This window comes from Schistocerca nitens, chromosome 8, assembly GCF_023898315.1.
Source record: "Schistocerca nitens isolate TAMUIC-IGC-003100 chromosome 8, iqSchNite1.1, whole genome shotgun sequence".
NCBI classification, from domain to species: domain Eukaryota; kingdom Metazoa; phylum Arthropoda; class Insecta; order Orthoptera; family Acrididae; genus Schistocerca; species Schistocerca nitens.
In genome coordinates this window covers 417,545,672-417,667,567 of record NC_064621.1, presented here as the reverse complement: position 1 = coordinate 417,667,567, position 121,896 = coordinate 417,545,672, and the positions used below count along the sequence as shown (strand labels likewise).

At 42.2% G+C, this 121,896-nt stretch overlaps 1 protein-coding gene across 1 annotated transcript; it reads right to left on the bottom strand.

The window, feature by feature from the left end:
* Window positions 1-3,302: 3,302 nt before the first annotated feature.
* On the bottom strand, window positions 3,303-114,816 carry LOC126198575 (sialin-like). The gene is made up of 9 exons (XM_049935011.1): window positions 114,682-114,816; window positions 91,331-91,518; window positions 83,011-83,244; window positions 82,844-82,931; window positions 73,107-73,351; window positions 50,376-50,531; window positions 50,158-50,287; window positions 36,348-36,589; window positions 3,303-3,846 (listed from the first exon to the last, which is right to left on the bottom strand). The coding sequence occupies exons 1-9, from the start codon at window positions 114,725-114,727 to the stop codon at window positions 3,691-3,693; spliced, it is 1,485 nt and encodes a 494-aa protein (XP_049790968.1). The 5' UTR covers window positions 114,728-114,816; the 3' UTR covers window positions 3,303-3,690.
* Between the last annotated feature and the right edge of the window lie 7,080 nt (window positions 114,817-121,896).

Below are 121,896 nucleotides of genomic sequence, written 5' to 3'. Positions count from 1 at the left end.
TGTCCAGTGAGTTAACATTTAGTGCATAAGTTTATTCATCTAATACTTCGCTACTGGTCTAAAATTTGAGGGGTTCCAGTTTCTATGAAACAGTTCCTCCTAAATAAAACTCATTTTATTGATTTCATGTCTCAATAATTAAAACAAGCCTTTAAATGCTACCATTTTCAAAATGCTAATGGACTTCCTCCTTTTCTTTTAGTTTAGTAGTTATATTAGTAACTGTTCGTATGCATGTATGTGTTTCTAGATTTTTTCGAGTCTGGAGATTGGCTTTCCGGCATCGCTATTCTCCAGTGAATTCGAGAGGTATGGAGTACGTGGCGTCGTTATTGTTACCAGAATTACGAATCGTAAATAGTTTTGATTTCCAAGCGATTAACTGGTCAGTCTTTCCCAACCGTTGCTTGAGGGATTAAGTTTGTGCGGGGAACGCAGAGTGAATGTGGAGGTCGGAGACTGGAGGACGTCGCCCCTCTTGAAATCAGCTGTTTTGGCGGCTGGAGTGGAGGAGGAGCCGTAAAACACAGACAGGTAGAGCAGTAGGCGGGCGTCTGGCGTGAGAGAACGAGTACACACTGGTGACTGAAACAGCGTGTGTAGACGCTCCAAATTTTGAGTAACTGGGTACGTCACAATACAAGATGTTGCTGAGGTCAAAAACATATACTTTCGCTTATAAAGGAGGTGACTGTAGTGCTAAGAAGTACACAAAGCATAAATTCTTTACGAGCCATTCAGCATTTTTCTACAGACTTTCATTTGCTTTACCTGTAATATATGTAAACATTTGAACTAAATCAGTTACAGAATCGATAGTGTTCGAACCATCTACCACTTAGATCGCCACACAGCTGATAACGACTTAACTGATATAAGTGGAATCGTTGACGGTCTCTTGGCTTAACAACAGTAAAATTAACTGAAGTACTTCAGAGTAAAAGGAGTCTTGGCTGCAAACTTATTTAACATCAGTAACGTGTTTCGGCCTTTTCGGGCATCATCAGACATCTATAAAACAATCCTTCTTTTAATTTAATTCTTTTAATTTGATTCCGTCCCCTTTCCATTTTACATCATTTTATGATGGATGGGTTACATATCCAGTTACTTTTGAATCCACTTTCCATTCTATATGGCTTTATACCAGATTGGTTACATATCCAACTACTTTTGCGTAAGTTTCTATTGCATTTCGTTTGATTTACCTGCGTAGTCGTACAGGGTAGGACCATGTACCTTCCTCTATTTGTTTCTAATACATTGTTTTCTTGTTTTGCAGACAATCTGAAAATGCCCCAAAAGAGAGAAACGCATTGCTGATTTAAACTAACTATGCAGCCAAGACTGCTTTTAAAATCCTTCAAAATGGTTGCTGTACCAATCTGTCACAATGGAATGATTTTTTTTTACATCTTTGAAGTCATATTAGCTAAGAAACATCAGGTGGGAGGAGGGGGGAGGAGCGACTGTTACGTTAGGAAGTTGGTGACATTGCTGAGTACAGTAGCATTAGTGGCCACAGGGAAATTGACGATTCTTTTACTGACAACTTTGAAACGATAATACAGTCAACAGAACCAGTTAAAGAGGAGCAAGGTTGCACTTTCCTTTAAATGATAGAAGGATAAGAAACAGTTTCCAACGAAGCAAATGAAAGTCTGTAGAAAATAGCTGAATGGCTCGCTAAGAATTCATGTTTTGTGTAATTCTTAACACTACAGTTCCCTCCGTTATAAGCGAAAGTATGTGTTCTTGACCTCAGTAACATCTTGTATACTCAGTTCTTCGAAGTATTGTATAAAAATATGTATTTTCATAGTTTTGTCAGGATATTTATTCAAACTCCAAAAATGACTGTCACAAACACACTCACTCATCATACTACGGCAGTTGTATTTATGTTTTTGAGACTTTTTTGCTGTTTGCAAGATTGAATGTTATTATTTCAACTTAAGTGTCACTTTGAACAATTTCGTTATGCACAATATTATATGCAATTTACCCTTGAAGAATGGTTCAAATGGCTCTGAGCACTATGGGACTCAACTGCTGTGGTCATCAGTCCCCTAGAACTTAGAACTACTTAAACCTAACTAACCTAAGGACATCACACACATCCATGCCCGAGGCAGGATTCGAACCTGCGACCGTAGCAGTCCCACGGTTCCGGACTGCGCGCCTAAAACCGCGAGACCACCGCGGCCGGCCCTTGAAGAATAATCAATTATTCAAGTGCATGACGCACAGAGAACTCCATAATGGTAAAGATGATAAAATGATAAACTATGATAATTTGTATTCATATAAACAATTCATTATTTTTACAACTAAAAAATAAATATCATCTCTTGTAAGTCAGCTGATCTGTGATAGAAAATACAGTTTTCACTTTGAAAATTTATGGAAATGCTAACTTCTCAAATGAATAACACGCTGAGTAACACACACTCTTAATTATTTACCAACCATAGTAAAACAGCCTAGTCTCGAAAGTCATAATTAAATTATTGTATGCAGATGAAATGGATTACGATAGGGTATAGGCAACTCCTGTGCCTTCCTTAAACCTGCTGCCATTGGTTCCAATGTCATTAAGTAAAACCAAATGAGGGATGCAGCTATGAGCACTAGTAGGAAGACAATCAAAAATGAGATTTTCGTGAAGCTTTTCACATTCACTCTGAACTAAAAACTGGTATACTGAAGCGTTGAAAATCACTGAAATCATTTAGTTATAAATGTAACCTACTAGTCTGTCCTACATTTATACATTTATAGATTCCTTTAAATATTCATACCATAGGCTCATTACATGTGACTGAATTACGTAGTTATTTCTGCTAAACGCAAGCCAAAGACCTCAAATCCTGCAAGATTTTGTGTCCACAGGTCTGAAACTTGTATAATGTAGCACATAGCTTTTTTAAGATGTATTACGATACTGAACATCAAAGAAAGGAAAGAAGTAAAATGACAAAAGTGTAGACCACATTATAAAAATTAAATAATTAATGCTCATTAAGGTATTCGCGCACTCACAACAAAAACACAAGTGGAATCAAGTTTTTGCATTAGTGTATGGTTGTAGGCGTTTTCATTATAGATATTGAGAGGCTTGTAACTCATATTATAAAAGATATCAGAATTTTATTGTCCTATCTTTAGTTATCAATTTTTACCCCACCGTAGTCCAGTCAAGAAAGATACAATCTTTCTCGAATTTTAAAAAGGTGGACTCACCTATGATATTCACAATGGAGAAGAGATTCTCAAAAGTTTTATTACACATATATTTAAAGAACATAAAATTTTTACGGCAATTCAGGAACATTTTTCTAGTATTAAGAAACATGCCAGACGTACTGGTGTGTAAGTTGCACACATTCTCTTCTGTCACTGCTTATTACATCCTTCTTGAGCTGTTCATCTGCTAGTAACATTTGCAGGAACAGAGTTCTGACTCACAGAACCATAAAACAACAACAAAGACTGACATAAATTGTTGCTTTTCATGTGCACTGATCCATACTCAATCTCCGAGCACTGAAAGCGTCCTTATGACGTGACTGAATTCCTCCCAATACATGCATGTGGACAGAGGTACAACCAGTTTCTTATTGCTTTCGGCTGTGTTTTGCTACCTCGTATGCATGCATCACACAGTGTCGCCACAATTTGAAATTATACCTATGAGGCCAGCTTCTGTTTCCTCTTCTTCTCTCTGCGCTCTTCCCATTTAACTTCCTGATCGTCAACAGATCCAAAAATGAGGAACAGAAAGTACGGTACAACTGATAATGTCATGGCCAGGTAGAAGACGTATTTCCACTGCTGTATTGTTTGCTGTAACAGAATTACAAAACAAATATTCATTACTGTTTCTTGATAAAATAATGCATCTGAGGTAAACATGCAGATCGCAGTTACAGAAGATAACTTCTAAAACTGAACAGCATAAGTACAATCGAAAGCAGTAGGTATTCAAAGAAGGTGGTGTACAATCGTTAAGACAGTAACAGTTAAAAAATAGCAAAAAGAATGTATGTGACGTAGATAGTAAATACAACTGGGCTGCAAGAATTGAATGTGAAAATGACAAGCAAATGTTAAATGCAACAAAGTGAAAAAAACTACACGAAAATTCAGTGCTACGCAGAATATAAACTCAGTAACATCTTAAAGAAAACAAAATCATTAGAGAAAAGAGGTAATATTTCCCTTCAGCTATTATGTAATAGGATACAATATAAAATACAGAGACTGGCTGCGAGATAGCATTGATTTAAATCTAGGGGCAGAGGCGAAAATTTGGACTGGACTATGATTCGAACCCACGTCTCCTGCTTACTATGGAGGTGTGCTGATCACTACTCCATCCGGGCACAGTGGTCATCGCAACTCCACGATTCAAATCAAAGCCCACTGGCAGCCAATGTCTGTAATTCTTGTTTGTCTTAATTCACAGTGGTTGATGGATCGAAATCGTGTCCACGCATATACAATTGAGGCCAGGACAGCCAATGATCTCTTCAGAGCACGCCAAGTCCGAAATCATACGGGAATTGGTGAAATGTCGCGAGTAATGACAATAATGGGCGAGGGGGACTACAATAGTGGTGTATGGATAAGTCGAGAATTTGGGTCTGATGGGAGGTGTGCTAGGGTAGTCCGAATGTTGCTGTGACCAGTGTGTCCAAAAGGGGCAGTGGTCATCGAATCGAAATAGTAAGCTGAAGACGTGGGTTCGAATCCCAATCAAGCACAAATTCTCGACTTCCCCATTGATTTAAATCAAGGCCCACTTGCAACCAATATCTGTAAGTCTTTTGTATCTTAATTCATAGTGGCTGCTGGAAAAAAAAGGGTTTCTGTTAATTCGGAAATGTCTGAAAGAACAGACACCACATATATATTATGTAATGGTTGTGGTAAAGTAATCGTATACCAAAACAAGACTATTTTAAATTGATGGAAGCTGTGTATTTTCATTTCTTACAGTAGTATTGAAAAATAAAAGGAAATGATCATATGTAGCTCAAAAAAAGTTAATGTAGGTCTGCAGTTTCATTTATCAGTTACTCGGTACGGGCTTTTGTTAAAGTTTCGAGAACATATCTTCACCGAAGAGACAAGCAGTATATTGCTCCCTCCTACGTATATCTCGCGAAGAGACCATGAGGATAAAATCAGAGAGATTCGAGCCCACACAGAGCCATACCGACAATCCTTCTTTCCACGAACAATACGAGACTGGAATAGAAGGGAGAACCGATAGAGGTACTCAAGGTACCCTCCGCCACACACCGTCAGGTGGCTTGCGGAGTATGGATGTAGATGTAGATGTAGATGTACCGGAAAACGTACGCTCTAAGACGACTCTCAGCGAGATGTTTGATTGAATCCGTAGAAGTCGACTGACGCCAAACAGTACTAACAGGTTTGTGGTCCTTGTTAATTTAACCTGAATAGAACGTTGAGCTGCTACTGTCTGTGGATTCAGGCCAAAGATTATCATGCTTCAGTTTCTTGGCAACGACAACAAGGCGGCGGCCATATAGTGACACTACAATGCAAAAGGATGTACTTTCTGACTCTGGCCCACGTGTGCCTGTTACATAGGATGTTCCAGCTTTATGGAGAACAAAATGAACTATTTAGAAACAAGAGCAAGAAACAGTGGCGCTTCAGTAGGATCCTTTCAAAACCTAAGTGTGATGCAGAGGTTGACAGGCTAACTAGAAAATCAATTCCGCATTGTTTCAGTTAAGCTTTACTCATACTTTATGTTGTCGTGCAATACAGCCCGATGAGATGGAATAGCAATTGATAACTTTAGTATTGCGAGGACCATTCAATAAGTAATGAAACACAATCTTTTTTCCTGGAAGCAGGTTGGTTTCATTCAGTATTCCAGCTCACCATATTATCCCCTACTCTTTTGATTAGAAAACCTTATTTTTCAACATGGTCTCCTTTCAGTGCATTGTCATTACGCCACCCTAATGGGAGGGTTTGTATGCCTGCATGGTACCACTCTACTGGTCGACATCGGAGGCAACGTCATGCTGCATCAGTATTCTCCCCGTCATCCAAGTACTGCTTACCGTGGAGTGCATCCTTCTTTAGGCCAAACAAACAGATGAAATTCGGAAGTTGTGTAGTCCGAGTTCAGTGGTGTATGCCGAACAAAAGTCCAATGAAGTTTTGCGAACTCCTCTTGGGTGCACAAAATTGTGTGAGACCTTGCTTTGTCATGGAGAAGGGGAAGTTTGTTTGTATTTTTGTGACGACAGACACGCTGCAGACGATACTTCAATCTCCTGAGGGTAGCACAATGCGCTTCAGAGTAGACAGTTGCACCACAACGGAGGGCATAAAACAGAATGGCCCTCTCGGAGTCTCAGAAGACCATCACCACGACTTTACCGGATGAGGGTGCGGCTATGAACTTTTTCTTCGGAGGAGTGATGATGTGGCGGCAATCTATGCATTGTCGTTTTGTTTCTTGTTCCAAATTACGACCCACGTTTCATCGGGAGTGACGATGTTCGACGAAAAACTGTCACGATCAGCCTCGTCATGTACAAGATACTCCGTACAGATTGTCCTCCGTTGCTCTTTATGGTCCTCTGTTTGGCGGCGAGGAACCCAGCTAGTACAATAGTTTGAGTACCCTAACTCGTGGACGAGTTTATCAGCACTACCATCAGAGACGTCCCATTGTGTAGCGAGGTGTTTGATTGTAATTCGTCGGTCATATCGAATGAGAGTGTCTGCACGTTCCAACATTGAAAGACTCACGGCTGTGTGTGAGAGATCAGAGAGATTTGCTCGAGCTTCTTGCTATGAAGACATATCTTGCTCAACCACTCACCATGCTTTTTTTCGCTACCAGGTCTCCGTAAACATTCTGCAATCGCCTATGAATATCTGTGATGCTCTGGTGTTCTACCAAAAGTAACTCAATGACAGGTTTTTGCTTGGAACGCACCTCCGTCACAGCCGCCAATTTGAAGGCTACATATTGCGCCGCCACCTATCGGAAATACATGGAACTATACCGGCTGTAGCAGGAATATTCCATGATGTCCCACAACAGAGTTAGCATACTTTCAATTAAAATTGGCCAAGAAAAAGAGTATTGCATTACTTATTGAACACCCCTCATATATTATCCAAACATTTAAGTACGTTTAATTAGTAAAATAGTGTCATAAACAATGTCAGCACCTATTGCACAACGTTGAAATGTTGGTATAAATTTCAAATGAACAAAAGAAACATTCATTAGGGATAAACTGACATTGAAATCTGTAGGAGCACTTACTTCTCAGTCATAAACTAGACATAGTTTTATGTACTTGGTACCTCAAGTGATGCAGAGCTTATCATCATTTATTTTTACTCTCAGTGCCGTAGAGACTGTAGCTTTCCTCACCAGGACATTAAATGTCGAGTTTTCAGGAAGATCATCTGCAATTCCGGATACTCCTTGTAGTTTTCACTAGAGAGGTACACTATGTTATCCAAAGTATCCACACATCCCCAAAAACATACGTTTTTCATATTAGGTGCACTGTGATGCCACCTACCCCCAGGTACTCCATATCAGCGACCTCAGTAGTCATTAGACATCGTGAGAGTGCAGAATAGGGCGCTCCGCAGAACTTACGGACTTCGAACATGGTCAGGTGATTGGGTGTCACTTGTGTCACACATCTGTACGCGAGATTTCCACTCTCCTAAACATCCCTAGGTCTACTGATTCCGATGTGATAGTGAAGTGGGACCATAAAGGACACATACAGCACAAAACGTACAGGCCGGCCACGTCTGTTGACTGACATAGACCGCCGACAGTTGAAGAGGTTCGTAATGTAGAGGTAGGCAGACATCTATCCAGACCATCACACAGGACTTCAAAACAGCAGCAGGGTTCACTGCAAGTACTATGACAGTTAGGCGGGAGGTGAGAAAATTTGGTTTCATGGCCGAGCGGCTGCTCATAAGCCACACATCATCACGCCGGTAAATGCCAAACGACGCCTCGCTTAGTGTAAGGAGCGTAAACATTGGACGACTGAACAGTGGAAAAACGTTGTGTGCAGTGGCGCATCACGGTACACAACGTGGCGATCCGATGGCAGGGTGTGGGTATGGCGAATGCCCAGTGAACGTCATCTGCCAGCGTGTGTATTTGTGGTGGTGGTGGTGGTTAGTGTTTAACGTCGCGTCGACAACGAGGTCATTAGAGACGGAGCGCAAGCTCGGGTTAGGGAAGGATTGGGAAGGAAATCGGCCGTGCCCTTTCAAAGGAACCATCCCCGCATTTGCCTGAAACGATTTAGGGAAATCACGGAAAACCTAAATCAGGATGGCTGGAGACGGGATCGAACCGTCGTCCTCCCGAATGCGAGTCCAGTGTGCTAACCACTGCGCCACCTCGCTCGGTAGCGTGTGTATTGCCAACAGAAAATCCGGAGGCGTTGGTCTTGAAACCCTTGTTGTTTCGCGTGGCACTATCACAACACAGGCCTACATTGATGTTTTAAACACCTTCTTTCCTCCCACTGTTGAAGAGCAATTGGGGGATTGTGACTGCATCTTTTAACACGATCGAGCACCTGTTCATAATGCACGGCCTGTGGCGGAGTGGTTACACGACAATATCATCCCTGTAACGGAATGGCCTGCACAGAGTCCTGACCTGAATCCTATAGAACACCTTTGGGATATTTTGGAACGCCGACTTCGTCACAGGCCTCACCGACCGACATCGATACCTCTCCTCAGTGCAGCACTCCGTGAAGAATGGGCTACCATTCCCAAAGAAACCTTGCAGCACATGATTGAACGTAAACCTGCGCGAGTGGAAGCTGTCTTCAAGGCTAAGGGTGGGCTAATACCATACTGAATTCCGGCATTACCGATGGAGGGCGCCACGAACTTGTAAATAGTTTTCAGCCAGGTGTCCGGATACTTTTGGTCACACAGTGTACCTCTACCATAATGCTTAGAAGTATCCGCATGACCTGATTTGCGTTTCGTCTGATTTGTACGCAACACGCATTTTGTAACTGTCTTGCAAGTTCTCTGCTCTCTTTCCGATACAGTCGTATGACTGTACAAAATGGTTACTACAAGAGGCCGCAAGAGATAACTGCTCTGTATGGCTATGAATCGAGATGCAAATTAATACCACAATAATGCAAATATCAGAAAATTCGTTACTAGAAAAGATCAGCCATTACGCTTACAAACTCAATTTTATTACAGTTAACGACATTTCAAAAATTATCTTTCATCGTGAAAGACGAAAGACGAAAATTTTTATACCGGACTGGGACTCAGTATTCCAGTCTAGCAACTATTGTTCCTGTTAACTAACCAGGAAAGATCTCATATATGCTTTTAATCACAAGCAACAACAGGTTTTTATTGAGTGGGGATTCAAATAAAGCACCTAATAGAATGGTTAACCAAGCACAAAAAAATGTTAGGCATCATTATTTTTTCACCAATAGCGAGATGATTGAAACTAAAAAGACGAAACGAAAAATTTTTGCCTTACAGGGATTCGAACCCAGCACGTATTTTCATTGACTTCTCGTCACGAGTAGGCGTTAAAAATCGGTTTATTTCAGCAGTAGCGAGATGTGCACATGAACTAGAAGTAACGTAACATAAAGCTCTGTGCATAATTGGAGTCTAACCCTAAACACATCGTCGTTGTTGGCTACACATGGAAACACGTTGACTACCCGTTTCTTTTACATCAGTAGCTAGGAGTGGCATATTTAAACCTGCGAACTTAAATGATACAACAAAAAGTTCTGTGTCTGACTGGGAGTCAAAACCGGCACCAATCAATATTATTAAAAACGCACGAGGGCGTAAAAAATCACAATTATTTGTCGCCTGTGGTTTGGTGTGTGTGCGCTACAATTTTAAATGGCATGAAAGAAACAGTTGTTCCAGACCTGATTTCGAACCCAGACACGGCTTTCGTGGATACATTGAGGACTCTGGAATAACGCAGAAACAATGAAACGATGTATCATCTCAAAGGTGCCAAACCTGGTGAAAGGGGAGATCTGAGTTCGAATCACAGTCCGGCACCAATATTTGCCACGTCTCAACCTCAAATACAAAAAGAAGTACGTGCCCTGTGACCTTACATGACGACTGACTTGTTAATAAAAGGAAAACTTTCATCTACGGAATCTCACTGGCGACATAGTATCAACCTGGCGTCACTTCTGCCTCTGTCATGGCCCAACATGCATCGACTCTCTTCCGACAGCTATCGAAGGGATGTCATGTTTAAAGTGGTCTCGGAATCACGGTGCAACCTGCATTGTTCAACTATAGTTACCAGAGATGAAGAGGGGTTGTTTGTGCTTGTTAAAAATGGTAGCCTGATGTGAAAATCGAACCCAGACCTTCAGCATACGTAACTGCAGTCATTCCAACAGACCGCCAACCTACACGGAGCATTGGTTCATGACCGTGTCGTAAACATGGATGCTCGACAATGACGAAAATTTTGATTCCTATTTCGAAACATTCGATTCCCTATTCGTTCACAAAGATATTCACTAGCTGCCTTCACCGCCGAAAGCATGCTATTGATTTGATTTTGTGCTCATTGAAACAAGTTCACATAAATCAATTGCACGAACTGGCGACGAGGTAGGATGCGGAAATTCTGCCGGAAGTGTCGGTTTCCACTTGCTATTCTGTGCTGACGTGTGTATTTACGGTCTGCTCATAAATGTGACGCAGAGTAAACGGAGAGACCAGATGTTGAGCACCTCTCATCTTTACGTTTTTATACCGCGCTTCGTCTCATATAACTACATATGTAAGGGAGTATTGATGTATATAATCCACGAGGTTAAAGTTTACCTACAAAAACCGGACAAATGTAAGTAGGACCCACGCTCTGAAGATTTCGTCAAAACATAGTTTCTGTTAATAGGTAAAAATAATAATTATGTGTGTCTTAACGGCCTGGTGCAGGTCTTTCAACTGGACGCCAATTCCGCTCCTTTCATGTCCCTAGCCCGTCCAAGACATCCCACCGGAGAAAGGGGACGTGTTGTTTAACGTGGTATCCGAGCCACTTGGTGTTTCGGGCAACATCTCATATTGTTGAGAGTTTAAGGCAAGGTTGAAAGGAAGACTGAAAAATCCATGATCTGAGCGAGACTTTTTCCCGTGGCTAATCGGTTTGCAAGCACGCGCACTTTACAGCTAGACCACCCAGACGTTCTTCCACTGAATTTCATGACAGTTTGAGACTATCAGAATACGTGACACATATGGCCGTATCTTCTGATTGCATTGACTCAGAGTCTTAAACATTTTAAAATGGTTCAAATGGCCCTGAGCACTATGGGACTTAACATCTGAGGTCCTCAGTCCCCTAGAACTTACAACTACTTAAACCTAAGGACATCACACACATCCATGCCCGAAGCAGGATTCGAACCTGCGACCGTACCAGTCGCGCGGTTCCGGACTGAAGAGCCTAGAACCGCTCGGCCACCGCGGCCGGCTTAAACATTTTACACAGCCAAAGACTGTAAACGTTAATATCTGCCATAAATTCCAACTTTATACCGCTACACATTCCTTAGAAAAAGAGGTCTTAACAAACGGACAGACAGACGAACTAAAAAAAATCGATTTAAGGAAATAACGGCAATTCACTACGAATTAACCTCATAAGCTCAAAATAACGGTTGACCCTAACAAAAAACAACAGCTTGATCAGTGTGAGTCGTCAAAATTTAACTTTATGCATCTAGTGTCACAAAGACGATGTTTTGTGCTGCATCGCAGGGGTGGGACTATTGCTGTAGGGCATCTGTTGTCGACAGTTGAGATACCATGTAGCCACAACATACGAAAAGGGATCAAGGAGCGTGTACGCTGATTTCACAAGAGAAACTGTCGAGAAGTTTGGATGGAAAGCAGTTCCTATCGAAAGTATTCAGATTTAGAGCCCTGAAGTGTTTATATCTCTCGCTTCTTATCAAACGACCATCACGAACATTTCTTTGTGAACGAAAACGACCTTTAAACTTGGATTATCGACATCTTTATCTCCAAAGCAGTAGCACTCTACGAGCGGGGATCCAGAAACTGCCTGACCAACGGCAGACTATTTTAATTATTGTTGGAGGAGGAATGTAATGTTGATAATTCATTTCTCTCTTATGTTTTACTTTTATCTTCTATAAACCAACGATAAACACCATAAAAATATGCTCTGTTCTAATATAAATGAATTACAACTTACCAAGACACATGACGAAAGCCTAATTTAATAAAACCCTTGTGACTAAAGCCTAATTTAATAAAACGAATAGTATATATGACACGAACCTGCCAGACATCACGCATTAGGAAGTTATTGCACACGTTTGACCCTACATGGTCTGTGTCTACGTGAAGTCTTGTGTCCTACCCAAGAAGCCTTTCGTAATTATCACAAAAACACATACACCTTGCAGTGAGAGTAGATCTAAAAAGAACCAGTTATTAAATTGTCGAATGCCATACATGATTACATGATCAGTTGAATAGTGCATTTAGAAAAATTAAGATGTGCATCGCTATAAGCAGAAATATGTAAATTTTAACAAGGGTGCAAGTATCACAATTTCTTAAATTTTTCACCGTCAGATCTGTTATTGTTGCTGTGATCTTCAGCCCAAAGAGTGGTTTGACGCAGCTCTCCATTCTACTCTATCATGTGCAAGCCTCTTCATCTCCTAGTAACTGCTGCAACCTACAGCCTTCTGAATCTGCGTACTGTATTCATCTCTTGGTTTGCCTCAACGATTTTCGATTTTTAGCCCCTCTCCCCCTTCTACGTTGAGGATTCTGGAATTCATCCACGAAAGGCGCGTGTCTGGGTTCGAAATATGGTCTGGCACAAGAGTTTCCATCTTACCATTTCCGGCTGTGGTACGCCCACACGAAACCACAGATGACAAAAAACTAAGATTTTCAACGCCCCTCGTGCGTTTTCAACGATTCCGATCGGTGACGATTACCAGACAGACACAGAACTTTTCGAGATATCATTTCAGGTTCACAGGTTCAAAAATGTCACTCCTAGTTACTGGTGAAAAAGAAATCGATAGTCAACGTCTTTTTACGTGTAGCCAACAGTGACGATGTGTATAGGTTCGATTCCCAATCAGCACAGAACTAGACGTCGTGTGTTATTTCCAGTTCAGACGTGTAAACATCTCGCTGCTGGCGAAATAAACCGATTTTTAACATCTACTCGTGACTAGAAATCAACGACGATAAGTGCTGGGTTCGAATCCCGCAAGTCAAAAATTTTTCGTACCGTCTTCTCAGTTTCAATCATCTCTCTAGTGGTGAAAAATTATGATTTATAATATTTGATTGTGCTTAGTTAACAATTCGATAGAAAGATGACATGTTGGAAACTCCGTCCAACACAAAACCTTATATCATGTCATTTCAAGTTTAAACGTGAGCACACTTTGTTTCTTGTGGTTAAAAGTATATTTAAGATCTTTCGTGGTTAGTTAACAGGAACAATAGTTGGTAGATTGGAGTAGTGGATCCCAGTCAGGCACAAAAACTTTCGTCGTATGATTTCGCGATGAAAGTTGCTTCTTGAAATGTCATTAATTGTAATAAATTTGAGTTACAAGCGTAATGGCTGATCTTTTCTAACAACGTGTTTTCTGATAATTGTATTATCATGTATTAACCTGCATCTGGATTGATAGCCATACAGAGCATTTATCTCTTGCAGCCTCCTGTAGTAACCATTTCGTATATTCATACGACTGCACAGGAAAGAGAGCAGAGAACCTCCAAGACAGTTACGTTATGTAGGTTGCATACAAATCAGGCGAAACGCCATCAGGTCACTCGGATACTATTGAGCATTATACGAGGCCTGTTCAGAAAGTAAGCTCCGATTGATTGCCAAATTGAAACCACAGTGAACATCAGAAATGTTTTACTTGTAACAATTAGCTACGCCTTTCAGCTACTTCTCTACGTAGTCGCCGTTCTGACTTAGACTTTTGTCATACCGTTGTACCAACTTTTCAATAGCCTCATCATAGAAGGCAGCCGCCAGTGCTTTCCGCCAATTCTCCACGCTGGCCTACACCTCGTTGTCTGTGTCAAAATGTTGTCTTCAAAGACAGCGGTTCATGTGACCAGAGATGAAACTCAGGGGGAGACAATTGCGGACTGTATTGCGGGTAATCTCACATTTCCATTTGAAAACGATGCAGGAGCATCTTCATTGCCCCTGCAGAATGCGGCTGAGAATTGTCTTGAAGAAGAAACAGCACGACAGTTATGTAATGTTAGCTGCATAGCTTCAGGCGAAATTTCTCACCAGGCCCTCGTACTTGGCGGCAGACACTATTTTCTAGACATCTTTACGCACTCACTGCGAGCTCAGAAATGAGAAGAGCGACGTGATGCTAACTGGGGTTATACTAGAGACACTACCCAACACATCTGTGCAAAGCTTTATCGGATTTTCATAGTCGTTTCCATTTCGCGACCGATCGGAGCTTACTTTCTGAACGCCCCTCGTATATACTACGCATACCACTTTACTGTATTTGTTGGAGGGTACTCGTGGTATCACAAACTCGTCCTCCTTCATTTTTGCCTGTTCAGTTTGCGATTGGCATGTGGGAAGAACGACTGTCGATAAGTTTATTTAATAGCTCTAATTTCTGGGTTTTTGTTGTGTTCATTTCGCGAGATGTATTTGGTTGAAAGTAGTATGTTCCCTACTCTTCACGAAACACCTCACGGAATTTTAGGAGTAAATCTGTCCATGATGCACAGCGCCTCTCATGTAGCGTCTACCATTTTGGCTTATTGAGTATTTCCGTAATGCACTTGTGCTGACTAAACAATCCCGGGACGAAACGAGCCGCTTTTTTTTTTTTTTTTTTTTTTTTAGTCTCCTCTATGTCTTGTGTTAACCCATCCGGGTGAATGAATTACATTTCGTTAATATTCTCCAAATGAATGTCAGCCTGACATCTGCTTTTCGTACTGTTTGTTTAAGTGGTCATTCCACTTTAGGTCGCTTCGGATGGTTACTCCTAAAAATCTTACAGTTGTTACTGCATCTAGTGACTTGCCGCCAATAACGTCATCGTTGTTATTGTGGTCTTCAGTCCGAAGACTGGTTTGATGCAACTCTCCAAGCTACTCTATCCAGTGCAAGCCTCGTCCTCTGAAAATAACTACTGTAACCTCTATCCTTCAGAATTTGCTTATTGTATTCATCTCTTGGTCTCCCTCTACGATTTTTACCCCTCCCCCCCTTTCTTAAACACACACACACACACACACACACACACACACACACACACATACACACGCACACGCACATACACGCTTTCCTCAAATACGAAATTGGTGACTTCCTGATGTTTCAGAATGTGTCCTATCAACCGATCGCTTTTAGTCAAGTTGTGCCATATATTTCTCGTCTCCGCAGTTCTGTTCAGTACCTCCTTATAGTTACATGGTCTACCCATCTAATATTCAGCATTATTCTGTAGCACCACATATCAAAATTCTCTATTCTCTTCTTGTCTATACTCTTTATCGTCGATGTTTTACTTCCAAACATGGCTACACTCCAGACAAATACTTTCAGAAAATATGTCCTAACACTTAAATCTATATTCGATGTAAACATATTTATCTTCTCTAGAAAAGCTTTTCTTGCAACTGCCTGCCACTTGTAGATCATGTCATCAGCAAATCTTATACATTCGTTGATCTTTCCTCCTATTGGGAGACAACAGTTAATTCTGGAAACAAGAGCAGGGAAAGAAATTATCTATGACATTGGGTTAGAAGAAACTACAACATAAATAATTCTCTAGAAGGAACTGTGCTTCGGCCATCATCAGTCATTTTGCTGCCAAAATAGCAAAACTCATGTACTACGAGTACTTCTTCTACGTCGTTTCCTAACCTAATTCCTTCAGAGTCACCTGGTTTAGTTCCACTGCATTCCATTGTCTTTGTTTTGCTTATGTTCATCTTATATCATCCTCTCAAGACGCTGTCCATTCCGTTCAACTGCTTTTCCGAGTCGTTTGCTGTCTCTCGCAGAATTACACGGTCAACAGCAAACCTCAAAGTTTATGTTTCTTCTCTTTGAACTGCAATTCCTATTCCAATTTTTTTCTTTTCTCTTCTGTACTCCTTGCTCAGTGTACAAATTGAATAACGTTGTGCGCTGCAGTCTGGAACCGCAGGACCGCTACGGTCGCAGGTTCGAATCCTGCTTCGGGCATGGATGTTTGTGATGTCCTTAGGTTAGTTAGGTTTAACTAGTTCTACGTTCTAGGGGACTAATGACCTCAGCAGTTGAGTCCCATAGTGCTCAGAGCCATTTGAACCATTTGAATAACGTTGTGGATAGTTTACGACCTTGTCTCACTCCCTTCTCAACCACTGCTTCTCTTTCTTACCCATCGACTCTTAAAACTGCTGTCTGGTTTATGTAATCGTGAATTAGTAGCGTTGTCTGCCTACACATACGCAATACGTTACGTTTGTTTACTTCCAGTGTCAACTGCCAGTTCCCACATCAATCAGATCATCTGCAGATCTTCCCTGCAGGTCGCTCCAGTCTTCTGGCATTGCTAACGTCTTATAGCCAAACGTATCATCTGCGAATGGAGCTTCCAACGTTATCCACTGTGTTATTAATGTAAATACACATGGGAATAATGCTGCAAATATTTGTCGGTTTACTGCAGGATATACACAGTAAAGGTACCAAACAATTTAAATATTCCTGTAGCCCTTAATTCTCTGGTTACGTCTTCAGGAACAAACCCACGAGAGATATTAAAAATTTAAAGCACCTGAGGGAGCTGGAATTATCTCTGTCATGTTGGAGTCTTCTAATGGTCTTATGGTGGTGCAGTAACATACTGCTTCGGTCATAATTGCGGTAAATGGTGTAAGGTACAGAGTTCTACATGTAGGTGATGCATAGATTACTGGAAACAATACTATATTTAATGCATCTCTGTCGATGAAGGCAGAAGCGATACATGGGGTCAGTAATGTTGAAATGTTTCATGTACATAAATTGAAATCGTCTATTTATTGACATATTAGACGCACTGAACACTGTGTTCTCTGCTGACTGGAGAAGAAGCAGACCTTACCAGTCGATATTCGATATATATAGGCACAGTTGCTCTCATTTACTAGCTCTCTGGCAGTTTTCTTGGAGTGCACGTATAGTGCAGCACATCAACGTGTAATGTGTCAAACAAATAACACACCTTACATTGAATTCCTGAAACAACGTCGGTTAAATCGATAAGTCACACAAGATAATTACATGAAACTGTACGAATTTTATTGATATGCATATCAAATAAACAAGCTGAAATTTTGTGGTTATAAACCACTAACACGCACACTAGTAATCACATGCAAGTAATTTCCCAGACCCGAGCTATGAGATGCAGTTCTGAGGGAAAGAGAATTTTACGACGGCAGTGACCGTCCCATATAGGCCGAAATCTTCACAACAGGACATCTAGCGGACACAATGAAATGCTGGAGTCACTGTGCAGACCGCCGGTGGCAAAAGCCGCACTTATCCCTACTTTTAACAATACCCCTTTGGAAAGCCTACAGGAACAAGCAGGAAGATGGCTGACAAACGTCCAAAGAAACCCAACTCAAAACACTGGTGACTCACAGCATCTACCTGTATTAAAACTCGGATGAAAGAAAAAGCTATTTATCTCTGTATTAGATAGCAGAAGTTAAACTCTGTCCTACGAAAAAACCGACATCTGTGTTCGGCTACAGAAACGCTAGTGGGTTGAGTTATAACAAGTGCAAACGCTCTGATTGACGAGAAAGACATCGTGTGGCCACCAGCTTTCATATAGGCAAACTGCAGACTGAAAATTCGCTACCTCATTCGGTTTATCCCTAGTATACAACACTGTTGTAAGAATAAGTTATTTAATAATGTAAAAATCCAGTGCTACACTGTTCTTTCATTTCTCACTGCACACATTATACACATATTGTTTCATAATGCAACACTGCATGTGTTATCAGTTCACGTCAGGACCCTAGTGACAACGTCTGGTATTAACTTTGTGTGCCGCAACTTCCCATTTGCTAACCTGTTCCATGAGTTTGGTTCCCGTTCAGTGAGCCAACCATATCGCGGCCCTGGTCTTGGTTTCAAATGTGTTAGATGCGACTGGTCGCCGAATTGCACCTTGGGTGAGATGGTTCACATTATTGGTGTTATCCGAAGGATTGTCTGTCTGCAAAGTTATTTCACTAGTGAGATTTTTGCAACCCATGATTACATTTTCATTAATTCACGTTGCGAACTTATTGTGAATAACACATGTGGGCTCACGTTGCACTTGTCTTTCTAATCGACTGTCTTTATGAAATCGGAAGCTTGGAGGCCTGGTACAAAATCCGACTTCAGTCACTTAATCGGAAGAATTTCGCAGTCAATACAGTTGCCTTTCCTATGATTTCTGCTCGTTAAATGCTTTGTTTCTTGTACGGAATTTTATACAGATGGTAACTACTTATTTGCAGTTTATGTAACATGTGTCGCTGTGCGCTGACAGATCTCGTATTACTGCGTACATCTGGTTTAACGATTCAACTATGTACGCAGTGACGCTGTGTTGCTGAATGACGAAGCTGACAGAGTGCAGCCATTGTGAAATCACACAAGGTTATACGTAACGTTTGCTATATTGTTTGATTCATTCTACGATCACCACATGGTATTTTCACAACAACAGTAGTATCCATTCTGAATATTACTTATCGTTCTGCGCATGTAATTTACGGTAGAGCATGTAAGTGTGTGATATCACTTGCGAGACGATGTATTTGCTTCTGTAGATGGAAAATGTCCAATGTTTCATATTTGACTGTTGCAATCACGCCGACTAGAAGTCGTGTTGCTAAAACACATTCACTGTTGGTGTAATCTTAGGAATTATGCTTCAAGTTCACTTATGTTGAGTTTAATATCGCTATGACTGCTAATTTCCATTGCATTTTCAAAATGTGAGCTACTCATACATTTTTCAGATTTGTGCTAAAGTCAGATTGAGTTTGTTAATTAATTACGTGGGTCATCAGCTTCTCTATTATAGGGTACAGCTAGTTCAAATCGCGGCATATTGGGCTTTACTTCGCGCTAGTAATCTAAGCTTTAAACTGAGCAGCCACCGTGCACATTAAAATTGAAAAACATTGAGGAAAAGTGCTGATTTCTAATTACGGTGGCAGTATATCCAATTCTTCGTTCCAATCCATTCGACAACTTTTGTTTAAACTGTGATGATCAGGATCTCTGTCTGAGGGTGTACGAAGAGGATGCTCCCAGCTACACTTCAATAACTGCAGACCTAGAAAGAACTGCGCTACGCCTCACGGTAAGTGTCTATCGAAAGAAGATGGTGTCGCAACATACAAGGAAAAAAATGAAATCCACCGAGATAAAAATTGAAGCTGCGTGTGAGATTGTTTGAGCAAAACTCACTATTAAGTGTGGGCATAATAAGATCCTTCTATCCACCACCAGTCTCATCCGTAGATATAATTGGAAACTTTAAAAGAAACCTCATCTCGCTTGTACAAATGTTCCAGAGTCACACATTAATCATTGGAGGAGACCCTGCACTGCGTAACGGTCGATTGTGATAGTTACTGTTCTATAGGTGTGTACGCGACAAGACTTCCTCTAATTCAACATTACATGCTTTCTCTGAAAATTATATAGACAGATAGTTCGGAAACCCACTCGAGAAGCACACTACTAGATCTAATGGCAACAAACAGATCTGAAATCTTAGAAATTATTTCACTGAATTACAATTCCTTAACGTCAGCTTTATTGGATATAGATTTACTACTCAATAGTGGCAAATGAAAATCTGTGTCACAACGGCACTCTAACACTGATTTCTGCGAGCTGTCGCCTTAACCACTTCGGCTATCCGTGTATACTCCCCGGACTAACCCAAGAGTTGTCATACTGTCTACATCCTTACATTGTAGTCCACTGAATTCATCACCTAACGATCGCAGCATTACTTGGGTTCCCACAACAGAGAGAATGAGAGAGCGAGGAATCGAGTCCAGATTTGTTATCATCGTTTGCCCGCCTGGGCTTTTAATAATTACATTCTTGTCTGCAAGAACAGATTTTCATATGTCACTATTGGGTAGTAGATCTGGTGAAGTCAAGGAATTTGCATTCAGCGAATTAAATACGGATTACTTCTTATAGCTGTGGGTCGTCAACGGTGTTTGGCTCCGAAATCGAGGCCGAGAGCGGGATTTCACCAGACGCTACGGAAGGCTCGAGGAAAGGGTGAAACGAACTTTTCAAGAGCTCATGCGAAACACGACTCGGGCTTTTCTCAGATGTCACCCTCAAAACTGTAGTTCAAAACAATTAGCCATATTTAGTATTTTGTGACTTCCAAAAACCGTATGAATCGGTACCACATCAGCGCCTATGAAGGAAAGTATGATCGTATGGGGTAAAAAAAGAAATTTTTGACTGGATTTAAAATTTATCTGTAGGGAAGACAGATGATATTATCCTGGATGATCAGTCATCGAAAGAAATAGAAGCAGCTTCAGATGCTTCTTGTTTATGTTATCTATAAATGAAATTAACAAACACCTTGGACTTTTTTCAGATGTTGTAGGTATTTATAACGGAAGACAATCTAAAAAAATGTGGCACCAATAGACAGTCATATATTGATAAGATTCTAAATTTGTGCGAAGGTAGGCATCTCACTGCTAGCAGGTGGTATCCATCCCAAACATTTGTCCAGATCTGTGGAGAACCCAGTCCAATTGGCTTTTTTAAAATTCCATCGTGGGCGAGGAATAGAGGTAATTAGGGGAATTTGAGTTCCTACCTCTATTATGATTGGACAGTGTTGACTGTGCGGCAAGTGGGCAGAACTCTACGCGAGGCCATGATGGATACCACCTACTAGCAAAAATTACCAAAGATTTGTTGGTGCCATGATAAGCACGGCCAAGAAGCACATACCAAGAGGGTAACCGGAAAGAGTACATCCCTGGATTGTCCCAAACCAGCGAAGAACTATACCAGAGCTTCCTTGACTCCGGAAATCAGGAAATAGCGGATGAACTGCTTCACAGCTTGGATGCTGCCAGAAGACAAAAGTGAACGGAAACTGTAGAAAGCCTCAAATTCCAAACATCTAGCAGGCAAGCATCGTCACTGCTGAGAAAACTAGGGAGTGGCCCACCAGCACAACGACAAAAAGCAGCTGTAAGACCAAATTCCATAGCTGCACATCTAGTTAAAACGTCTAGGACGCCAAAGGATAACACACATACAATCCAAGTGAAGCGAGAACTTAAAAAATGAAGCCACAGAAACTGAACACTCTCGCCCTTTCTCTAGCGAAGACATAGAAAAAGCTCTGAAAGATGTCAAACCAACAAAGGCACCAGGTTTCGACAACGTTCACCCTGAATTCATAATAAACTGTGGCAAGTATACAAAAGTATGGCTGGCTCGATTTTTCACAAACATCATGCAAACTGGCAAAATCCCACAAGAACTCAAACGCTCTAAGGTAATAGCTATTCTAAAGCCTGGGAAGCCAGTTGACAACCCAAAAAGCTACAGACCAATTGCCCTGCTGTCTGCAATATACAAATTACTAGAGAGGCTTATATATAACAGAATTAGCCCAGAATTGTTCAGGGTGATCCCAGTTGAACAGGCAGGCTTTCGGCCAGAAAGAAGTTGTACTGACCAGGTGTTGTCACTCACTACTTACATTGAGGCGGGATTCCAGAGAAAATTGAAAACATCAGTGGCCTCAGCAGCTTACGACACTGTGTGGAGAGAAGGCATCAAGTACAAAATTCTCCGAGTAATTCCTTGCAAATCCATAGCACGATTAATAGACAGTCTGCTCAATGATAGGGTGTTCCAAATAAGTATGAGCACTGACTACAGCTCTATCAAAAAACTAAAGAATGGCTTACCACCAGGATCAGTGCTCACACCACTGCTGTTTAGCCTCTATATTGGAGACCTGCCGGAAACACAATCAAGAAAGTTCGGGTATGCTGACGATTGGGCCCTCGCTACAAGATGTAGCACAACTGAAGCGTCTAAGGACATCCTAACGAAAGGCCTGAAGATAATGGGTGAATATTTCCGTAAGTGGAGACTTCAACCAAATGCTTCCAAAACAGAGGTTAGTTGTTTCCATCTCAACAACAAACTCGCTGGAAAGGAACTCAACATTCGATTTGAAAACACCATTCTCAGGCACAATAAAACTCCGAAGCAGTCATGGCGCGTCCGCAGCTCGTGGTCGTGCGGTAGCGTTCTCGCTTCCCACGCCCGGGTTCCCGGGTTCGATTCCCGGCGGGGTCGGGGATTTTCTCTGCCTCGTGATGACTGGGTGTTGTGTGATGTCCTTAGGTTAGTTAGGAGCATGGACTTTTAAAATTCGAACAATGTAATTTTCCTTTTCATCACTCTACACATGATTTCAGAGATCAAACTTTGGAAAATGGATGTCAATAAATTTTACTTCTGAATGGAAACAAAATCGAAAAATGAAATTTTTGATCACTTTCTATATCTACATCTACATCAACATGGATACTCTGCAAATCACATTTAAGTGCCTGCCAGAGGGTTCATCGAACCACCTTCACAATTCTCTATTATTATTCCAATCTCGTATTGTGGTGTCACCGCCAGACACCACACTTGCTAGGTGGTAGCTTAAATCGGCCGCGGTCCATTAGTACATGTCGGACCCGCGTGTCGCCACTGTCAGGATCGCAGACCGAGCGCCACCACAAGGCAGGTCTCGAGAGACGTACTAGCACTCGCCCCAGTTGTACGACGATGTTGCTAGCGACTACACTGACGAAGCCTTTCTCTCATTTGCCGAGAGATAGTTAGAATAGCCTTCAGCTAAGTTAATGGCTACGACCTAGCAAGGCGCCATTAACCATTTGTAACGTTGCATGTACCTCAAGATAGAGTCTCACTTGTATCATCAAGAATGCTGTATACCAAAGGACGATATAAAAGTTAAGTGTTCTAGTAGCTACGTTCTTTTCTTTATCACATTCATTACGAATCCTGTTCCAGACTTCGCGCCAGTCGGCGTGTGTGTACGCGTGCCCTCTCGCCTACCCGTCACTGTGGACTGGCTGCCTTAACAGTCCACTACACGTATAGTGCGCGAAAAGAACTCACACCTATATCTTTCCGTGCGAGCTCTGCCTTTCCTTATTTTAGCGTGGTGATCGTTTCACCCTATGTAGGTCGGTATCAACAAAATATTTTCGCATTCGGAGAGAAAATTGGTGGTTGGAATTTCGTGAGAAGATTCCGTCACAACGAAAAACGCCTCTCTTTTAACGATGTCCAGCCCAAATCCTGTATAATTTCAGTGACACTCTCTCCCATATTTCGCAATAATACAAAACGTGCTGCCCTTCTTTGAACTTTTTCGATGTACTACGTCAGTCCTATCTAGTAGGAAGCCCACACGCGCAGCATAATTCTGAAAGAGGTCGGACAAGCGTTGTGTAGGTAGTCTCCTTAGTAGATCTGTTAGATTTTCTAAGTGTCCTGAAAAAACTTTTGTAACATCCTCTCTTAAGTACCGCTCCCGTTTGGATTCTGTAGACAACACTAGACTACTTCTAGCACAAAAATCGAAGCATTTCAGCTGCCACTCTTTCCGTGTTCCATACGTGAGTGGTACGGGAAGAAACCCTGATATGACGAACATTGAGAAGTACCCTGTGTCACACACATCACAGTGGTTTGTGGATTATAGGTGTACATGCAGAGTTGACGCACAGAAGCAACCCGTACCACTGCTCCTAGAGTTAGAAGCTGATCAACAATGTATGTGAAAATCAGATGGTATTGTATATTGCAATAGCGAGCAACGTTCGTGTTGTTGTTGTTTGGAATGGCGTATTTGTCCGTGGAACCACTGACACTCTGCTATGGATAAATGTACTGTCATGGGAAATGAAGCAGATAAAAATCGATACTAATAAAGAATTATTACAAAATATAAAAAAATTCACTGTCGGAAAAATAGTCGCAGCACCAAAGAAGAAGTTGTACGACGTAAATGAAAGTTGGTAAGCGTGTTTCTACATCTGAAAGATGGTGTCTGTTCAGATTTCGCGCCAGTCGCATAGAAGGGGCGTTAGGAGCGCCACTGTAAGGATGCAAATGAAGCTTCCTGGAACTACATGCCGGAACGGTTGTGAGCGTTAGTTAGCTTTGAGATTAGACGTGGTAAGCTGATGTTAGTGGTAAGTCGATGTTAGTCAACAATGCCTTTAAGGTGACAAACACGCCATTATCAACACCACACTGAGTTTGAACGATTTCGCGTAACAGAGCTACGAGAAGCTGGGTGTTCCTTCCGCGATACTGCAGAAAGACTTGGCAGGAATGTAGCCACTGTACGTAATTTCTGGCAGCTGTGGGTACGACAATGAACGGTCGCAAGAAGACCGAGCTCTGGAAGGCCACATGACTTTACCGAGAGGGAAGACCATCCTATTCCGCAGACAGTTTTGGGGCAGTAACACGCGAGAGCTAATGGGAGGGTAGGGTGGAGTTCTGTTGTGTTTTCTGATGAAAGCTGGATCTCCTTCGATGCCAGTAATAGCCGTGTGTTAGTTAGATGGAGGCCAGTTGAGGGCCCGCAACCAACCTGCCAGCGTGCTACGCACACTGGACCTCCACCTGGAACTGTCGTTAGACAGCAGGAGTACTCACATGGTCATCCCACGCATTCTGACTGCGAATCTGTTCGTCAATCTGATGATTCGACCTGTTTTACTGCCATTCATGAACTGAATTCCAAGGGTGCTTTCCAACAGGATAACGCTCGCCCACATAACGCTGTTGTAATCCACATGCTCTACAGAATGTCTACGGGTTGCCTTGGCCTGCCGATCATGGACTCTGTGTCTAATCGAGCTCATATAGGATATCATCGGACTACAAGACCAGCGTCACCCACAGCCAGCATTAACGTTCTTGTACTGACCAACCAAGTTCAACAGGTATGGAACTCCATCCCAAACTAATATCTGGCACCTTTACAGCACAAGGCATGCACGTTTGCACACTGGCATTCAACATTCTGGTGGTTACATCGGTTATTAATGCACTACCTTTCCTATTTGCAATGGCTTACCTCGCGCTATAGTTCAATTCATTTATCTTGGCGGCTCGCGCATGCCCGCCCAGACGTGGGAGATTGCAGCGTTGCCAGTTGTACGCGCCAAGAGAAGCAGCGCCGTAGCAGTGTAGTTCGCAAACTTACGTTTAGGGGGGAGCGCGCAGTTTATGAAGTAAAGCCACCACGGCCGCATTAAACCTTTCGCTGCTACAGAGACGTGCTCCCCGCATTCCACGCTGTGCGCGATTTTGTAACCACTGCACTGCTCGCCTGTGCAGACACATAGTGTTCCGACTGCTTTGACACACTTATCATTCGATTTCACAAAAACTATTTGGTCCAAAAATTTGATTTTGACACATCTTCTTGACTGATAGCTTCCCCCCATAAATGACTTAATTTTGTTTCGATTTTCAACGCAGTTATATTGCAGCATTAAATATAGTAAACCATTGCACGAAATTTTGAAGAGTTTGCAGAGGTAAAGTTCATAGCGTATACTTTCCGTATGTTCGATTGTAGTTACCACAATGTTGAGAATGAAATGTGGACAAGATACCTAAATTTCATATAAAATTTACTGTATAACAATATCTCATTTAATTTAAGTACCAGATTGGTGTCGTATGTAATGTTGAGAAATATTCCGTCTTTCGCCACTGTAATAAAAGTTTTATTTACACCGGGCGCGTTTGACTTTATTTTAAAGCACTTCAATCAATCAAAAGGAAGTACACAAAATACGTTAAACAAAACTGTGGACTTACAAAAACATTAGGACTTGAATATACTGTGTATCAGTGCTCTGAGCTATGTCAAATATAATTTTTGTGTGTGGCACAAACAAAAAGCATTTATTTGCTAAAACACTGATCGGCCGACACAAACGTTGAATATTGTGTTACCTCAGCACAAAACTACGAAAGGTGACTTGGCATTATCAGCCATGACAACTTGCAACAAATGCGATAAAAATTCACCAAAGAATAACTACAATCACATTTAACACTCGCACTCGCCAAGACATTCCCAGCAGACCGTTCAGAAAACTACTGAACACTCATTGGCTGTCAGCGGATGCGTGACGTCAGGTGCGTAGAACGAGCCTTAAATCGACCGCAGTCGTTCATGGTTCCAACTATACAGAGTGTTCATTTTAATTGGAGACATTGAAATATCCGCAAATCTACACATCGGATCAAACAAATTTATAACTAATTTTTTTTTTGTCTCAGAGGGGGACATCCAATGATACCAAATCCGACGAATTTGTAGTCAAATTTGTTATAATTGGATGTCCCCTTCTGGGAGGAACTAATTTTCATTAGGATTTCTTTTGGCTCTGTGTGTCGTTTTCAAGAGATTTCAATGTCCCCATAAAATGAACACCCTTTATAACATAAACAGTGTTTATAAATTGGGAAATATTCTATCTTTAGCAACTGTAACAAAACTTTCTTTATACCAGAGTCATTTCGCTTTTTTCTAAAACGTTCTGATTAAAACGAAGTTGGCGAAGTACACAAAACTGAATTTTGGACGTAATGAAACATAAAACTAAAATATATTGCCAGTGAGGCGCAGTGCGCAAACATTTTGTGTTTGTCACAACGGACAGCAAATACTTGCCAAAACACAGATCAGTCGACGAAAACATTGAATATGATGTTGCCAAAGCAGCGAAGCAAAGAATTCCGTCAGACAATCAAATAGCTCGACAACGTACGAGCCGAAATTCTGCTCTAAATAATACTTTTAATACTGCCGCAAAAGAATATATCTCAATATGAATAGTAAAACAGCAACTGCGGAAGAGGCGATATACAAACAAAACGGATAACATGAATACTGTATGTGTGCCTTTTCGTTGTTTTTAATTGCTGTGAAAAGAAATATTGGAGGAGAAAATTACAAAAACTGAAAACTTATTATGATTATAATGAAGCACAGGAAATTTCAAAACATTACATTCAAACGAATAAAATTCATTAAGTAAGACACTTCGCTATTGTTTTTAAATAAATAAAGTATTTAGTAAGCAACAAGGCTTGAACTCAGAATCTTCCGATTAACAGCCCAACACCCTAACCATTACGCCAACGCAGCTCCTCGTTTCACGCATCTCCTGGAGCACTCTAAACGTTTGCAAAATACCGACGAACACTGTTGGGATGACTATGAATTACTCACGTTGCGTCGAAGTACAATAGGAAATAAACAATTACCGCTGTTCTTTATTGCGAAAAAGCGGTTCGTGAGACTGATACAAACACCTTTCCTTGCTATCGCCTGAATTAGGAGGCTTATTGTTTGTTTGGTTTAATTAATTAATAGAATATGAAGCAATTGGTGTAAAGAACGCTTTTTCCAAACTTTCTATAAAAGAAAGTCTGCTATCAAGACATTGCTTTTGTTCAATTACTTCATTTATGACTGAACGTTTCTAAAACTGAAGACACTCGTCCGTGCTCTGCACTGCAGTCGAGATCTGGCAACGTCGTTCTCTGTTCATTGGCTGACTGTGATTTTTGACGTCAAATGCGCAGAACGAACCTAAACTCGGCCGCCAACATAAATGACGCGCACTTTAACATTAAGTTATGACATTGCATTGCTAAACATTTAAATATGTTACCTAGACAAATATATTCCTGAAATTTCTGTGCTTTAGGTTAGTTATTTTTTGACATTGCTGTTTTTTTCCATCAGTATATGTTTATCAGAAAGTTTGTGTAGAACAGCCAAAGCCCAAAATGAAAAAAATACGGTTTTATTATTAAAACCAATCTAAGAAGAACATGAATTTTTTGCAACATCATGAGATCGAGCTGGGAGGTTGAACGAAAATTTATGACTTGACGCACTTACTTCAGCCACTCAAACTAGGGTCTCAGTTTATTTGTCCAGCGACACCCAAGTTGATTCCCGGTACTGCAGAGGCTTTTCCTCTGTAGGAGGGTTGGCAGAGAGCGCACTCAGTAGTATGACTGCCAACCGATGAGCTACCGGAATTGGAAGCAATGGCTCCAAGGATCTGAAAGCTGCCTCGATTCTGACTGGATGTTAACGGAACGAGCTGGATGGCAACGTCACCGTCAAATGGTGATGTGCTCACGCTAGATGGAATGACAACACAATGTCACTTCCCTTAGCCCAGTACCGAACGGTGAAAGTGAGACTGTGGCATACAATCAGCGTTACAAAAAGTTGGAATATATTGTGAGAACCAAACAACTAGCACTGATAGAGTGTATTAATGTTCGAAACGGAATTGACGGATGATCTCGAAAAACGTTGTGTGGCAAATTTTCCGCTCTTATGAGGAGCGAAAGATTGTAAAAAATGCCTTCCGAACATTTCAAAAGATCTCATTAAAATCCTTCTGGATGCACTGCAGTCTCACTTGAAGTGCTAAAATACTGAAATAATCCAAGTCTCGCAACACTGACATTTATTTTCTCAAGAAAAACTACGTATAGAAACACTTTAAATATTAATAGAATTTTCCGTTGGTGCTTGGCAGAACGTGATAAAAATGTTAAAAGGAAAACAGTTCCTAATGTTCCCTAAAATTATATTTATTTCGTCACGAACCGCCTTTCGGCTTATCAGGCCATCATCAGGTGACAACCGGAAGTTGCGATCACACATAAACGTGAAGCGAAACTTACTCGGTTATTATTTGCACGGAATATACAAAAATGACAGAGTGTTTACACAGGATAAAATTAAATTTTTTGGCACCTAGAGGTAATTACATTAACTACAAAGGGGATTAACAAAGTTTTTATGGTGCAAAATCTCATATGTTGGCAACATTACAGACAATATTGAAAACAAGTTAAAGTCTAGTACCTACAGCCTTGCATTTTATATTACCAACAACATATCAATAGCAATGACGAACTGCATCCCTTATCTCAGAGTGGCAAGCAGTGTGTAAAAGTGTATACTGGTCAGTCAGGCAGAGCTGCAGCAATCACACTACGTGAACATGAGAGAAGCTGGCTATTAAGGAAGAAAGATTCAACCTTCGCCGACCATCTTTCAGCAGAAAACCATTCATATTATGCAGAATGTGATGCTTTACAAACTGTAAAGAAAAGCAGAAAGATGACCCTACTGGAAATACTGGAAATCAAGAAATACATGTCTGAGAATGCCAGCATAACATTAAAGGATCAGATTCAGTTTCCATTTTCCCCTTCGTTAAAGTAAGGTTTCGTTACAAATACTAGACTCAAACTGTAAATTCATCCTATTTCTCGTCAACTGTTAAATGTATCTCCACATAAAAACTATGTTTATCCCCTTTTCAGTTAACGTAATTATTTCTATGTGAGAAAAACTGTAATTATTTCCTTTGTAAACATACTGTCATTTCAGTATCTTCTGTACAAATAATCGCACATCACGTCAGTGTGTGTTTGTGTCATTCAGTTGTCACCTGAAGATGGCCCAGAACACGAAAGCCGGTTCGTGATCAAATAAATATAATTTTGCAGAACGTTAGGAAGTACTTCAAACATTACTTGGAAGACAATACATAGCGCTTCTTTACATATCTATTATGTTTTGTTTACCTTATCAGCACCAAATATCGTAGAAACCGATTCCATATTACTCCTTGCTGGAGCTGAATTTTTCGCTGTTAAATTATTTTTAAGGAAAATTGTTTTCTTTATTTATTTTCTTATATATGCTCAGGGTACCTTTTTTCCTTCTCCAGATATTGCCACGCCTAAAGGATTTTTCGCTTTCACGTTATGAACCTGTTTTGTGGACAAAAATTCACAGGAAAAACATGCAATCCTGCATTTAATCCTTGAAGGTTCACGAAAAAAACAACAAAACGAACAGTACACGACAGATTAAGAGAACACAAACCACAAAATCCACTGCTATAAAATGAATTGTTGCAGCGAAAATTTCTTAACTTCCAGCATTATTAGACGGAATCAATTTTCCCTCACTAGCCTCAAAGTCCAGCCATACTTTCTTCGCGAGAACCCTTTATGATTCGTTTTGTCGTGTCCAGACCTGATCCATTCCGTTCTGTTGAAGGCACGTGTGTCGCCATCTGAAATGAACTGCGGAATGTTTAGAGGTTCCATTCAGTTCTGTTCCATGATGCCCCGTGTGAACTAGCTGATCGGTATCGCGTCATCCTCAGTCATGATGGCTGAGTTTAGGTATCAAAGTCAACATGTAAGTTACACGTTTTACGTGAGTTCTGAGTAACTCGGCTGTTGCAAAGACCGTCTGTACCCAGGCTATTGACTACTAAGCATACTAATGTCTTCAGTTGGTAACGTGAAGGTATATCTCTAGACGTTACTTTCGAGAAGACAAAGCTTTCATTTTGCTTCTGTTTGCCCCTTACTACAGACGACCGGTGTTTCCTCTTTCTTGGCACTTGTCAGAGTTGGCTTACGAACGCTGGGTATTTGAGTTGAGGTTGACAACTTCCGTTGTTTCATGCGATTTGGTATCGATATTTCACTTGTCCATCTGTGAAGTTAACATACTGCCTTCATTACATATGCACTTATTTAACATTGCTTAAAGTATTCTGGTATGTATGGAGTTTTCTTTTGTCTCGTTTTCAAATATTCTGGAATTGTATACCATGTGGTCGATTATAGGACTCGTGTATATTTGTTTATCGTGCTTTACTGAGCTGCATATTAAGAGTCAGTACCTTACTGTTAATAAGGTCCGCCTGTTAAAACAAACACTGTTTTTTCATGGCACTCAAACATGTTTCAGCACCTCTGTTCAATCATCAGTGGATTTTCTTTATTCAAGTCTGTAAAATGTGAACATATTTGTAAGTGATAACTGACCTAAGAACATTTTCTTAGATTGTAAAATTTTCTTGGTTTAGTTATCACTTAAAATATGTTCACATTTTACTGTCTTGAATTCGTAGTGCAGAAAATTTTCTTAGATTAGTTAGCACTTAAAATTACACTGCTGAAAAAAAGTTAGTAAACCTGGGAAGATGACTCGATTTTGATCCCCTGACGTTATGTACCACCTGGAGATTAGTAGATGTACTAATAATGATTTCAACGTCGTCCGCCGACAGATAGCTTAGTGGCATAGCTGCCAGAGTGTCATCCGTGTCTACGAAATAGTAGGGAATGCTCACAACCAGTACTCAGTGTAGTGCAAACGTGTGAAGCAGGCAGACGATCATGCCATGGAACTGCAAGCCGTGCTTCCTGCAGCCGACTGAGCATGTTTGGAAGGGGTCAAATTGTGGCCTTCAGAGTGGTAGGATGGTCCTTCCGGAGAATTTCCACAAAAGTTGAACGTGCTGCGTCAGTTGTGCAATGATGCTGGTTTCAGTGGTCGCGTGAATGTTCTCACACCCGCAGACGACGTTCTGCACGTCCACGCAGCACAGACGCCCTGCAGGACTGTCGTATTGTAAGGGCAACAGTGGCAGATCGTACAGGTACCACAGCACAGATAAGAGGGATCGTGAGCCCAGACGTATCAACACGAACTGTTGCGAACTGGTTATTATCAGTAGGACTATCGCTGGCACGCTCATCTCTAGCCCGTCTTCCATACACGTCACAGCATCGACGTAGACAGCTCGACTGGTGCCTTCACAGGATCGCTTGGATGATGTGTTTTGCGTAAGACGCGAACCTTATTTCCAATAAGTTTTACTCCAGGCACGGCAAACACAAAATCTGCAAGTCCAAAAGATGAAGAATCAGCAACTTTAGCGAAGAAGTTAAAATTCATTTCCAGCCCCCCGCCCATCCATCAGTACAGCATTTGGATTGCACATGTCCTCTTATATTCATTCCCGAGAATACTTGCCTGAGAACGAACTTTTAGTGAATACTGATTTTAGCGGACTTTTCGGTAAAAATGAAAGCAACTACCATCAGCAGAAACAGGGTATTTTGACAAGTTTGTTGGTGTGGCCATTCTCCGCAGCAAGCATATAAATACTTGTTTTGTAAATAAAACTGCCTTTTCCTGCTGCTAGTTACTTTATTTATCCCACAAGCGTGTCGCATTCTCCTGTTCTAAGGCATCATCAGTGGGATCTATAACGATACAGTTTTGTTAGTTACAGATTATCAAACAGTTCATTTCGTGATTTTTTGTAAAAAAATGTAATTACTTACGATTTGCTGATCTGCTTTTCCTCACACCTGGTCTTGAGGTCGCACTACCACTTTTATCACTGCCATATAATCACATCTTTGTGTTTTCGCTTTCCACACACTGTTCACCATGTTTCTCATTCTTTTTTGTGGTGGACTGTTATTCTTTCGTCACTCGATACAACTATTTCGTCGTACACTGCTTTTCACAGCGTAAATATTGCGATTCCATTACGTGTTACATCTTCTTTGGTATGTTTACCTATTTGTTGCCAACCAAATGAAGTATATGTTCGTTACTAACTTCTATTTATGATGTTTATACCGTGTGTGTGTGTATGAGTAAGAGAGAGAGGGGGATAGAGCCGACTTTTTTTTTAAGGGGGGTGGGATGTGGCGGGGGGGGGGGGACACTGGCGGGTGTACTAGCTGTTAGTGAGTGGCTGAAAACTTTGGTGACAGCTGTTTTGACTTTTCTTTTCAATATTCTGTCGAGGGGTTCATGGATGAGTGAGTGTAAAGATGTTGGGTCCTGTTACAATTACATTGGACAGTATTATTATATTAACACTATTTGCGAACCATGCAAGAAAATTACCACATAATAAAACCAAAGCAGATGGGAAAATCCTGTTGAATGACCAAGAACACATGCCAAGTAATTCATTATTTACACTAATGTTGTTGTTGTTGTGGTCTTCAGTCCTGAGACTGGTTTGATGCAGCTCTCCATGCTACTCTATCCTGTGCAAGCTTCTTCATCTCCCAGTACCTACTGCAACCTACATCCTTCTGAATCTGCTTAGTGTATTCATCTCTTGGTCTTCCTCTACAATTTTCACCCTCCACACTGCCCTCCAATACTAAATTGGTGATCCCTTGATGCCTCAGAACATGTCCTACCAACCGATCCCTTCTTCTGGTCAAGTTGTGCCACAAACTTCTCTTCTCCCCAATCCTATTCAATACTTCCTCATTAGTTATGTGATCTACCCATCTAATCTTCAGCATTCTTCTGTAGCACCACATTTCGAAAGCTTATATTCTCTTCTTGTCTAAACTATTTATCGTCCATGTTTCACTTCCATACATGGCTACACTCCATACAAATACTTTCAGAAAAGACTTCCTGACACTTAAATCTATACTCGATGTTAACAAATTTCTCTTCTTCAGAAACGCTTTCCTTCCCATTGCCAGTCTACATTTTATATCCTCTCTACTTCGACCATTATCAGTTATTTTGCTCCCCAAATAGCAAAACTCCTTTACTACTCTAAGTGTCTCATTTCCTAATCTAATACCCTCAGCATCACCCGACTTAATTCGACTACATTCCATTATCCTCGTTTTGCTTTTGTTGATGTTCATCTTATATACTCCTCTCAAGACACTGTCCATTCCATTCAGCTGCTCTTCCAAGTCCTTTGCTGTCTCTGACAGAATTACAATGTCATTGCGAACCTCAAAGTTTTTATTTCTTCTCCATGGATTTTAATACCTACTCCGAATTTTTCATTTGTTTCCTTTACTGCTTGCTCAATATACAGATTGAATAACATCGGGGACAGGCTACAACCCTGTCTCACTCCCTTCCCAACCACTGCTTCCCTTTCATGTCCCTCGACTCTTATAACTGCCATCTGGTTTCTGTACAAATTGTAAATAGCCTTTCGCTCCCTGTTTTTTACACCTGCCACCTTTAGAATTTGAAAGAGAGTATTCCAGTCAATATTGTCAAAAGCTTTCACTAAGTCTACAAATGCTAGAAACGTAGGTTTGCCTTTCCTTAATCTTTCTTCTAAGATAAGTCGTACGGTCAGTATTGCCTCACGTGTTCCAGTATTTCTACGGAATCCACACTGATCTTCCCCGAGGTCGGCTTCTACTAGTTTTTCCATTCGTCTATAAAGAATTCGTGTCAGTATTTTGCAGCTGTGGCTTATTAAACTGATGGTTCGGTAATTTTCACATCTGTCAACACCTGCTTTCTTTGGGATTGGAATTATTATATTCTTCTTGAAGTCTGAGGGTATTTCGCCTGTCTCATACATCTTGCTCGCCAGATGGTAGAGTTTTGTCAGGACTGGCCCTCCCAAGGCCGTCAGTAGTTCCAATGGAATGTTGTCTACTCCGGGGGCCTTGTTTCGACTCAGGTCTTTCAGTGCTCTGTCAAACTCTTCACGCAGTATCGTATCTCCCATTTCATCTTCATCTACATCCTCTTCCATTTCCATAATATTGTCCTCAAATACATTGGCCTTGTATAGACCCTCTATATACTCCTTGCATCTTTCTGCTTTCCCTTCTTTGGTTAGAACTGGGTTTCCATCTGAGCTCTTGATGTTCATACAAGTGGTCCTCCTATCTCCAAAGGTCTCTTTAATTTTCCTGTAGGCAGTATCTATCTGACCCCTAGTGAGATAAGCCTCTACATCCTTACATTTGTCCTCTAGCCATCCCTGCTTAGCCATTTTGCACTTCCTGTCGATCTCATTTTTGAGACTAATAGAGAAACTAATTGAATAACGTTCGCTGTGAAAGGCACTGTACGACGAAATAGTTGTATCGAGTGACGAAAGAACAATAGTCCACCACAAAAAAGAGTGAGAAACATGGCGTACAGTGTGTGGAAGGCGAGAACACAAAGATGTGATTATATGGCAGTGATAAAAGTGGTAGTGCGACCTCCAGACCAGATGTGAGGAAACGCAGATCAGCAAATCGGAAGTAATTACTTTTTTTTACAAAAAATCGCGAAGTGAACTGTTTGATAATCTGTAATTAACAAAACTGTATCGTTATAGATCCCACTGATGATGTCCTACAACAGGAGAAGGCGAATCTCGTATGGGATAAATAAAGTAACTAGCAGCAGGAAAAGGCAGTTTTATTTACAAAACAAGGGTATTTTGAATTATTTCCAAGATTTTATTGTCTGGAAAGCAAGTCACCATTGCCGAGAGTGCAAGAATTGATTTTCTGGATCAACTTCGATATGACCATTATACACTCTAACACAAAAAAGGGCGAAGACATGTCTGGAGACGCCCTGGACGATGGTGAGATACCAGTGTGACTGTTGCTTGCCATACGACTCGACAACCGGAAGTGATGTTCTGGGATGCCATTTCCTTTCACAGCACACGATATTCTACACCCCATTTTGCTGCCCTTCGTGGCAAGCCATCCTGGGCTTACGTTTCAGCAGATAATGCTAGCCCACAGACGGCGAGATTTTCTATTGTTTGTCTTCGTACTTTCCAAACCCTGCGTTGGGGAGCACTGTCGTCGGACCTCTTCCCAATCGCGAATGTGCACAGCATTATGGACACGGCCCTCCAATCATCTCGCGATTTTGAAGATGTAACGCGCCATTTAGACAGAATTTAGCACGATATCCCTCAGGACATCCGTCAACTCCTTCAGTGAATGCCAAACCGAATCACTGGTTGCATAAGAAACGGAGATGGATCTACGCGTTACCGACTTGCTCAATATATGAAGCTGTTTCTCCTCAATAAATCATCTACTTGTAGTTTTTCTGAAATTGTTATCATTTTTTTGTATATACATGTACGTCACATCTACTGATTTCCGTCATAATCGGTAATTCCTTCGTGTTACGTTAGTAATTTTTTTGTCTTGGAGTGTATTTCGTGTTTCTTATGAACAGGCGTTAGGTTAACAGTATTTTCTTCACTCTGTGAGATTATATATACCAATACCTCTCTTGGAACAACCTCTTGTTTAAAAATGTGTATATTTCCTGGGCATTTTACTAAAGTCACGTTTTTCATGTACACAGCTCAGTTCAAAGAAACTTTACGAGGTTTTACGTGTTTTTTTAATCAGTTTAGGACTTTCTGTTAGCCAGTTTGCGAGTACTTACCCGGCCTGCTACAAACGCACTGGTGACTATCGGAGTGATGATCCCAGTGGAGTTCCCCAGAGTCATGTTAAAGCCAGCCGCACTTCCGTAGGCCCTTGGGAACAGATAGATGTGGTTGACGTACTGGCCGCCGTATATGGCGCAGCGGAACACCATGGTGAAGACGAACAGCGTGACAATGGACGGTACGTCGCAGTTGATGAGAGTCACCGCCAGGAGGCAGATCGCAGGCCCGATGCAAGCTGCCAACATTTCAAACACACTGTTTAATCTCTTCTACTCTTTCATGTTGTGCAGAACGTTCTGTCGAGCTTTGTACAACATGTGGCAGACGAAAACAAACATACGTTGGAGTAATGACCCGGGCCATTCAGGATTACACGAGTTTCAAACTGTTAGAGATGGGAAGTGTGCTAATGACACTAAATTTAACACATTTGCTTGCTTTATTTTACAGGCACTTTCTATTTATAACTCAAGTTTACAATTGTCACCGCTAAATTTATAGCGTACGCTGAGGACAGAAGTTGTGGGATACCTCCTAATATTGTGTTGGATGTCCATTTGCCCGGCGTAGTGCAGCAGCTCGACGTGCCATGGACTCAACGAGCCGTAGGAAGTCCCCTGCAGAAATAGTGAGCCATGCTGCCCCTACACTCGTCCTTAGCAGCGAAAGTGTTTCCGGTGCAGGATTTTGTGCACGAACTGACATCTCGATTAGGTCCCATAAATGTTCGGTGGGATTCATGCCGGGTGATCTTGGTGGCCAAATCACTCGCTGGAATTAAGTCGTGGTAAAGAACTGCTGTTTTGAAGAGCGCGCCGCACCGCGTAGTGTGAAGCAGTCGCCCTCCGTCTCTGGCGGTGGCGGTGCTATGGCAGTCGCAGCTTTGGTGTCTCCCTCTGGTGGGAAAGGGGAAAGTGCATTTAAGGGGCGCTATGAGCTCGCCAGTGGGTGAGTCTGGGTCAGTGTCTCGTCCCCAGCTTGCTAGTCTGTCTCTCGTCCGCATTTGTTTGGCAGTTAGTGTCTGTCTGTCGTTCGTATCAACCTTTAAAGCCGGCAGAATGAGAGTCTTTCCACTCCGCCAGTAAGAGAACTCAGCCAGTGGTCGCGCGGTCGGGGCTTAGTTCCTGCATCTGAGTCTGCGCGTTAGGCCGCCAGTCTGCTCGAGTTTGCTCAGGCAATGGTCATTGGCGGTTGGATCGGTCGCGCACTCAGATACAAGATGACTTGTCCGTCTTGAGCTTCGGTGCATGTGAGATCGCCACGTTGAGTCCAGTGGGCCGCGGCGTATAGCGAGGGGTAGTGACTTCGAGGTCGATACGAGAGCAACAGGAGTCAACCTACATCAGTCTGGCCGGTGCGAGCTGCGACACCGTGAAACGGGAGATCGGCGCGCCTTCCTCCGTCCGTTGAAGCGGCTGGCAGCGGACGGTTCGGGACAGCGATTTGGGGGTGCTGCGTCAGGTTTTCTCGAGAAATCGCAGTTTATTAGAAGTTAAGTGATTGGTGATGTGTTGTTTGATTTACTCTTGTTAAATTCTACTTGTTTTCTTGGTGAGGTCACCACCCGTTTTGCTTTGGGGTCGTCCCACCATTCTTCTTCGTTTGCCCACCCGCGGGAAGGTGGTTGTTTATAAATTGGGTGGTCCGTTTTTCCCTTGTGGAGTAGGGGCGGGTGAGAGCAACCTGCGGTTCGGGTTGTTCGGTAATCTCCCTATCAATCTACCGTACGTTAGTACCTGCCTCTGTCATGTTTGTCGGATTTGGTGTGTTAACGAATTTACTGCTTGGAGTGTAACGGCCTAATACCTGAAATATGTTTTGATCTTTGGAAACTTTGATATTATTGCCTATGATCTTGAGAGGCGGTATCTGTGTACTGTAGAGCATCTTAACTACTGTTTGGCCAACCTTGTGGAATTTTATATAATACTGAATTTCATGGGCTTTTATGTAAATGATCATTTTAGCATATAAAGTTGCCACCCTTTCACCGTAAGGCTTTTCTTAAAAGTTAAAATCAAGTTGCACCTTCGGTGGCAAGGTTAAGATTTTAATTGTTAGTGTTCTGTACCATTTCCATCCCTCCTACGGGGGGTGCATAGTTTGTGTGCTTGTGTAATTTGTTAAAACTCTTAGTTTAAAGTTATCTGGTGTGTTGCAGATTAGCACCAGTGTAGTCTTTCAGAGGCTGCCGAAGGCAGTCGTAACAACGACCGTGTCAAAAGGGAGCGGTAAGGTTCTCTGCCCGAAAGCTCATACAGTCAAAACTTTTTTCTTTCTGCCTCTGAATAAATTGTAACTTTGATATTTAGAGGGTGCTTTCTGATCATAAATTTAAATCTGTTTCTTTTAATAAAATGCTTTTAGGCACCATTAAAGTGAATAAAATTCCCATTTGTTAAAAGGAATTTGGTTATGATTTCATCAGTTACTCCCTGGCAACTACTTCCATGCTTACATAGTGTGATTAAATGTGTTAATGTTCCTGATGAATCTCTAGTAAATAAAATAAATTCTTAAGAATATTCTTTGAAAATAAATCGTGGTTCATGAATTGTTCAGAATGTTCTTCAAATCATTCACGAAAAATTGTGACATGGTGCATTGTCATCCACAAAAATTCCACCGTTGTTTGGGAACATGAAGTCCATGAATGGCTGTAAATGATCTTCAGGTAGCTAAACATAGCCATTTCCCGTCAATGATCAGTTCAGATGGACCAGAAGACCAAGCCCATTCTATGTAAACACAACCCACACCATAATGGAGCCACCACCAGTTCCCACAACACCTTGTTGACGACTCGTGTCCATGGCTTCGCTGAGTCTGCGCCATACTCGAACCTTATCATATGTTCTTACCAACTGAAATCGGGACTCATCTGATCAGGCCACGGTTTTTCAGTCCCCTACGATCCCAGGACAGAAGCTGCAGGCGATGTCGTCTGCTGTCGTAGTACACGGACGCCATATTTCGCCCCGCTACCCTAATGGATACGTTCCTCGTAGCACCTACATTGATTTTTGCGGTTATTTCACACAATGTTGTTTGTCTTTTAGCACTGACGTCTCTAATCGAACGTTGCTTCTCTCGCTCGATAAATGGAAACTGTCTGCCAGTGCGTTGTCCGTGATGAGACTTAAAACGTTGATATTGGTATTCTCGGCACACTCTGGATTTAGGAGTACTGAATTCTCTCATCATTTCCGAAACAGAGTGTTCCTTGCATCTAGTCCCAATGACCATTCCGCATTCACAGTCTGTTACTTCCCGTCGTGCGGTCATAATCACGTTGGAAACCTTTTCACATGAATCACCTGTGCACAAATAGCAGTACTGCCAATGCACTGCCCATTTATACCGTGCGAACGCGATACTGCCGCCACCTGCACAAGTGCATATCGCTATCCCATGACTTCTGTCATCTCAGTGTATTTTTCTGCTGCTATAGACAAATCATGTCTTGCTAGTTGAAGTTGGTGGCAAATTCAGTAACGTACGCACATGTAGTTAGACCTCAAACGAATGAATCTTCCATTGTGTGCACATTTAACCGCAGTCTGTTATTTTGAATCATCACCACGTTCAATAATCTGGTGAGTCACCTTTTTACAGGTACAACAATACCACTTTGACGAATATGATGCCCAATATAGCGTCCATCGAGACAGTGTAGGAATGGTCGTGAGAGATGCGTCAGTATTATCAGCGGCTCAAAAAACTGGTCCTTCGAAACTATAGCCAGAGTCATAGACCTGTAATTAACTGATGCAAATGACACATAATATCTTTATTTTTTCGTTTACATTGAAGACACGCGGGAGGATTAAATACTCTAATATTGTGTAAAATTGGTTTCATTATTATCAGTTCCAAGAACAGAAAGGTGTTTCTGGAAAAATGCATAGTTATTTTCTGTAGCTTCAGTAACAATCGGCTAAGCAGAAGTGGGGTGGAACTCCACGATTGTTTTCATAACGAAATGCTCAACATGCGGGCTTATCGAGAGGGTACGCGGCTATCTTTTTGTTCCACGATTGAGTCTTTACTGTGCTCTCACACATGCCAGTACCGTACAGACTAGGAGACATCACTCAATTTCGACGTCGTGCAATTATTTTCCCACAATAGACGTGGCGATATTTTTCATAAAATTCAATGTGGCAGGCATGATAAAACTGAAATAGCACAGAATTTCAGTGTCACTAATCTTGTGTACCAGTATCGAATTCTGCACAGTCTGGGCGGATTAGTTAATGATAGCTAAGGAACTGTCCATTATAATTTACTAGTTAATATAATATGGTTTGAAATATCATGAAACGTAATACAGCTCTCAAGGCATGTCACTTCTTTGTTCATTCGGGAGGACGACGGTTCAATCCCGTCTCCGGCCATCCTGATTTAGGTTTTCCGTGATTTCCCTAAATCGCTTCAGGCAAATGCCGGGATGGTTCCTTTGAAAGGGCACGGCCGATTTCCTTCCCCATCCTTCCCTCCCCCGAGCTTGCGCTCCGTCTCTAATGACCTCGTTGTCGACGGGACGTTAAACACTAATCTCCTCCTCCTCCTCCCACTTCTTTGTTAGATGACTTTCTAACGATGCTGACTACTTCTTGCTATGTAATTTATTGCAGCTCCATCAGTTACTTTTTACTATCTGTTATTTAGAGGTTTGTTCAGAATTTTACATGTAGTATTACGAGACGTTGTTCCTTTACTGTCAGCATTTTTTACGACATCAGATAATTCTGTAATAAGTTATTTCAATTTCAGATATAAATTCTCTTTTCGCCTAGTGCCTCTTGTGGTCCGTATGAAAGGAAAATGAAAATTGTGGTTGCGTAGCTGCTAGCGACGCAGCTTTCACCTCATTGCCTAACGTTCGCGTTTATGCAAGTTTCCACATTTGCGTTTCTATTACCTTTTCTTTCTTTCCTGTAATCACTAATAAATTTTCTCCTTTGTACAACTTTTACGCTGCACTCACCGAAAACCGTTTTGAATTACAGTACCACAATTTGAGAATTTTTGACACGGCCATTAAAATTTTTTCGGGTCTCAGGTTTGACCACTTAAAACATCGTTGAATTGTGTTCTGTTTGCATCTACATCTATATATTTACTTTGCAGTTCACAGCTACGGATTTGGTACAGATTATACACAACCACAGAATAATTCTCTACCTTTCCATTCTCGAATGGCGCGAAGAGAAAATAAATATTTCCGTATGGGCTTTGTTTTCTCTTATTTTAACTCGATGGTAATTTCTCCTTGTGTAGGTCGGAGTCAAGAAAGTATTTTGGCATACGGAGGAGCCAGTATCAAAACTTCACTGCTCTCAAATTTCCAAGACCATGAAGGGGTCACGTAACAAACGTCGAATTAGCATGAAGAGTAGGGAAGTGTGTTGCACCTAGAACAGTCGATGTAAAGTCTGCCAGTTTGTTTGACGTCAGGCGAGAGCTGTGTACTGCAGTGTTGCCTACAGAAAAGGCACTGTGAGGATGCAACTGAAGGGTTCAGTCATCTGTACCGCTTTCGATGACTATAACATGGCAAGCACAAGCAAAACGGAGCAACCAGTTTTTCTTTCTTACCGAAAAATCGTAATAAAAAAGTGCGAAGTAACAAGAAAACTAATTTACATGATTCTGTGTGCTGGGTAAGTGAATACGAGAAATGTCGAGAAGAAGAACATGGCGCAGTAATATCGGGATTAAAACGACACGCTGACGTGAAGAACTATCAAAGCAGCGAAGTGTCTGCACGTCTGATCTAGGAGTAGCTCTTCATATAGCCAGAAAAGTAAGGCCGATTACTGAAGCAGACTTTGCGAAAGAAGTGATTGTGACGGTTGCTGAAGAAATGTGTCAGCGGTTGGTAGAAGACTTTGAAAGAGTAAGTTTGTCCCCTAAGACCATTATGAGACGTATTCAAGAAATGAATGAAATTTGTACATAATTTCTTAGTTGTCGATGAGAGTAGTGACATATCAGATACTGTATAGTTAGCTAACATTCGAGTCATCGATGACAAGTTGAACATGACAGACGAATCGTTGGACTTAGTTTCCCTTAAGGGCACCACCACGTAGTTTGCACATTTTCAAAGGCGTTGAAAAAGCTTGTTTTTGCAGCAACATATTGGGCTCCGTCTATGGTAGCAGTCGATGTTGGATTAATATCGTGGATGAAAGAATATATAAAACATGTTCCTTGTGCAAAACATGATGTCACTGAAACCCACTGTAATCTTCATAAAGATAATCTCTGCAATAAGAACATTCAAGTTAAAAATGTTATAAGTACTGTGGTACAAGTTACAAATTCTATATGGTCAAGAGGCATTATATATAGATAGTTAAAAACTTTTCTTGAAGAATGTGGCAGTCAGAATGGTGATTCCATTACCATTGTAATGTGGCGTGGTTAACCGGAAGGAGAGTGAGGTTGTATCCAGTCTTAGAATTAAGAGACGAAATAACATTTTTCATGACTAGTCAAAACCAGCATGTTCCTCAGATGCAAGAAAAACTTATGTTTCAGACTTATCTTTCCTCGCTAAATTAACAGTTCACCTGAACGATTAAAATACCTCAGTCCAAGGGAAGGTCCTCATCATAACAGATATGTACCATAGAGTCAAAGCAGTTAAAATGGTATTGGGCCTGTGGACGAACCAACTGGCGGCTGGAAACACTTAGATTTGCCGAAGTTGTCGTATGGAAGTATTCCAGATATTAGTCTAACCGAAGAATATGTGTAGATCCTACAGTATCTTCGTAAACAGTTTGAGTCCAGGTTTGAAGATGGAGGAACATTGTCTAGTATGTTTCAACTTTTTGCAACCCGTATCCATTGGCAGCCAACAATGTTCCTAACACGTACCAAATGGAACTCTTAAACCTACAATGTGACATTTAGTTGAAGGACACTTATAACCACAAGGAAGACCTGCATGATTTCTGCAAGATGTTCCCGAAACCAGATTTCCGAGGTTATATGCCAATGCTGTACGGATATAATGAATGTTTGGTTTGACAAATGTACACGAATTCTTTTCTGTTATGAAATTAGCAAAGTTCAAATCCCGAAGCACCTCCTCAGATCACAACCTAACACGCAGTATCGATTACAAATATTCCAAACATTATGGCGTAATACAATTAAAAGACTTAAGGAAAAACGAAATGCAAAGGTCGGAAAATTTCCACGTAATTTTTATATACAGCTTTCTAATAAAAGCGGAAATGCTATTATTTTCTGTTCTATTTATGTTATAAAATGTCTGGCCTTCACACTAAACTATAATGTTTATGTATTTTCTCGTAGCGTAGAGCCGAAATGCAATTGTTTACAACCTGTGATCATTACGTAATTTAAATAAGTATTAAAATCACGATATCCAAGATATCAGTTGTGCCATTAACACCACATCTGTCTCCCGTCTTTCCTAAATCGTTGCATACCACACGCCTGTTTTCCTGCAGCTGCGGTGCAGAGATGGTGACGTCACGTGCTGCACTTTTCTTCCTTGGGAGTATGCCTAGTTGCAGCGATGTGGACTGACGTCACTACTTGTACTCCCGTGACCTAGAGGATAGTGTACCTAGAAACACATGATGACTTTTGTTCGGTGCTTCAGTCTAGTAACAGATCTTAGTATCACACGACGGAAGTAGTTTTTACCATCTGCTACAGTTTTAGTTGTTGTTAGACATGAAGTTGTGTTTTGTGCAGCTTTTGTAAATGTTTCACGTTCTATGCATTTAATTGCTGTAAAATATATTAAAACTATTTCGAGTATATTGTTAATTCTTTGGATACAAAATTATGCCGTGAGTAAAATGCTATACATGTTTAGGAATATTTATATAACGTGTGGACAGTTAAGGAACACCACGTCACTCATTCACTATCGTGTATCTTGAAATAAGCGTTTCACCATAGAACAAGTGAGAGTTGCAAATGAACTGCGTTGCTTTAATGTATTAACAACTTTACCTGCCTTGAAAAATGGAATTTGAGTCTAATAGCTTCAGTTTCAAAATGTATTTAACTTGCAACTGGTTTTTCATAACACTTCTGCTTAATTAGATTTCACTTTCGATTATTGGTTCGTAATAGAGTAGTAATGTAACAGATAGATGGTTAAATGCATTATTGACAAGTTTTTTTCGGTTGCAATGCCTTTAAATTTCAGACAAATGTTTGTTCCTAAGTCCTTGGAATATGTTTTCACGCTCGGAAAGATCTGAATCTTCAGGAGCAATTCTTGTAATTTCGCAAAAAGTCTGCATCACATAAAAGGGAATGCCATAAAGGAAATCTATTAAACCTCTATTACAGGCCTGGCTAGAGACTAAATTCTTAAACTTGTTACTTGGTACAACATCCTCCCCTACTACACATCTGGATAAGCAAATTCGCATTTCATCGAAACTTCACGACGTAGGTGTAACACCATTCTCTATCCCAGACATGAGAGAAAATTATAAAGCGGATTTGTCATTCATCTGTTGTATGTGAGAAGATCGTGTTATGCCTCGTGCAAGAAGGAGGAACGTCTTCAAATACGCTTCGGAATTCAAAAGTGCTACGATTGTGGCATATCGAGATTGCAGTTTATCTTCAGCGTTGCCGCTCACGTTGGTTGGGGTTGCCGTGCTATACGAAATAAACAGGTTCAGAAGGGCTATACTCAACGCCATGCAGGATCTCAACGAACCTCCATACTCCCATCCCCCCTCCCCCCTCTCCTTCTCGTGACTGGTGTTCATGACAGATATACTAATACTATGGCCATGCAGGATCGTCATGTGCCTTGATTCAGGAAATGGTTTGTTTGTATGGACGTGACCATATGTGCAAGTTTCAAGGAGAATCAAGTACGGCCTTCACCATCGTCGTAGGGGTCCAACACCTGACTTGATGGTATAGCGTGCTATAGGGTATACCAGACGATCACCTGTGGCTCGGATAGGCGGTATTTTGGACAGCAGTCATTACAGATCTGACCTGTTAAGGCCGGCGCACGACGTCTGCATTATCTTTCAAGAAGACAACGCAAGACCGCATGTTACACTTGCTGTCCTGACATAACTCGATACGAGGTGTGCTCAGCTGTTGTCATGGTCAGGACGTTCTCTAGACATCTCACCCACTGAAAACATATGGTCATGAACTGCCGTGAAACCTGTGTGCCACCACCACTCACTAGCCACAGCGATTGATGAAATCCTGCGTCGGGTTGAAGCAGCATGGAATGACGCATCCGCATCTGTTACCCAATTTCAGATTGATTCGCTGTCCAGCCAGGTTAGAGTCGTTACTGCTGCGAGAGGTGGCAAATGTGTACCAAATATCACAGTCTGTAATCTCCAAATCAAGGACAGATTTAATCATATATTCTTCCTACTATTTTGTCAAAGCAAAACAAGTAAGATTTCGTAATTTGTATCCTCCCGACTGTTGCAATTCAAATGGCCAGCAGTGCTGAGTTCTCCTTTACGTTCATTCTACAAGCAAAATAACAGTGATGTGACTGAATACTGTGCATTAAGGATGCATAATACTCGGTGGGCATCAACTGCGTCATTATAGAACAGTAGTTTATCTGTTTTATAGAAGACTACCCATGCCATCGTTAAGGAGAGGATACGTCATACGACATATCAAACTGATTCCAATAACCGCTCCTTATTTAGTTGCCATATAATTCTGTCGTCAGTTCTCTCATTATGGGACTGGGAGTGGGTAGACATGACTTTGGCTGCAAAACTATGGCGTACCATTGTAACCAGTTGCTTGTTCTATGGAGTCTCCTACATATGGTCTGGCAAAGTGCTTAACTCAACTATTGCCGTCTATAATCGTCCACTGTGTACTTCGTATTAACAACTCACAAATGTTTGTTGGTATCATAAAGGAGATTATGATATGCCTAAATAAAGTCATGGTCAGCCCTGACGTGGTCTCCTGTTTTGTAAAGGTGTTAGTGGAAGACAAATTGAAATTATCGGGCCTCTGAAATTTTAAAATTATTTCGACAAACATTGATCACCACTTATTTTTTGTACGATGGAAATTATTACGAAATGAGTAATGGAACAGCCATGGGTTCGCACAATCAACAGCCATGGCCAATTTTTTTTATGGAGGATACTGAAGAACGAGCACTGAAGGGAGCTCGCTTCTGTCGATCCTGCTTCTTCATGTATGCTGTCGACACTTTCCTCATTTGGCCGCTTGGCAGTAGGAGCTGCAACTGTTGATTGACCTTCTGAATGGTATACATATATCTCAACGGGCGTACCTCTCATCATCCAACTCACAGCAGAGCTATGATGAAAACCATACTACATAAGGCAGAACTGTTTCAGACAAGGAGCACCAAGTCTCCGAGATTAGGCATCTGACGGTGGTGTTGAGAAGGACCGAGTATTCAGTCCGTGTTATTAGGTCAACGGCGTAGAGAAATCCAAGACGCTATGCTGTAGTATCGTGTAAGGAGGACCAGCACATACCACGCTAGCATTCTGTGGTGCAGCTACTACCGAGATAGGTAAAATTCTAAACAGGCAGGGAATCAGACCAGTTTTTCGCCCATTCGAGAAAACAAAACAACTGTTCCGACCTGTTAAAGATAATCTCAGACTGAAGTACCAAGGATTTATAACATTTCTTCGGAGCAGTTACTTGGGGCAGTCTGTTATTGCAGGTTCTTGAGGCGTGACTGGACCATGGTCTTTTACACAGGACGCTGAGCAATGTGTTATTCATTTTGGGCTAGTGGAGTTGAACTATGTACCACACAGCTGTCTATTGAAGAAGTAGACATTCAAACTTTCTAGTTTTGCACTCGGGCCTACACGTGTTATCACTAGCATCTACCTTTTCTTATGAGTGCCAATATTGTGTTGGAACTGCGACATACTGGTGTAATAATATTAAGCTTTGTCTTATCGTTGCCCTTTTAAAACTAGTCTGTTTGTGCTGGGGCAATATTACATATTTTGAAATTTGAGGTCTACAGTTAATTCTCTTAACCATTTTTAATTTGCCTTTGTCTTGATGTGATCTATCTTTGCTGAATTTTATCTTACTATATTCTGGGGCTGTTAACATTGTTTCTTTTGGCTGTGGCTGTGTGTTTGTGCTTTTCCGTTGCAGCACTGCAGAGGGCACCTAGGCCATGTCTAAATCGATGTCCGGAGTACGACGCCTTGACCGACCAGTACCAGAGGGAACGGGAGGTTCTTCTGGCCGTGGGGAAAATGGCAACCGATACGGCGTCACTGAGTTCATCGGGTTGCAGTGAGTGGGGAACTTGCATTAAGTTAAGTTTCCTCTGCATTGGGACGCCAAGGTGTCTGTTCCGTTTGCTATACTGCTTATATATTTACCTTCAAAACCATGAAGGAAGGAGACTAGTGTTCTGAATTATACCTTATGTGCATCGGGAGTTGAACTTATGTACATGTTAAAGAGAAATACTTGATGGGTAGCGGAAATTGGAAATTTCGTGAATTGTCCTTTTGCGCTTGCCCAGGTGACCTATTTAAAAGAAACTTATTTCATCTTTATTATTCAAGTGTCCTTGTTAAATGAAACTGATTTTACCTTTTATTACTGAAGTGCTTACAGTTAGTATAGAAGTTATAAGAAGTTCTTCTTTGCACCTATTTCAATTAGAAAGACATTGTGTAATGTATTTTTCTGACTTGTGACTTGTGACTTTTTCTGACACTTGTAGAAAAGTTTTGGTAAATACTGTGCCCTTTGGGTTAAACTGTTGATCAGTAATAAATTAGTTGTATCTTGCAAGTCCTCTGTGCTTGTTATTATTTCACTTGCCACCGGTTTGCACGTGAACTCCACGTTGCAAACACTTAAACATCCCGTGCGACTGCTACGGTCGCAGGTTCGAATCCTGCCTCGGGCATGGATGTGTGTGATGTCCTTAGGTTAGTTAGGTTTAAGTAGTTCTAAGTTCTAGGGGACTGATGACCACAGCAGTTGAGTCCCATAGTGCTCAGTGCCAGTTTTTGAACTTAAACATCACGTGCTTACATTATTCCAAAACAAAACAAAAAAAAGCTAGCATACTACACGTACGGAACAGTACTGATTCATTACAACAGCAGCTCTATGTGGGGAGCACAAACGTCTTTACAGACATTGTACCTACGAAGCATGTTCTGGTACACACTCCCCATCCCACCAGGTGTCTCTTCATTTTCTAGTGCAGCGGCCAGAATTTCGTACTAGCAGATCTTCCTCTGTCTCTACAGGAGTTTCGTAAATTAAACTTTGCATACGGCCCCACAAGAAGCAGTCCATAGGAGTTAAGTTCGGCGATCGCGGTGGCCACACGTTTGGAGCACCTCGGCATCTCCGTCTTTCACAATATCGTCTGTTGAGATGTATCCGAACCGTAAGTGAGAAGTGAGGTGGTGCACCATCGGACAGAAACCACATATCTGGCTGATACTCAGTGGCACAGCTTCCAAGAACATGTCCAATACGTTTCTTAGGAAGGTCAAGTTTGATGGACCAGTGGGCTTGAGTGGAAGGAGGTATGACCCAATCGCGTAACCGTCCAGAATACTTGCCCACACTTTAATACCCAACCAATAATGAAATCCCTGAACATGCGTGGCACGAGGGTTTTCATCTGCCCAAGATGGCTATTTCGTGAAATCAGAGCACAGTCCCTATTGAATTTACATTCATCTGTGAACAGACTCGACATCGAAACAGGGACGTATCGATGCAGCTGTGCGGGAGCCTCATGTAGTAGGCAACGCCTTGTGGAAAATCGACAAGACATATAGCGTGTACCCCTTGTTAAGTGGTAAAGAGGAACTTCACAGACCATACTGTAACACCCACTGCACGCGCAGTTCTTCGAGTATTCGTTGACGGGTTCTCTTCAACACGATACAGTACATCTTCTTCAAACTCGGGCGTGCAGCGTTGCAGTGGAGTACCAGAGTCTTGCCCCTTCTGGGTGAGAGTACCTCTTTCTCGGAGCTGTTGCGTAACTTTGGCAAAAACTTTGTGCGACTGCCTGTTACGTTGCGGGAAACGTTCGTCACACAACCGACTACCTGGCTGTGTATTCCGAAAACGTGTACCTAACCATGTTTACTGTATCCGAGACGTACAAGCACTGAATAGGCCTCTCTCGCAGCAAGGCAGACGTTAAGTTACATCAGGTGACCGTCTGATGCAGTCGTTCTGTCTACCCTATTGCATACCGGGACGAGCGACTCTGAGACCTTTCTCTTTCCCTCAGGAGACGTGGACGCGTTACACATCTGAACTGAAACCGTCGTAGAACGGAAACGGTACGCTCCCCGACATGGGTTCCAATTCAAAATATTATGTACTCACTGTACTCTTACCTGCTAGAAGTTCTGAACACCCTGTATAATCTATGGACGTAGAGTGCTCCACTTCAGTATGCGTTATTTCCGTAATACAGCCAATCACACGCCGTCCTCTGCACAGAAAGTGGGAGCCTCCCCTGTTTTTACGACACAAAGACTAAGCTCCGCACGGCGATAAGGAGGTGGTCATCGAAATCTTCAGATTTTATCCGAATTACAAGTGGTAAATAAACCAATAACTTTTTACTCAATAACGCTGACCTGTTATTTTACAGCTGTTAGTAAGGCGCTAGTGCGCGGACATCCATTCCTTCTTAAAACTTTATCTACTACGCCCCCTCTACAATTCCCAGAAGCCTGTGATAGGATTTGTGAAACACCTTGTTTAACAAGGAGATTTACTTACATACAGCGTTCCATATTCTGAAGACAGTCATAAGGTGCACGCCTCTCTGTGTTAATTTCTCTGTCAGGAAGCTGTAGACACTGCAGCTCATCCAACAAAATAGATAAGGCAGAGCTGAGATGAGGCCAGCCTGAAACAAATGTGGAAAAGTGTGATACATACTCGTCACGGAAACTGATAGTGTGTTTATTTCCCGCCTGAGGTATACAGATACTCACCTGGTCGATGTCGAAGTGAAGTATATTTTGCATGTAGGTTGGCAACTCAGACAGCAGTGTGTAGTTGACCCATGCCCCTCCAATTGAAAGTATATTGTGCGCCCACATTGCAGGACAGGTCAGGATAAGAGGCCACGGGTTTCGAATGAGTTCATCCTGTTGAATTAATAACACATACAGTTTTTATCCCCGAAGATTACAATGTTCGTCTGCTAGATTACAAATTCCTAAACTCTTAAAACTTTCCTTATAAAAAGAACCTTCGTCCCTCAGCCTTCCCAATTTATGTCCACGTAGTAAAGCTTGAAATAACTCAATATACATATCTGAACCAGACCAAGATTCGGGCTTATATATGAACCGTTCGTGCAGACGTTGAGTAGTTAGGAATCTTGAGGAAAGCAAGGATGGAAAGTGATGGGACTAAATCGTCTCAAGAGGGTGAAATCCCAGCCCGGCACCAAACTTTTGAATCACTCAAGTTTAATTAAAAGAAGTGTCCTGTAATATTACATGACGCCTCGTTCATTAAAAAAATTAAATTTCTAGAGTAAGAGGCCGGCCGCTGTGGCTGAGCGGTTCTAGGCGCTTCAGTCCGGAACCGCGCTGCTGCTACGGTCGCAGGTTCGAATCCTGCTTCGGGCATGGAAGTGTGTGATGTCCTTAGGTTAGTTAGGTTTAATTAGTTCTAAGTCTAGGGGACTGATGGCCTCAGATGTTAAGTCCCATAGTGCTTAGAGCCATTTGGACCATTAGAGTAAGGAGGCTTACTGGGGACAGAGTTTCTGTTTGCCATGACTTCTGTGTGTCATGGCCCAACCTAAACCGACTCTACTCCAGTCGTAGTGAGGAGACATCATGTTTAATGTGGATTTAGAACTACGGTGCAACCTGAAGTTCTTCACTTATGTTATCAGAGGTGAAGGACGGAGGTTAGTGCCTATAAAAAATAATCGCATGAACAGCGAATCAGAGCTAGACTTTGGCCATAAAAACCTACCGTTAATCCACCAGACCTCTGATGTCCTCATCCTGCTGGGTTATGATTTTCTCGTAACGAAAGTCGCGCAACACTGTATGATAATCTTGACTGCCGGAAGATGGATTCGATCTTCTTCACTCCACTCGTTTCCTGGCTCTGCTGCAATCTTGCTCGACCACATTACCTGTCTCTAGATACATCAGCTATACAAAGAGTACTTTCCACTTCATTTTGTAAACACTGAAATCGAATCACATACCGGCCATCTGCACAAACTGGCAACATTGTAGGAAGCGAGGGTTCCTACAAGAAGAGTTGTCATCTGCTCGAGCTTTCCTGGCTGTTGTGTTGATGTTTGCAGCGGTCTCATCAGCGAAGTCATCGTGTAAGTAGTCTGTTTAGGTTTTTATGTTGATAACGCCACGTAGTGCTCTGTATGAAAATCGCTGACTGCACTGTGTGCACTCTGTGGCTGGCTGGACTCATTGTTGGAATATTCGCTTGTGTAGTGTTGGGCAGTTGGATGTGAACTGCGCGTAGAGTTGGACAGTTGGAGGCGAATCGCCAGTAGTGGTGGATGTGGGGAGAGAGATGCCAGAGTTTTGAGAGGTTACTATGAGCGGACGATCTGGACGTGTGTCCGTCAATAAAAGGAAATTAAGACTGGATGTCATGAACTGATATATATATATTATGACTTTTGAACATTATTAAGGTAAATACATTGTTTGATCTCTATCAACATATTTCATTTGCTAACTATGCCTATCAGTAGTTAGTGCCTTCAGTAGTTACAATCTTTTATTTAGCTGGCAGTATTGGCGCTCGCTGTATTGCAGTAGTTCGAGTAACGAAGATTTTTGTGAGGTATATGTTATTGTTAGTCAGGGCCATTTTTCTGTAGGGATTATTGAAAGTCAGATTGCGATGCGCTAAAAATAATGTGTGTCAGTTTAGTGATGATCAGAATAAGTAAAGAGAAAACTGTTTAAGTACGTTCAGTTTTGCTCAGCTGTTTGAAAACCAAATAACGCAAGATTTTTTCCAGCACTGTCATTCTTTACATACAAAGGGGAAGTTTCAAACGATGCCCCTATAAACTAACTGCTGGCGAATGTGGCTTTCTTTGTGAAAATTGTGTATGGAAAGGTAAAATGTAAAGTGTAAATCTCAGGCAGCGTGCTATTTTCTCTTTCTCACTGGCCCTAAAACTTTCACTCACAAGTCCAAACGACGTACAACTCACTTTATGGTTGAAATACACAGAGTATAACTACATTAAAGCTAAATTAATGTATGTAAACTAGCAGTAAAAGTGTGCCGTGTAAATGCAAAGCCAAAGATCCCGTCCACTCATTCCTTTACTTCGTCTGTCTGCTAAAATTTTCTTTGTGATGAAACATCAGAGATACACTCCTGGAAATTGAAATAAGAACACCGTGAATTCATTGTCCCAGGAAGGGGAAACATTATTGACACATTCCTGGGGTCAGATACATCACATGATCACACTGACAGAACCACAGGCACATAGACACGGGCAACAGAGCATGCACAATGTCGGCACTAGTACAGTGTATATCCACCTTTCGCAGCAATGCAGGCTGCTATTCTCCCATGGAGACGATCGTAGAGATGCTGGATGTAGTCCTGTGGAACGACTTGCCATGCCATTTCCACCTGGCGCCTCAGTTGGACCAGCGTTCGTGCTGGACGTGCAGACCGCGTGAGACGACGCTTCATCCAGTCCCAAACATGCTCAATGGGGGACAGATCCGGAGATCTTGCTGGCCAGGGTAGTTGACTTACACCTTCTAGAGCACGTTGGGTGGCACGGGATACATGCGGACGTGCATTGTCCTGTTGGAACAGCAAGTTCCCTTGCCGGTCTAGGAATGGTAGAACGATGGGTTCGATGACGGTTTGGATGTACCGTGCACTATTCAGTGTCCCCTCGACGATCACCAGTGGTGTACGGCCAGTGTAGGAGATCGCTCCCCACACCATGATGCCGGGTGTTGGCCCTGTGTGCCTCGGTCGTATGCAGTCCTGATTGTGGCGCTCACCTGCACGGCGCCAAACACGCATACGACCATCATTGGCACCAAGGCAGAAGCGACTCTCATCGCTGAAGACGACACGTCTCCATTCGTCCCTCCATTCACGCCTGTCGCGACACCACTGGAGGCGGGCTGCACGATGTTGGGGCGTGAGCGGAAGACGGCCTAACGGTGTGCGGGACCGTAGCCCAGCTTCATGGAGACGGTTGCGAATGGTCCTCGCCGATACCCCAGGAGCAACAGTGTCCCTAATTTGCTGGGAAGTGGCGGTGCGGTCCCCTACGGCACTGCGTAGGATCCTACGGTCTTGGCGTGCATCCGTGCGTCGCTGCGGTCCGGTCCCAGGTCCACGGGCACGTGCACCTTCCGCCGACCACTGGCGACAACATCGATGTACTGTGGAGACCTCACGCCCCACGTGTTGAGCAATTCGGCGGTACGTCCACCCGGCCTCCCGCATGCCCACTATACGCCCTCGCTCAAAGTCCGTCAACTGCACATACGGTTCACGTCCACGCTGTCGCGGCATGCTACCAGTGTTAAAGACTGCGATGGAGCTCTGTATGCCACGGCAAACTGGCTGACACTGACGGCGGCGGTGCACAAATGCTGCGCAGCTAGCGCCATTCGACGGCCAACACCGCGGTTCCTGGTGTGTCCGCTGTGCCGTGCGTGTGATCATTGCTTGTACAGCCCTCTCGCAGTGTCCGGAGCAAGTATGGTGGGTCTGACACACCGGTGTCAATGTGTTCTTTTTTCCATTTCCAGGAGTGTATTTTACTTCACTTTCTAACCCACCAATCACAGCAAAACCTACAAAAACATTTCCGAGGAAGATCTCATGGTTGTCTGTGCCGATCAGAATAATCTCTGCTGGAGTGTTTTCTCTTGATGTAGTGGACACCGGCGAACAGCCACCGTATATAGATAGCGATATGTAGTGTCGGTTCTACCAGACATGATCGACAAAACAGACATCCCGTATCTCCATACATACACTGACGGAGAAAAAATCACAATAACAAAAACTAATTAATGCAGAGTAATGAAATCTCGGGAGTAAAATATTTAAGATAATAACATTGCAAGATCACAGATTAATGTAAACGCGAGACAAGCCTCTGCAAATGTATACAGACGTGCCTGCCTTGTGTTCTTAAGTTGCCAGATGTCAGATTATAGGATGGAGTACCATGCCTGTTACACTTCGTCGGTCAATATAGAGACGGTTAATGCAGTTTGCGGTTGAAAGTGGAGTTGTCGTCTGATGATGTTCCATTTGTACTCGATTGGAGGCAGATCTGGTGATCGCACAGGCCAAACCAACCTGTTAACACTCTAGAGCCTTTTAGGTAACAACAGCGGTATGCGATACAGCGTTAACGTGTTGGAAAACACCATCTGGGATGCTGTTCAATAATCTACATCTACATCTACATCCATACTCCGCAAGCCACCTGACGGTTTGTGGCGGAGGGTACCTCGAATACCTCTAACGGTTCTCCCTTCTATTCCAGTCTCGTATTGTTCGTGGAAAGAGGAATTGTCGATATGCTTCTGCGTAGGCTCTAATCTCTCAGATTTTATCCTCATGGTCCCTTCGCGAGATATACGTAGGAGGGAGCAATATACTGCTTGACTCTTCGGTGAAGGTATGTTCTCGAAACTTCAACAAAAGCCCGTACCGAGCTACTTAGCGTCTCTCCCGCAGAGTCTTCCACTGGAGTTTATCTGTCATCTCCGTAACGCTTTCGCGATTACTAAATGATCCTGTAACGAAGCGCGCTGCTCTCCGTTGGATCTTCTCTATCTCTTCTATCAACCCTATCTGGTACGGATCCCACACTGCTGAGCAATATTCGAGCAGTGGGCGAACAAGCGTACTGTAACCTACTTCCTTTGTTTTCGGATTGCATTTCCTTAGGATTCTTCCAATGAATCTCAGTATGGCATCTGCTTTACCATCGATCAACTTTATATGATCATTCCATTTTAAATCACTCCTAATGCGTACTCCCAGATAATTTATGGAATTAATTGCTTCCAGTTGCTGACCTGCTATATTGTAGCTAAATGGTAAGGGATCTATCTTTATATGTACTCGCAGCACATTACACTTGTCGACATTGAGATTCAATTGCCATTCCCTGCACCATGCGTCCATTCGCTGCAGATCCTCCTGCATTTCAGTACAATTTTCCAATGTTACAACCTCTCGATATACTACAGCATGATCTGCAAAAAGCCTCAGTGAACTTTCGATGTCATCAACAAGGTCATTTATGTATACTGTGAATAGCAACGGTCCTACGACACTCCCCTGCGGCACACATGAAATCACTCTTACTTCGGAAGACTTCTCTCCATTGAGAATGACATGCTGCGTTCTGTTATCTAGGAACTCTTCAATCCGTTCACACAATTGGTCTGATAGTCCATGTGCTCTTACTTTGTTCATTAAACGACTGTGGGGAAGTGTATCGAACGCCTTGTCATCTGTGCGACAATCTAGAGAAGGAACTACAGTGCAGTCTTCCTCTGTGAAACAGCTTTGGAAAAAGACATTTAGTGTTTCGGCCTTTAGTCTGTCATCCTCTGTTTCAGTACCATTTTGGTCACAGAGAGTCTGGACATTTAGTTTTGATCCACCTACCGCTTTGACATAATACCAAAATTGCTTAGGATTTTCTTCCAAGTCAGTACATAGAACTTTACTTTCAAATTCATTGAACGCCTCTCGCATAGCCCTCCTCACACTACATTTCGCTTCGCGTAATTTTTGTTTGTCTGCAAGGCCTTGGCTATGTTTATGTTTGATGTGAAGTTCCCTTTGCTTCCGCAGCAGTTTTCTAACTCGGTTGTTGTACCACGGTGGCTCTTTTCCATCTCTTACGATCTTGCTTGGCACATACTCATCTAACACATATTGTACGATGGTTTTGAACTTTGTCCACTGATCCTCAACACTATCTGTACTTGAGACAAAACTTTGTGTTGAGCCGTCAGGTACTCAGAAATCTGCTTTTTGTCACTTTTGCTAAACAGAAAAATCTTCCTACCTTTGTTAATATTTCTATTTACGGCTGAAATCATCAATGAAGTAACCGATTTATGATCGCTGAATCCCTGTTCTGCGTTAACTGTTTCAAATAGTTCGGGTCTGTTTGTCACCATAAGGTTTAATATGTTATCGCCACGAGTCGGTTCTCTGTTTAACTGCTCAAAGTAGTTTTCAGATAAAGCACTTAAAAAATTTCACTGGAATCTTTGTCCCTGCCACCCGTTATGAACGTTTGAATCTCCCAGTCTATATCCGGCAAATTAAAATTTCCACCCAGAACTATAACATGGTGGGGAAATCTACTCGAAATATTTCCCAAATTAACCTTCAGGTGCTCAGCCACAACAGCTGCTGAGCCAGGGGGCCTATAGAGACATCCTATTACCATGTCTGAGCCTGCTTTAACCGTGATCTTCACCCAAATTATTTCACATTTCGGAACTCCGTCAATTTCCTTCGATACTATTGCACTTCTTATCGCTATAAACACGCCTCCCCCTTCACTGCCCAGCCTGTCTCTGCGGTATACATTCCATTCTGAGTTTAGAATTTCATTACTGTTTACGTCTGGTTTCAGCCAACTTTCTGTCCCTAGTTCTATATGGGCGTTTTGACAGTTTATTAATGAGAGCAGTTCTGGGACCTTTCTATAGACGCTCCTGCAGTTTACTATTAGCACATTAATATTGTTATTCCCTATTGCATTTTGCCTACTCCTACCTTGCCGCGTCTCAGGAGGCGTGTTGTCGGGCCTAGGGAGGGAATTCTCTAACCTAAAAAACCCACATGTGCACTCCACACGTACTCCACTACCCTTGTAGCCGCTTCCTGCGTGTAGTGCACGCCTGACCTATTCAGGGGGACCCTACATTTCTCCACCCGATAGCGGAGGTCGAGAAATTTGCACCCCAGATCTCCGCAGAATCGTCTGAGCCTCTGGTTTAAGCCTTCTACTCGGCTCCAAACCAGAGGACCGCGATCGGTTCTGGGAACAATACTACAAATAGTTAGCCCAGATTCCACCCCGCGAGCGAGGCTTTCCGCCTTCACCAATTCCGCCAACCGCCTGTACGAACTGAGGATGACCTCTGAACCCAGACGGCAGGAGCCATTTGTGCCGACATGAGCAACAATTTGCAGTCGGGTGCACCCAGTGCTCTCTATCGCCGCCGGCAGGGCCTCCTCCACATCTAGGATGAGACCCCTCGGAATGCAGACAGAGTGAACACTGGCCTTCTTCCCCGACCTTTCCGCTTTTCCCTTAAGGGGCTGCATCTCCCGCCTAACGTTGGAGCTCCCAATAACTAATAAACCCCTCCCCCCGTGTGCCTGCTCGGACCTTGCTGAAGGAGCGGCCACATGTCCACTCACAGGCAGAGCGGGCGATGCCACACGGCCAGCTTCCACATTGACTCTCCGACTCGTGCGCCGCGAACGCCGCTGAACCCGCCACTCCCCTTGGGGAGAGGGTGGCCCAACCGCGCCCGGTACCCGCGAAGATGTCTCGACAGCAGGGAGAGTGGGTGAAGCATGTAACACCTGGGGTGTACTATGCTACGCACCAGACTCCCCACTGCCGCTACACTCCGAGGCAGCAGCCTGAAGACGGCTGACCGCAGCCACCAACACGTTCAGCTGTTCGCGAACAGTGGCCAGCTCCTCCTGCGTACGTACACGGCTTTTAACTAGACTGCTAGTTCACTAAAGGCGGCTGATAGTTGACTAAACTGTGGTTGCTAGACACTTCTTGTAGAAAACAATGAAAATAGCACTACCTGTCTCTGGACTGTATTGAAAACAAACACTAGCACTACTGGCACTATGGTTGACTAAAGGGACGCTCTCTGACTGTATTCAAAACAGACACGAAATATATGGAACACTATTACTAGCACCCGACAATTAAAGCTCCCTAAAAGCAAAAACACACGGAAGAAGAAGTGACAAGTAAGAAAAATACAGTTAATACTTCAATTAACGTAGCTCGCTGCACAGCAGACGTGAAGCAGACGGCAGTACAGCACAGTACAGCAGGTTGAATTAGCAGATATATTTACAAATTTGCTGTCAGAGTGCATGGGATAGTAAAGAGAGTGCTCCTGCTCTCATCCGAATCGCACCCTAGACTGTAGCTCCAGGTGTAGGTCCAGTGTGCGTAGCACGCACGCAGGTTGGTTGCAGGCCCTCAACTGACCTCCATCTAACCAATACAAGGCCATCACTGGCGCCGAGGCAGAGCCAGCTTTCACCAAAAAACACAACAGACTTCCACCCTCCTCTCCAATGAGCTCTCGCTTGACACCACTGAAGTCCAAATAGAAGTAGTTTGGGGACTGTGGAATGCATGCTACAGGGCATCTGGCACGGAGCATTCTTTGAAGTACCCGATTTACAACTGTTGTGTCACTGTGGTGCCAGTTGCCCCAAAACCATCCGCGGAATACGATAGCCTTCCCTCTCCGTAATGTCACGTGGCCGTCCGGAGCCCGGTCTCCTTGCGACCTTAACGTTGTCGTGATCACCGCTGCCAGCAATCACCTCAGTGTCTACGTTCCCACCAGGTCTTTCTACAGTATCACGGAATGGACATCCAGCTTCTCATAATCCTATTACACGACCTCGTCCAAACTCAGTGAGGTGTTGATAATGTCGTCTTTGTTGTCTTAAAGGCATTCTTGACTGACATCAACTCACTACGTCCAGTCTCAAAGCTAATTAACGCTCACTAACGTGATAGCGTGTATTCAAAGCAAACTTGATCTGCACCCTCCTTGTGCCGCTCTTGTGCGACTGGCGAGAAATTTAAATAGACATCATCTTTCAGATGTAGAAATACGCCTACCAACTTTCGTTTATGTCGGAAAACTCGTTTTTGGTACTGAGGTGTTTCTTCCGTCAGTATATGAGTGCGTACGGCTCTTGGTACTTTCAGTGCGGATTCACCTAATTTTCCGAACTTCTACGGGATTAGCAATTGCTACGAGCAGTTGGGCTAATGGAAAGGGGCGCTAGTTGCGAGTGACAGGGTGAGAATTTACGATGGACGGCGAGCGCGTCCCGAGCACTGAGGCCTTTAAGGCAACCATTCTGGAGCTGCGGAGCATCTGGGTTTAGTCCTGGTCCGGTACAAATTTTCGACCTCCACCAGTGATTTACTTCAGTGCCTATAGGTGACTGGAGTACTGTTTTCTCGTAATATAAATGGGCCAACAGCCGCCTGATACCAGCTGGAATCCGCCAAGGTCATTGCAACGCATCACACCCTTCGCCTTTGAACTACTGTGTAAGTTCCTGCTCTCGCCTTGGCAAACATAAAATTATTTTTCTATTGTACCCTGATGTTCAGCACGAAATGTCTTCGATAGTCAATTGAAAACCGTCTTGTAAGAACAGCGTTCTGACCATTGCTCAGGCAGCTTATAACTTAAGGTATACTGAAGTATGTAATCAACCAATGCGGTCAAAATTTACCTGAAAAAGTGGTGCGTAAGCTCCGGCCGCTTTACTTTGGTGTGCTGTTACGAAGTTTTCTACAAGTGTACAGAGATTCTAGTATTGCGTTCTTGCAGTGATGTACTGATTGTGGCATATTTCTGGATTATATTGTTTAAAAGCTTAGAAGTGGCGAAGGCAGGGGTGGCAGCTCGAAACGTTTGTGCCATGTATAGGATGATTTCTGCAGAAGAAACCACTTCAGAATATAGTTTTTTTCGTTTAAAGTACGATCGCTTTGACACGAATTATTTAGCACATTCGGAAAGACCAACGGGTTTTTATATAGGAAATTTTTATGCTTCATGAAACGATCCACACCACCATGACAGACAATTGTCCAATGTGTTGAGCTGTGGCCACTTAAACTTCGTGTAACACTTGCATTCAGTGGGCAATGCTGGGGAAAAAGGAAAGAAAGCAATTCTGGGCTTAACCCGTCGACAATGAGGTCATTAGAGACAGAGTCATTAAGAGGTTCTAGGCGCTCAGTCAGGAACCGCGCGGCTGCTACGGTCGCAGGTTCGAATCCTGCCTCGGGCTTGGATGTGTGTGATGTCCTTAGGTTAGTTAGGTTTAAGTAGTTCTAAGTTCTAGGGGACTTATGACCAGAGATGTTGAGTCCCATAATGCTCAGAGCCATTTGAACCATTTGAACCATTAAGAGGTTCATGGAAACTATTGAAAACCTAAATCAGGATGGCTTGGAGCTGCTTTGAACCATCATGTGTTAACTTTATACAATGCAGTTAATGACTGAGTCCTAGCATAAACATCGGAACCAAAGGTCAGTGTGAGTCCATAAAATGTAATGTTATGCTCCCGGTGGTACAAAGAGCTTGGTTGGGAAGCTACCACTCACCACACTCATTCATCCAAACATATGGCCTCCAATATTTATCTGTCCCACGCATCAAACAACCATTAAGAGCATTCCTTTGCTGACGAAAATGCGCTTCAAACTTAGCTTGATGACATCTGTAACTAGTAGGTTCCTACTGGCATGGAATCAAATAGCTACCAGAGATTTTCAGACTGTTTTAGATAATGCGACAGAATAGAATGTTGCTGATTAATGTTTCCCTTTTTCTTGCTCTATTGTGTTCAATAAATAATCGAAAAATGCCTTAAAATATGCACTGCATTAATACAAATTATTACAAATTGTCAAGATAATCTGATGAAGAAGTTGTATCGTAACTAAATGTAACATATGCGTAACCCGAGCACAATTTAGTAACAATTTATGCCCTTTTTACATCAAAACACTCTATGTCTAACTGAAGTCGTGTGTGATTCTGATACAGTATTACAGGAATATTACAAAAGTATGGAAATATGGCGGGTGGAATAGATGCATAAATCCCAGTACCACAATTTCATCAATGTGACTTGCATACACAAAAAACTAAAACTTACGTGAACAGAAGCAAAGAAATGGAAGCTTTACCAAAGTAGCAGTTCTCCAAAATCATACGCTTCTCGCCTTTAGATATTCTGGTTGCTGAAAGTTGTGAGGAATTCCTTAGTGATATTTGATCTGGATGTTTGTAGCTCTGTCATAGAAGATGTAAAAAGATGGTCTGTCACAAGATTGGCACCGATAGCTATGGCAGTTTTCACTTTAGAATGCAGCCATGTTATCACGGAGCCAGTGAAAAATTGCCACATTTAACATTGCCTCATTTCCCCAGTGATGCCTTTGACAAATAATTCTTTCCCTAGAAGAGAAAATCAGTTGTGGTTCCTGAAATCAAAAACAGTTTGGTAATTTGATGGTACACCATAGATTAAAATCATCCATTACATTTAACTGTATTTTGTGCCACTTCAGGATGAAAGAAGACTATCACGGGGCTGCCAGACACATTCCGAAATGGTGCCAAGTGTCGATTATACAAGCAGAAGAAAGAAACCGGTTCCACAACCGAAGTGTTCCGCGAGTCTGCTTGCTTATCGGGAGCAAAGTTTGTGCTTAAAGAAAAGAGTAACAGGCAGCCGCTGAACTGACTGAAGGCTGAGTTATCAAAAATATAAACCAATCAGTTTGAGTCCCATTGCTGTACTTGGGTTTGGGCTTAAACCATAGTTACGAGTACCGCGTAGATACACCGACAGCAACCAGAACACCATAAATTAAGAACAGGAGGAATAAATTTGGTTGCACACCTTTTTAATAGCTGTCACAATTATTTTAGTTTTTCTGTCTTAAGCAGACTGAAAACTGAAAAGCTCATTCACCAGTGTAGTGCCTCGCAGCTGGTTCAGTTTTCTCTTAATTTGTTGCCTGATGGTGTCATACTAAAGACCCCTCTAGGTTATTAGAAGTTCCATATGACAATCATGGAGGAGAAATTGTTAGAATAGACTGTTACATTAAATGTTCATAAATAGCTTGGAGTTGCGTTTACACAGTGACTTGCATCAACATTTGGGGATAGTGATGGAATGTACGGATACAATTCAGATCCTGCTAATTGATTAAGCCGAACTAACACAATTCCTTAACAGTATTAACTTCTGCCAGTGAAATAATTGCTCAATGATGTGTAAGCAGCATCAAAACTTCTGTACGCTACGCACAACACATTATTATCAAATGCCCGTTACTCATAGCAATTTGTCCTACGCTTACACCTTTCTGTAGACGATTTAATTTCTTCAACAGGCTGTCACGTTGTTGTGGACATATTAAACAAGAGTAATGGACTACCAAAATATCATGCAGCACAATTATTACCTCTGCTGCCTTCGTCCCTACAGTGAATTTTTCATAAGTAATGATCCTACACACAGAAACATACACTGCCGGAATAAAATAGTACACCCTTTTAGATGTTTCCAACTCACACAAGATTTATTGTTGCAGTTTTGTATATGTAGTACACAAATGATTACATTTACAGACCAATAACTCAAGCGGTTCTGAAATATCAGGTATCGACCCATGTTGACACACCCATACTAGTACAAGGGCGGCAACGCAGTCGCTGATCAGGGATCCAGTCGATCTTACAGACGGCGAATACTGTCCTCGGATACGTTACGCCCCACCTGTTGGACCTCTTCACGTAGTTCTGCAAGAATTGTTGCTTGACGAGTCACATGAGTCACTTCTGGTTCTGTCATATCCCACAGATGCTCCATTGGAGACAAGTCCGGAGATTGTGCTGGCCAGGGAAGTTGCTGCACCTCTTGCAGAGCACGTGGTGCAGTGTGTGGGTGACCTTTTTCGTGTTGGAACGACACATCACCATAATGTCGTACGGACGCTAAAATAACGGGTCTAACAAGATTCTGCACGTATCAGCCGCTGTTTGGTGTTCCCTCCAGAAACACCAAAGGTGAATGAGAATAGTAGCTTCTCGCACCCGAGACCATAAGGCCTGAGATGGGACCAGTTTGTGTTGGACGAATGCACTCCTTAAGACGGTGCTCATCAGGTTACGTCTTACATGCAAACAACCATTACTTGCATGCAAGCAGAATCTGCTTTTATCGCTGAAGAGCACTGCGCGCCATTCCATCTTCAAAGCGATCCTCTGATGGCACCGGTCGAGCCGTGCACGTCGCTGATGTGAGGTGACTAGAAGACGGGGTAGAGGTGTGCGCTACCATAGTCCCACTGCTAATAATCGGTTCGCAACAGTTCGTGTGAACAGGTCTGGGCCCACAAGCCCTCTTACCTGTGCTGTGATGACTGTACGATCTGCCACTGCTGTCATTACACAACTGGTGCAGAACGTTCAACTTGTGAGGCAATTTTTGGAAAGGGCAATCTCACCACACTTGGCTGTAAGAAGCACGAGCGCGCGTCCGTGGCAATGTTGGCTGCTTGCTTCACAAGTTTGCCCCACACTCAGCCTTCTGGCTGTGAGTATTCCTTATTAAAGGGTAGACACAGATGGCGCTGTGATAGCTACGCCTCTACGCCATCTGTTGCTGGACGACGTTGAAACAATTATCAGTATATCTAATATCCTCCCGGTGGCATACGCCGTCATCGGATCAAAATCGACGTCGTCTTTCTGGATGTACTAATTTTTTTGCAGCAGTGTCATTTAAAGTATTGTAATCTTTCTGCTCTCGCAGTTAGCTTGGCCACTCTCTATGGATCTCAAATGTCTGTCTTTTGAAACTGGCATACGTATTACCAAAAGTAATCATGATGTCGTGCATCCCTCGGGCTCTAGGACATCTCTACTACTCTCGTCGAGGGACAATCACCGACTCCTTTATTACGTACTACGCAACTCATCATGTATAGTTCTATTTTTCTTATGGGAGCTTATTTACGACTATCCTTTACTCTTCGTATAACAAAATCCATTCCAAGGAAAACAAAAAGGACGGAGACATGAGATATCCTTTCCTTACTGCCACAGTGATGTTAAGTAAGTCTCTGTCGAGTAGTATGGGAGGCGGTCGGGGCGGGGGTGGGCGCAAGGAGGGGGAGGGGGGAAGGGGGTGGGGAATACAAGATGCCATACATCACTCTGATTATCGATGGATCCAGCTGAAGACTAGAGTCAGTGAACTTGATAGCAGCTTACCAAGATATCACTTTATTCAATGACATTTCTTGAGATCATGATCTGACGCTGCAAAAACATACACATCTGAAACCTGCTTCTTCTTCAACTTCAAGCAACAGTATATCACAAGAAACTTCTTCAGGAACTTTCCGGTTTTACCATCTAGCTTCGATAGTAGACTAGAAAAGTCGTTAGTGCAGATATGGACATTCTCGAGCACGTAGGACATAATACACACAAACAGTGTCTGCGGCACTGAGATCGACACGGCATTACAAGGGCCGCGCCGAAAGTCGGTCAGTTCTGTAGCAGCGACCTTAAACCCGTCTTCAGCATCACCCAAATATTGGATTTCTGGGGAAGGTCGAAATAATGAATGTTGAGTTCCATTTTGCGTCAAGGCTTGATGTGTTACATCCTGCCACTGTAGAATGAGAATGCACTGCAACGTAACGTGAATGTCTGGTAGTGACCAGCTGAGTTATCCTATGTTACACCTTGCCACACTTAAAGGACTTACGGTGAGGTGGTTGCAGATGCCTGATCTGACACAGCACGTATTACATCTACATCTAAATACGTACTCCATAAGCCACAGTATATTGCGTGGTGGAGGATATTCACCACCACTGCCAGTCTCTTTCTTTCTTGGTCCACTGGCAAATAAAACGAGGCACAAACTATTGTCTACATGCCTCCGTATGAGTCGTAATTTATCGTATCTTATCTTCGTGGTCCTCACGCGAAATGTAATTGGCGGCAGTAGAATCGTTGGGCAGTTAGCCTCACATGCCGGTTCTTTAAATTTTCGCAATAGTGCTCGTCGAAAAGAACGCCGCCTTCTCTCCAGAGGTTCCAATTCGAGTTCCCGAAGCATCTCCAGAACACTTACATGCTGTTCGATCCTATCGGTAACAAAACTAGCACCCCCGCCCTCTCAGAATTGTTTCGATATCTTCTTTCAATATGACCTCCTACGGATCCCAAACACTCGAGCAGTACTCAAAATTAGGTCCCACTAGTGTCCTTCACGCGGTCTCCTTTACAGATGAGCAACACTTCCCCCAAATTCTTCCAGTTAATCGAAGTCGGCCATTCACCTTCCTCACCACAAATTCCATATTCCTTCCATTTCAAATTGCTTTGCAACGTTACGCTGAGACGTTTAGATGTTTGAACGACGTGACTGTGTCAAGCAGGATACTGATAATGCTGTATCCGAACATCACGGGTTTGTTTTCCTACATATCCGCATTAAGTCTTTTTTTCATTAAGAGTAAGCTGCAATTCATACACCAACTACAGGGTGTTTCAAAAATGACCGGTATATTTGAAACGGCAATAAAAACTAAACGAGCAGCTATAGAAATACACCGTTTGTTGCAATATGCTTGGGACAACAGTAAATTTTCAGGCAGACAAACTTTCGAAATTACAGTAGTTACAATTTTCAACAACAGATGGCGCTGCGGTCTGGGAAACTCTATAGTACGATATTTTCCACATATCCACCATGCGTAGCAATAATATGGCGTAGTCTCTGAATGAAATTACCCGAAACCTTTGACAACGTGTCTGGCGGAATGGCTTCACATGCAGATGAGATGTACTGCTTCAGCTGTTCAATTGTTTCTGGATTCTGGCGGTACACCTGGTCTTTCAAGTGTCCCCACAGAAAGAAGTCACAGGGGTTCATGTCTGGCGATTAGGGAGGCCAGTCCACGCCGCCTCCTGTATGTTTCGGATAGCCCAAAGCAATCACACGATCATCGAAATATTCATTCAGGAAATTAAAGACGTCGGCCGTGCGATGTGGCCGGGCACCATCTTGCATAAACCACGAGGTGTTCGCAGTGTCGTCTAAGGCAGTTTGTACCGCCACAAATTCACGAAGAATGTCCAGATAGCGTGATGCAGTAATCGTTTCGGATCTGAAAAATGGGCCAATGATTCCTTTGGAAGACATGGCGGCCCAGACCAGTACTTTTTGAGGATGCAGGGACGATGGGACTGCAACATGGGGCTTTTCGGTTCCCCATATGCGCCAGTTCTGTTTATTGACGAAGCCGTCCAGGTAAAAATAAGCTTCGTCAGTAAACCAAATGCTGCCCACATGCATATGGCCGTCATCAATCCTGTACACTATATCGTTAGCGAATGTCTCTCGTGCAGCAATGGTAGCGGCGCTGAGGGGTTGCCGCGTTTGAATTTTGTATGGATAGAGGTGTAAACTCTGGCGCATGAGACGATACGTGGACGTTGGCGTCATTTGGACCGCAGCTGCAACACGGCGAACGGAAACCCGAGGCCGCTGTTGGATCACCTGCTGCACTAGCTGCGCGTTGCCCTCTGTGGTTGCCGTACGCGGTCGCCCTACCTTTCCAGCACGTTCATCCGTCACGTTCCCAGTCCGTTGAAATTTTTCAAACAGATCCTTTATTGTATCGCTTTTCGGTCCTTTGGTTACATTAAACCTCCGTTGAAAACTTCGTCTTGTTGCAACAACACTGTGTTCTAGGCGGTGGAATTCCAACACCAGAAAAATCCTCTGTTCTAAGGAATAAACCATGTTGTCCACAGTACACTTGCACGTTGTGAACAGCACACGCTTACAGCAGAAAGACGACGTACAGAATGGCGCACCCACAGACTGCGTTGTCGTCTATATCTTTCACATCACTTGCAGCGCCATCTGTTGTTGAAAATTATAACTACTGTAACTTCGAAAGTTTGTCCGCCTGAAAATGTACTGTTGTCCCAAGCATATTGCAACAAACGGTGTATTTCTATCGCTGCTCGTTTAGTTTTTATTGCCGTTTCAAATATACCGGTCATTTTTGAAACACCCTGTAGAAATTTTGTCTAAGTTATCTAATATTCTCCTACAGTCGCTGAACTTCGATACCTTACCATACACACCGAGCAAGGTGGCGCAGTGGTTAGCACACTGGACTCGCATTCGGGAGGACGACGGTTCAATCCCGCGACCTGCCACCCTGATTTTGGTTTTCCGTGATTTCCCTAAATAGCTCCAGGCAAATGCCGGGATGGTTCCTTTCAAAGGGCACGGCCGACTTCCTTCCCTAATCCGATGAGACCGATGACCTCGCTGTCTGGTCTCCTCCCCCAAACCAGCCAGCCAACCTTACCATACACCACGGCATCATCAACAAACAGCCGCAGATTGTTGCTCACCCTGTGCACCAATTCATTTATGTATAGAGAAAACATAACAGCGTCCTATCACACTTCCCTGTGGCACTCTAAACGTTACTCTTGTCTCTGATTGACACTTGTTGTCGAAGGCAGCATATTGGTTTTTCGTTACTTAAGAAGTCTTCGAGCCACTCACATGTCTGGGAACCTGTTCCATATTCTCATACATTCTTTTAAGTCTGCAGTGTTCACCGTGTCACATACTTTTCGGAAATCCAGATATATGGAATATGCCTGTTGCCCTTCATCCATAGTTGGCAAACAGAGTTTCGCACGAGTTTTACTTTTCTAAAACCCTGCTGATTTGTGGACAGAAACTTTCCGATTTCAAGAAAAATTATTACATTCGAACTCAGAATACTGCTGGGTCACGAATGTTGCCTTTAGTTTCGACCTTTCAATTACCTCTCAAGATGTCAAAGACCGTATTTACCTACATTCATGTTTGAAAGGTGGGTACCTAGGTTCATGTAGAATCGATGTACGAGTAAGTGTGCGACATGATCACGTCCCACCACTTCGAATGGAGTTGCGGGGGTAGATCGCAGTCATTATCCAAATTACTTCATGTATTTTTGCAGTTAAGCTCCATATTGTTTTTCAGAACTGACTTGTGCTGCTGACTAACGTAACTGGAAATTCTGAACTTCCAGGTGTGGGCGGAGTCCAAGTACATCGTGCTATTCCTCCAGTTGCAACTGCGAGGACTATTCGGAAAGTATGGCCCGATCGGGCGCGGAATGGAAACCACAGTGTGAAAATCCGTTGAAGACAAGCTTAGAAACTTGAATTGGAGGAAAGCACAACGCGCTGCCTTCTACGACTAGGGTATTGGAAAGTTGGAACAACGCTACGACAGATGTTTAAGGCGGAGTGGCCCCTTTATAGAGAAGTACCTCGAATGTGTTGTTAACTGTTGCAAATGAAACATTTTTGATTTTCACAGCGGTTTCCCTTTCGCGACCGATCGGACCATACTTTCCGAACAGCTTTCATAGAACTGTGGAACATTTGGCACATCGCGTTTAGTGGGAATTAACTTTTAGACGTTTGCCTCGTCAGTTCTTGCTGGCCAGGTAGCGAAGTAACGTTCTAGATGCAAGGTAGGTCGTGAGATGTCTCATACTGCAGCTAAGAGATCTCTGCCGGTTTGCTTTTTCCGAGAGTTTGGTGCAGGGTAAACCTTTTGGGTGTTCCTCCTATCTATGGTTCGTCGTCTATTCCATTTAACGTATGGCTGTCATTTTGCTTCTCATTTTTGTCTTTCCTTCTATCTGTTACTTGCTGGAACTTAAAGTCTGCAGTGGGTCTCTCCGCCGATGATCTTTATGTCCCAGTGCACAGATCTCTCCTAGGAGCCTTCTGTCTTCTCGAAGGCTCACGACATTTGGTAGAAGTGCTGCCGTGTGTACAGGACATCTGTCGTTTCGTGAACCTCCTCCGCGGAAGAGTCTGGTGGTAATTGCAGCTCCCTCTTATGAGTCCAGTTCTGAACACGCTGGAGCAGACCGACATTCTGTTCGGTAGAGTTGCCTCAAACGACAGCTGTAAATCGGTAAATGATGGGACCAACGTCTAGTGGCAATGTCGAGTCGATAATGGACTGAGAATCGGGTATAGCTGGCGCAAGAGTGCCATGCCCAGTAGCAAATATCATCGACTTGATTGCACCACATGAGACGAGTTTCTATCGTGACGTCCAAGTGCTCGCTTTTCTTCGTTCATATCAGGACCTTAGATGGTGTTACGGTGACTGGGATTAGACTCTGGGCGAAGATGATAGCGTAGCCTTTTCCAGACTGTACACCAGACGGTTTGTGATGATCCAGGCAGTGAATTCGTACAAGAAAGGAAACCAAAACAGTCCTTTCAGAAATCAAGGTTTATCACTGTTACTATGTATGGTAAACTCTTTTCTTCTTAGTGTTCAGATGATGGCCTGCGATCGAAACACTTACTAGAATACCTGATGTATTAAAAATCGTGTTCATGGTACCATTTGGGTCTACACGTATGTTCTATCGACGAATCTACATTCTCAATTGAAGCCTCAATAGTTTATTAGTGTATTAAAAATCGTGTTCATGGTACCATTTGGGTCTACACATATGTTCTATCGACGAATCTACATTCTCAATTGAAGCCTCAATAGTTTAAATGTTATGAAATAAATTCCTTACTGGTGCATTGAGACTGTTTCGTACACATATATAAGATGGTGGTAGCCCCTGTATAAGGGTTGCGTGGAGACGGGACATACCACTTACCAATGCCGCGACTGTAACGAAAAGGAAAATGTGCGAATTTGGGTTCCTATGAAAACTCTCTTTTTGTTGGACTTAGAGTAAAGCCTAAAACCACACGTGTGATAGAATTTCTTATAAGGTGTTGGTCACGTGCTTATACTTTGCAGCAGCAAGAGCCATCGTCTATAGACTTTGAAATAATAATTACGCCTCAGTAGCACGTCACTAGCGCATTATAGTGCAACAGGGCGAGACTCGGAAGTAGCTGGTTCCATCCCAGGAGGTAGAAATAATTTTCACCGCCAGTACTTGGTCGGCAGAGGGGAAGTGAGGCACCAATCTCCTACATAAAATTACAACCTCTCTGCAGTGTCTCATTGAGTGAGGGTATGTGATATTGTTGATGGTGATACGTTCGTTAGATGGACACTTCAGTTACGAACTTTTTTTCTCTAGTTCTGTTGGCCCTCTGTGATGCTGACTATCTCTTTATCTCGGTAGAAACTCGCTCTTGTGGAAAAGACAGTGACTCAGGAATTTTCAGAGATTCCATTCTACATAAAAAAGTAAATGGAAAATCTTGGAATATACCGAAACAAACATCTTTAACAGAAAACCACGACATGGCACTTCCTTACTTGATCGTTGCTGACAAAGCATTTTGGGCCAAGGAAATTTTAATGGAACCCTACGGCGAAATGCAGCTATCTTGTGAACAAAAAATTTAACTGTCATCTAACTTTAGCACATACTGAGTGTTCTTTTGGTATAGCGTGTAAAAAGTGGATAATATTACTGAGCCCACGAGACGTCAGTGTGGATGGTGCCGAACCGATTGTAATACTTACACTACTTTACAACTATGCCAGAATGAGACCTGGGTTTAAACCAGAAGACATCTTTTAAATCAATTTTATAAGGTGTACATGCTACACGTAACGAAAGACCCACTTCATCAATCAACTACTTTGTAACTCAAGGTAGACTTGAACATGAAGACAGTATGATATAAACGAAAAGAGTAAGAATTACTTGTTAACCATAATGTATTTACTACTTGAATGAAATTTTTACTCTCCAGCGGAGTGTGCGCTGATATGAAACGTCCTGGCAGATGAAAACTGTGTGCCGGACCGAGACCCGAACTCGGGACCTTTGCCTTTCTCGGGCAAGTGCTCTACCAACTTTTTTTATTTTATTTTATTTATTTATTTATTTATTTATTTATTTTAGTTCGTTGCATCTGCTCGGGGCGGACGTCCCAAGACACCCGCTTCAGTTCGTCGTTGATCCATTAACTCACTTTTTTTATTTCAGGGGGCAGCCAACTGAGCTACCCAAGCAAGGCTCACTCACGACCCGTCCTCTCAGCCTTCTTTATTTATTACTTGTATGTATTTTTTTCTTGAGTCATTTCCATCACAGATGATCAAAACCAATTCTTCCCAAGGTCACCATTACGAAGTTTAATTTTTATGCAATTCAGACGCAATATTTCTTCAAATTTATCAATTGGTAGCCCGATGTCAATATTCTCGCCTTCGGTTTCACTTATTTTTCGCAACGTCCAACAAAGAAAGTAATGTCAATAGCACAATTTCGATTCAATCACGGGAGATTCCGGCAACATTTCTACCGCCTGAACATGACCTCATTTTCATGTGAATGCGGCAGTGAGATAGATGTTAATCATATTTTCTTCAGCTGCCACAGAATTCATCATGAAACTTCAAAACTAATGCAGCATATGATGACCTCTGTAAACGCTCTACCAACAAACATCAAAATTCTTTTAACAGAAGACATAAATGTGTGTCAGCTCCTGTTCAGTTTTATAACTGAGGATCAAACAGCAATACAGGAAAAGGAATTTTTTATACTATAATCCGAGTTGACGAAAGTCATAAGATACCTCCCAATATCGTGTCCGACCTCCATGTGCCCTGCATAGTTCAGGAACGTGGTGTGGCATGTACTTAACAAGCCATTGAAAGTCCTCTGTAGAAACATTGAGCCGTGCTGCCTCTTTAGCCTTGCACAATTGCGAAAGAGTTGCCGGTGCAAGATTTTGTGCACGTACTGGCCTCTTCATTATGTCCCATAAATATTCGATGGGATTCATGTCGGGTGTCGGGATGACCAGATCATTCATTCGAATTGTCCAGAATGTTCTTCAAACCAATCGCGAACAATAGTGACTCAGTGCTATGGTGCATCATCATCCATAAGAATTCCATTGTTGTTAGGGAATGTGAAGTCCGTGAATGGTTGCAAATGGTCCCACTTCATTCCATGTAAACGCAGCCCACACTGTTATGCAGCCACCACAAGCTTACACAATGCCTTGTTGACAACTTGGGCTCATGGCTACATGGGCTCTGCATCACACTCGAACCCTACCGTCAATCTTACCAACAGAAATCAGCACTCAGCTGATGTGGTCACGAGCCTAGGAGAGGCGATGTCATACTGTCATGCTGTTAGCAAAGGCACTCGCGTCGGTCGTCTGCTGCCTTAGCCCATTAACGCCAAATTTTGTTGCACTGCCCTCACAGATACTATCGTCGTACGCCCCACATTGATTTCTGCGGTTATTTCTTGCAGTGTTGCCTGTCTGTTAGCACTGACAAAACTACTCAAACAGCACTGCTCTCAGTCATCAACTGAAGGCCGTCGGCCACTGCGTTTTCCGTGGTGACATGTAATGCCTGAAATTTGGTATTTTTGGAGCACTCTTGACACTGTGTATCTCAGAATATTGAATTCTCTAACGATTTCCGAGATGGAATGTCGCATGCGTATAGCTCCAATTGCCATTCTGCGTTCAAAATTTGTAAAATCCCGCCGTGCGACCGTAATTTCGTCGGAAATCTTTTCACATATGTCACGTAAATACAAATGGCAGCTCCACCACTGCACTGCCCTTTTAGGATATTACCCCCGTATCGCTATGTCATGACTATCAGCGTATATTGCGGTGCTGTATGGTTATCCCTTCACAGTCACTGAGCCATTGCTAACCTAAAGACCATAATGTCTTCCACCAACATCCTGGGAAACGCAAATACTTGCTTAATTTACAACCTTGGACGACATGTGGCGGCTCTCAATACCATATCTCTGGCATCAGGCTACTTACCCCCTTTTCAAGATCCTTGTTCTCTTTGCTTTCTTTCAGATCTCTACCAGTGTGTGTCAAAAGAAAGTCCTTTTCTTTCTCTGTGATCCTAGGGTGTACCTCAGGCTCATCGTAGATAAAGTAAAAACATGGAATCACTAGAGCTATTGCTATGCCGCCGAAAATGTAGAATACAGAGGACCAGCCCAGATTCTTCACAATGGTTCCAGACGATGCCATTGATATTACGGTGCCCAAGTTTGACGCTGCAAAACGAAATGAAAGAAATTAGATATCCGTTATATCCTATATATGCAATTAAGAACACATGTTCAAAAAATGTTCAAATGTGCGTGAAATCCTGAGGGACCAAACTGCTGTCATCAGTCCCTTGACTTACATTCTACATAAAGTAACTCACACTTACTTATGCTAATAACAACACACATATCGATGCCCAAGGAAGGACACGAACCTCCGGCGGGAAAGGCCGCGCATTCCGTGACGTGGTGCCTCTAATCACGCGGCCACTACGCGCTGCTATAAACACATGTTTATACATAAAAAGTGTTGTTTGTCTAAGAACAATAAAAACTGATTAAATTTCAAAAACAGCTCGATAACTCCGTCATTCACTTGTGTGAGTTTCCTTTTTCGACTAAAACTGTAATTGTGTAAAGTGTATTTCAGCAAGTAGGAAGTAATTAATTTAAAAAATAATCCATTTGCTATGGACAAGTGCACAGAGAGAGGACTGAACAAAACAAAAGTTTACTTAATATCTTTACACGTCTTCAATATAATCTCTATTTTTACTTATGAAAGCTTCCCATCGTTTTGTAAACATCAAAAATGGTTAAAATGGCTCTGAGCACTATGGGACTTAACATCTGAGGTCATCAGTCCCCTAGAACTTAGAACTACTTAAACTTAACGAACCTAAGGACATGACACACATCCATTCCAGAGGCAGGATTCGAACCTGCGACCGTAGCGGTCGCGCTGTTCCAGACTGAAGCGTCTAGAACTGCTGGGACACTCCGGCCAGCCTTGGCAACTTCTCTGTTCCGGGTAGGGCACTTTCATCGTTGAGCTGCCTGATTGCTCGGACCACCTCAATGTATGAAAAAGTTTCACACGGAGTTGTTCCTCCAATTTCCGAAACCAGTCAAAGCCTGGTGGACTCGTATCAAGACTGCATGGTGGCCGGGGAAGTATTTCCGATCCATATTTGTCGAGCGTTTCTCTCACTGAGATGGCAATATGCAGACTGCATCATCGTGCAAAATGACATCTGCTGCAAGTACATTCTTTGACGAATTTTCGGCATCAAAACATTTTGCAAAAATAGCTTGTAGCACGCGACTCTTGCAGACGTCCCCTCGGGCACTCTAGTTGTAGCTATGACTCCATTCAGGTCATTTGGAAAGACGATCGTCGGATTCACCATTGATTGCTGGCGGTGGAATATTTGCGGGCTAGTAGAGTCGCAACTTCTCCAGTGAGACGACTGAGCCTTTAAATGGTTCAAATGGCTCTGAGCACTATGGTACTCAACTGCTGAGGTCATAAGTCCCCTAGAACTTAGAACTACTTAAACCTAACTAACCTAAGGACAACACACACATCCATGCCCGAAGCAGGATTCGAACCTGCGACCGTAGCGGTCGCGCGGTTCCAGACTGCAGCGCCTAGAAACGCTCGGCCACCAGCGGCCGGCGACTGAGCCTTTAGTTCCGGCTCAAAATTTCGTATGCAGGTTTCACCAAGTGCAACAATCCTTTTCGGAAACTGTTCTTCTTCTGTCCGGTGACGCTGACGCAATAATTTTGCGAATCTTTCGCGACCTGCTTTCTGCTCTTCACTCAAATCATACGAAACCCATCCGGCAGCAACTTTCTTCATCTTTTAGTTTTCAGTTATGTTTCTGTAAACTGACATTCTGGCCTTATATGCAATTTTCTCCCGTGTTTCTCGTCGATCGTCTCTTAAAATATCATTAAGAATAACCTAAGAGGTGTAGCCTGTTGCAGTTGAGGGCCTTCCACTACTTGTTTTCTTCTAAGTAATTACTCGACCTTCACGAAAACGAGTGGATGACCCTGGTACTATGCTATGATGCACTGCATTATTCCCACACACCTCTCTCAGAGCGTTGTAAATTTCTTTCCATGTAGGGATTCAATTTTGCTGTAAAAACGCTGGTTACTACGTGTAATCTGACCTGGAATGGTTTCAGTTTCCATTTTAAAACCGAACAGAGATACACGAACCAGTAAAAACATGAATGACCGACTTTCCTAAAGTCTCGCTCGCAACTGACATGGATTTCAACTCGATCTCGCTACCGTAACAATCACGCATGCACAGCGTGCAGAACTTTAGAAATGACCGTTGTGAGCCGTGCTCACTCCAAACTATGCGTTTTCTTGAACTTGGCTGTCTGTCTGTGTTTGGTTTCCCGCCGTTGTTGCGGTTATGCCATGGTTCTTCCTCCTTCTAAGTGTGACAGCAGCGATGTGTATCGATATTTGCACCGTGTACCATCTTTGGTCTCGTGCATATAGTTTCCAGCAAGGGGGTCTGCAGGCAGTCGGTCGGTTGGTGCGGACCAGGATGGATATCTCCATGTGGTGCAGTCGGCTCGGTCCACTGGTGGTCCCTGTGCAGTCGGAGCGCGTCTGGACCTGTCCGATCGCTACGAGCTTCGTGGCTCACCGACCCAGGACGTCAAGGTTGAGTGGTGTGGTAAGTACCCAAGCCACGTCCGTTCATGTTGTGTCGTTCGTTTCGGTGGTTCGCTGTTGGGGAGCTTTTCCTGTGAGCAACACCGAGTGTTTGTAGTGCTGAAATCGAGCCGCCGTGCAGTGGAATTAACTATATTGGTTCACTACAATTGAAGTGCACTAGCGGAATTTTCTGCCTTGTGGCCATTAGTGTTCTGGTTACCTGCCCTGGCCACTGACATAAATTCAGGCAGTGTTCCCTTTTGGTGAAGTTAACTATATTACCTTATTTCAAATTCAAGTGCACCAGAGGACTTTTCAGCCTTGTGGCCGTTAGTGTTCCGGTTACCTGCCCTGGCCACTAACGTAATTTCAGGCAGCATTCTTTCTTCACCTGTTGTCGCTATCCAACATGGTGTTTAGTTTTGACAGCTTAATACATATTTCATTGTGGATAATAACGTCCATAACAGTTTGATCTTTGAGTTTTTATGTACTGATTGGTGGCAAGCAAGTAGTTCGGTCGGTCTGTGACTGTCTCTTGGTTGGGTTACTGACGGATCAAGTGTGTAGTTGGGCCCACCACCTGTCTCACCTAAGTGAACGTTAATGTTTCGAGGGCAGCTATTATAGCCAATGCTTTAAAAGAAAAAAATTATTGTGTTTTATGTAAATCAATTTATGTAAATCAATTGTGGGCCTTCAGCTGCTTAAAACTTTATTCTTAAATTCAGTTATTGTCATCGCGTTCCTTTTCATTTAGTGTGCATTCGGCCACTGAAAACTTAAAGGTTAATGTATTTTTGAATTTTTGGAAAATCAACTGTGGGCCTTCAGCCACTTAAAGCCTTATTTTCAAAATTTCCCCTTAAGCTAAAACATTGCGGCCTTCTGCCTTAAAAGATTATGGCAAAATATGTTAAAATTTTGATATTTAATCGCGGGCTTCAGCCATTTGTATTCTACCTTGTATACGTCTGTTCTTTTGCCTTCAGGTTTCCACCTAGCTGTGAAGCTATGCTATATAATTTGTAATTTTAACTGCATGTCTTCAGTCATTTGAAATTTATCTTGCGGCTTTTAACATTTCTTGTTTGGAGGCCTTCAGCCGTGAAAGAATTGGATTTTGAAACTCGTAGTTGTAAAGGTTCGGCTATGTGCCATTTTGGTTTAAAGGTGTTATTAAATTACAATAAATTACAATTCTGAAGTGAAACTGACCGACACCTTTTTTGGCCTTTTTCACAATCCTAATCACCTGTTCTGCCCAGCAGGTTTAGCGGGCGTATCACATTGCACATCAATTAAACAAGTCAGACAGGATTAGATGAGTTCCCACAACTATTACCCCCCGGTAACCTCCCACTCTCCCTCCCTCCCTCTCTCTCTCTCTCTCTCTCTCTCTCTCTCTCTCTCTCTCTCTCTCTCTTTACCTGTTTCAATAGGTGAGTACTAATGAGCTCCGAAAGCCACATTAAAGTTAACAGTGAAGAGGCCCTACCCGTCAAGTTTGGCGACGTTGATCAAGAGCCAAGACGGGATAGGAACTATGCTTAATGTAATGTGAAGATGGCTCATGCATTCGAAGCATAAGTGACATGGTGTTCTCGTGTTCAAAAACGAGTTAAGGAGAATGTCGAATGAGCAATCTAGAAATAGTCTTCATCTTTTCTCGCAAACACCTCTAAAGTTTCGACAGTCATCTAAACTAAAACATTTGTGTTCGACGGAAAAAAACGCAAAACGAAGAAGGAGCTGTACAAGATAAACGAAAGTTATTAGACGTGTTTATATACATGAAAGATGATGTCTATTTAAACTTCGCGCCAGTTACATAAGAGTGGCGCCAGTAGCGGCACTGTGAGAATGCAAATGACTTTTAGATATACGCTGTAACGGTCGTGAGCGTTAGTTAAGTTACTTTCGAGATTGAACTTGGTAAGTTTATGCTATTGAAGAATGCCTTTAAGGCGATGGAGATGACATTATTAACACCTCACTGAGTTTGAACGACGTCGTGCAATAGGGCTACGAGAAGCTGGATATTCCTTCTGCGATATTGCAACAAGACTTGGCAGGAATACGAGTATAGCCACTGTAAATGACTACTAGCAGCGGTGGTCACGAGAATGTACTGCCGCAAAAAGACTGGACTCCGACGGCCACGTGACACTACCGACAGAGAAACCATTGTGTTCGGTTATGGCTCTAACGCACCACTGCTGCTCAGCAGCACCAATCTGAGCAGCCGTTGGCACCACAGTGCCAGACGCCCTGTAGCGTGCATTCCACAGTCCCCACACCTCTCCTTTTGCGGCTTCTGTGGTGTCAAGCGACAGCTCTTTGGAAGACAGGGTTGGGGTCTGTTGTATTTTCTGAAGAAAGCTGGTTCTGCCTCGGAGCCAGTGATGGCCCTGTGTTGGTTAGCACATGGTCAGTCGAGGGCCTGCAACCAACCTGTCTGTGTGCTAGACACACTGGACATATATCTGGAGTTATGGACTGGGGTGCTATTTCGTATGATAGCAGGAGCACTTTCGAGGTTATCCCACGCACCCTGGCTGAAAATTTGTACCTCAGTCTAGTGATTCCACCTTTTGTGCTGCCATTCAGGAACAGCATTCCTGGGGCTGTTTTCTAACAGGATAATGCTCGCCAACATAGCGCTGTTGTAACCCAACATGCTCTATAGAGTGTCGTCACGTTGTCTTGGCCTGCTCGATCACCATATCAGTCACCATTCGAGCACATATGGGACATGGTCAGACGACAGCGCCAGCGTCATCCAAAAATAGCATTAACTGTCCCTGTATTGACTGAACAGGTGCAAGAGCCATTGACATCTGGCACCTCTACTGCACAGTGCATGCACTTCTTTATGTCAACATTCTGGCGGTTACATCGGTTATTAACGTAGCAGCATTTCATATTCGCAGTGGCTTTTCTCGTGCTCCCATTAACATGGTGCCAAGACAGATGTATTCCCCAAATTTCATTACTCTATATTTTTGGTATTGTGGCTTTTTTTCGTCAGTGTATAATTGAGAAGAGATGGTTCAGAATTCCACTCAAGCCACACTAAGTTAACTTTTCCATGCTCTCTCTGAAACTGAAGTTCAAACGTATCGATTGCTTGTGCTGCATGTGTGTTCCCATGCTGCCTCCATCGGTTTGACATCAGAGCTTTTCTGACGCGTTTTTACCGAAGCCACATCCCATGTGGAACTCAGCTGGAAACCGATGTTACTCCTGACAAGATAGTCATGTACGCTAAGTTTCACTGTCTCTTTGATGCTCGAATTCTAGAACCCTTTGACACGGCATAGCACCTTATTCTGTTCAGAAAAATATGGCCGTCGTTGACGCTGTACTATTTGGGTGAGGGAAAAGCTCCTCATATGTTCTGAACTTCACCGCGAGATGCATAGCTCCGTTTGGCAGATGTGCTGCAGGCCACACTCGCAGATGATGCTGTAAACGTCAGGTGCCTGTAGCTCTAATTGGTCTTTGACTGACCCAAGCGTATTTTTGAATTTAGCACTTGAAAAGAAAAGGATTTTATATTCCGCTTCTCCATTATTCTGACAATCTTGGCTATGGGTGACCCTGTGTACAGAATGAAACACATTTGGTTTCTCTTCTGGACTGTTTCCCTTCTTCTTCTTGCTTGGTTAGCGCACATGCTGTAATTCGGTAGACAGGCTTTCCTCGATGCATACAGCTCGCGATCTGTGTACTGGAATGGTGAGCACAGATATGCATTTCACTGGATGGTGGTTGGAATATCCTAGGGTTTCATCAGAGTTCTTTTTTATCACAATCTCTAGGAGTGGTAAGCATCTGTTTTCTTCCACCTCCTTGGTAAACATGTCGGTTTTCTTCACCATGCCGCCAAACCACGAGGGTGTCATCCACATATCTGTAGCTGTGAAGAACTCTCTCGAGCAGTGCTGACATGCTGATGTTAATTGTAAGTAGTAAATAACTGAGAATTTATACTGGAATTCTGTTTTCTTATTTTTGGATTAGTTAGTTAGTTAGTTAGTTACGTGTTCCATTGATCAATCTCATGGTAATTGCTATGACGTGGAACGTGTCAAGTGCATATGAAATGCACACATCAATACTTTATTTTTAAACTTAAAAATTTTATTACCTACACCTTTCCCTTAATTGCACAAAATGCATATATTATATCTCCAGATTTATTTATTCCTATACAAGAATTCATCTATGGTATAGAAGGAGTTGTCAAGGAGGTATTATTTCAATTTACTTTTTAAAATGTTACTCCTATCTGTCACACATTTTATTTCATCTGGTAATTTATCGAAATGTTTTACAGCAGCATATTTTACCCCTTTCTGTGCCACAGATATGTTAAGTAGAGGATAGTGTAAGTTTTTCTTTCTTTTGGCATTATAATCATGAATGTCACTATTGTTTTTAAATTTATCCCTGTTGTTGAGAACAAATTTCATTACTGAGTAAACGTACTGTGAGGCTGTTGTAAGGATTCCTAACCTTTTAAAGAGATACCTATAAGATGTGCGACTATGAGCCCCGCACATTATTCTAAGCACTTTCTTTTCAGCAGTGAATACTTTTTGCCGAAGTGTTGAGTTACCCCAAAATACTATTCCATATGACATCAGAGAGTGAAAGTATGCAAAGTATGTTAGCTTGCTAATTTGTACAGCCTTAAAATTAGCAATTATTCTGATTGCTTAAGTTGCTGAACCTAGTAGATTTAGGAGATACCTATATATACACCCAAAAACTTAGTAAGCTCTACCCTGGCTACTGACTTCTGTTTATGTGTTATATTTATTGTACTGTGTTTTTTCAAAGTTCAGAGTAAACTCATTCGCAGAAAACCAATCAGTACGTTTTTCCAAAGACATTATATATATCATTTTCTACTGGTGTTTCTTTTACTGGCTTAATAATTATGCCTGTATCATCAGCGGATAGTGTCAGTTTGGTTTCTTGTTTCAGATAAGAAGGGAGGTCATTCGCTTATATCAAGAACAGAGGGGACCTACAATCAAACCCTGTGGAACACTTAATGTAATTTCATCCCAGTTAGACGAAGTGGAAAATTTCCTTAAATCACTTAAACCATATAAAGAAACTTTTTGCTTCCTGTTCTGTAGGTATGGCTTGAACCACTCATATGTTGTTACGTTTATATCATAGAATCGAAATTTCTGTAAAATAATGTTATGGTTCACACAATCAAATGTTCTGGATAACTCACAGAAAATTCCTATTGGGGACTTTTACAATTTATAGACTCTATTATGTGGGCAGTGAAATTGTATATTGTTGTCTCAGTGGAACAAGGTTTCTGAAATCCAAACTGTGATTTACTAAGTATCCCATTACTGCTGAGATGGCTAACCACTCTTGAGTACATTACTTTCTCGACAATTTTTGAAAATGCTGTGAGCAAGGATATTGGCCAGTAATTATTGACATCTGTGGTGTCCTCTTTTTTGCAGAGAGGCTTGAAAATGGCATACTTTAACATGTCTTGGAAAATACCTTGAGTTCGAGACGCATTACAGATGTGACTCGGAACATAAGCTGTAACTGCTCCACATTGTTTTAATATCTTGTTAGAGATGTCATCTACTCCAATAGAACATTTATTTTTCAGCTTTAATGATTTTCCTTATTTCACAAGGGGTTGTTAATTGACAAATTAATCTGACTAGGATTTCTCAAAACTGACTCTTCCATGTTTTGCTTGGCTTTTTCGTTTGAACAATTCTCACCGATTTTTTCACCTACACTTAAGAAATGGTTGTTAAATACATTAGCTACTTGTGTACTGTTGGATAGGATGGTCTCATTCTGTTTAATAGTAATACTACCTATCCCAGTGCTCACTTTTCCTGTCTCTCTTCTAAGAACATTTCCTACTGATTTGATTTTATTGCCCGAGTTAATTTCATCTTTAATAAACCTATTTTTTGATTTTCTGACAACTTTTCTCAGCATGTTACAATAATTTTCATAGTAAAAAATTACTTCTGGGTCTTTAGTAATTTTTGCTGCCTCAAACAACTTTCTTTTCCTTTTTGAAGATACTTTAATACCTGTAGTGATCCAAGGTTTCTTTAAAAACTGTTTGGAGTTACATTTAGTAAGTTTTTGAGGGTAACAGTGTTCAAAAAGGGGTATAAGTTTATTAAGAAGTATTTTGCATTTGTCATTGGCATTTCCCTCATTATATTCCTCTCCCCAATTAATATTTCTTACACGTTCTTTGAAGTGCTCTATAGATACTAGGTTGATCAGCATTAAACTTTTACTTAATGGTTTCTGAACTGTATACCCCGCGAAGTTTTGTAAGTTAACCAGTTGTGCATCATGGTCTGATAATCCATTTATGACAGAGAAAACGTTTTTAGTTTTACATCCTCTTGCTGCACAAATATATTATCTATTAGAGTACTAGATGGCAATCTTTGCAGCACAACAATCGATCATATGTAGTGACGACTACTTTTCAATAGACCTCTTCCAAAATAATTAAATTAACTGTAATAGTCGCTGAAATTTAATTACTATACTAATTCGATAATTACTGAGGATTCGATTTAACTTCTGTTACACTTGCTTCGATGTGGGTGTATGGGTGCTAGTTTTAAATATTTTGTGAGGTTTACGTGTGATTTCTACCATCATCACTTTGGCAATTCACTGAGTGATTGATGTCATATGGGAACGCTTTTTGGGCTAAAGCCATATACAATGACAGTACCTTCTTCATATCAAATTTATTAGCTCAAACGAAATTCGTTCAGGGCTCATTCTAACTGATGTGACAACTATGAGACGAAGTGGAGCAATTACCTATGCACAAAACCACTATGTTGTATTAAGTTATCTCGTGGAAGGAAGCCTTCATTGAAGAATGTTTCCAGTGCGTTTAGAAAATCATAATTTAAAGTAAAATTTCGATCTCCAGCTCTAACGAAAAATTATGAACATTTTCCTCATTGAATTGCTAGCGGACTATACCTGAGAAAATTGGTCCTGCCAGTCTTTGTCGCTCGTTTTCAGGGAACCATATTCCAAACAGTACGTGCATTGCTGGTACGATAACACCCTGAAAAGAAATTGTAATGGGCTTAGCATTTTAGATATGACGAAATGTTGAACAGGAGTCGCATCCGGACAATACTTACTGAAAATATTCCTACGAGTAAGCGTGTTACCATGAAGACCACGGCGCCAGCATCGGCACAGATAGGACCCACGACCGTGAAAACACCGGCAGCGAGCAGTCCTATGCTGAAAACCCAACGGGCGCTGTACCGGGCAGCCAGGTAACCTGCGATTATGTTCACTCCTGCATACCCGTAGTAGTAGGAGGACAATATGTAACCTTGCATCTCATCATCCCAGTCAAATTCTCCTTCCTGCAACACACAAAACATGACACACAATCCGTCAACTGCGGCAGGGGAAAGATACGAGCCTCAGTTCCAATGTATTTTTAATAGTGACATATGGTTCCATACAAAAGTCGGCTGTGGTATTGTGAACTTTTAAACTTACCACCACGATCTGTTAGTTTCATGGTCGCAGCTTGATAATGAGTTAAAATGAAGCAGAAATGCAGATGAAACAATAAGAGAAGAAAACTTATAGTTTATAAGTCAACATTCTGTCTGTGGCGATAGCATTCCTTACAAAAGTGGTGTCAACTCAGATCATAAGGAATGGACCGTGATAATCTTGAAGGAACCCTGTCAGTATTTACTTCATTTGATGTAAGTAAATCACGGGAAATCTAAATCAGGATGTTCATACGAGGATAATGATGATATTCCGAGTGCTGAACATCTTGCCCTTCAGCACCGATACAAAAATACTTAGGTGTTGGGAAGTTCAGTTTTGGCTTTTTGCTACCCATCGCCAACCATTTCCCAAGTAACGTACTGTCAAACCTGTCTGTACTTGCGTATGTGCTAAAATGTGAAATGAATGTGATTAAAATAAACATATTACACTACTGTAATCCTTACCTTCCACTCTGGGCTGTGAAAATTGTCTACAACACAGATTCTTTTATTCCATATCTCCTGATGGTGTATCCTCTGGTCTGTATTCACCGGTGTCCGTGAATCCATCCTACACCAACACATACACTGAACAGCTCCTCCTTCTTATTGAAAGTTCCTGCTAGCACAATATGGTTCACATTCCAAATATTCCACCGATGAACAATTAAATAATCTCGTTCACCAGCTACCCCTTAGCTTGATCGATGTCAGTTCACTGTTTCTTTGAATATCAGTATAACCTCTTTTCCTCTCAGAAAATAGTCTAAAGGACTCCCTCTCCCCTTGTTGCTCATCACCACTTAGTCGTTTTTCCATTTGTAGCAAGACATTTCAGTGCTTCAGCGCTCAACGCTTTGCACCCACCCAAAAGTACGTTCCGCATATATTATTTGTCAGACCTTGTAACCCACGCAATAGATCTCTTAGCTGAATCTTGCCTCCGTTCTGTCAGCAACAAGTACTAAATCACAAGGCAAAACTCTCGCAATATGCATTTCTTAAGCTCCAGTCCTCAGTCTACACACTCCTACCTTATCCAACTCGATCCCCTACATCTTAAGAGTGACGCGATGTTTTCTGACATTTTCATCGACCCTAAGCAAAATGTGACTAGATAACTGTTACCAACAACATGGACAACATGACACTATGGAAACGCCCAGCGGCATTATCATCAAAAATAAAAACAGCAATGATCTTTCCATTAACATCATCGCGCGAAATCGCGTATCACACTGAAATCGGTTTTGTTAGGATTAATTATCTCTTTTCGCAGCTCCCACTAATAAGATGGACAATGTTTCCCCTATTTTCCAAGACAAAATTTCCCTTCTCAATGCTTTAAGAATATTATATTACTCTCTCTGAAGTTGTCCATCTATTTCCTTTTAATTTTTCTTTTTCTCATTTGATCGTCCATTTTTCTAAGCATAATAATTGTGTTCTCTTGAGATTCAGATGCCATTAAATGATATCTACATCTGCACGGATACTCTACAAATCACACTTAAGTGTCTGAGAGGATTCATCGAACCGCCTTCACAATAATTCTCTATTATTTTACTCTCGAAAAGCGCGTGGAAAACAAACGAACACCTATATCCTTCCGTGCGAGCTTTTATTTCCCTTATTTCATTATTAGGATCGTTTCTCTGTTTGTAGGTCGACGTCAACAAACTATTTTCACATTCAGAGGATAATTCTGATGATTGAACTTTCGAGAGAAAATCCCGCTTTTGTTTTAGTGATGACCACCCCAAATCCTGTATTATTTCCGTAACACTCTCTCACCTATTTCTCTATAATACAAAACGTGCTGCTCTTCTTTGAACTTTCTCGATGTACTTCATTAATCCCGTCAGGTAAGGATCCCATAACACGCAGCACTGCTTCAAAAGAGGCCGGACCAGTTTAGTGTAGACAGTCTCTTTAGAAGATCTGTAACATCTTCTAAGTGTACTGCCAGTAAATCACAGTTTTTGGTCCGCCTTCCTCACAACATTTTCTACGTGTCCCTTCCAATTTATGTGTTCCTAATTGTAATTGCTAGATATTTAGCTGTATTTATGGCCTTCGGATATAATTATATTCTCGTGTAACATAAGTTTACATTACAGGATCTCGGTTCATTTGCAGTAATTTGGTATGTGACAATAGTTTTGGTTTATATGGGCTACAATTGTTATTTTTTATCTCCTCGGTCGATGATGCACCTGGATTCCATCTGCAATTGCATTTTAAAACTACTGGTTTTCTTGTGATGAAAGTTCTTTGTTATTGTCTACATACATTCTTCAGATTGAATTTAAAGTTAAATATCTTTTACCAATTTGTTTAACTTAACTAAGGTAACTTTTCAGAGGTAGCTCATTTGTATTACTTCAACTCTGTGAACTACTTTATAGATCCTACATATATTGCCACCCCTCCCCCCATAGTTATTAATTACAATTTTTTAAAATTTTTTACTTGTGTTCATTTACTGTTGGTAGACTCTCAGTAGAACACCTTCCTAAGCTTTGTATTCTCTTCGTTTCTAGAAACATTGTGCTGTACAGATATATTGTACAGTTTAAAATAAGCACTAAAACGACTATCATTACCTCAATCCTCCACCACATCCATCCATCCACAAGTGAAGTGGTAAATGTGATTAAAGCCGTGGAACATGTGGTACAGAATTCCTGCAGTGAATATCTTCAGCTCAGTCTTACATTCATTTTGTCCTCCATTTCAAGATGTAGAAAACGACAGTGTTTAAAACTATCTTTCTTTGAAACATACAGTTAGCACATTGAATTTAAACAGAATAAAGGCTACTTTAGCGTATCAGAAATCTGCGGCTGATTGATCACTTATTAATGGAGTACATTATTGTAAGGTGGCAGAATAAATGAAGGTCAGATTCGCACCTTACATGAGAGTTTTATACATCGTAATGGGAAGGTGAATGACACCTAATTTAATTCGGCGATTATGACCAAATTTGCCTATCAGTATGTAATGCAAAAAGGGATGACACTCAGTCCATGGTAATTAACACACCATTCCTATATAATGTATGTCTATGAGCAGAAGGTGCAACAAGCAGTGAGAGGCGTTTTAGTTTAGAATTCAGAGAGGTGATATCAGGGGCAAGGCCGCGCCATGGGAGATCCAACGGAAATCACTTAAAGGAGCGTCCCAAGCCAGGTCAACAACCGACCAGGTGACTCAGAAGGGGAGAGCGAGTTCACGGGCCATCTGAGGGAGGACAGGAAAGAAATCTTTTAAAAAAACTGCGTTTCAGAATTCCAAATGGATACTAACAAGACCCCCCCTCCCGATGAACCATGGACCTTGCCGTTGGTGGGGAGGCTTGCGTGCCTCAGCGATACAGATGGCCATAACGTAGGTGCAACCACAACGGCGGGGTATCTGTTGAGAGGCCAGACAAACGTGTGGTTCCTGAATAGAGGCAGCAGCCCCTTCAGTAGTTGCAGGGGCAACATTCTGGATGATTGACTGATCTGGCCTTGTAACACTAACCAAAACGGCCTTGCTGTACTGGTACTGCGAACGGCTGAAAGCAAGGGGAGCTACAGCCGTAATTTTTCCCGAGGGCATACAGCTTTACTGTATGGTTAAATGATGATGGCGTCCTCTTGGGTAAAATATTCCGGAGGTAAAATAGTCCCCCATTCGGATCTCCGGGCGAGGACTACTCAAGAGGACGTCGTTATCAGGAGAAAGAAAACTGGCGTTCTACGGATCGGAGCGTGGAATGTCAGGTCCCTTAATCGGGTAGTAGGTTAGAAAATTTAAAAAGGGAAATGGATAGGTTAAAGTTAGATATAGTGTTAATTAGTGAAGTTCGGTGGCAGGAGGAACAAGACTTTTGGTCAGGTGAATACCGGGTTATAAATACAAAATCAAATAGGGGTAATGCTGGACTAGGTTTGATAATGAATAAAAAAATAGGAGTGCGGGTAAGCTACTACAAATAGCATAGTGAACGCATTATTGTGGCCAAGATAGACACGAAGCCCACGCCTACTACAGTAGTACAAGTTTATATGCCAACTAGCTCTGTAGATGATGAAGAAATTGATGAAATGTGTGATGAGATAAAAGAAATTATTCAGGTAGTGAAGGGAGGCGAAAATTTAATTGTCATGGGAGACTGGAATTCGAGAGTAGGAAAAGGGAGAGAAGGAAACACACTAGGTGAATATGGATTGGGGGTGAGAAATGAAAGAAGATGCTGTCTGGTAGAATTTTGCACAGAGCATAACTTAATCATAGCTAACACTTGGTTCAAGAATAATAAAAGAAGGTTGTATACATGGAAGAATCCTGGAGATACTAGAAGGTATCAGATAGATTATATAATGGTAAGACAGAGATTTAGGAACCATGTTTTAAATTTTAAGGCATTTTCAGGGGCAGATGTGGACTCTGACCACAATATATTGGTTATGAACTGCAGATTGAAACCGAAGAAACTGCAAAAAGGTGGGAATTTAAGGAGATGGGACCTGGATAAACTGAAAGAACCAGAGGTTGTACAGAGTTTCAGGGAGAGCATAAGGGAACAGTTGTCATGAATGGGAGAAAGAAATACAGTCGAAGAGGAATGGGTAGCGCTGAGAGATGAAGTACTGAAGGCAGCAGAGGATAAAGTAGGTAAAAAGACGATGGCTAGAAAAAGTCCTTCGGTAACAGAAGAAATATTGAATTTAATTGATGAAAGGAGAAAATATAAAAACGCAGTAAATGAAGCAGGCAAAAATGAATACAAACGTCTCAAAAATGAGATCGACAGGAAGTGCAAAATGGCTAAGCAGGGATGGCTAGAGGACAAGTGTAAGGATGTAGAGACTTATCTCATTAGGGGTAAGATAGATACTGCCTACCGGAAAATTAAAGAGACCTTTGGAGAAAAGAGAACCACTTGCATGAATATCAAGAGCTCAAATGGAAACCCAGTTGTAAGCAAAGAAGGAAAAGCAGAAAGGTGGAAGGAGTATATAGAGGGTCTGTACAAGAGCGATGTTCCGGAGGACAATATTATGGAAATGGAAGAGGATGTAGATGAAGATGAAATGGGAGACACGATACTGCGTGAGGAGTTTGACAGAGCACTGAAAGACATGAGTCGAAACAAGGCCCCGGGAGTGGACAACATTCCATTAGAACTACTGACAGCCTTGGGAGAGCCATTCCTGACTAAACTTTACCATTTGGTGAGCAAGATGTATGAGACAGGCGAAGTACCCTCAGACTTCAAGAAGAATATTATAATTCCAATCCCAAAGAAAGCAGGTGCTGACAGATATGAAAATTAGTGAACTATCAGTTTAATAAGTCACAGCTGCAAAATACTAACGCGAATTCTTTACAGACGAATGGAAAAACTGGTAGAAGCCAACCTCGGGGAAGATCAGTTTGGATTCCGTATAAATATTGGAACACGTGAGGCAATACTGACCTTACGACTTATCTTAGAAGAAAGTTTAAGGAAAGGTAAACCTACGTTTCTAGTATTTGTAGACTTAGAGAAAGCTTTTGACAATGTTGATTGGAATACTCTCTTTCAAATTCTAAAGTTGGCAGGGGTAAAATATAGGGATCGAAAGGCTATTCACAATTTGTACAGAAACCAGATGGCAGTTATAAGAGTCGAGGGGTATGAAAGGGAAGCGGTGATTGGTAATGGAGTGAGACAGGGTTGTAGCATCTCCCCGATGTTATACAACCTGTATTTTGAGCAACCAGTAAAGGAAACAAAAGAAAAGTTCGGAGTAGGTATTAAAATCCATGGAGAAGAAATAAAAACTTTGAGGTTCGCCGATGACATTGTAATTCTGCCAGAGACAGTATAGGACTTGGAAGAGCAGTTGAACGGAATGGACAGTGTCTCGAAAGGAGGATATAAGATGAACACCAGCAAAAGCAAAACGAGGATAATGGAATGTAGTCGAATTAAGTCGGGTGATGCTGAGGGAATTAGATTAAGAAATGAGACACTTAAAGTAGTAAAGGAGTTTTGCTATTTGGGGAGCAAAATAACTGATAATGGTCGAAGTAGAGAGGATATAAAATGTAGACTGGCAATGGCAAGGAAAGCGTTTCTGAAGAAGAGAAATTTGTTAACACCGAGTATAGATTTAAGTGTCAGGAAGTCGTTTCTGAAAGTATTTGTATGGAGTGTAGCCATGTATGCATGTGAATCATGGACGATAAATAGTTTGGACAAGAATAGAATAGAAGCTTTCGAAATGTGGTGCTACAGTAGAATGCTGAAGATTAGATGGGTAGATCACATAACTAATGAGGACGTATTGAATAGAATTGGGGAGAAGAGGAGTTTGTGGCACAACTTGAGAAGAAGAAGGGACCGGTTGGTAGGACATGTTCTGAGGCATCAAGGGATCACAAATTTAACATTGGAGGGCAGCGTGGAGGGTAAAAATCGTAGAGGGAGACCAAGAGATGAATACACTAAGCAGATTCAGAAGGATGTAGGTTGCAGTAAGTACTGGGAGATGAAGAAGCTTGCACAGGATAGAGTAGTATGGAGAGCTGCATCAAACCAGTCTCAGGGCTGAAGACCACAACAACAACAACAACAACTAACAAGACCAGTGACGCATTTTCGATCATATGTCCAATAAGTGGTACACACATGAGAGAAAATGTACGTGTTTTGACGTCTGGTGCGGGCACAAAGCATCCATTTGGCGGAAACGCACTACGAATGGGTAAAGAGCCGAAGTTTCGACGCAGTTTAATGGTAGGGCCCTTGTGATCGGTATAGAAAGTTCCCACGAAATAAGAGGAACGCTCCTATTGGTCGAAAAAAGTCATGACGTGTAGAATGAAAGAACCCCGGGTGAGGATACAGTTCAGCTATTAGAAAGACAAGACGGAAATTTTCAGAGGACTCTTCTCTGAACTGGCGTCTAGTGCAGAATGGAGCGCATAACGCTCTGTACGACTCAGAGGTGTAATTTGTGTGACCAATGTGTTCACAGTGGCTGACATCCAGCTAGAAATTAGCTGTAGCATCGTTTAGCTCCACCTGTGGAGAAACGAACTAGCCAATTAGTTAATTGTTCTTGCAAGAACTGAGAGGGCATTATAACATGCACGTTGCTCCAGCCATGCGCGTGTATATAGCCATATTCTAAGACTAGGGATGAGTACAGGTTTTCTCGCATAACAAGAAACATAGGGAGAGTTTATGCTGAAAAAAGGCAGCAAAGGTTCTAATTTAGTTTGATAGGAATTTCAGAGGAGAGAGCGGCCTAGCAGATGTCAGCTCATCGCGGCTTAAGGTAAATACCGCGTGCAGAGGCGTAAACGTCTTGTTTCACCAGCTTGTGTCAACTGTAAACTCCAGCGACCCTGGGTAATCTTTTGCTCAATTTTTCACATAACTAACCATCCATCGTAGACTTGATTGTCATCCTAAAAATAATACCAAACGTTGAACCCGAATCGGATGATTTCTTGTAGTTCTGAGCAACATCATAACGAAATCGTAAGAATAATTTTGTAAAGAACATGTCTAGTTAAACTTTAATATTGTCATGTTTAGGATAATTTAACATTCTCAGGGTTATTATTTAATATTGTTGTGTTTAGGATTATTTCACTTTCGATGTTGATGAAATGCGTTATCCTGACAACTGTTTTAACATTGTCACATGGTAAACTGTGTAAAAGCGTGTATTTCTATGCTAATATTGAGACATTAAACATGTCATTTCAAGTTACACAGTTGTCATCAGTCATAGAATAAGAAAAACCGAATATATCACCTTACATCACATAAACAAAAAATAAATGCAACAACGAAGAACAGAAGTACTTATCATTCGTAAAACTCAATAAAATCTGGCTTGCACATTTTTAAACCAGGAAGGTATTTTATTAATTATGCAGTTGCACATACCTCAGTGTTTGTCAAATTAGTGTTTGCCGTGCCCAGCAGAGGACAAGTTTCATCGGCCGCCGAGCTTTCCTGAGCTACGTGCTTGACCATTCCACCAAGAGCCACCGACAGAGTCACCTTTAATACATACTGGGCAAAGATTGCCAGTATACCCATCGCTGCTATGGAATACCGAAGTGGAAACAGAGCTGAAAAAAAGTAACATGTGTGTGTGTCTAAGGGAAAAGTTGTCTGCAGTATTTATGATGCAGTCAGCATTTGTGTCTTTTATTCCGAAAGAGTGTTCCAACATTGCAGTTCTTTTTAAAATTTTTAAGATGTAGCAACTAAAAATTTCAAACTTTTTTTCATTCCTTGAATTTTCATTACAGTAACAAAATTTTTATTAGATTAAATCTTGGTAAAAATGAAATTATTAATTATATTTGTAAGAAATAGATAGGGAAGAATTTTCGAATTCCATTTGTAGACATCAATTCTTTCGGCAATTGCGACTTTTGTGTTGTTCCGTGGAGCGATTAGTGAGAATCACAATCTGGCTACGACGGTGAAGTAAGGACGAGCTAGACGTTAAAAGGCTTTGTTAATGCTTCTCCAAGCTTGAAGAATCTCTGTTGTGCACTCCACCCCAGATTGTGTGCCTGGCCCCTCTCTAGAGGCTCTAAGAGAAAAATATCGCACGCCGGTAGCACCTGTAGTATTCTCTAGTTGTGCCATGTTGAACTATATCGAAGAAGTATAGATGTAACACGGTAACGACAGTACTTGTTTCATTTTTGGTTGAAGTTTTTTTCTAAACATGGGAGTTTGTTGTCGACAAACAGAGATGTCCTACCTCTGGAGTAGCAGTGGCGGAGCTTGTGAAGTGAAGCTTGAAGAATATATCGCGTAAATTTCCTAGATATGTTACCCTATCAGGTGGAGATTTCAACTTAGCAGCTATAGACTGGGAGACTCAAATGATTATAGCGTGTAGGAAAGACAAGAAATCGTGAGAAATTGTTCTAAATACATTTTCCAAGAATTACTTTGAGCAATTAATCAGAGAAGCAGCTCGTGAACGTAACATCTTAGATCTGTTGATGACAAGTAGACGCGAACTTTTCGAGTCGCTTAGGACAGAGAATCAATGATCCTAAGCCTGTTACAGTATCACCGAATACGGCTGTAAACAGGAATACAAAGAAAAGTAGGAATATCTTTCTGCTTAGCAAGAACTACAGGAAACAGATCTTAGGTCACCTGGAGTGGTCTGTATGAAAATACCATCTCCAACACTAACAGTGTTGAGTATCAACGGACGAAGTTCAACAACATTTTGAAACGATCCCTCCAATTGCTGACTGGGTTGCTGCATTGGGGTCAATCTTTTCCTCGGTTCTATTCAATTTGCGCCACCCTAAAAGCAAGGAATTGGACAAGGCAGAAAAAATTGCAGAGGATCACTATGTGAGCCGCACCTCTTTTCATCTTACGACTGTAATACAGCTGTATTTCTTGGTGTAGGCAGAGTATGGGTCCTTCTTAATACTGACTATAAAAGAATAAATTTTTATCTAGTACCTTACTGCTTGCTTTTGGCTTTACACTGCCCCTGGATTTACGGTACAGCTTGCTTCCAAGTCTTTGGGATGAAAAATGAATTCGTCACGGTGAATGATGGGACCTGATTTTCTTCGCTCGCAAAAGCGCTCAGTGAATAGATGACCAAGCCACTCCTGTCGCGGCCAAGCCATGGGGGCGACTTGAAAAATAAAAGCGTCCTCCATGTGCCTCGCTGTCCAGCGACACGAAATCGAGACGCAGACTTAAGACACGGCTCTTCTAGGTCTAAGTATGCTTCCTTTTCGGGGCGTTGCGACAGAGTGGCGCCAGAAAAGACGTAGCTGAACGCACAACTCTTCTCATTAGACGCTTGAACTCAGTCACGGGTTAAGTAGCGGAACGAGGTGTAACCCTTAGTAGCATAGACACAAGTTACTCAACAGGAAATTTTCAAAGGACCCAAGTTCCACGACGAGCTGATAATGGACCGATTTTTTGAACAACAAGCACTGTCCCGCTTGCTCTTTTGCTCCCTCTATCCTTTTACGAGGAATATTCCGCTCGAATAATTTTATATTTCATTAGGGGGGTACGAGGGTGAGTCAAATGAAAACCTTAAATATTTTTTAAATATTATTTATTGTGCAGAAGTGGTACAAAGTTGTATCACTTTTCAACATAAACTCCCCACGCTCAATGCAAGTCCTCCAGCGCTTACAAATTGCATAAATTCTTTTAGAAAAAAATTCTTTTGGTAGTCTGCGCAACCACTCATACACCGCGTGGCGTACCTCTTCATCAGAACGGAACTTCTATCCTCCCACTGCGTCTTTGAGTGGTCCAAACATATGGAAATCACTTGGGGCAAGGTCTAGTGAGTATGGTGGATGAGGAAGACACTCAAAATGCAGGTCTGTGATTGTTGCTACTGTTGTACGGGCAGGGTGGGGCCTTACATTGTCATGCTGCAAAAGGACACCTGTTGACAGCAATCCACGTCGCTTTGATTTAATTGCAGGCCGCAGATGATTTTTTAGGAGATCTGTGTATGATGACTGGTGACAGTGGTCCCTCTAGGAATGTAATGCTCCAAAATGACGCCTTTTTCGTCCCATAAGAGAGTCAGCATAACCTTCCCTGCTGGTGGTTCTGTTCGAAACTTCTTTGGTTTTGGTGATGAGGAATGGCGCCATTCCTTGCTCGCTCTCTTCGTTTTCGGTTGGTGGAAGTAACCCCAGGTTTCGTCCCCAGTAGCGATTCTTGCAAGGAAGCCATCACCTTCTCGTTCAAAATGCCGAAGAAGTTCTTCACAAGCATCAACACGTCGGTCTCACATTTCAAGAGTCAGCTGCCGTGGCACCCATCTTGCAGACACTTCGTGAAACTGGAGCGCATCATGCACAGTGTGGTGTGCTGACCCTTGACTAATGTGTAGACATGCTGCAATGTCATTCAGTGTCACTCGGCAGTTTTCCTTCACTATGGATTCAACTGCTGCAATGTTCGTTGGAGTCACAACTCGTTGTGCCTGACCTCGACGAGGAGCATCTACCACTGAAGTCACACCATTTGCGAACTTCCTACACCATTGTTGACTTGCTGCTGTGACAAACATGCATCACCGTACTGAACCTTCATTCGTCCATGAATTTCAATCGGTTTCACACCTTCACTACGCAAAAACCGAATAACAGAACGCTGATCTTCACTGGTGCAAGTCGCAAGTGGGGCGGCCATCTTTATACTGATACTGCGACAGTATGTGTGCATCTGCAGTATGCTGCCACCGACAGGCCATTCTGCACGCTGTTTGCAGCACGCTTACCAACTTACAGGATAACGGCGCGAAATTTCGATTTGTAATTACAAATTTAAGGTTTTCATTTGACTCACCCTCGTATGATAACAAGTCAACCTCCCTCTGGCCCATGGGCCAATTTTAAAAATTCATGTAGAGGGGATCTGAGTGGCAAACTCTCTCGCCTAATTGGTGGTTCGGTTGTTGCTAGAGCGTGAGTGGCTAAAAACAAGCTTGTCCGTTTTTCCTGCCCGGAGTCAAGTACGAAGATTATTTTGTTGTTAAGTTGAGACGGAAACAGACGCAAGATTCTAGTGCCATGCATCGAGGGAAACTGACCCAAGATTCTGATGTTAGCAGCCTTCCGACTCCTGCTGTTGGATTCGGAGGAAATCAGCCTCTGTGGGTAACGGCACTGATTTCAAGTGTGACACTAACCCCGCGGTGGTGAGCGCTCCTTTGCGAGATGAGTTGTTAAGTTCGGTTGGCTTTGTTGGATGATTGTGAGACAAGAGTCTCGAGATACAAATTGTATTCAGATCAATTTCTGTAACGTAACTAAATCCTTTATCTTTATTTTTGTAATCATACTTGAAAAAAAAAACAGTGATCTTCAAACAATATTTAATAACAATTAAAATGCAGCCTTGATCTCTATACACATTTCTTTAAAATTTATAAATAATTAATGTGTGTATGGGATCAAGACCGCCATTTAAATTTTATTAAACCTTTACCTTTAGTTAGTGGAGTACACGTTAGTTAATCATATCGAGATACTTATTTTCACAGAACTGCTCATGCAAATATCGTATGGGTGGTTTTTATTCCTTTTCATGCACGATTAACCTCCACTCAGGTGTATTATGGCGATCGATGCAATTGTTTTTGGCTGTATTGGAGTGTATAAGCCTCGTGGACCAGCTTATTAGAGACGAAGCACTTCAGTTTCTTTTGCTTCACTTATTTTTCCCCGTGGCCCACACACACGAGCGTTTACTGTGTTGTCTTAGTGATCCCATAATGAGACTGATCAATGATCTTATTTCGCTTTATTCAACATGTGGAATCTGCATAAATTATTTGATTCGCTTGTATACCCATAAGAAGTATTAGATAATCGTAATTAATAAGGATTAATAGTTTCCATTCCGTTGGTAGTATATTCCTCTGCCTTACCACCTAATGATTTTAGCTATACCAGTACTTTCAAATGCATGTATCTAATCTCAGTTCACCCACGACTCTCATAAGCAGTACAGCACCCATTAATAAGTTCCCCTCTTTCAAACTTAATTTTACCCCACCCAGTTCAGAAAAGCCCTCAAATTACAGCTGAACACTATGCTTTACATAGGTATCTGCCGAGCAAAGAAGTAAACTTCTTGCTACCGATTTGACAGAAAATGCTTAGACGTTTTCGTTTCGTGTTAAGCCAATAAACGGATCGAACACATCTATCCACACTTTCTGTGGCCATAATAGCATTGCACCGGAGGGTGACATAGAAAAGGCTGAAATACTAAACGTCTTTTTCCTAAACTCTTTCACAGAGAAAGATTGCACTGTAGTTTCTCCTTCAAATCAATGCATGAACGAAAACGACAGATATCGGAGTAAGGCCAAGGGGTGGAAAAGCAATTGAAATCCCTCTGCTGAGGAAAGGCACTTGATCTGTCGGGTTGTGTGTTAACGAGCATTGCGCTCTCATTTAAATATATGGCCGAAAGAGTCAGCCTTCAGGAACTGTGAAATGAACCCTTTCATCCAGGACCGGGTGCCACAAAGGGCGCAGATTCATCACGAGATGGAGAAACTCACAGGCGTCTATTGTCTATTAAGGCCTAAGCGCTGTAGTGTGCAAGTGAGACCGACGAGAACCTACGTCATAGGGAAACCCAGTATAAGGCTTTTGTGGCCAGGGAGATGTAGCAGTGTTAAATACGGCGGACCTAAGATTGGCCATAAAGGGAAATAATTATGAAAACTATTTAATTCTGTAGTAATTCAGGGAATGAAGCCACAGTAATTTTAATCTGCCATCCTCCATAAAAATTCATGGTGATCCCAATAAAACATGAATACTTATTATATCGATAATAGTTTAGGATTTACTGTTGAAGTGAAATTAACGAGTTTTGTAACAAAGACCTGAATGCTAAAATCTGAACACATTGCCCGATCTTAACGATTGATGTTTAGTATAGAAGCGCATCATGAAAATGTCTAACGTTGTAAATATCAACTCAGTAACTTCATTTGTTTAAAAGATATAGAAAATTTAAATTATCAGTATTTTCAGTTAAGCATCAGATCATCATTTCCGCCACATAAAACACATTGAACGATGACAGCATGACACCTTATTGAATCATTAGGTAATACAATATTTGTTGTAAAGTTTAGCGCATAATAGTTACTTTTGTTCTTTATTTTTTTATCAGAAAGCACATTGGTGCAAGGCTACTGGCCATAGCATTCAAAGCTAAGAAGGAAATTGTATTGGTTGTATGTAAAAGAATTTAATGTTTATTATGTAATGGGTATTATTGTTACTTTATTTAGAACGTGAAAGTGGTCAAGCTTTGATTATTTAAATATGTTAAAATGTAAAATAATGTAGAATAAGCTATAGCCAATCAGATGACGACTTCAAGAAAGGGAACTACCCTAGTCAGTTGAGCGAGGATATTCGGCTTGCGGGAAACACGGCCGGGGACGGGCAGAGGTCACTGCTGGCGGAGACGCGAAGGCGGACGGTCGGTCTTTAGGTAGCTAGGAAGTGAAAAGGCTTAGAAAGTTTCGTGTTGTGTGGTATCGCGGGACTTAGTCTCTGAGCGGTGAGCAGCCGCGCCTGGTGTGAAATCTAAGTTTTCGAGTAGAAACTTGTATTTCGTGATGAGGTTGTGAGTGATCGAACGGGTCAAATGGATATGCGCTCGAGTGTAACAGTAATTCTAAATACGACCACTTTCACTATTAGTTTGCTTTCTGAATGAACGTTATTCTAACCAATTCGCAACTATGTGGTATACATCATTTATGGGTCGTTAATTTAGCTCCCGATATTATTACTACCGTTTTTATATGTTATATTAACATTGTATGATTCGTACAGTCTAGCAAACTTGCCATCAGCCAGACAATTTAACCAAAGGGTCACAAGTGTCTAATTTAGGGCGTGTAATACGACACGTGCGGTTCAACCCCTAGACGAGTTTGAGCCAAAACATTTCGACGAAAAGGAACAGCATGTGAGCCCAAACATCTTTCGGATATTAGCTCGCAAGGTTATCAGCGTATGCGAAAAACTTTTACCTCTTTTAGCAGCAGCGTTCCGTAGATCTCTGGTGCTGCGAAGCGTTACTAATGATTGGAAAAAAGCACAGGAAATTTCCGTATTCATGAACGGTAGTCGAACGACGCACAGAACTATAAGCCTATGTTTCTGACGTCGCCGTGTTGTGAAATTTTGGAACATGTTTTCTGCTCACGTATTATGATTTCTGGAGACCAGAAATCTCCTCTGTAGGAGCCAACATGAGTCGGGAATGGGGCGATCGTGTTCGTTGCTGGCCGACAAAGCAAGCACTCCATTCACTGCGCCGACACTCCATGTGTCGTACAGGCGCGTGTTCGATCTTTCATAAGTGACCGACCCGCCTGTCATGCATCGATGAATTAACAAATTAGTTGATGACAACTGATGATGGAGTTATAAGCTTCAGAAAGTAGTCGACAAATAAAATGAGCCTTTATTTACAGCTGTAGCGGATTTTTAATTCAATCAAGAATTTTTCACATATAAAAATTGACAATTGTTATTCTGGACCCAAGCAGATGGAAAAATCTTTAATCAACTTATCATTTTAATGTCATTAGTTTATCAGTCATTCCTCATAAAGTATCGCTTTTTGAGTTTAAGTAACACCTCTCTAGAGAATAATTTCCTAAGAGAAAATGTGTCTTGACAGGGAGATATAGAACAAATAGGTGGCGGTTACTACTAGATGTGTTTCTACTTTGTGGCAGTTAAGTTTCAGCTATACTTCATGCTCACTCTTAATGTGAAACAGACATACGAAAATATATAGAGGTTGCTAGAAATAAAAACAAATGTCCATTACATGTGTAATATTTTTAATTTATAATCATCTCTTTGTTGATCAGTGAGAACTGAGGTACAATGGTGATTATTTATTATGAGGGATACAATATCTCTTGATCTCAAGATTCGGTTATTGACACGCAATTCCCTTATCAGCGCCTGAATCCCGAGAAATATTGTCTCAACTACATATTAATGTCACAGATTAGAGCTGCGTCACCGCTGATTACTTTAATATCTAAACTTTCCAGTATGTCGAGCATTCTGATAGGTTCAAACCAAGTACTGGATCATCGTTGTAACGCATTTCCTTGTCTTTCGTGGACAACGCTCCTAGCAGCTGCGCTCTAAAATGTGTTCATATCTTTCCTCATCTAGCGTTTTCTCAAGCGCAGTAAGAGAGGCCACACCCCAACAACGAAAAACACCTGCACACCATAAGTGCTCCACAACATAAGTGCTCCGCACTTAACTGATGGCACGATACCTGACAGCATTTAACGTTCTGCAGGCATTCGCCAAATCCAAACGCTTCCATGGGATTGTCACAGGGCTTAGCGTGATTCGTCACTCTAAATCACTTGTTTCCACTCATCCACTGTTCAGTAGGAATCGCTCTTTATATCATCTTAAGCGTCGCTGAGTTTTACCTAGAGAAACGTGTGGCTTATGAGGAACTGCTCGGCTATTGCGCCCAATTCTTTTTAACTCCCAATGCCCAATCATTGTGCTTGCTGGACTGCGGTCGTACTTTGGAACCCGTGAGTGATTCTTTCGCTTGTTCAAAGCACCTTTTTACAGCTATTCTCCCCTGTTCTCGATGCTTGCTGTCCGTCAGTGCATGAGGTCAATCTGGCCTTTTTAAGAGGTGGAACCTATCCACTCCCACACCGGCATGATGGCCAACTCAAAAGGTCTACTACCATCTCTGCAAAGGGTTAGTTTTCACTGAAGTGAGGTGTCGCAGGATGTGGGTACTGTGATGTTTGCCTACGTCTGTTTAAGGTTGACCATTAATATGCGTCCTTCTTGGGATAGGTTTGGTCGAAAGTCGAACGAAGGGTAGCGGTTTGAAGGGCAGAGGGGAAAAATGTGCCAAGGCAAGCGCCAAGGGACAAAAACCTCTGCAATAGTCGGGTAGTAAGAGCAGTAGCGGGTGTCTTGCTGACTGCGACAGTTCATGCAAGGATAGGTTATGTTAACAGCGGGTATCGTGCAAGAAGATACCGTGTCAGTGCCATGGTCGTTATAACGAAACGAGTCCTGTGCGGCAACGCAGTGCGTTGCCTTACGCCCTCTGCTGTGCCGTGTCGTCAGTGAGTTGGTACAGCATCAGGCTGCTGCTGAACGGCGGCAGCTTGGTGCTGGTCGGCGACCCCTGCTACTGTGCGGCGCAGTTCTGCCGCAGCTGCTCCTGGAGCAGCTCTGCTTGCTCGGCGTACTGCGTCGCAGTTTCATTGGAGAGGAATCTGGCCTTGGTTTAGCTGCGGTTGTTCCTTCGCATTTGCACTTCACAGTATCACATCACCAACTGCCGATCTGGCAAGCTTTAGAAGAGTTGAAATATCCCCGATGGACTCGTTACTCATGTGTCATCCAATGATTAGTCCGTGTTCGAAGTCACTGAGTCCTGCTGACCAACCCAATATACTGTTAATTGCGTCTCTGCCGATAACGCAACACTCCCCGCCTCTTTTTACACTGGTGGGTACGCTTCTCGCGACATCTACTGCTCAAATCCACATTACACAGGTATATCCACATACTTTTCATCAGGTAGTATGTTCTGCGGTGTTCCTTCATATAAAGCTATTTTCTTCATTACTACAGCTACAGGGTGGGGAGAAAAGATGGGGTAGGGGGTAGTGAACCTTTTCTATTTCTCTGTCTTCTGTGTCCGACTGTGAGAAAAACATTGCATCAAATTTCGAGTGTTAAACCTTCACGATTTAATGAGATAATTTTCGTTACCAACTCATGAAGTTGCAATCCCCCCCTCTCCCCAAGTCATCAGTCTTCTGACTGCGGCGCACCACGAATTCCTCTCCTGCGCCAACCTCTTCATCTCAAAGTAGCACTTGCAAGCAACGTCCGTATTGTTTGGCGGATGTATTCCAGTATCTGTCTTCCTCTACAGTTTTTACACTCCACAGCTCCCTCTAGTACCATTCCTTAATGTCTTAACAGATGTCCTACCATTCTATCTCTTCTTCTTGTCAACGTTTTCCATATATTCCTTTCCTCGCCGATTCTACGCAGAACCTTCTCGCTCCTTGCCTTATCATTCAAACTAATTTTCAAAATTTTTCTGATAGCACCACAGCTCAAAGGCTTCCATTCTCTTCTGTTACGGATTTCCCATCGTCTATGTTTCACTACCATACAGTGCTGTGCTCCAAAGGTCCATTCTCAGAATTTTCTTCCTCATATTAAGGCTTACGTTTTATATCAGTAGATTTCTCTTGGGTAGGAATGCCCTTTCTGCCAGTGCTAGTCTGCTTTTGATGTCATCCTTGATGTGTTACTTCGCTGCCCAGGTAACAGAATTCCTCAACTTCATCTACTTCTTGATCACAAATCCTAATTTTAAGTTTCTCACTGTTTCCATTTTTGCTACGTCTCATTACTTTTGTCTTTCTTCAAGATCTTCTTAAAGATATCAAAATTCCGTTTTCAAACCAATGAACTGTCATAAACCCTCACTAAACGACATATAGTCTACCGATCACTTAGCAGTAGGGTACTACACCCAGAATGCTTCGGCACACGGCACGTGACCACAAGAAACTCACGTGGATACAAATACTGACAATCCGAACACTCTGCATCAAATCAGCATCGTCATTGAGTTGGAAATTGTTGTCGTTGGGCATCCGCCAAGTGGCCATCACCACACAACTGTCATTCCGAACAGACTGGCTGCCTGGACGTCTAACCTCAGTACTGATGGGACTCAACATTGATGGGTTGAGGCTAGAACGAGGCACTCTCGCCATTCAGTCGCTGGGCGCCTGCCAGCTCATAATGCCGCCAACCAGATGTCGAAGCTAGAGGTCACATTGTCCAGCACGGATAAGAATTTTTCCCTATTATCCTATCGGGGATTTCATTAAAGGAACCATTAAACTGAATCGCGTTCAGCGCCATTAATTACTTCGAGAAATCTATGGCAAGTGTCAAAGTCTTCCTAACACTATTGGGGCAAAGCTGTAGCCAGACGCCAACACCTGAAGAGGTTGACTTTTCTTTGCGTACGTCGAGTCTGGGGTTCCAGTGAAGGTGGCACTAGTATTTTTCTTATATAGGCCAGGTAGCTAATAGGTTTCAGGCTCACTGGCACTGACTGTATATAAATACTTTTCTAATTAATATTTCGGTACATGAATTCAGAACTAGATTGTTGACTTTTCAATCCCTCTTTCTACAGAGACATGGTCCTGGATTTTGGTCGGTTTAAAAGTAAAGATACTAGCATCATACGAAGTTGCTTGCTGATGACACTAGCCTGGTAGTAAAGGATGTTATGTGCAACGTTGGCTCGGTTCAAATAGTGCAGTTCATGATCTAAGTTCATGGCTTGTAGAAAATAAACTAACGCTAAACCACAGTAAGACACAGTTTTTACAATTTCTAACACACAACTCAACAAAACCTGACGTTTTGATTTCACAGATTAGTGAAACTGAACAGTACAAATTTCTAGGCTTTCTGATAGATAGTAAACTGTCGTGGAAATCCCACGTTCAGGACCTTGTTCAAACACTTCATGCTGCCACTTTTACTATTCGAACGGTATCTGAAGTGAGTGATCGTTCAAAATGGGAATTAGTCTACTTGGCTTATTTTCATTCGCTTATGTCGTCTGGTATTATATTTTGGGGTACCTCTTCCCACTCTAAAAGGATATTTTTGGTTCAGAAACGGGCGGTTTGGGCAATAAGTGGAGTAAGTTCACGAACCTCTTGTCGACCCCTGATCACGAGTCTGGGTATTTTGACATTGGCGTGTTACTATATATATTCCTTACTGTCATTTCTTGTTAACAACATTTGCTTATCTCCAAGAATAAACAGCTTTCACTAAGTTAATACTCGGCAGGAATCAAACCTGCATTTGGGCCGGACTTCCTTAACTCTTGTGCAGAAAGGTGTGCAGTATACTGCTGCATCCATTTTCAATAAGCTTCCACTAGAGTTCAAAAACCTTAGCAGTAATTCACGCGCTTTCAAATCTAAACTGAAGAGATTCCTATTGGATCACTCCTTCTATTCTGCTAGGACTCCTTGAAAAATTAAGCTGAATCTTAAGTTATATTGTTGTTGCGTTTACTTAAACTTATGGCTTGACATTTTTTGGGTGCATGGACATTTTATTTTATCTGTTATTACTTTTATGTTGTAATTTCATGTACTAACACGTTCCATGACCTTGGAGATTTGCTTCTCAATTTGGTCCTAAGGAACTTGACTTATAAATAAAATAAAATAAAGAAAATATTAAAATTTTAAGTAAAGGGCAGAGTACGAACAGATATTATTATTATTTGCTTGAAATGAACTCTGGAAAGAGTGTAACAAGATAGACTCGTTCGTCAATGTCTGGCTGACTAAACAGTAATGAAAATAAATATTTATTAAGGACAGGAGAAAGATAATATACTGAATTTTATTTAAAAAAGAAGAGAGGACGTGTCAAACTAATGTTGAATCCTAGCAGAACGACAAAAGAAATAAATTATATTAAAAATGTTTTACGTAAGGGTACTGACCCTGAGAACGGTCAATAACATGTCGCTCACTTTGTTATTAGATAAATATTTTGTAGGCCGGAATTAAAATCTCAAATATTTCACAACATTCATTTTCTTTCGATCACCAATTTAAATCACAGCTCTAAAGCAACAAAGAGTAAAAGTTTTTCTCCAAGGTGCGCTACGCTTGCAAGGAATAAACATTGTACGTCGCTGCTCGGTTTCTCCTTCTCACTCAGCCCCCCCCCCCCCCCCCTTAATGTACGGAGCAGCTGGGGCGTAGGGGTGCTTTAATTTGATTTGTTCAAAATGGTTCAAATGGCTCTGAGCACTATGGGACTTAACACCTATGGTCATCAGTCCCCTAGAACTTAGAACTACTTAAACCTAACTAACCTAAGGACAGCACACAACACCCAGCCATCACAAGGCAGAGAAAATCCCTGACCCCGCCGGGAATCGAACCCGGGAACCCGGGCGTGGGAAGCGAGAACGCTACCGCACGACCACGAGATGCGGGCTTTGATTTGTCGTCTGTCTCTTGTACTGATGGCTGATTGTCATGTCGAAGCGAGAGCAAGTATGACCGGCTGTTCCCCTGGCGTCTTGGCGTTGACTCTTCAGTCCGGCTGTGTGTAGACTCATTTGGACCACAGCCATCGTCAACTGAAGATATGCAAACAAGCGTCGGCGTTGGTAAGATCCATGGTGGCTTCACCCTTTCAATGGACACGCTGATGCTTTATCCATTTAGTAAGATGTCTATAGTATGGGCATCACATCGTAGTACTTGGTAAGGCCCAGTATAAGGGGGCTGCAGAGGAGCCCAGACAGCGTCTGTGTGCAGCATGATGTGCACACTGTCCTTCAATCCTTTGTACACGAAGAGCGCATGTTCACCTTGGCGGGACGAAGGTGGCTGTTTCATCTTTGCCACGCGGTCATAAATCTGCTGCACCAGCAGTGCAAGAGGTTGCTTGCTTTCATCACAAATTTATGTCCAAGTGATGCTAAATGTTATTATCTTTATATGAAGAAAAGTATTATCTTCTCAACAATCTTCAAATCGTTAGATACACTCTTAATTTTTATATATGAAAGTAGTGACTTTAGTCATGGCACTTTTGTTGCCTTTGTTTGCGGTCACTTACAGAACTCAAATTAATCATAAAATTAACTAATTTAGTCCGATTGCATTCGGAACTGCTGGTGCATCAATGCATCACCACAACAAAATAAAAACAGTGAATGGCTGGAGGAGTGTGAATGAGAACAGCGGCGTATTTAAGTTTACAAAAATAACAACAAGTTTTTATTGATCTTTTTATAACTACAATCGAGTGATAAATCTTACAAAAAAAAATTAGGAAAGTAAGGGTGCTTGATTGGCAAAGCATTCATTGGGGTGGAAACTATAGCATCTTTCCCCTGACTTAATCCCCTTTACAATGCAATCAAACTTCGTTTACATGAATCCACTGTGAAGTCAAACTCTATTCAAATGGACTCAACTACGGCCTACTACACCACAAACTGTGGTTCACGGAGAACAGGGAGCTATGAATGTCATTTAACAACCGTACGCCGGTGGAGCAATATTTTATCCTTTCAACCTGAATCAGGCGGCAGTAGAAAACGGTACGCTGTGGGCGGAAGCAAGTCTCTGCTTTGCGTATCCTGAAGGGAACCAATCAGCGACTAAAAATCTCTCTTGTCCGAAAAAAGAATATTTTAGACTAGGGAGGCGTCGTTCTCGAGGTGAGCATGGCCATATCTTGGCAAAAAACGTCTACCTCATTTACAAAGAGATCTAATCTTTACAGGCCAACCATTTCCAGTTTCTGAAAGAAGGCTTTTAAGCTTCCCGTACAGGCGAGCCTGTGAAATATATGTTGTTTCTTTTTCCACTCGCTAACTTCCTGTCATCACGGGAGTTACAATTTTGCCTCCACTAAACTCCTGCACTAGCCTCTCTGATGGCACTGCCCAGCTTTTAACATAGAAATGCTTGTATTTTTGTGACCGTCCCGCCGTTTGCACAAAAACTCATATTACAGCAGTCTCTCTTAAATAGAGTCTCCACCCACATTCCATCATCTGGCTGCCTTCGCGATGGACTGTCGCCTCCCCAGTTAAAACGTTTTGCCGGCGCCCTCTGCTCCGACCCTAAGTGGGAAGAATGAAGTGCCACAGACCGAGGTCCCTCTGCAGGTACAATACACACAGCGGTGCTTCCGCCAATCACTCGCACAGGCAGGTCGCTGGACACAACATTTATGGCCCACAACTCAGCTTTCTCCCTGTTCTCCATTGCCTCCACTGCAGCCTCTCAGGTACAAGTTCTCTACAGGCTGCACAAGTAGCTATAAGAACATCTGCTCCCAATTTCCTCATGTAAAAGTCATGAGCCACACATACCAAAGGTAGTATTGGGGAACATGGAGATTATGACCTAAAATATGAATATTAATCTGACCGACAGAGTAATTAAAGGGAGAACACCTTTCAGCAGTGGCAGCTCCATTTGTGCTGGCAGTTGTGCACCTGTGAGACAGTCTGCCAGAGGTTTCAACGGCTCCCCGTGAACCATCTCCGCCACCAATGCGCCTACATCTGCCTTATACGCAATCTGTAAATGAACAAGTACCAGTATAAGCACCGCTGCCCAACTCTCTGGGTGACACACGAAAACTGCCTTCAGTGTTCTCTGCCACTTTTACACCATTCTGATGCTTGTCAGGTGATAACTGGTTGTTTGATTGTGCTGCCCATACAGTCTGGACAGTTCGTTATAAAGATTAAATTGAAATTTTGATCCTGGTCTGTTGTAGTACGCAGTGGGAATCTGAAACGAGCTAACCAATGTCCAATGAACGCCTTTGCTATCTATCGTCTCGGTTGCTATGTCTATGACTTGTATGGCCTCTGACCATCTTCTGTACATGTCTACTGCCATGAGCAAGTATCTATAAGCTCCTCAGGTTGAAAGTGGAACCACTAAGTCGACTAGTATGTGAATGAACCTTGCCGGTGATACCGCAAAACTTTCGACCTCTGCATAGACAAATCGTTGCACTTTACAACGCTGGCATTAAAGGCATGAGCGAGTCCAATTCCTGGCATTCTTTTTAATCGGTGGCCACACGGACTGCTCGGTTTTTAACTTCATAGTGGTGTTTTCCTCTGGGTGCACTAGGCTATAGACAATGTCAAATGCCAATGCTCGGAATCGCTGAGTAATGTATGGCTGTGGTCTTGTTGTGAGATATCGCACCATATGTTGACCTCGATTTGTGGCACGTGTGTCTGCTCCAGTCGCAATCATGTGGGCCGATCTGTCAGAGGTTCTGCCGCTGTTGATCTCTCTCTTGTGCTGTTGTTAGCTCGTCGTAATTTAAAATGCTCCCAAACTGCATACTCACGAAATACAGTTAGCGACTATGTTCTCTCCGCCTCTACATCTATATGATTACTCTACAGTTTACAATTAAGTGCGTGGCAGAGGGTTCATCGAACGAACTTTAAGTTACTTCTCTAGAGTTCCCGCAGGAAAAACGAAAACCTAAATCTTTCCGCGCGTAAATCTTTCCGGCCGAGGTCATATTTCTCTTATTTTATGACGATGATCATATCTCCATAAGTAGGTGGCCTCCAAAAGGATTTCCACCCTCTGAGGAGAACGCTGGCGTTTGAAGTTTCATGAGTAGGTCCAACTGTAGCGGAAAACGCCTTTGTTTTAATGACTGCCACCCCAATTCATGTAGCACATCCGTGGCACTCTCTCCCCTGTTTCGCAATGATACAAACGAGATGAACTTCTATCAACTTTTTCGATGTTCTCCGTCAGTCCTATCTGATGTGGATCCCACATCGTACAGCAGTACTCCAGAAGAGGACAGACAAACGTAGTGTAAGCAATCTTCGATAAATCTGTTACATTTACTAAGTGTTCTGCCAAAAGTCGCTGTCTTTGGTTTGCTTTCGCCACAACATTATCTATGTGATCCTTCCAATGTACATTATTCGTCACCGTAAACACGAAGTATTTAGTTGACATTACAGATATGTGTGATTTATCGCGTAACGCAAATGTTGCACATTCTTTTTGGTGTTCATGTGGATGACTTCACACTTTTCACGCTTTGATGACACTGTACGACACCAAATGGTAGTATCGTCTGAAAACAAGAGGACTGCTCAGACTGCTTCCTAAATATTGTTTTCGTAGCTCAGGAACAACAGAGGGCCTGTAACACTTCCTTGGAGAACGCCAAATATTACTTCTGTTTTAGTCGATGACTTCTCGGCAATTGTTACGAACTGTGACCTTTCTGACAGGAAATCACGAATCTAATCAGAGAACTGAGACAACCCTCCACAGGCATGCAATTTAATTAGAAGTGGCTTGTGTGGAACGGTGTCTAAAGCCTTCTGGAAATCTAAAAATATAGAATCAATGTGACATCCCCTGTCGACAGCACTCATTATTTTAAGAGAATGAAGATCTACTTATGTATCGCAAGAAAGATATTTTCTGAATCCGTGTTGGCTGTTTGTCAATAAATCGTTTTCTTCGAGGTGATTCATAATGTTCGAGCACAGTATGTGATCCAAAACCCTGCTGCAAATCAATGTTAGTGAGATGGGTCTGCAAATCAAACAATTACTACTGTTTCCTTTCTTTTTGTGACTTGTGCAACTTTCTAGTCTCTGGATACGGATCTTACGAGTGAACGGTTCTATATGATTGCCAAGTATCGCGGCACTGAATCAGCATCCTCTAAAGGAACCTGACAGGTGTACAATCTGGTCTGGAAGCTTTGCCTTTCTTGGCTGCATCGCATCTCCAAGGATATCTACTTCCAAGTAAATCGTGTTGGCAGTTGTTCTTGATTCAAATTCTGGAATATTTACGTCGTCTTGCTTTGTGAAGGAATTTTGGAAAACTGTATTTAGTAACTCTGCCTTAGTGGGGTGCTGTCATCAATAATATCACCATTGTTATCACGCAGTGGAAGTATTGACTGGGCCTTAGCACTAATGTACTCGCACTTTACACACGAGCACAGTCTCTACGGGTTTTCTGCCAAATTTCGAGACAGAGGTTCGTTGTGGAAACAATTAAAAGCATCTCACATTGGAGTTTGCGCTAAATTTCGAACGTATGTAAAACTTCGCCAGTCTTGGGCATTTTGCGTTCTTTTAAATTCGGTATGCTTTTCTCGTTGCTTCTGCAACAGTGTTCTGACCTGTTTTGTGTACAATGGTGGATCAGTACCATCTCTTACTAATTTATGTGGTATATATCTCTCAGTTCCCGTCGACACTATTGATCTTAATTTAAACCTCATCGGGTCTAGCTTACGTAGTCAGATTGAAAGGAGTGGAGACCGTCTCTTAGGAAGGTGTCAATCGAATTTTTATCTCCTTTTTTTAAACAGATGTATTTTGTGTTTATTTCTTGTAGGTTTTGATGTTACGAGTCTAGCTACAACAGCCTTGTGGTCGCTAACCAATGTACCTGTTATGATGCAACTCATTTCGTCAGGATTGCTTGTTGCCTTGTTGCGAACAGGTCAAGTATGTTTTCGCAACTGTTTACACTTCGAATGGGCTCTTGAACTAGTTTTTCAAAATAATTTTCTGAGAAGCATTCAGTACGATTTCGGACGACGTATTATGCCTACCACCGACTTTAAACTTGTATTTTCGGCAACATATTGAGGGTACATCGAAGTCACCACCAACCATAATTATATGAGTGGGGTAACCATTTGAATACGCCATATGTCCATGGTGAACTGGCTGACGACCTCTATGTGAGGAACTGCAATGGCGAACATTTATAGCTGATTTTTCGGAAGACAGATACGATAAGTTTATGGTCTGTGAAAATTATCACTGGCCGGGCTTCATTGTAAGGACGAAAATGTCTTACACTCTCGTATATCGCTGATAACTCCCTATTGTAGATACTCCATTTTGTCTGTCCGTACTGCAGCTTCTTCGAAAAAAAAAAGAAAGAAATTGCGAAGGCGGCCAACGTACATTAACTTCTTGGTGTAGTGGTGCCCCAGTCGCAGTCTGCCTGGCATCTACCAGCGGTACAGACAGGATGGGGCGGGTGAGGAAAACTGCTTCTTCGAAGCTCTCTTGTAATTGACTGGAAGCATTTCTCGTTTCTGGCGTCCATTGTAATAATCACTTTCTCTTGCTGTTGTTACCAGCAACTGCGTCTGTTACTGCTTACTATACCCAAAAACTGTCTAAGTTGTTTACAGTCCGTCATCTCTGGAAGATCACCCAACGTGACTATCCTTTCAGGCAAAAGTTGGATCCCATCGGCTGAGACTTTGTGACTTATTAAAGTTAGTTCACTTTTGCAAATGATGCACTTGTCTTCATATAATACCACTCCATAGCTACACAACCTCTGTCGTACTTTGTGTAGGTGCCTGTCATGAACACTTACGTCAGCAGAGGATACTAACGCGCGGAGCACCTGTTCGAATATCGGCATAGTTGTAGCCAACCAGAGCTATTGTACAGTTGCATCGTGAAACCGACGGTCCCATAGTCATGCGTGTATAATGCAAGGTACTGTGCTTAATGCTGATTGCCTGCACCGACCCTTGTGGCGTGGACTGCTTACTCACATTAGTGATTACTCTTATTACGTTGTCAACAGAATCCCTCTGAATACCTTTTAATCTGTCGCTTTGTGTCTCGCTTATAATATTTGCATTTGCCAAGTCTATGCTCAGCACAAAGTGCGACAGGAAATTGGCACCTTACAAAGTTGTATAACGTCTGCCACCCTAAAACACTTGTACTGAATACTAAAACCAATGTCTATCGACAGCTCTCTGTGCCCGTACATACTGAAGCTTGGTTGTTCACACCTAGCAACTTTAAGGGCTCGAGCATCATCATCTTAACTGCGCCCGTGGCCAGCAGGGTGCTGACCTCTGAGTTGATCTATTAAAAACCTTAAGCCAGAAATCTTGTCGAGCGAGTGCAACCGACACGTCGCCTGGGCGTGAGTCGTCGGAGTAGAAGTGAGCATGCCACCATGGGACTCACCACCAGTGTGTGTCCATCTGCACGCAGCTACGGTATGCCTCTTCTTATTACGTCGACGGCTGCGTCTATGACTGCCGCAGTCGGCGACGCCTAATCCGGGCTGTTCTTTCCATTTGCATACTCACGCGGTATCGTACACTGTGTAGCTCGAGAACCGAGCTGTCTGCGGCACCAGAAGAAACTAACGGCGCGAGCTTGACCTTGACTGCGGTCTGACGGCTGTAGGCTGCAAGTATGCATCGACCGCGCCTTTTTATCGGTGTTCGTCCGTAACTCCAAGTTCTGTAACTGCGTGACAATCTTTCCAACTGCTATCCGTAACTCTCACAGTTCTTCAGCGATGTTCGTTGAATGTCAATAACATGCGGCGGCACAATTCGGCATCGACTCCTCCAAGAGCTACGGTGCGTGTTTGTCGCTTTCTGCTACGACGCTGATAGTTGCCGCTTCTACGGATGCCACAGCAGTCAACTCGAATGTGGCATATGCTCTATCAGCTATTTGCAGTAGCTTATCCAACGGTTGTCCCTCATGCACTATCAGTGTCAACTGCACTTGAGGAGGAAGTTGTTGTTGTCGCCAGATAAGTAGCAATAATTCGTTAGATATTACGCTAACGTCCACTACCGCTCGCAAATGCCTCCTAAGTTCCAACAGGTTTTTATGCTCACGTTTCTCTTGGTAAAGCGCTTGCGAAAACCTCTGCTAAGGTAACTGCGTGCAGCGTGTAATTAGCGTATTCTTCAGCGCGAGATATGCCTGTTGGTGAGGCGGTTGCAGAATTACGTCAGAAACTATCATCGTCGCTCTCTGGTCCAAAAATGTAATTGCCGGCTTAAACGTTCACGGTCTTCTGCGATCCGTTGTTGGGCGAAAATTTTTTCCAAGATCGCAGACTGTATGTCCGGTTGTGTAGGCGTACATGGTGGCGTTTGCAACTGCAGGCAGAGAGCGGTTGACGCATAGGACCCCGCGCGCGTAAAATCTTGGGCGCGGTTGTACACTCGTAGCGCGGCTGTGATTGCTGAAGCTTGTGATAACGCCGTGACCATCTTGTTGTTGTCTCCCAGCGTCGAAAGTTCTAAAACATCGATCTCTTCACCAGTGGTTTGTAAAAGACCGTTTGCGCCTCCTATGTTTAAGGAAAAAACACAAAAAATGTTATTGTGTCTTAAATCTTTCTTGTTTTCGAAGTCACCAATTATATAGGTCAGAAATGAAACCGACATTTATTTCACAATACTTTTTCTTTTCGATCAAAATCAGAAGTCACAGTTATAAATTTGTGGTATCACCGCCAGACACCACACTTGCTAGGTGGTAGCCTTTAAATCGGCCGCGGTCCGTTAGTATACGTCGGACCCGCGTGTCGCCACTATCAGTGATTGCAGACCGAGCGCCGCCACACGGCAGGTCTAGTCTAGAGAGACTTTGCTAGCGATGGTTCACTGCCTGCATTCGCTCTCATTTGCAGAGACGACAGTTTAGCGTAGCCTTCAGCTACGCCATTTGCAACGACCTAGCAAGGTGCCATATTCAGTTACTATGTATCATGAACAGATAATACTGTGAATCATGTAACGTCAAGAGCGACGTTCATCATTAATGGAATAAAGTTAAGTATCAAACTAATTACGTCCGCTTTCTGAATTCTAATTCCTTGTCATGTTCCAGACCTCACGTCAGTATAGTTCTTCCGTCATCACGCCAGCCTGCGTGCATTTCGGCCTCCAGTTGTAACACGGTGTTGGCTCTTCTGCCAACGCAACAAAATTAGCAAAGAATAAGTCTTACTCCCAAATCCACTACACTTGCAAGGAATAAACAGTACACTTCAGTGGTTTCTCGTACGCGCACTTTGTCTGCGAGTTGAAATCAAGAAGGCGAAAATAAACACTGATAAAAGACAGTTTTACTGCTTTTATGTTACCAAATAAAGAGGGAAACGTGAGGGATGTGGTAATTTGTAAAGTCTTACATTTTCTACGTAATGCATTTGGATTGGTTGATAACAGAGCAGCTGAATCTGTAATTACGCGATAAGTTTGGAATTTTTCAAGAATATAGTTACACGTAAGAAATTATTTATTCCTATTCAACAACGTGCTATCGTCCCCCTTATGGTGCTGTGTATAAGAGTTTATCAGAACGTAATCAGGTTGATTTGACTAGCGAATTATTGTTTGTGCTGCATAAGAGAGGATACCGAACTAAAAAAAGGCGTGTTGTATTATCAGTGTATTACTAATGCAAACTGTACGAGAAGCACTAGTAGTTTACGATTTCTTAAGACAGTTAGCGCAGGATTGCTGATGTACATTCTGCTAAACATACCTCTCTACGTTAACTGAAAAGGTAATTATAGCTGAACTGAAGCTTCTCGTGGTTTTATTGCCAGCTATAACGTTTCCTGGTAATTACCGTTGAAAGAGGCCTTACAGTCCTAATATTCATCGTACTAGCAATTTAAAAATCTCAGGAACTTGGAATCGCTTTACGAAAAGTGAAGTTATATGCTAATGCGCTTGAAGTTGCTGGTCTGACATTAAAAACAAATTCCGTTAGGGTGGAAGATGTAGGTTTACAATATGTAACAGGGTTTTATTCTTCGCATACCATCACAAATTCTAGCTCTACGGTTCCTGTACATATACCTCATTATGGGATTTGTTGTTCGCGATACTGGCTCATTCAGAAGAAACTGCAGCATTCATTCACTGAACACTGCACGCGAAAACGACGTGCGCTCGAACAACACTTCCGTAAGAAGTGCACAGAAAATTTTGCACTGTTCACTAGGTTTAGTTTTAAATTGGCTTCCAGTAAAACTGAAAAAAACCAAGTGATAAACTCCAGGTGTTCAAGCCCAACTAGAAAGATTTCCTTGTGGCTCACTTCTTTTATTCTCGACACGAGTTTCACGCAGTAGTTCGGATCTTTCCTTAATAGTGTGTTACTTATTCGTATATTCTCACACTTGTTTTCCGTCTTTTATTAAGTGTTTGGTTCTCGTGTTTATAAATTTTCTAATCAACAGTCTCTAGACTATCTACTGTCTCGTTTAAGTAGCTTCGTACTGGAGTATCTTACGGAACCCGATAAATAAATAAATACAGGACCCAGAAGAATTGAGACGCTCTTCGATAGTTAATATCTTTGGAACAAAATGACACATCATTGCAGTTTTGCGCGGTAGTGTAGTCCATTGTTTTCTCAACAGACCTTAGCCCGGGTTTCCCAGCAGATGACAGAGCAGCAATGAATGAAGTAGGACCGTCTTTTGAGCAACGCAAGGCCATATTTAATTGGTGCTAGGAGTACGAAAACATGATGGAGGTTCTGTCATGTAAGAGAAATGAAATGAATATTCGATGCCAGTTTTATAATTATTTCGCTCGGTAGTGACTGATTATTATATCTTGATTTAGGAAATGCATATTCGACGTCAGTTTTATAATTATTTCGCTCAGTAGTGACTGCTTACTATATCTTGATTCACTGATTGTACTATAGACAATTCATCCATTATGCATTAATTGTAGGTGTTAGTACGAGATTTCTACTCACAGAGAAAAAGATTTCTGCTAACAATAATTTTTTTGTACCTGTTTACAGTGGTAAACGAGATATTTCCGAGAACTGGTTTAACTATTTCAGATGCTTAATGCTTTGCAATTTTATATTTACAATGCTTTCAGATGATTTAATCACAAAATTGTATATTTATCCAAACGTAAAAAATCAGTCCAGTCACAAGTTCTAAATGAGAATAAACCCCGAAGTGCATCAATCTTAGCATAATAAATGATAATTAGCAAGCAATAGGCTATTTCTTTTTTTTTCTAAGACTCGTTAGGAAGTGACGGTTAACCGAGATGTTCCTCGGTCAAGAGTTGCCTTACGCTATACATGCATTCATTACGGTGAATACGTATTTATAGTCAAATGGAAACTACAAGTTGTCTGTGTTCGATTGTATAGGGATGCTTTTTCATGAACGTTTGAACTCCGTCATTGCTGCAAGAGACCAGTAACTAAATAGGAAACTGTTCCATGAAAGTACTCACTAAACGTTCTGTGGCGAGCAGAAGGGGATGACATGGTGGCACACATGGTGAGAAACTGCGTAAAACTGGTAGCAGCAGTCGTTCTTTAACTTATAGCACTATCTCCCGCGAGTAGCCACTGCGGGTGCACCATTTGGAAGCACGACTATTGAAAGTAATCTTCGCATCAGATCTCGGGGACACGGTGTCGGTAGCTTATCTACTCCTCTCGAAGCCACATCTTGGCTATTCAAAATCCCCATTCCTTACCTTGAATGAGAAACAGTCAGTCTCTTCAGGTGTTATCAGTAATATTTACTATTTAATCACAAATTAGAGATCTTTGCACTTGGATTTGTGGGACTTTCGCCGGCCGCAGTGGTCTAGCGGTTCTGGCGCTGCAGTCCGGAACCGCGGGACTGCTACGGTCGCAGGTTCGAATCCTGCCTCGGGCATGGGTGTGTGTGATGTCCTTAGGTTAGTTAGGTTTAAGTAGTTCTAAGCTCTAGGGGACTTATGACCTAAGATGTTGAGTCCGTCTGTGATCATTTCACTACTAACTTCTTCACCATAAACTGATCTAGATGCCGAAACAATATTTTGGGCTAGTGGAAGTCTGCAAAGAAGTTAATGTCTTGCTATATGATTCATATTGTAGCTTTTTTCTACTGAAATACACTGCCATCGGAGGCTATGTAAACGATTGGAGATGCAGTTCTCTGAGACTGGTAGAAAGTCCATCAGGGTGCATTAGTGTTGTTCGTGTTTAGTGGTGTTATCAGGTCTGATAGGATATATGGGGTGACTCTAATTAACGTTTAAAAAACCCCGAAGCGACATAGACGACGCTGAAACAAGTAACTTGATGGGGTCGCAAATGTCGGGAAGTACCCCGCTACTGGATGACAAAGGTTGAACATGTGACGTCATCAGATGACGTACCTCGCCGCAAGTGCAGCGTTTGGACTTGCCGATCCTACCCCGCCGGTAAGGGGGCAGTGCCAAGCATCGCTCCTCTAGGCTACCCTGTTTTCGAACATCTTTTGCAAATGTGATTTGTTGCAAACGTAAAAGATATAAAATTATTGTCCTCAATAGTGTTTCTTTCCTTTTGTCCCCTCTTTTTTTGCGGACTTCATGTAGTGAGGAATACGTAGCTGATTTACTGCCAGCGGCGCATTTCGGAAGCTTATACTCATTTACTTGTGACACAATTCGGTAGGTCTTTTTTGTACTGTACTTTGCAATTAATCATTGGAGATGGCAAGACCGGAAATAAGTTAAGTAATCTTATCCAAATGTAACCTCATAACTGCCTTACGCAGTGCAAAAATTACTGCCTCCCAGATGCAAGATCGTACCCATGCCGTTGCACGCCAAGTCGCGCGCGTAGTCCCAGAGTCACACCGATGTGAATAGTTGACTAGGGTTGGGATGATCACGTGCGATAGACCGATAGGCTCCACCGCAGCACGTACGGCCAGGTACATCATCTGATGATGTCACAGGTTCAAAATTTGTCATCCGCTTTTGTATTTCCCGTCATTTGCGGCCTATGTGTCTTATATTAAACTACTTGTCTCATCGTCATCTAAGTCGCTTCGGCATATTTTAAACGTTAATAAGAATCATCCTGTACAAGGATCGTGAACGGTGTCATGCGCTGATCACTGTGTGGAACACACAGCTGCCACATACACGTGTGAGACATCGTTATCAGCGCATGACAAAGTCTGAAAGAGGCCACTCTGGGCATCTCCATTTGGCCAGCTGTTCGAATCATGCAGCATCCAGGTTTGTGGAGAATTCATAATTGACAACGGCCCGATACTGGGCTGCAAGGAATCATATGAGCAGGCATCTAGTTGTAAAGGTTTCGGTAGATCAAGTCTACTCAACTACAGGGAAGGATCGTCGTATTGCGCACCACGCACATCGTAAACTCCTGTCATCTGCACCTGCCATTCAAGAACAAGTATTGGACGCCCTACACCTACATCTACATCTATATGGCAATTCTGCACTTCACACTTAAGTGCTTGGCAGAAGCTTTATCAAACGACCTTCGGACTAACTCTCTGCTGTTCCACTATGAAAATGTGGGTGGGAAAAACTAATGCTTACTTCTTCACGTGGGATCTACGATTTATCTTATTTTATAACGATGTACATTTCTTCCTATGTAGGTGGGCGCCCACAAAACATTTTCGCATTCCGAGGACAGATTTGGTGATGGAATTTCCGTGAAATAATCTCGACGAATGAAAAATTCCTTCAGTGTAATGATTACCACCGCAGCTGACATATCATATCCATGACACTCTCACCCGTATTTCGCGATATCACGAAACGAGCTGCCTCTCTTTCAAATTTTTCGATAACCTCAGTCAGTGTATCTGTTAAGGATCCTACACCGCGTAGCAAGTAGTCCAGAAGAGGACGGACCAGAGTAGTGTAGTCAGTCTGTTTGGTACATCTGTGCATCTTCTAAGTGTTCTGCCAAGAAAAGGAGTCTATTCCCTTCCCACGGCATTTTCTATGTCGTCGTTCCAATTTATGTTGTTCGTAATCGCAATCCATAGATATTTAATCGAACTGACTATCTTCAGATTTGTGTGGTTTGTCGTGTAACGGGAAGTTAATGGATTCCCTGTAGATCTCATGTGGATGACTTGACGCTTTTTTATTTAGAGTCAATTGCCACTTTCCGCACAATACAGATGTTGTTGCTCTTGTGGTCTTCAGTCAGAAGACTGGTTTGATGCAGCTTGTAGCATTACGCGGGTAATCGTCCGTGTAGCCCTCGAAATCTTTAAGAAATAATCTTGTGGGGATGTCCATTAGAGTCAAAATGGTTCAAATGGTTCTGAGCACTATGCGACTTAACTTCTGAGGTCATCAGTCGCCTAGAACTTAGAACTAATTAAACCTAACTAACCTAAGGACAGCACACACAGCCATGCCCGAGGCAGGATTCGAACCTGTGACCGGAGCGGTCGCTCGGTTCCAGACTGTAGCGCCTAGAACCGGACGGCCACTCCCGCCGGCCCCTTACAGTCGGATATACCTTGTGTCACGTGAGAGTAGGAGAGTCAAAACAGGTAGTAGCCCATGACGTCATCTCAAGTAGAGTTTTTTTGTTGTGAAATGTTTTCTGAGTGATTGATACAGTATACATGTAAACCATTTCTAAATTTTATTAGTTATTTATGGAGTGAAGAATTTAATTAAGTACAATATGTTTTAGGGTCGATAGGTAATGAGTCTTTATGAAATGGATATAAATGTGTTTTGACATAGCAGATAGCAGTGCTTCGATATGCTTGATATTTTTTCTGTTTGAGAAGGATGATACCTTCTGAGCTGCTCGAGTGCGCGGACAAGTCGTAATGGAGTGCGGGTCCTCGTAATTTCTATGGGTGGACATAGAACTGATAATTCACAACCCGCAGTTGGTTTAGAAAATATTCTAGGAAACCCCGGCCAAACTTTGTTACAAACAAATCGCACGCGGACTTTGAAACATCGATGCGAAGTTTGAGATACGCGGTAGGCTATCGCGCGTTATAGTGATGTGAAGGATTAAGTGACACTGACCGTGATTTATTGACATTACCTTAATAATAATTAGCAAAGACTTATCGGATGGGATAGTAAGTGTTCTTGCTGTTTAAGGGAAGTGTGAGTTGATTTACTGTTTGAATACGACAGATATTAATCACGGAATAGTCAGTTAGTTGATCCGTTGCTTAGCAACCCATAAACAGATTGTGACAGAATAACCGGAACTATCATTTGAATCATTAGTGACCACTACACACACACACACACACACACACACACACACACACACACACACACCAGAAAACTAAGTAATCTAGTTGTGAATGACATTTGGAATGGATGAGATTTGTTTCAGCTCTTTGGGATCAATAAATTTCATCCGAAGTTGAAACTTACAAACTGTGTCGTGTTCCTTCAGTTTGGTAGAACGATAGACACTACAGTCTACACTAATATTTACTTTTTTTTTCAAAAAAGAGAGCACTTACCTTTTTCTTTTAGAGGAATGTTTCTGCTTCAGTTATCAATCTTCTCAAAACGGAGATAAGGGTGACACTCACACATAGCACTACATCAACGTGATCAACCACACACATGTGCCCACTTTCTCCCTCCCTTTTTGTGTTGAAAACCCTGAGATATAACCGCGGTACGACGAAGGAAGAAGGAAGAGGAGAAGAGAGAGAAAAAAAGGAAGAGAGGGCCAAAAAGGGGAGGTCACAAGCTCTCCATGCTACCCTGTCTTGTGCAAGCCTCTTCTTCTCCGAATAAATACTGCCACGTATATCTCTTAATCTGCTTACTGTATTCATCCCTTGGTCTCCCTCTACGGTTTTTGCCACTCACACTTTCATCCAGTACTAAATAGGTGATCCGTTGACGTCTCAGAATGTGTCCTACCAGCCGATCCCTACTTTTGACCAAGTTTTGCCACGAATTCCTTGTCTCCCCAGTTTGTTACGTAATCGATCCATCTAACCTTCAGCATTCTCATGTAGCACCACATTTCGAAAGCTTCTATTCTCTTTCTATCCAAACTGTTTATCGTTCATGTTTCACTTCCATACACAGCTACACTGCAGAAAAATACCTTTAGATAAGACTTCCTAACACATAACTCGATATTTGATGTTCACAAATTTCTCTTCGTCAGAAACGCTTTTCTTGCCATTGCCAGCCTATAATTTATATCATTTCTACTTCGGCCATCATCAGTTATTTTGCCCGGATAGCAAAACTCATTTATTACTTTAAGTGTCTCATTTCCTAATCTAATTCCTATAGCATTACTTGATTTAATTCGACTACATTCCATTATCCTTATTTTGGTTTCCTTTTGGTGTTCATCTTCAATCCTCCTTTCAAGACACTGTCCATTACGTTTAACTGCTCTTCCAAGTCCTTTGGTGTCTCTTATACAACTACAATGTCATCGTTAAACCTAAACGTTCTTACTTCTTCTCCTTGGACTTTAATTCCTACTCCAAATTTTTCTTCGGTTTCTTCGCTGTTTGCTGAATTGTACATTGAGGATCGGCTACAACCCTGTCTCACTCTCTTCTCAAACACTGCTTCTCTTTCAAGCAACCAGACTGCCGTCTGGTTTCTGTACAAATTGTAAATAGCGTTTCGCTGCCTTTATTTACCCTTGCTAGCTCCAGAATTTCAAAGACAGTATTCCAGTTAACATGGTCAAATGCTTTCTTGAAGTTTACAAAAGCTATAAATGTGGGTTTGAGTTTCCCTAACCTATCTTCTAAGATAAGTCGTGCGGTCAGTATTGCCTCGCGTGTTTCTACATTTCTCTGGAACCCAAACTGTTCTTCAACGAGGTCTGCTTCTACCAGTTTTTCCATTCTTCTGCAAATAATTAGTGTTAGTGTTTTGCAACTGTGACTTGTTAAACTGATTGTTTGGCAGTTTTCACACGTATCAGCAACTTCTTCTTTGGAATTGAAATTACAACATTCTTCTTGAAGTCTGAGGTTATCTCACTTATCTCATACATCTTGCACACCAGATGGAAGAGTTTCGTGATGGCTGGCTCTCCCAAGGCTATCAGTAGTTCTAACAGTATTTAGTCTACTCCCAGGGCTCTGTTTCGACTTAGATCTTTCAGAGCTTTGTCAAATTCTTTTCGCAGTATCTTATCTCCCACCTCATCTTCATCGATGTTCATTTCCCTTTCTATAATATTGCTTTCAAGTTCATCTTCCTTGTATGGACATTCTGTATACTCCTTCCACCTCTCTGCTTTTCCTTCTTTGCTTAGGACTGGTTTTCCATCTAAGCTGTTGATATTCATACAAGTGGTTCTCTTTTCTCCAAAGATCTCTTTAATTTTCCTGTAAGCGCAATCTATCTTTCCCCCAGTGAAATATGCTTCTTAACTCTTACATTTGTTCTCTAGCCATTCCTGCTTAGCAATTTTACACTTCCTGTCAATCTCATTTTTTAAACTTTTGTATTTCCTTTCGACTGCTTCATTTGCTGCATTTTTAAGTTTCCTCCTTTCATCAGTTAAACTGAATATCTCTTGTTATCCAAGGACTCCTACTAGGCCTCATCATTAACCTATTTATCCTCTGCTGCCCCCCTATTTCATCTCTTAAGGCAACCCATTCGTCTGCTACTGTATTACTTTCCCTAGTTGCAGTCAACGATTGTATAATGCTCCATGCGAAACTCCCAATAACCTCTGGTTCATTCAACTTATCCTGTTCCCATATCCTTAATTTCCTACCTTTTTCCAATTTCTTCAGTTTTAATCTACAGTTCATAGCCAATAAATTGTGGTCAGAGTCCACATCTGCCCTAGAAATGTCTTACAATTTAAAATCTGATTCCTAGATATCTGTCTACGCATTATATAATCAGCCTGAAACCTTCCAGTGACTCCAGGTCTGTTGCATGTATACAACCTTTTTTCATAATTCTTAAACCAAGTGCTAGTGATGATTAAATTATGTTCTGTGTAAAATTCTACGAGGCAGCTTCCTCTTTTATTCCTTTCCCCCAGTCCATATTCAACTACTGCTTTGCCGGCCGGAGTGGCCGAGCGGTTCTAGGTGCTGCAGTCTGGAACCGCGCGACCGCTACTGTCGCAGGTTCGAATCCTGCCTCGGGCATGAATGTGTGTGATGTCCTTAGGTTAGTTAGGTTTAAGTAGTTCTAAGTTCTAGGGGACTGATGACCTCAGAAGTTAAGTCCCATAGTGCTCAGAGCCATTTGAACCATTTGAACCAACTACTGCTTTTCCTTCTCTTCATTTTCCTACTGTCTATTTCCAGTCCCCCATCGCGATTAAATTTTCGTCTCCTTCAACTATCTGAATAATTTCTTTTATCTCATCATACATTTCTTCAATCTCCTCATCTGTGGAGCTGGTTGGAATGTTAACTTGTACTACTCTGGTAGGCGTTGTATATCATGGTGAGGATAATGCGTTAACTATGCTGTTCATTGTAGCTTACCCACATTCCTATTTTCTTATTCATTATTGAACCTACTCCTGCATTACCCCTATTTTATTTTGTATTTATAATGCTGCATTCATCTGACTGGAAGTCCTGTTCATCCTGCCACCGAACTTCACTAATTCCAACTATATCTAACTTCGGTCTATCCCTTTTTAAATTTTCAACCTGCCTTCCCACGGATCTGACATTCAAG

Excerpts from the sequence above, each read along its gene's own strand:
- LOC126198575 (XM_049935011.1), bottom strand. The coding sequence starts at position 114,727 with ATGTGTGCCACCATGTCATCCCCTTCTGCTCGCCACAGAACGTTTA. Across the intron at positions 82,932-83,010 it reads TACTCGTAGGAATATTTTCA|GGTGTTATCGTACCAGCAAT; the intron begins GTAAGTATTGTC and ends ATTTCTTTTCAG. Across the intron at positions 3,847-36,347 it reads GTGCGTTTGTAGCAGGCCGG|CAAACAATACAGCAGTGGAA; the intron begins GTAAGTACTCGC and ends ATTCTGTTACAG.